This window comes from Solea senegalensis, linkage group LG15 (assembly GCF_019176455.1).
Source record: "Solea senegalensis isolate Sse05_10M linkage group LG15, IFAPA_SoseM_1, whole genome shotgun sequence".
NCBI classification, from domain to species: Eukaryota; Metazoa; Chordata; class Actinopteri; order Pleuronectiformes; family Soleidae; genus Solea; species Solea senegalensis.
In genome coordinates, this window is record NC_058035.1 from 19,388,996 (window position 1) to 19,533,174 (window position 144,179).

The window sequence follows — 144,179 nt, forward strand, 5'->3', positions numbered from 1 at the left end:
TACACCATTTTAACTCCATTATTCAACCTTAAACCTGATCCCTACTGTGGTTCTAACAGCATACAAACACGTCCTGAACACTTGACTTGCAATAAAGTGTGCCACTGATTTAGATCCCCACAACATGATACACACACACACACACAATCACATTATTGGATGCACACGGTTATTTCTAGTCTGAATAGTTTGGGTTTTATAGGAAGTTGAATATACTGAATGTTTTTATTCCAGACTACTGCCTAATGAGAAATAAATTGTTCATTTAGATTTTACAGCTGAAGACACAAAAAAAGTCTGAGTGTGAGTAAACAAATGCAGGCAGTCCTAAATAACATTAAATGCACTGATAATGCCCACCAGATGAGATCCTTTTAAAAAGTAACTGTATGTCGTGGGTGGGGGTAAATGCTGTTCTACTTTTAAAAAATACTTTACAAAGTATAGCAAATAGTAAATTTAGGGGTGACAGTAGCTCAGTGGTAGAGAGTGTTGTCTTTCAACTTGAAGGTTGTGTGTTAATCCCGTATGAAAGATGTGTGATAAAAGAATGAGCTGTAATGTGAGTGCAAAGCTTTGAATGGAGAAAAAAGTGCTATGTTGTGTAAATACAGACCATTTAAATCCATTTCAATTTTGTAATCTGACATGGTTCGTAGATCACTTTCTAATCAAACAATTTATAGCCAAATTTATTCCAAGGGAACTAAAAGAAAGGGCTTCTGCCTTGTCCTTGACTTGGGTATTTTGAAGGTTATGATCATACAATTAAAAACATACAGTATAAACTGTCATGCTTCGTTCCAGAAGCAGATTATTGTTGACGTGTTTGCAGACACCTACAGTACATGTCATGTTTTTCACACTTTACATGAATTGATTAAAGGAATACAAACAATATCAAATACATTGTGTTCATTCAGAAAGTGTGTGATGTGTCTCATTATTGATGTCCACACAGCTACAACCACAGCGTATGTGTTTATTCATGGGATGTTTAATTTCTAAAGCACTTTTTATCATTAAAAAAATCCTCTTCATGTCCTTATAAAATTGTATTGGGGAAACAATATGTGGTTTATCACAATAATTCTAAAGAAAAGCAGTCTTTGATGAGGGGGCCTTGTGTTTTGTGTCTTGTGTGACCTTTTCCAGACAGCTACACTAAATGTTATTCTTTTTCCTTTTCCCCCTCGAACAATGCTCCCAGGGTTTCAACAAATTACATAAAAGGGTGTTTTGGTATAAAGATATTTTACTTAACTCTTTCCTTGAATTTAAGGACATTTGAAAGAGTAATTTCCTCGTAGGAAGCAGCAAAGCAGACGTCTGCACTCTTGGTCCAACTGAAGTTTATTCTGAACATTGAAAGACAACAACGTACATCATCTTCTACAGTGATAATTAACAGCAGGCTCTCTCTCGCCCCCTGTAGCGTTCATATATTAACTCTCAGATAGCAGTAGTATTATACACAACCTGGAAGGTAAACAGAAGGAGAGGCGACGACAGTACAGGGCGGTACGGGGGTCGACGGGACGATGATGATAGCGATGACAACCATCACCGTCATCATCATCATCATCAGCTTCAGTCTGGGGAAACACACATTCATGCACACCTTCCTCCACAGTCAAGATTCTGCACCTGGCTGAGCCTCGCTGACTTCTGATTGGACAGTGGCTGGTCACTAAGGTAACTATCGGTTATCTCTGTGGTAATTCAGTACATGACTGTAAACGTGGAATTAAATTAAAAACAAAATGACTAGCTAATTTTACTAACAGGCCAAGTAGCTAACTAACTAACTAACATATATACAACTCTGCTGAGAGAACCAACTGGATTTTAATCTGGCGGCCATTTTGAACACTCTGGTCGGGGAAGATTAATGCTGCTTTCAACGTCGCTCCTGATTTTGTGTTTTTTAACAAAGAACGTCAAGTAAATGATATGAACACTGAAAACAGAAGGTGATACCTCGTTGTCCTTGGTAAAATGTTTCCTTTATGTCCATAAAGAGGAAAATAATGGTTGACATTCATTTGGCACCATCTTGTGAACGAGCTAACGCAACATGCGAAGGCACCAGAAGGATTCAATCTAACAAACCTTTTATCATTATTATTATTAATGGAATACTAATAACCACCTTTTTAAGCTAAAATTAATTTTTCTCTAAAAAATGTTACTTTTTTCACATTTTAACTGATATAAACATGGGGCTAGCAAGCTTAGCAGGCTATTGCTAATTTGAATATTCATATTAACTCACTAAAACAGTCTTTATCCCAATGGTTTTACTAAAGGGCATTTTTCAACGACATTAAAAGCTAACCCCCTGTGGAAAAGTCCTTCAAAATATACACATTTAAATTGATCTGTATCTAGAGGACACTAAGTGCTTGTGACTGCCATAACACAATCTGAATCCACTTTTCCTACAACCCAAGACCCAAACCAAATATTGATTTACCCAACCCAATAAAGTAGTGTGTGCGCATCCCAAGCCTGATAGCGATCATTTCTCCACGTGTGGACATTGAATGGCTCTTTGAAAACACACATGCACTGACTCAAACACCAAACGTGGCAGAATCTGTTCTCAAACACCTCGCCGTCACCTTCTGCTGAAACTACATTTGCACTCAACAGCACCAATCTTCTTTGAACTGGTTCTTCCGCGTTGAAACGTCCTACTTTTGACTATTCAAAATGGCCGCCGTGTGACATATGTTAGTTGAGTCGCGTCCTCCTCTGCTCTAGATTTTTGCAACTTTTCAAAGTGCTAGGAGTGCCGACGCACAGTACAATTATTCCAACACCAAGCTCTCCCAGGGTCAGAGTGTGGAAATGGTCTAGAATGCTGTTTCTATAAAAATGTATTTCTGTTGTACTTGCATGGCATGTTCCAGGGCCCCAAGTCAATCCAGTTCTAGGAACCATGATAGTTTTATGATTTCACTTTCCTGCATAGCGATGGCCACTGTGGCAGCTCCACACAGCAGCAGCGTAAAACAACAGAGGTAAACTGTGTGATGAACATCACCTACAAATACAACCCTCCGTGTGCAGTCAACATCAAAAAAAAAAAAGGAAATTAAGACATTCTCCTTTTACAGTACCTCACTTTAAATTAGCTGTTCCCTGTTTCGGCCATATTATCATCAGCAATATTATTATCAAAGGGACATTTAGGCATGTCTGTAATTTATGTACACCGGACACTTGTCATATACTGTGGTAAAGTCTTTCTATAGCTGCAGCTTATTCCCATTAAACCTGTACATAAGTTCCAAATGAATTCCAAATTCCCTTTACATGCAGTACCTCAACACTGAAAGCCTGAAGAGTTTGACCTTAAGACTTGGCGTAAAAAAAGCAAAAGTACACCAAAACGTACCATTAATTAGCCTGTCCATCTTGACACTCAGTATAGTCATTGGAACAAGCAGTCTCTCAGGCTCGCACACACACACACACACACACACACACACAGGGGTTTTGGGTGGTTCTGTTGAGACGAGGAGGGCTGGGATTGTCACTGGAGTCTCTGTGAGACTGTCTGATGAAGCAAAAAGGAGAGGAAAAAGACCCGCCTGACCTCCCTCCAATGGAGGACTGGATTTAATAATGTACCGGACCAGACTGAAGCAGGACAGAGGTGGACTGGACTGGGACAGAAACAAGACTCTTGGATCCTCACCACCATCACTGTAACTGGTGTAATTTAACCTATAAGAACAGTTAGACATCGTCTTTCTTTTCGTTTTATGAAAAGAACGATGAGTTAAAGCTGCAACAGGCAGGATCATTGAATGATGAGTTTCATATTAAAGTTGTCACATGTTGGGAGTGCGTCCTTTTGTTAGCACTAACAGATGCACTTATTTCATGACCTGACACAATGTCTTTGTCTCCGAAACTCTCCGTCTCCCTCGCTGCTATAGAGCTCTGGACGTCATGTGACTCGGTCGCTATGAACAGCCGTGTTGGCAGCCTCAGATGCGGATGTGACGCCGTCAGAGTTTACTGCGCACTTTAAATCCACAGAGATCGGCCGATATATCGCAAAACCAAAAACACGACTGAATAGATCTGACCCTGGAGTGTATGAGGTTGGAAATAGCTGGAGAGGACATTATTCCAGACCTGCAGTATCTTCAACAACGTATGTGTCATGTTAGCGTGAAGTCAGCATTAGCAATGTAAATAGTTGCTGTGCGGACTTGTATCTCAGATAGACATTATTTACTAAGCGTTCCCCACAAATTATTTTATTTTATTATTATCGATCCGTCTTCTGCTCGCTGTGAGAACGTTTCATTATCAGTGATTCGGTAAAATGCTCTCCTGTTAGCCTGACTGTTTTGGCACAACATATATCCACCATCTCCACTTTCATGATGAAAACAGCCCTGATTCACGCGTTGTCTCGTATATACAGTACATCTACAGAGGTGTGGTATCCTACCTTAGTTGTGTGCATGGCTACGGGAGATCTGTTGTGTTTTATTGCATTTGATTTCCGACTCTTTCCGATTTTTTTCCCGATTTATCTTTGTTTCTTTTTCGCCACGGAATCACTGACACCTGACCAGGCTAAAATAATCCAGACCAGTCCAGTCTCACCAAGTCTTACTTCCTCTTCAGTCCAGTCCAGTTCAGTTTGGTCCTGATCTGAGTTTATGGTTCTTCAAAGAGCTGGAGGTCCAGCCTGACAACAATCTCTCCCGTGGGAACCTCGTGAAGCAGCAACCGCTTCGTGATCGGTCCTTTCGAGCCCTGATCCTTCTTTATTTCAGCCAGCCGAATCTCTGTCCTGCCCAGGAAGTCTGAGGGAGGGAGACACAAAGCGTGCCGTGAAAACCCTTTCACGGAGAGCAGATAATCTGAGCATGGGTTGTTATCACTGACCGTCGGGCGAGAACTGGTCTCGTTCGAACACAGTGACGCAGAGGACATCCTGTTCCAAGTCCTTTATAAAAAACTGGCAGTTGGAGTTCCACTTGGGATTCAACGTGTCCTGCAGAGAGAAGAGCGAGAGACAACAACCAACTGAAAGATAATAACGTCAATTACGATTCTGTGCCAGATTAAGAGACAGATGCAGAGATTCTTCATAAAATATAGTTTTCATATCATTTAGCTTATTAAGGAAAAAGGTGTAATAATGTGTGAAGTCATACCTGTAATGTTTTTGTGATATGGCACTGGGAACCCATGGTGACCTCACAGTAAGGGTTACTTTTTCCTGGAAACAAAAGACAAACATGAACTGAACATTAGTCATGCAACAATAACAGCAGCTACTATCTAAATTACCGTTACTAGTTTGCTTGAACCAAATAAAACAATAAAAACTTGGACTTTGTCTTGTACTAGTATGTAGCTGTGCTTAACAGAGAGAGTTTTGGCAGCAGCAAATGGAAAAAGACGTAGGGATCCATTCATGACAAACACAAACAATAAATTGTATTGCTAGAATAGCAGTGCTCCCCTCCCCTTTTCTGCCTTTCTCGGCCAAGAAGGCACTTGCTTTAAATATTATTTCACATTTCTACTACATAGATGACCCAGTTTTGATAGATATTCATCTTTCCAACGGTTAAATATTCCTTTAAGACAACACCCTGGGCGTCATTAAAAGGAGGCTTAGTCTTACAGGCACGGTCGATGTAATACATGTCATTTATTTACGACTGTACTCACCATGAGAGCGACAGGGTTTGAGCTCAATTCCCTCCACAATGTTGACCATCAGTCTGCCAATACCTGTAGCTCTCTGAGAACGAACTGACACACACACACACACATCAGATGCTGTTATTGGATATAATTACAATTATTCCTTTGAACTGTTTTTCCACTTGCAACGATGCCCTTAAAGCAGGGGTGTCAAACATACGGCCCGGGGGCCAGAACCGGCCCGCCAGAGGGTCCAATCGGCCCGCAGGATGAATTTGTTAAAATTTCACACTAATCTAAACATAATGTCAAAGGCTCCAGATACCCGTGACTAAATGTTTGTGCCTTTATAGATATAGTGTGCTGTGTAAATAGTAAATTTAGGCATGATATTGTTAAAATTGCACTTATATTTCTCAAGAAAGGTCATGTTTTGTAAAATTATCCTTCAGTAAATGTAAAACAAAGGAGAAAAAAACAAAGGGGTTCTTGTTGTTCATAGGTTATTATGCTATTATTTTACTATTTTTACTGGTCCGGCCCCCTTGAGATCAAATTGTGCTGTATGTGGCCCCTGAACAAAAATGAGTTTGACACCCCTGCCTTAAAGGCACAGTGTGTAACATTTAGCAACATGTTGCATGTTGCAGCTGAATATCCATCACCTCACACTTCACTGTTGTTGAATCTACAGTATGTAGCCTTCAGTTAGCATCACAGCTAAAAAGACGTCGGGTTTGTAGACTAAAACATGGCCTCCATTGAGCTGACCTGGCTCATGATATAAATATATTCTGGAGTAATGAAAAACAACAATTCATACAATCAGGTGATTGTTCACACAAAAAAGTCATGCTTCTTTGATTTTGTTTGTTATCATCATCAACAACAACAACAACAACAAACTACTTCAAATCTTCCACAGTAGACACAATAGACAACAACAGGGAGAATATTTTCCCCAATAATCCAGTAAATCTTCATATTAAATTTTTAGACATCATTTCACACTGATTTGTTTAAATCCTTCTTTTGGAGAAACTTATGTAACGTATGTCTTTTTTTTTTTTGAAAGATCATCAAAACCATTAAGCAAAGTACCTAGATAAGCCTTCTCCCTCTTCTTCTTCTCTGTCTCGATGAAGAGTTCTGAAGCAGCCTTGATTTTCTGAACCCACGCAGTCCTGCATCAAATATAAAGACAAACGCAATCAACATCTGTGTCAACGTCAGCAATGAAATTGTCCTGGTGTCAAACGTATGTGTGTGCGCGTCCGACCGTTCGTTGATGCTCTCGGCTCTGAGCGTGTAAACTCTGTCTATGTGAGAGATGTGGAACAGAGGTTCGTCTCCTGACGGATCCGTCGGCAGCTTCACCAACACTTCGTTTAGGAAAATGGGCTGAAAGAGACAAAAGAGACAAGACGCGTCATTTATTCAGAGACACACAGAGGACACACAGAGGACACTGCAGAAACCGTGCTCTGTGTCCTGTTGAACGCGGTTATTTACCAGGACATCGAGGAAACATCAGCAGCGTTCAGAAAGTGAACGTTTAAACTGAAGTACTAATATTTAAACATGTGTTTCACAGCTCTTTATTGCGTCAATGATCAGTGTTGTAATATAACAAAAACTTAAGAAAATAAAATTCACAAAGCTACAGGGAGCCTCTGCAGAGGGGTTGAAGAGCCACATACGGCTCTACAGCCGCAGGTTGCAAACCCCTGGGCGAGGGAACGCTTTATGTCTATGAGTGTCCTCACTGTGAATGCTTTGCAAACATGTGTGTGTGTGTTTGTGTGTGTGTGTTTGTTGTCTTACCATCTTGTACATGCGGTACTGCAGGTGAGTTTTCGAGGAGAAGACTTTGTCCGACCCGGACGAGCCCAGAGGTTTGGTCACCTGTGAGAGGGACAGAGATGTAAATGATATGTACGCTGTCAGTGACACACACACACGCACACACACACATGCTCACACACGCACACACACCTGTGTCAGCAGCAGGAAGTCATTGAAGAGGAAACCATACAGCTCTTTGCTGCTCTTGGCTTTAAACAGTTTCCCACTGTGGAGGAACTTCCTGGGACCCAGACAGTTGGTGACAGAGTTAAACACCAGTTGCTGAAGAACAGAGAGAGAGAATTAGTCATGTTTTCATGTTTTATTCAAATACAGTTGATTTGTCATGGCACCACAATGTGACTCAGATTCCAGTCGAAAATAAAAATGTGGACAAAAGTGGAGAGTATTTCTACTGGTCGCGCTCGTGTGTGAAAAGAGTACTGAAATATTCCACTCATGTCAAAGAACCACTGTTCTGGTAACATTTAACGCAAGTACAAGTAAAAGTACTGGTCTACAAATGAACGGTAAGTTAAAGTAAAAAAAAAGTAAAGTAAAAGTTACTTTCTTGTGTCGTGTAAAAAGGACACACATCTCACGTTCATTGTTTTACAAATTAGAGTGAAATATGTCAACACATAATGTATCAGTCACAATGGGTCAAAGGTCACAAATGCTTGAACTTTCTCACTCACACAGGGACCTTAATTAGCACCAATTTATTTACTTATTCATTTGTTCACTCAGTAACTGATGCGATTTAAAATGTAGTGTGAAGTACAGTACTTCCTTAAGTAAAAGTAAAATGACTTTAAAAGGTACAAGTACACAAAAAAACCTTAATTACTTCTATGTGTGTGTGTGTGTGTGTTGTAGTCACCTCAGACAGGCCTTCACACTGAACATGAGCCTGAATCCACTCCAGACGATCCGAGTTTTCCTTCTCTCTGACGCCCTCGTTCACCTAAACGCAAACAAACACACACTTCTAAACTCCTGTAAATGTTTGGTCAGGTCGGCAGGACTTAATATTAATAATAATAATATTCATTAACATGACGGACAGTATGATGACCGAACGAGGGTCTTTCTGCATGGAGTTTGCATGTTCTCCCCGTGTGTGCGTGGGGGTTTTCCAGGTTCTCCGGTTTCCTCCCACAGTCCAGAAACATGCAGATATGGGGATTAGGTCAATGGGACACTCTAAATTGACCATGACTATGAGAGTGAATGGTTGTTTGTCTCAATACAAGTCCCTGTGATGGACTGTCCATCTGTCCAGGGTGAACCCGCCTTTGGATGTTATGTCATACTAGGTTTTCATGTCTTAACATGCTAACTACATGAATGGTTTACAAGCAATGAGCTTAAAGTCAAGCTTTTTGCCCAACAAGTCAGAAGAAACTAACGTGAAGCATCTGCTTTCAGTTCTGCAAAATAAATAAATTAGGAAAAACTAAATTTTTTGCCTTTGATTACAGGCTGCCAGGTTAATCCAGTCAATGATTCGCTGCTAATCAGCTAAATTCTATAGATTTAATTGATTTATTAAAGTAAAGAAACACAGTTAGTTGTTTTCATAGATCCGAGGATGCCACACATGCAGTCGCGCTTAAGAACGACTGTGGCCTTCGACTGATGGAACTGATGTCGTCAGACGGCGCCCAGCCTGCTCTGGGGCTCTGGGTGTTTGGACCATTAACCGCGACACCCTCCAGTCAGTGAGTCAGCAGTGGTCGTCCAGTCACAGCCCATCACTTCCAGGCCTCCAGCCCTCTTCGTCGCCAACAAGAGGCTCTTTCTGCTGCCTCTCCAATCCTGTGTAGAGCCGCCTCACGCTTGCTGCATGATGTCATCGATAAGTGTAGTGTGTGTGTGTGTGTGTGTGTGTGTGTGTGTGTGTGCGTGCATCACCTGTGAACACAGCTCCTCTGCTTTCTCCAGAGCAGCTTTCAGGTGGCTGTGATCTGGATGTGACTCCGGAGTGTTTTCTAAGGTCTGTGACAACAGAAAGAAAGAACCTTACAGTACAGCTGGCACGTCTACAGTTAGCTCAGTGGTAGAGCGAGTCGTCTTTCAACTCGAAGGCTGTGTGTTTGATTCCCGGCTCCGCTCGTCTACATGCCGACGTGTCCTTGGGCAAGACGCTCATCAAGACTACATATAAATACAGAGCATTTACATATAGGACAGCTCTTATCATAAACAGACAGGTGTCTGATTAAAGGGACAGTCTGTACAAATGAGTAGAGACACGCCAGATGTCTGACGTGTCCTTTTATGGGAACGTGAAGAGAAGAACGACACAAGGAACATACGTTCTTGATGATGAGTGGATAACGTGTGACTCTCTGCATGGGTTTGAGCAGGAAACTGGACAGAGGCATCCCCTTACACCTGGGGTCCATGGCCAACCTCTGACGGAGAAAGAGAGAGAGATTTAAAAATAGTATCCAAGCTCGGAGAATTAAAGGTAGAGTATGCAACATGTAGCAACAATGATTGCTGTTAGCATCAAAACTCAAATGATGTTTAGTTTGTCCTTTGTGGGCTACTGTAAAACCGAGCTCAACCAGCTCCTGGTGTAAACATTAAAGACTCATTCTGGGGAAAGGTAAAACAAAAAGAATTAAGTATAATATATTTTATCTTCACTTTCTACACCCTGGACTTTTTAAAGCCTGTTTTATACGTTTTATCTGGATTACTGATGAATTTGAGTTGCCAGAGAGATAATGATTATAAATGTTAGAGACTGTTACAGGTGAATTAGTGAGAAACCTGTGTGTGTGCGTGTCCGTGTTCTGTACCTTAAGGAAATCTTTGATCTCAGGGTTGTCGTCGGTTTTCTGCTGAATGAGCGTGGCTCCGTTCAGCTGACAGGAACAGAATCTGACCGCACACACACACACACACACACACACACACACACAGAAGATTAGTAAAATGTACATCAAACTTGAATTATTCAAAGTGGACACGAAGCCCGACACGAGGTGAGAGGCAGAACCTGATGTAAGGCTGCATGTGCGGGAGCTGGTTGGTCAGAATGTCACCGATCATCTTCACCGGCATCCGATCTCCTGACATCTTCTTCCTCACCCTCAGAGCTCTGCCACAGACAACATGAAGATGATGACTGAGTCAAAGCTTCATCGACTGACCGTGGGTGAAGAAAACTTCGTCTTAAGTGTGAATATAATTGTCATGTCTTTGCTCTTTTATGAGTGAGCTGAATATTTCAAACAAGACATTTGTAAACGTCACTGTTTTCAAATCATTGAATGCAAAACTAATAAGTAGTTGTATCCAGTGTTTGCAGCAGAGCTCGGCAAAGATCTACATGTAATATAAAACTATGATTTGCTGAAAATGTCCATCTGTTTTTGCTAATTTTTCCAGAATAACTTTCAATATCTAGCAGTTATTTACAATTTAGTGCGTGTTAAAATACTGTTTTAACATTTGAAATGAGGACAAGCAAAAACTTTTATATAGAAAAAACACTGCAGTTGAACATGAACACATGATTTTGCGCATTCAATTTGAAATTTGAACTGTATAAAACTTATTTAAAATAACATTCGTTTGAGTTTTTGTCTCAATGTCCAAAAACTGAACATAAAATGGAAAGTATTTCCTCTCTGGTGACAAAGATGCTGATTCTCCAGCTTCCTGCAACAGCGTGAGCTAAATTACCGTAATAACCTCATGTTGACTTTGACTTGCAACTTCTCAGCTTTCAGAAACTGTTGCACAGAACGTCGTCTGCGGAGCGCTCGGTGTTAAAGATTGTGTGTCTGTGTGTGTTTTGTGTTTTTACTTGAGCAGTTTGATGTTGCACATGATGAGCTCCTTCCAGTTGACAAAGATCATGGCCACTTCCTTCTCCGTCAGCAGTTCACACTCCAACAGAGGTTTGTGGAATATCTACACACACACACACACACACACACAGGCACAAAATCAGTCTTTTCCTCAATTTGACTTTTACTGTCTATGCAGCTACAAAGTTTAACTTTAAGTTTAAATTCTATACAAACTAATGTCAATCAAAAAATGTCCAAAATATATAAAACAGTGTAAAAATCGAAATAGAATGACACTGAACCATATCTGTTATTTATGGCATAGCAGGCATCTGCATATCTGTATATTATTTAACAGAGAGCCAACATAGTACAACATGTTTCTTTGTTGTCATCTTCTTAAAATGTATTTTTTTTACCCTTCAAATTTGTTGAAGAAAAACAACTAAAACTGTAAGAATAAAACTGATTTATAACACTTGTTGTTTTAAGCTTAAATAGTTTCCACATTAATGCAATTAACAGATTCAATCACTGTAAAAAAAAAAATCTATTAATGAATAGTTATGTTTATACCATGTATGTTGTTATAGAGAGTACAAAGAGTATAAAAACATGTAATAACTGGTTTATAGCACATTATAATGTAGCTGCACAAAAGTACAGTATGAATGAATGAATGAATGAAGGCAAAACCTCCAACAAAAGTATATATATATATATATATATATATGTATTTTTAGTGTATGTGTAAATGACCGTTCTTATACCTGCTTTAAATCATATTATAAACTATTTGGTGCAAATAAACAGATTGATCCACTCTCTTATTAAGTTATAAATATTAGATAAATCTCCGCTCTGACAGATTCTTAATAATCCACTGATACAGTGGATTAAGTCTTTGCAGACTAGATCTAAATATTTGGTGTTAAATAGGGAACGAGTGTGAGTGTGTTTTCCTCTGGTTCTTCTCACCTCTGTGACGAGCTGCAGGTCGTTGACGTAGTTCTCCTCGGTGACGATGAGCTCGTGGATGTAGCCCTGCCTCTTCCTCTCCATGGGACTCAGCATGTCCAGTAGATGGAGGTCAGCGCACCCTGGAAACACACACACACACACGCTGTCAAACCAAACGTCCTCGAGCATGGAACGAGTTAAAAACCTATTGTCCGATCATACCTGCTTTCATACTTCAGATGAACATACTTACCTGAGGTAAAACGAGACACAGGCATTGGATGTACAGTGGTACGAGCTGTCGAAAAGGGTTTGGTGCTCTTGATTTTCAGTTTGTGTTCATATCAACACACACATATCAAATTATGTGTGGAAAAGACATAAGAAGACGCAAAAAGAACGATTCCAATTTTATCAGAGGTTTTCTTCTACGCTGGCTAAGCTTTTATAGACTTTTCTCTCATTATTCTTATTCGAATGCATAACATTACACACTTTTACGACCCCAGGGTCTTGACTGCTTCTTCCGTGTGTACATGTGTCTACAAGTGAGAGGTAAACAGTTAAGTTTTCACTTTATATCAATATATATTTCATTAAATGTCAGGATTTTCATTACGTTAAAAACTAGGGACCTGCAATCTCAGTATCTACTAATGCTCCAATCACACTTATCTTCAAACTGTCAGACTACCAATAAAAGATTGATTGACTCATTTATTGACAGATTTTAAAAGCTGTAAAATCTATCAAGATGTTTGGATATTATTCACTTCCTGAACCTTTTAAAGAGCCACTGACATCCTGAATCTGCAGAGGAGAAAGCAATTAAAGCAGAGAGTCACTGCTGCAGTTGGAAAGTTTCCAATTTGGTATATTTCCAAAAATCCAGAGTTTAAGTTTCCAATCCCATGGAAACCTCCTGGAAACCCTAGTTGCATTAGACTGTGGTCTTTTTTCTCCACAGTTTTATTAAGTGGACGATGAAGCTGTATAATTTAGTTTTTGGCCACTAGGGGCAGCATAAATACACTTTCATATAAAATGAACCAACAAGCTGAATTATTGTTAGGTTGAGATGTGTGTATATATATACACATACATATGTATCAATATAAAATATCTTATTAGAAAACAGTTTAAACAAAACATAAAATCCAGTGTTTATGTATAAATGACAGAAACTTTGTGTGTGTGAGTGAATGAGTAATGAAGCCAGTCGACTGCAGTCTGTCTCAGAGCGTTTAATCATCAGGACCAATCAGATTCACCACTTCATTCAAATCTCCACCAATAAAACCTTCGGGACATCTTTTTACTCTCGACGCTACACTAACATTCTGTACAGTTCATTCATTTATGTGTCCTTTTTTATTCCTATATGCGTTTCCATCTGACCATTTATGTCCATTAATTTGCTCAATCATGCTTTATTTCACTCACTCACTCACTCACTCACTCACTGGTTCATTCATGCACGCACTGACACCAAGTGCAGTCAGGTTACATTTGGCTTGGCATGTTAATCCGTTCACACGTATTCATCACAGTTGCTGTTTATAATCCACATGAAGCATCAGACATCACCAGTCGTCAGATGAAGTTCATCAAAGTTTATACAGAGCTTTTCATTTTTAAACAGACTAAACCAGAGCCGCACACGTGTGTGTGCGTGTGTGCGTTCATCTGCTTAGTCCACAAATATGGCCACAGAGGGGGGCGTGGCTCTGGTTTAGACGGTCTCTTTGTTCTAATCTAAAGAATACTGACTGTGACAAGCGTCGACCATCGGTGACCAAACTGGGACACGAACGTCCTCTTTGACCCTGAGAGACAAGGATCTGGGGCCTCGAGTATTGGCTTTGCAAACAACGGACAATCTTTGACTTGTCAACCAATCAGAGAGCTTCACCTCCAATACTGACACACCGCGGAGCCAATGGGATCCAAGCAAGTTAATAACAATATCATAATCATAATAACTCTATTGCTCGTTTTATAAAAAGTTGCAATAACGGTTTAATTCATTTCATTTTTTTTTTTTTCTTTTTTGAAGGGTAAACGTTAAAAATTACAATACTGTCATCTGGATTAAACAAAACAAAACAATAGAAATCTGTTATGGCAACTACTTGTAATACTATGGTCTGTTGCTATGGGAACAAAGAGTGAGCTGGTTTTGTCGCTGTGGGAAAAAAAGGGGCAACAATAACACATGGGGTGTGCGTCACCATGGTAACTGTACCCGTCAGTCTACCTGTCCCTGTCCCGCGACACTGACCCAGTAAGCTGATTATATGACACAAGAAAATATGACGTATGATGATGCAGCGCTTAATGTTTCATACGAGGCGGCGAAAAGCTGCCATTTATGAATGAATGGAAGCAGATTCCAGGAATCAGTGCCTCAGTGTCGATGCTTAACAGTTCACGGGGGGGGGCGAAATAATTACGATCATTGTTTTTACAGTACAGTAGGTCTGCAGTGCAGAGGGAACTAAAAGTGTGGAGACCTTTGGAGGCTTAGAACACTTTCTGTTGTGCGTCACATCGTGAAAAAGATTCACCAAGGTAAAGCTTGAGAATCACAAGATAGTGAACTAAAAATATCTACACTGTTTAAAAGAATATTTGGATATTCAGGGAAACGTGTTTGCGTCATTTACGACGACATGATCTCTGCTGCTCTCATGTCTGTGCTGGAGTTAAAGGTACAGTGTGTAAAGTTCAGCATGTTGCGGATGAATATCCCCACACCACCATATGTGTGTGATGGACGAGGTTTGTCCATTGTGGGCTACTGTAGAGCTCACGCTGCTCCTGATAAAAATAGAAAAGCTCTCTTCATACAATTGATTGTACAAAAAAATTAATCATAATTACTTTACCTCATATATTTCTTTATAATTTCACCTAAATTTTACACACTGGACCCAATACTGTCAGACATGACTGAGGGAGCGTTTGTGTATACAGCAGCAGCGCAGGGGTGGGCGGGGACATGGAGCGTCTGTCACGTCAAACTTCTCTCCGCATTTTCATTCATACGCCAGCCTGTTTACAGCTATCTCGGTCGTTCATTTGTTCATATTTAAAAGTGACATTCGTCAGCATGAAATAAAAAGAGTGATGTTCCCAAAGCGACTCCTCTAAAAGAAGGTAGTGTTGTATAACGGTCATAAACTCCACGGGGAAGCATTGCGTCAGTGCCTGACGCTATGAGTAGTACTTGTCCGTGGCAGATTATCTTCCCCTGCATATCTCTTAATGCTAAGTGGTAACACAGAAGCTGGAGGTACCATTTTCCACGTCTTTGGCTGGGGTTTCAACCACCGACCTCCCGCCTACGAGGCAGACTCTCTAACCGTCAGAGTGAAAACATAATCCTAATGTAAATGTGATTTTACAGGTCAAATCTTTGACATACTGACACGAGCGTGGCATCAATCCTCTCAAATGCTAGTCTACCTGGAATGACATATACGAGCATGTTTTTTTTGTTTTTTTTCTGATTACAATTTGCTCCACTGCAACATATTTAGTACCAAATCTGTGTCATGTCAGTGTCTCACCCTAAAAAAAACGACAACAAAAAAAACTAAACGTGACAGCGTCTCATCATCATAGCAACAGATAAACATGTAAACAAACATAAAAACCCAACAGAAGATAAAAATTGATCATTTAAAGTTAATACATATTCAGAATGTTAAACAACTATGGCTAAAAAACATTATCACCGTACATGAGTGTGAGAAATGTGTGTGTGTGTGTGCACCAGTACCGTACTGTGTTTGTTGCGTGTGATTTGGTTAGCTTGCACGCTTAACAGTTGCCTAGCTTTCCACTTTAGTTCTGAACTATGGGTTGAGTCCCATTCCAGTTGCTGAGCCCCCCATTCTATGCCTCCTTGCCTCCTTTTTTTTTTTTTAAGTACAGACAAACAAGAGGAGACTGACTGGAAAACCACAGAGTGAGGGGGAGCAGCAGCAGCAGCAGCAGCGAGGGTAGAAAGTTTAACTGCTTTGGGACGCATCTCAAAACTATCTCTCCTCATCTCCTGTTTGTATGCGTGTGTGCGTGTGTGTGTGTGTGTGTGGAGGGGACAGACAGGAAAAGGAAGCAAGGAAGCAGGAAAGGGCAAGGGAAGAGTCTTTGGCTTTGAGGGGAGAAGAGGTGAAGTGAGGAGAGTAAGGCTACATCCATACCGTTGAAATTTCATTGAAAATCAGTTTCAAGTTCTTCAACAAGTTCTGTTTCCGAGGTAATCTGCATCCGTACTAAGAGCCTTATATCACATGACCTTTCAGGTTCACGGAGCTCACACATACCAGTGTAAACAGGAAGTTGACTCTCTCCTCTGCAGTGGTTCGCTGTCATTTCACTGAACCATCGTGAAATTAAAATGGTGGAAAGAAGAGCAAGGATTTATATTATTAGAACGATGATGTAGTGTTTTTACGGAGCTTTGGGTTCACAGCTGACACTTGAGTCGCAGCTCATAAGAACCTAACGGGAGGTAAATTCAGGTCACTGCATCATCGTTTCCAGACTAAAGAGTTTTTAAAGCTCAGTTTTTGACAATGGTTGTGCAAGCAAACAAACAAAAAGGTATGGATGTAGCCTAAAAGACTATCATTGAGACTTGTCCTCCAGCAGATAGTGGGTCGTTCTGTGGAGCTGTTGGAGGGGGAGGGGTTAGTGAGGGGCGTGGCCAACACTTTAGACTGACAGGTGAGTGAGGCTGCTGAACCAATGGAAGCAAGGTTAAAAAAATAGAAGTTGAAAAATAAAGAGGAGAAGCGAAAGAATCCTGTGACAGATTCTCTCATGAAGCCACAAAATGACCCACTATCCACTGAACCATGTTAAGACAGGCCTGTGTATGTGTGTGTTCACTGTATGTTAATGTGTGTGTGTGTGTGTGTGTGTGTGTGTGTGTGTATACAGTCATCATCAGTCCAATCTGGGAGGAAATAGTTCAATAGTCATGTCTCCTCTTTTGCTCTCCTGTAATCTCCCCTCCTCCTTCCCTCCCTCCCTCTTAACACCTTCCAGCCGAAAGAGACAGAAGCGAGAAAAGAGTGAGGAAAGGAGAAGAGGAGGAGAGGAAAGTTAGTGAGGAGTCCTGACTATTGATCTCCCTCCTGTTGACCAGTGCTGTTTGGAGCCAGAGCCTTTAGATAAACAGAGTTTGGCCAAGTCCAGTCAGAGCCATGCATAGACAGAGTTCTCGCCACCACTGGGCGTTTTAACGTTACAGTCTGTCTGTCTGTCTGTCTCTCTCTCTCTCTCTCTCTTTCTCTCTGGCTTCTATTGGTGGAGAGTCGCCATTTCCGGGTCATGTGACCTCTTGGTGCTGTCCCATTGGTTGAGTGGCCTAGTGGGTCTCTTTGAGGGCTTTGAGGAGAGGGGGGTTCTGGGTAATGATATGATCCTAGAGAGAGGACGACAACAACAACATCAACAAAAACAACTAAACAAAACAACAACAACAACAACAACAACAACCAATCGGGTGCTAGGTGGGTGGAGCGTGCAGCAAAACAGAGAGTGTGGAGGTGTGGTCTAATCTAGCGGAGGAGTGCAGGATCTAGAGCAGGCGACATATATTAGGACAGAGTCAGTCTGTGGTTATTTACTGTGGACTGTTTTATGCAGTGATTGGTGGCCAACTTTCCACTTTGGTAATTTTCAAAACTTCCACAACACAATTCTTAGTATTTTAGGATTCATTGGAAATGTGCAAAATCGTTTTTGTACTTTTTGTTTTTGAATATTTGCGTTTTTCGCATCTGGGACAATAAAAGCTAAATTATAGGTTAGAATAATATGAGAAAAAAAAACAGGACTTGTGAAAATATTGTATTGCAGATAAAAAAAAAAATCAATATGCATCTTAATGAGCGTTTCAGCTCAGTTTCAGACTTAACCTGCACGCATGCTAACATCCAAAAATGCATATCACTGAGTAGTCGAGTGATGAGTTGACGTGCCAGTGTAAACTTGAGTTGTAGTGTCAGACTTTACTACTTTACTAACAGAGCTTTTTGTTCCCAGTTAATAGTTGGGATGTGACTGAAAAGCTCCATTTGTGCTGACCAGATTATTAAAAAGCAACAGAGGAGTTAATGCATTTTTAAATGATAATAGTAGTTTCATTCCAGAGTAATTGAAGAGAACAAAAATTATTCTGGGGGTTTGTTGCACACGCAGTTAGCCTAACTTGTGTGACAAAGAAGGAACCTTAAACTGAAGTTAAACAAGACTTTAAGTATGTTCAGTAAATGTATAAAGATAAGACAGAGAAGCTATGTGAGTTTGGAACGAAGCAGAACAAAAGGGTGTGACCACACGTGTTGATCTGATTGACCTTCACACTGCCTGTCCCTGCAATGTGACTAAAGCACAAGAGCACAGCGCAAAGATGCTGCTCAAATGACCAAATGTAGCAATTTTCTTACAGTGATATTTAATAAATATCAACATGAGCAGAGTATGGACTCATATCATGCCTGAAAACATACTACTGTAAACTCTGGACATGACCCCATGTTTAAAGAGTTGTATCTGTAAATCATCCAGATCTATGAGGTTTAATCTTCTGAATTCTGTTTAGCTGCAGAAGCAACATGTCTGAGTGGCGATATTACTTTTAATTTTTTCATAGAAGTACTCAATTTATTTATGTTTTGCCAAAAATAATGATTTATTCTAATAGTCATAGAGTTCCTCTGTCACAAGTTTGTTGCTCATGGATTCATCTAAATATGAAGCTAACATTAATTGGATGCTTTTCTTGTCACTGGGATGTTTTTTACAGGCTTAATTATTGAATAAAAACATGAAATCAAATTACAGATTGATCAAAAGTGGAAGAGATGAAAAGAACAATTACGGTCAGCGTGTCACTGCTCTGCTCTAGAAACTATCTGCCTTTAGAAGACCATGCTGAGGGAGCATGCAAGGCCAAGAGGAAACACTTTTACACTGCTGTGCACATACACACACATGCACACATGCACATAAACACAAACATACACAAACACCACCCAGAGGTGGTGCATGGTTGGCAGGTTATCAAAGAGGCTCAAAGAGTGTCAGAGGTGAAAGGTCAAAGCTCAGTCCACCTCAGGGTCAAAGACTGAGAGAGAGGGACAGCATCTCCACACCTGGCTCTGGGGTGTGTGTGTGTGTGTGTGTTTCAGTGTGTACACACAGTATGTTTATTGTGGTGTTTCTGAATGTGTTCTGTGATTGAAGTGTGTGTGTGCGTGTGCATATGTGTGTGTGTGTGTTAGTGTACACTCACACTGTGTGCTCGGGTCCGTGTCTGTGGTGAGTTTGACGTAGTTGCTGGGAAACAGCCCCTCCCTTCCGTTGAGCTCTCCTTTCCACCAATCACAGTCGTCCTTGTTGATCACGGTGATCACCTGACCCTTCAGAAAGGCCAACTCGTCATCGTTCTGCGCCACGTAGTCGTACATGCCGATCACCTGACACAGAGCTTCTCCACAGACAGACAGGACGGAAAAGATTTCTTACTATTTCCAGCTTTAGAGTCACATCAAATCCAACGGTTTTAACAATAATGTTTGACATTAAGCTGTTCGTCGTGTGTTATTTGCTCAGCGATACAACAAATTTTCTATTACAGCCTATTGTACTTATACACTGTAAATAAAAACACTATTATAGCATTTCAGTTTTACATAATTAGCGTGTTTCCTTGCTCTAGTTGTTTGTTTGCAGAATTTATGTATAAATAACTGGGCCTGAAATGAGCTTCTCCTGTTTCAAAGACCAACAACAACCACTGAAATACTGACATAAATGTATGTTTTCCTTAATTTATTAAGGTTTATCCGAGAGTAAATGTATAAAGGAAATGGGGATTTGCAGATGAATATATTAATTTGATTACATCCAAGTAAATTAAACATGCAACTGATTTTAAACATACTTAAAAAACAATGAAATAAAAATTTTATCATCTCAGGTCTTCACAAACATTTTGCAGGGTAACTATAACCCATTGTGAGTGTGTACCTGTGCTGGTAGGAGCCAGTTTAGGAGGCGTGGGCTCTGTTGGCGTTGTCTTGCTGGTGCTGGGACTGAGTAGCTTCACGTAGTTGGCCGGAAACCAGCCAATCTGTCTCTTTTTCCCCCGAGCCTGAACCAGCCAGAATACAGAACGTTAGTGGTCATGAATCACAGGAACCGTCCACACGGACTTGTTTTACGCAATAAGTCTCTGTATAAAATGACAGTTACATTTAACAGTTTCCAGATAAACGTTTCAAACTGAACATAACAAGGGAAAAGGTGTTTTGCCAGATAAAAGTAGTGGGCAGTTTTGCTAGAAAAATAGTTGACTGTCCACTGAGGGTTAATTACTAACATTTTGGGATGTTGCTCAGAGACACGGAGCTCTCACTGTTTTATTTTAAAAACCTGATTTTAATGCCCTTACAAATCAGCCTGAGTCGTCGGTGTGCAGGCGTTTACCGTAAAATCCTTTGTAAGGAGGGCGTTAAAATTCAGTGTCAGATAGCTTGACCGCAGTCATAAAGCTACGGTAGCTGTGGACATAAATTCTGCAACATATACTGTATAATGCAGAGAATATTTCAGACAACTCATCTCTTCACCAGCTGTATTCATTAAAAGTAAAAATGCTAATGTTGACCAAATTAACCAGAACGCCAAAATAGTCAGGGAGAAGCAAAGGGAGAGTTTTACCAGATACCCAAAGGTCCAGAGAGACAGCAGAGATGCATTACTGAAGCGAGCCGAGGAAAAGGAGCAATTGGAACCCACAGGAATCAGATTTTTGTTAGATGAGAACTCTATATCAGAGATAGAATCTGACCTTCACTAACTTGTTCGTTTAACATGCTTTTATTGCACAGCAGGGGCATTATAGGGGTCAGATTTGGGGTCGGTCAAGTTATGTGATATATTGCTCCATCTCTGTGGATTTAAAGTGTGCAATGAACTCATAAAGCTTGAAACCAGCACTGGTGTTGTTCATTTTTGCAGAAGCAAACTGAGTTAATTGACATCTGAAGCTCTATGCTTGTGTTAGCATGTGTGTATATGATCTGTTTCTATTTTAAAATCTTTCCTTTTTTATTACGATGCTCTGCAGCATAAGTAATGGTTCCCAAAGACGGAATAGCAACATTTCCACTGAAGGAATGTAAACATACACCTGCTTTGTAAGAACAGACAATACGTTTGTCTCTCTGAGCTTGCCTGTGATTGGTCAAAGTCTACCTTCACGGGCCCAACTTCCTCAGGGCTGGAAACAGGGTCTAGACAAGGTGCAGAAGTCTAGTTCTCTCTCTGATCTCTTGATTTACATTACAGTGAAAGGCTGATAATATTATAGCAAAAATATGCTGCCTTTACCATATTTTAATACTTTCAATGTGAAGCTGCAGCAGTTTTACCGTCATGCATTCACATGCAGTACAGTATCTGGTAATCCTCAGATACCTTGCTTATTATACTGCAAACACAGCAACCCATAATCCACTAACAGTATAGAACTAGAATTGAAAATAATAAACATGCAATATAAAAGTACATACATCATGCTAATGTTTAAAATTAATATTTACTGATGATTAGTATTGAGAATGGTGATATGGAGTTGTCATGTAGTTGCATACCTGGAGCTCACCCTCCCACCAGCCACCCGGGTTCTTTTTCCTGATGAGGATGAGCTGTCCAGGAGCCAACGTCAGCTGCTCTGCTCCTGTAGCACTATAGGGGGCGATCACCTGAGCAATCTCTGAGGGGGAGAAAAAGACAGGCAGAGGAAGATGATGAGGTGAGTTCTGCTCTCATAGCACCTGAAGCCTGGAGAGTGTGTGAGGGTTAATGTGTAGATGCAGTTTGAAGTGAAAGTAAATCAATCTCTGACAGCATTTACCTTGAAACATGACAAAAGAAATGTTTGAATGTAGATTTAAGCTTTTATGAAATGTAATAAATCACAGATTTAAGTGACATGGTAAAAGTACAGGTACTAAAACATAATCATAAAGTAAGAAAAAGGTCACCTGGTTTCTTTCCCAAGCTGCCAGTCTTCCCTGCTGGTCCCAAAGCCTAAAACAAAAGCAAAGTTCAGATGAACAATGAGGTGAATGTTTCTCTCCCTCTGTGAACTCAACAACACAACTGTAGTCAAAGCTCAAACCTCTTCTCAATGAGCTCTTACCTCTGATGCTGAGTCTCGAGGTTTAACGTAATTGGACGGGAAGACTCCAGTCTTGCCCCCGACCATGCCTGTCCACCAGTCCCCTTCTTTCCTGGTAACCATGACGACATCTCCTTGCTGGAAACTCAGGTCCCCTTGTTCACTGCTCTCGTACGTGTACATGGCCACGTACTCTGCACACGTGTGCAAAGACAAGGGAACAGAGTCAGCTATGTCAGTTGTAAACACAAACACACACATTTTGTGCATGCATGAGTATATTTTACCTTCTCCAGACTCAGAAGGTTTAGGTGGAGAAGGAGTGGGTCGTTTTCCGTTGGGAGGACTCTCCGATACTCCAGACTCACTACGAGACAGAGAAGGCAAATGCATTTAAAATGCAAATAAGCTTTGGATTATCAAGAATCAAGTTTGCAATGAAAACCTCAAATTTACACAAATTATCCTGGAATTCCAGTTGGTTTCATTTTAGAAATCTAACAGTAACTTTTAAATTCATGAAGGAACTAAAGTTGATGTACGATCCTGAGGAGTTGTAAAAAGTATGTAAAAAAATATAAACTCAGACTTCCTGGTCGCTCTGTAATTGGCAAAAGGAATCCAGGAATGAATCTGACCCTGACATGAGAAGATTACTGTAATTTATTTGACATGATGATTAATTAATTGTTGACTGAGCGTTCCAGCCTACCTGGTGTTTTTGCTGCGTACTGTGGCAGCAACAGGGGGCGTCATGGTGGCAGAGATGAGCTTGACGTAACTTTTGGGGAACCAGCCTCTCTGTCCGGTCTGGAGTTCACCTAACCACCACATGTCCTGCTGCTCCAACACTGTTATTATCTACGATAAGATGAAGAAGATTTAATATGTAATAAAAACAAAAACACACCACTGTCCACTGAAATCTGAAGATGGAAGAATGCTCGTCTACCTCATTTTTGTTGAAGTTGAGGTGGTTGTCCTTCTTCGCTCTCCAGGGATACAAAGCCTGAGCCTGAAGACCTTCCACCTTCTCCCCCTGACAAACACAATAACAGCCAGTTGAGATGTTTATGTAGAAACAGGTCGCAGCTCATCTTTGACACCAGAAACAAGCCAAAATATTGTCCTTACCTGTCCCAGCACAGGTGAGGGAGAGGAGCCTGTTGTCATGGTCGCGGGTGTGAAGGCAGAACGCTGCCGTAGCTGCGCTGAGGGAACACTGAGCGATGGATTCTGGCTGGCTGAAGAGGTCGGCCATGCGTCCCATCCCTCACTGTCTGACTGACTGGCTGTATTTGAGGGCCAACTGCAGACATACACCAACATGTATATTCATATTAATACAGAATATATCCATTATACTGACAGTTGGGTATGATTCTAGGTAAAGCGAAGCACATTTTTGATCATTGTTGAATCATCATTGTTTTCAACCAGACTTAAGCCAGGTGTTTGATTACTTTTAGCTCTAAAAAGCATCAGCTGGACTCACGTGGTGTTGAAGTCGGCCCAGTTGCTGTTAGCAGAGGATGCGGAAGAAGAGGCGTGCCCAGGTGCGGGAGGAGGTGTGGTCATTGGCTGCTGGGCAGTGGTGGGTGTGGTCGAGGCTGTGGCTCGCAGGCTGATCGGCGCTTCACTGTCTGGTATCCGTTCTGCGTAATTGGCTGGAAACCAGCCTGTCCTCCCTCTGAGCTCTCCTCCCAACCAGCCCGGTTCACCCGTCTGTGACTCATCCACCTGTCGCACAGAGCGGTGGGATTATGAATAATACACATGAAGTCTGCAGGTTCAATAGGTCATGGAAAAAAAAGAGATGAATGCGAGTTCAGATTAAGCTCACTCGTGTAAACAACGACATCCGCGGTAAAGCCGTTTTCAGACATGAACTTTGCATAATGTCCAGAGAACTGAGTGCAGACATTGTCTAGATTTTGCCGTTGAGGTGAGTTTTAATGAAAACAGCAGAAGAATCTCGAGAGCATCCAGGCGAGTGGGTGGCACCTGGCTTGATCATGCAGGAAGCAGAGAGCTCACCCACTCTTTTGCTTTTGGATTAGTCAAAGGTTCTCCTGTTGTGTTCTGATACGACCTTGGCCATTATCAGCATATTTCACTTGGGAGGTGACAGGAAGATTTACAGAGAATGTCTGGAGCAAACATTTACGATCACACATACAGACCCTCCAAACAAATGATAACGCATGTCTGAAAGCAGCTTTGACAACAACAAATTGAGAGTTAAATTCCATGAAGTAGTAGAACCGAAAAAAAAAAGACATGTACATGACAGCCTTGTAGCAAACACTGCCATTAGTGATGGATTCATTCGAAACAAATCTGGATGAACCTCAGCTCAGTTCTCTCAATGTTGAAACTGAGGTTGCAACACAGTAGCATGTCCGCTTCCAGCCAAGTTTGGCAGGTTTTTAATGTAAAGCAGCCCAGTGTAGGGAGTGACTGATCTGTGGGTAGGAGTAATGTAATGTGTTTTTAAAAATGAAAAAAATCGGCCAGCAGGGCAAGGTCTGTGTGGAAGCGTATCTATGGAAACAATGATATCTTTATTAGATCAGAGGTGAGACTGTGAAGGTTTTCTTTAGCTCACAGTTCAGCAACACTAACCATGAAAACAAAACAAGTACATTTACAGAATTGACCAGAATGACTTGATTGTATAATAGAAAAGCCACACACATTCATCGACTGCAAGATGAATGAACATGAAGATGACATGAGTTTGGCAGCAAAAGTTCAAATGAGTGTTTTCTTATGACTGGTGGAGGCACAACACTGGGCGGAGGGGGGGCAAGAACTTACCCATTCCCCCTTCACCTTCAGTAGCACAGCAGAGGAGAGAGGAAACAGTTAATACAGACAGAGTCTCACACATACATTCACACAGACCTTCCACACCAAACAAACAAGAGTCTAAGAGTGAAACACACAAGTATAAACATGTCACTGTTTGTATTCAGTGATCAAAGGTGAACTTATTCAGGGGAGAAAATGACTTGTCATAGTGCCAACTGCACAGTAAACCATCATCATATTGTTTCCATGTACACAGTTATGAACACTTGTAAATACACTATACTTACCATGATTATATCTCCAGGAGTGATACTGATCTCATCATGGCTGCGAGCTTCAAATGGATACAGAGCTCTGTAGTACACCACTTTCACTGGCGGCTGCTGCTGCTGCTGCTGTTGTTGCTGCTGCTGCTGCTGCTGCTGCTGCTGCTGTTGCTGGTGGTCAAAGCTGCAGGCTCCTGTCTTCTGTTCAAAGAGACTGGGTCCTGGAGTCTTCTCCACTGTAGATTCATGGGCAGACACAGACATAAGAGCTGAGCTTCTACAGAGTTCCATGCATCACCTACATTTTTGAAACATTTTCATAGCGCAAAAGCCAATCAGTGTTGAGATTCTTCCAATGTGTTGGAAGAGGGTCGGGAAGAAAGTGAGCGAGGAAGGGTAACTTCTGAAAACATGGTTATCACTTGTTTTGAGCTGTTGATTGCACTGTTGTTTCCCCCAGAGAAAAAGTTATGGGTTATGTTTACTCATGGTACTCTTGCAAGTAAATCCAACTGTCCAGTGACTGTACAACACAGTTGCACTCAATTCACGTTCAGTTTGAACACACTGTGAGGCGGGGTTTTACTTTTAGAGCAAACTGTATTCAGACTTTTCAAAATCCACTATCACAATTGGCTACTGCAATTTTCTACTGCATAAACATTAGTGATGGCATCAAATGCAGTTTATCACAACTCTTGTTCCTGCACACACACATACACACACCTGTTGAAGCCCAGGGGTCAGTTGGCTGGCTGAAAAGCTTGTTTAATTTATCTTGCATGTCCTTCTTGCCTCTTCCCTCATCCTCCGTCTCCTCTGTTGACCCCGAGCGCTTCCGTCCCTCTTCCTCTTCCTCTGTCCCTCTCCTCTTCCTCTCCTCCTCTTCCTGAGTCACTCTGTTCAGCCAGGCGTCAGGTGCAGAGATGGAGGTTGGACTGGGAGCTTTAGGGGCAGAGTTCACCGCTTCGTCCCTCCAGGAAACACCTTCGTCGGATGATAACCTGTGGGATGACAGAGAAACATTCCGGTTAATACTGAAAAGCAATACCTTACATTCTAACGTGTTAATTCAGAAGACCAATGAAATCCTCGGGTGTGGTTCAATCTCACCTGCTCTCCTGCAGCTCAGCTGACTTCCTCTCAATCGGAGTGTGTATCTGAGATAGTGTGTGTGTCAGTGTGTGTGTGTCTCCCTCCATCTCCTTTTGTTTCTGTCTCTGCTGCCGGCTGTGGATCTCCCGTAGCTCCTGCAAAGTATCATGGGATACAGGAAGGGACAGCGGTGAGGAGGAGGAAGTGGGGGATCAATGGGGCTGGTTGCTATGGGTTTCCGTCGACACCACACAAGAACAACAGCAACAGCGGTAGCAAGTGTGTATTAGTCAGCTGATCAAGGCAAGCTCCGCCCCTTCACTGAGGTGACAGCCCTGTTGGTAAGCAGCTCAAAGCTTTTGAAGTCAAAACAGATGAACAGCAGAGGACGCTGTATAAATCTACCTGGACTGAACAGTGGAAGAGATCGAGGGCAACCCACTGTGATGTCACCCATCGCATTGTCAACTGCCATTTTCAATCATCAAAATTTGCAGTTAGGGCCAGCACCGCCTTGAATTATTTTTATACCAGACCGTTGGATGAGGTTGGGGATGGGGGAGGAGCAAAAGGTGTACCTTCTTAAGAGTAGGGGGACTTTCAGGTCACTTTCCTCCCAACTTCTCTCCTCCAGTGAACCAGAAACATTTCCACTCTGCCAGTAAAGCAGGTAAAAAGAGATGAGGATCAGGGAGGAGCTATGAGGAAACAGATACACCAGTGTATCCTGCATAGAAGTAAAGTTTATCAAGTATAAATACCTCACCTATTAAAGGATTTTAAAGGAGGAGTTAAAATCACTAACAATACTACACCATCTATGAAAGTTATGTTAAAATGTTGTTTCTGTGCCAGACTTTTAGACCAGCTAATGCAGAACGTGATAAAATACTGACGTTTCTGCAGGATGATGCTGTGCAACAGACTCTTTCTTGCATCGCTGTCAAATCCTCCCTGGAATTGTTGAGGATGCAAAGATGGAGATGACAAAGCTGAGCGATGGGATATCCTCAGTTGCAGAACATCACCCCTGTGCAACATCATTTTTGTATGTGTGTAAGTGTGGCACAGCTGTATCAGCTGTTAAATCAACTGGTCTGACATTTCCACAGAATTTAAAAGGAAAAAAAACACATTTCCTTTCACTTCTCTCTCTCAAATCCTCATTGGGAGGTGCTAGAATGTGCGAAAGAGATGATGAAGATGAAGGATATGAGGAGACATGTTAGCCAGAATACAGCGGCTGAAGCCAATAGAGCTCTGGATATCACGTGACTGACACTCACCCCTGGTAGGTAACCCTTAGACGTATACAGTAGACAGCAAATACATCAATTTGTCTTTTTGACAGCTGTTTTCATCATAAAAGTGAAGATGGATCGATCTAGTACGGCAGAGTATTTTTTACCGGATCCCCAGCCTGGTTTTGACTGTTTTGGCATCCTGGGGGTCCGGTAAAAAAGCCTGTGTGCTGTCTGTAAACGTCTATGGGATGAACCACATGGTTTCCTGCCAGGGGTTATATCGGAGGTGGTATCTTGGTCGTGTGACCTCAATGTCCAGAGCTCTATTCACAACATCCAGGTCCTCAGTTCTTTCTCTTCCTGACGCTTCATCTCACAATGGGAATTCTCACTAAGTTTACCAAGATGGGGTTCTGTGCACAACAAATTAGGCCTGAGGAGGCAAATTTGTATTGACTTAACAGCAAGCTAGTCAATTCATGTCATTGTTTTGTTCACACAATGCTGTTTTGCTGTTTGAGCACCTCCACAAACAGTATTGTGCAAGTTTAAGGCACTTACGATATTTATATTCAGACCAGGAAATCCTGTGACAGATCACAGAGTGATGCTGCTGTTGTTTTGGTGCACATTATGATTAATCGGAAAGCAGTGAGAAACAAGGAATTCTAGTAAAATGGTCTTTATTCCAACCTCTTTTCTCTCTCTCTCTTAATTTCAGTGATGATCTGGTTTCTCTGTCTGAGCAGGGATATGATTTATGACTGTAGATTACTCTCAGTGTGACTCTGCTACTACACTTGCTGGGTACACGACAAAGACGTCAAGCCACAAGCAGAGCACTGGCTTTTGTTTTTAGAGGACCACTCCGGTCAACAACACCTTCAAAACTAGTGCATCCAGTTTTAATTAGTCTATTATCTGCAACACAAGATTTCCTTAAATGTACATTATGCACCAAGATATGACTTATGATTTATACCAGCATGTTTAGCAGAAAAAAAAGGGTGAATGTTAATAAGTAAATGATATATAAATCGTTCAGTAGGAGGGGACGTCACTGGAAGTGGCTTTGAGACTAAACTTGGCAAAGACCTGAAACCAAACAGAAAGCTCTGCTCACAGAGGTGGGGCGAAGCTTGCACGAGGTACTGTGTGTTTGGGTGTTAGAGGTAAACAAGAGGGGTTAGAGGTAAACAAAAACAAAAGTGTGGGGGTAGGGAGGAGGGAGAGGGGAAGCAGCTCTGTGTGTGTAGTCATGACAACCAGCTGTGCCGTTAGGACACCACTCTGTTACTATAACAACACAAGGCAGCTGTCGTGTTTCAGCCAAACAACCAACATCAAGACGCCTATAGAAACAAGCAAAATCAATCAATAGAAGAGGTTGACGGACGATTAAAGTCGAACAGGGAATTCCAAAGCTGTGTCTCATTGCAGGGGCCGTTTCCTCAAGGTGCATTTGGAGCCACGACTCGGGCTGTCCCGCTTTGCAGACGCCACAAAATACGGAAGAAAAGACTGTCACCGCCAAGCAACAATGAATCTAACACATATCCTTTAGACCTCTATGTAACCTAGGATTCACTGTGTGCCAGAGACAAGAGATGCAGTGACTCAGGTCGGGATCAGATTTCATGACATTGTTGTCTTTCAGGATGGTCACCATGTCAGATTATTAATCACTGTGGCACGGATTCTTGCTGTGTCTCGATTCAGGGGACTGGCAACACTAAAAGTATGACCCTGACCAATCATCGTTCACGGCACTGTGCAAGTTCATAGGTCATCATCGAGCAGGAGCAAGGAGTTATCAGTCATGGCTACCAAAGCGTTGTGGGTAGTGCTTCTGCTATTTCTCACAACATTTTTGTTTTTTAATAGGTAGTCCCTTGAGGAGACCTCAAAGAGTCAGTGGTGCTGTCAGCCAAAACTCACCGGAATGTTCTTCGGCCTCACTATTCCAACTAACAGCAGCATCCCTCTCTCTAATGTTTATGTTTATGTTATGCCGTGTCAGATCACTCTCTCATCCTATTGGTCAATGTCCAGGAGCACATCAAAGGAGATGTCAGACTAAATTCTAACATGCTAGAGTTCTCGTCAGGGTGACGCTGTTACTCTCCATGTCTGCACAGCAGGAATTAAGATAAGAGACTTCTATTTCCATTGTATAAGAATACAACAACATTTGTTTGGTGGCTCCCAGACACTAGCAACAAGAAATACACATAAATATACAATGTAAAAACACACATAGCACACAATAAAATAAACAAAAGCGCTGCTGTGCTCCGAGCCTCACAACTGCACGTGCCACCATCTTACTTCTAATGTACCACTGTGTAGGTGCATAACATCAGCGCATCATCATGTGACATAAAAACATTATGATACTGGTGCAAAAGCAAGACAAGCTCCATCAAGACAATGGCGGTTTATTTTACATTTCTACTCAAGGAATTTTAGCTCTTTTATTTGCTGTTTATTTCTACCCAAAGAGGATAAAATGTCAACCTATTGCTCTTCAGATATGAATTTACACATAGCTGCTTTTCACGATAGCTTTCATTTTCAACAAGAAAAGACATTGACAAAGACAAATTGTTTCAATGTGGAGTTTGTGATTTAAGTAAACCAAACATTTATGGTGTAGAGATGTAGGTGTAGGCCAAAAACAACAAAATGTCCACTACCAACTCAACTAAACAGAATGCATGTTAATCTTAATGGGCTTTAAAACCGTTGTCTTCAGCGATTTGTTCCGCTTCTAGCTGTACCTCTGTTGCTAAGCAGCGGAAGTAATGCAAAGGAAATTTCCACTAGGCTAGACTGTTTTATTTCACTTTATTCACTGCAACATACATGGCCAACGCAGGCCAACAGTCCACAGAGGACACACAGAATGCGTCTTCCAAAAGGAGAAGGCCCTTGAATTGAGACACAGCCAAAGTCACCTGAAACAGGAAGTGATGACAAGACAATACGCCAAAAAAAAAACATGCACACGTGGACAAACTCACTCAAATTTAGTGCATCAGCAAATTAGCCTCATAAAGTTTTACTAGTTTCAACTTGTCTGGCTGAAACATTCTCTAATAGAATATAGACACCCCATCTACATCATCACTGCTAGCTCAGCATCATATCTGCATACAGCACTAAACACGAAAGCAGTATTAGCCAGCTGGCTAATTAGTGAGCTAACACCAGCCTGACAGAGAAACAGATGGAAGTAGGAAGAGAAAAGACAGAGGAGGTGAAATATGTGGTCAAAAGTGAGTAAAGAAAAGCAAAGAAGATATGATTTGAGAAAAGAAAGAAAAGATGAAGAGTCACTGATCAAAGACCAGAAAAGTGAGATACAACATGTGAAGAGGACAGGAAAGTAACAGATTAGAGAGAGTAACAGGGCAGGGTTGGCTGGTTTGTTGTGTGGACCTTTATAACGTAGTCTAGCCGAGCCAGACACACCCTGATGGCTGACACACACTCCTGTAGCTGTCCCTGCTCCTTGCACTGGAACACACACACATATATGTACATACATACAGTACAGACACACAATCATTCTACACACACACACACACACACTCTCACAGACACGGTTACGGTCAGTTACATTTTGCTGGGTGAGTTCACTTGCCTCTGTGCATTCTAATTTGTATTTAACACCTATAAATTTAATATTTGCGTTCTTACTTTATTTTCACAGGGAAGCTGACAGACAGTTTAATCCCTGATGCAAGTGATAATATTGAACAAAAGAGGGAACAAAAGAAGGAGAGGCCCTTGTGACTCACGTTGATGAATAATGTACTGTTGCAAGTGTTGCTGATGATGGTAACTTTAAAGTTGCCATCAGCAATTTCATCTTTTGGCTAACTTCCTGTCTGTTGCTACCATTAGTATTCCTCTTTCTCCTGGCTACATCACCTCACCTTTTTTGTGAAGTGGGGGCAGTGGAGCACCCACAAACACCCGAGCCTCATGAGCAGAGACGACCACCTCTTTGAGGAGTTATGGCACCTGATTCCAGAGACCTATGTCACTGAGCAAACGCGTGCTTAATCAATGATTTAACATGGATTTTAACTGAAGGATGTCACTCAGTGTGTTTACATGCATGATAAAAGTCCAATTTCAGTCGGACTGAGACAATAATTGGGTTTTCTTAATGTCAGCTAAACAAGTTAGTCTGATTAAAATCGAGCCAGTCTTCATTTCCCCCAAATTACGCTGGTTGCAGAACAGTTGCACTATGTCTCCGATCCTGTGTCGGAGCTGATACAAATCCATTCTAGTCAATGTGTCAAAGTATGCCGGTTGCAAACGTACCACAAGAAAACCCAGTCTCACGACTCCAGCTGTGAGACGCAGGAAGTGTAAATTGGCGGAGCGGTGCGGATCCAATCTACAGCACAGCCGTTCTGCGATCAGTGTACTTTAAGGGTTAATCAGACTAACATACCGGGATAATGGGATTCATAGTCTGATTACTCCTGCAATGCTTAGTCAGACTGGAGTCTGACATGGCGAGCTGCGCATGCACTAACATTTCCTCCCCCGTCTTTAAACCCCGGAGGTAGAAGAAGACGATGTATAAACTGCAGTACGGAAAGCATACGGTGGTGGTGACAGCTTTCTTTAAACAACACAGCAACCACAAGAGCCATGCTTGATCTAATTTGTATCACAATTAACATGTAGAGCAGATACGAAACATACAGAACCACAACACGATCCATCTCACCGTCCATCTCGCTGTTTGCTGTTTGTTTTTCTGTGACGTAAAGGTAAACGGGAAACTAGTTTATACAGAGATACAGCGCCACCTAAAGAGTCACCAATAAATGAATTTTCTCCTCCGCATGTATACTTGGGCTCAGCAACTTGTCCAATCGCCTGTCTTAGTCAGACTATGGCCTTAGCTTGATTAAACTGTGCATGTAAACATACTGACTGAGACCGTTTTAAATGAACTATTTACACTGGATAGCAGATACGAGTGAGATAAATGTGTTTATCTTTTTGTGTACAACATAAATGCGGTCTATAAATATCTCTAGAGGTACAACTTATCATTTCCATTCCTTTTAATTGCAACTTTGAATGTTGATAAAGAATGCCCAGTTTGCCTAAAATGCAATTATTCTGTCAGTATTCAGTCTGGTTGAGTGTGTATTCAGTACTATGTGCCTCTTAAACAGGTGTTAATCACTGGCCTGAGAGACCAGAAAAGAACAGTGGACCAGAATCAGTAGTGTCACAGTAGTCAGCAGTCACACCACTCACAACTCAATGGTTGCAGTCAGGCTTCAAATGGTGTCAAACAAAAATGCCTGCACAAACCAGGGATTTTAAAAGTCTCAATTGTCTGTGTTTAAGGTGGCAAAGCCTAAAGTGTTTGAGGCACTTGTCGCTTGCAGGTTAGTAGTTTGACATGACAGTGTAAAACAACCTGTGTTTTACCATCTCTGATAATCTAATATCAGGTTAAGCAGGTCCTGCCCAGATATAAAAGTTGCTTTTTGCTCCAATATATCAATGAATGGCACAATGGTAATCATCATTTCATTTGATATTATGCTCTGTACCACTCCAGTCCAGCAGTGGCAATGTGCTCTACCTGTCTCCCTCTCTGTTCCTCCTGAAGCTGGTGTCGCAGGGCTTCTATCCTGGCACAGTGGTTGGCATAGAACTCACACAGAGACTGGCATGGGCAAGGAAGCAAAAGGCCAATGTAGGAGATCAAGGTTCAGAAAAAAATAGAAGGAAGGGTTTATTATGTGGAACAAACAAAGAATTTGATAGGGAGAAAATAAATGAATCATTAAGAAATACAGATCGAAAAATCAGAAATTAAACATGGAGACGTACAGAGAGTGGAAGCAAAATCATAGCAGGAGGAGTGTGGAGAGTACCAGTGTACCAGTATACAGGACAAAGGAGGGAGCAGCAGTGAGAGAAAATAAGAGTTTGGGGAGAGTGGAGGAGAAAGGTAGTCGGAGGGCATTATAGTCAAAGATAGCTCTCATCTCAGTGGCCTGTGCCTATGTTCTGCAAGACACACCCCCACTGAGACTACTTTACTAAGGGCTAAGTCTACTATCTTTGATTTAACCCCTTTTTCTGGGTAAAATCACATGAACTAACCTGCACAACATAACAAGGCTAATGAGCAACAATTACAACCCCTCTTCCTCTCCACTATTAAGTTTATGTGAAAGTTAAATGAAGCAGCTGACTGAACCACTGAAACCACTCTGCATTCAAGTCCAGCATTAATGTGCATAAAAACCCATGAACATTAAGTCAAACAAAGACAATGTAGTTACATGGAAGTAAATATTAAAGGTTTGTGACTATATGATTCATACAGTCATAACATCATTCCTGTGTTTAGAGCGTTAATTTAGCAAAGCAGTTACTAGGTTAGCGAGAGAGAAAGAGCTGTTTAATTATCCAGATGTATTAGTTATTAAAGCTCTATTGCAATGCATCACAGAACTGCGATATTTTAAGGATTTGTTTTTGAAAGTCTTGTTAATTTACTTGCATTACTCGCACTACTAGATTAAAACTTGTATGCAAATTTAAGGCTAATCCAACAAATATCAGTTCCCTTAGACACTTTATTGTCTTAGGGACGCAGATAATTATTTAAAGAAATTTACAATGAACACTTAACTAGCTTTCAACTTTTGTGAACTCAGTATGAATGTCTTTGTTAACAAAAACAACAAATATAAACTGATATGAATGCTGTATTACGTAGTACAAATAAAGTGATCTTGCCTGTATCTCTTACATCTACAATAACTGAAGAATCAAAGTAATCTAATGTCTTTTATGAGAGTTATTTTTTTTAACCTTTAACTTGCCAGGAAGTCCCTTCTGTTAGAGCTAAGGAGACCTACACAGGAAAGCACATGATTTGCCACACATTTATAATTTAGAATGAAAGATAAACTAAAACCAATTAAAACAAGAAAAAGGCTATTTTTACCCTAGATTCTAAATTTTCCAAGAGGATTATATGTTCTAGCTTTAAAGCTCTCTTCCAGATTCCATTAACAGGGGGCAAATTAAGAAATGGCTTTTCCCACATTCCACTATACACCCTTGGAACCTGCTAAGCTCTTGTAGCTATGGTCTCCTATATTTTTCCTGTATTTAAGTTCAGGTTTAGGAGCCCTTTACCTTTAGCTGGGTGTTGAACGCATCTATTTCCAGCAGTTTGGCCCTTGTCTCTCTCTCCACGGCGTCCAGCTGCTCTCTGAGCAGCTGTCTGCTGCTCTCCTTCTGCTCCACAGCCTTCTGCAGGGATGATAGACTGTCACCTAAACACACAACACACAGAGTATATCATCAGCTCAGGGTAATTATTCAAACTCATACATAAGCATAGCATGTAATGTAAAGTAAATGTGAGTGTATGCGGTACTCACGGTGCAGACTGTTCTGTTGAACCTGTTTCAATTGGTCATTGAGACTCTGTTTGTCAGGAATGAGCCTCCCCAGCCACTGCTGAGAGTCCTGAACAGCAATATCAAGACAAACGATGAAAAAAACTTGCTCATGTTCAGATCTCATTTTAATATTTTTAAATGTTCTGCATAAAATCAGTACAATGTGACACCTGTCTGTTTGGGTTTGTGTACCTGCAGCTGCTGTTGTAATAGTGTGATTTCAGCAATGCGTGTTTCTCTGGTCTGATTGGTCTGCTCCACCTCTCTCCTCTGAGCTGACAGACGAAAGCGAACATCCTTCAGTTTGCCCTCCAGCTGGGTCTTCTTATCGTTCTAGAGAACAAGAAGGAAATAATGAGTATAAGTATGAAAATAGGTACAGTATGTATTAAGTAACCGGTGCCAGAAATAATTAGTTTTTCTTTTTTGCTTCTACTTTCATGCCACACACACACATGCATGTCCCCTCACTAACTCTCTGAAGGAAAGTGACTTGTTTAAGTTGGTAACTGAGCGTGTGCCTCTGTTTACACAATTTCCTTAAGCCAAGTTCATGACCTTCCAAGTCTTAGGACTGCTGTACAGTTCACACTTGCCCTGGCTAGTTTGTTTCTGAGCCGTGTTTAGTCACAAATGCCAGAGGCGACAAGTGACAGATCATTTTGTGTCGTTTCTTGTCTTTTGATGAACTGCAGGGCTTTTCTTTTGAATAACTGTTTATAATCTCTCCCTCATTATGTCATGTCGCATTGCTCCCTACCCTTCTCAGTGGTGGACCAGTGTTTTATTCCTGTATGGAGTTCTGCCCAAAATATTAACCTCGTCCTGGTCTATGACTGGCTTGAGTTTTCGACATCTAGGACTAGAGGTGGGTAGAGTAGCCAAAAAAATTAAACAATAAATACCTCTTTATAATAAAATAAATAATCTTTGAACTAAAACAATAATGTATTAATGATTTGGGAAATGAAATACATCGCCGTTTAACTAAAAGCACAGTATCCAATTCAGATACATCGGCATGGTAAAAGTATTGGTTGGCCGCTCAGCTGACAGCTGAAACAACTGAGACAACTGACCAAACCCCGGAGACAGGAGACCAGCCTCGGTGTCGGACACAGTAAACAACGAGTCGCTGGTGTGTTTTAAGTCCACTTGGAGCCGAAATCTGCGGATAACAGCTGGTGCCGCGGCACGGAGTCAAATGACAACACGTGTCATGTGACTCAACTGGCTGCATTTGATTGGCAAGATTGCGCATGAAATAAAAAAAGTAGAAGTAATGCCCGTCACTTGCCAAAATGGAACGGTGTAAAAGTACCGTTCTTTCTTCAAATATATACTCAAGTAAAAGTATGTTGCAGTAAAACTACTCCTAAAATTAGAATTCATCCAAAAAGTTACTCAAGTATATGTAACGGAGTAAATGTAGCGCGTTACTACCCAACTCTGTCTAGGACTATAATTCCAACAGGCCAGAAATTGATCAGAGACCCTAAAGCAACTGCTAATGGATCACCAACTGGAGCTTTGATAAGTGAATTGCAAAAATTGCAGGTGAAATTCAGGCTCAAAATCATATGGTGTTAGCCTGTGTTTGCTTACCAGAGCCTCCAGTTCAAACTCCAGGGTCTTCTTCCTGGCTTTCAGCAGCACTATACTCTCCTGCTCTCGGTTCCTTTGAGTCAGAAGCTCCTGCCGACGTTGGCGCTCCCATTCCAGCTGACGCTGGCGCTCTAATTCACGCTTAGCAGCCTAGACAGATAAAACACACAACGAAAATTCTGTTTATTTTCACCACACATTGACTTAAAACTGCATCATACTTATATTACATGTGTCATTTTCCATAAAATGCGATCTGCTGCAGGAGTGTCATTGAAGCTTTAAATACAAGAGCTGACATGTGCAGTGGGTGTTGTTGAGCAGTGAAAGGCTTTTAAGTTGTCTGCATCAGATGTAATTACACATCATCACCGCAATTAGAACTCTTCGGTTGAAATCTAGATACGAGGTAATCGTCTTTTCTTCTTCTCACCTCTCTTCTCTCTATCTCTTTGCGTCGCTCCTCCTCTCTGTGCCTCTCCAGCTCTCTCTGTTTCTCCAGCTGCTTTTCTAGTTCCTGCTGTCGTCTCCTCTCCTGCTCCAGACGTTCGCGCTCCTGAAACACAAACACACAAAAATGAGCTGACAGAACAAACAAATCCATCAAGTAGTCACCTTTTTTTTATTTCAAGTTTCAACTAGTTTCAGCTTCTTATAAAGTTAAATATCATATGGACATTTTAATGACATAAAAGGACAATGTTGGTAAATGGTCTGTTTTTATTTTCTAGTCTTGATGACCACTCAAAGCTGCTTTACAACCTTCACGCAAACATTTATACAGCAAAAGCGTAATCGGCATTTAGACTAGCACAGCTGGGAATTAAACCCATAACCTTCCAGTTGAAAGATGACCACTGAGTTACTGAGTTCGTCAAGTATTGGGTTTGGTGTTTTTCCAATTCCAGTGTTAAACTTGTACTTGGTGTTGGTGCTTTAACGGTGACAGTCTGAACTGAGTAAATAAATTCTACAGCAATGAAAGTGGACCTTTAGCCTACATAAACCACTTAAATATATAACTATAAATATGTATAATAACTATTTTAAGTAAGTAAGTAATACACATAACTTCCTGGTTTGTGTTGGATCTACTTACACCAGGAGGAAGCAGACATTCAAATCAAAAGCACACAGCAGGCATGTGGCACTTTGTTTCCCTGCCAAGACCCAGTGATCAGGATTTTGGTTCAAATAAAACTGCTGCTGTTCCGCACAGCTCGCCTTTAACACCACGTGGGCGTGGGCAGAGAGCTTGTGGACAGAACGGCAACAACTGTGCTGCAGCTGGTAGAGCCGCTCATGTACGCTGGCTCTTGCCTCCAGCAGCAAATTGAGTGAGCTGATGCGAAGGAAACAGTGACTTGTAACAATAGCTCAGGCACCGAAATTTGCATTGTGACTCAGATTGGTAGATATTGACCATATCGGAAACTGTACCATACGGGAAGTGGGTTTTAGTGACTAACACTATATGAGATAGTGGCTAGAACAAAGGCAGCACTGTGGCTACTATCCCAGCTGGGGATTAATGTCTATTACACAAGCCATAACCACGAAGAATTCAAATTTAAGTGCGGGCAGTGAAGAAATGAGGAAACAGACAGTCGACCTTCCTTTCCTGCTCCTCTCTCTCCAGTGCAGCCAGTCGCTCCTGCTCTTTCCTCTGTTGCTCTTGCAGAGCCTGACGTCTCTTCTCCAACTCCAGGTTTCCCCGCTCAAAGTTTTCCCTCTTCTTGTCCTCAAATGTTACTGTGGAGAGACAACATTAGAATATATAAAGAATTTACAGAGGCCAAGAAGTAGCACTTCAATACAAAAGGTATAGGTATATATATATATATATATATATATATATAATACAAAGAAAAAACATATACAAACGTTTTTGCTAAAGCAATAAAAGATTTGATAAAACACCTCACACCTATACATAAACGGACTAATTGTTGTAGCTAATGCGTCTCTGTTCAACATTAATTAGAGTAACATCGACATGCTCATCAAAGACTGAATTAGATATTGTTCCAATTTCAAGAGTAACATGATGTTTAGTCCAGTTTCAATGCTTATAAGGAACAAACCTGGTAGTTTCTTTTCTTGGCTGCTCTCAATCTCCTCCTCCAGCTCCTCCTGGACGCTCTTCTGATCCGACTGAACACTGTCGCTTCGCACACGCCTTTCATTGACAAACATAGTGCAAACATGTTAAAAATAAAATGGTATACATTTACTTAGTCAGTTATTTATTGTAGTTGTTTACATTCCTTACCTGAATGTGGGTGGGAGATAGTCTGGTGGTAACACAGGGGGTAGAGGTAACCCTGACATAGCCATATCTATGAGGTGCATGGCCAAGATAAACTCCTCAGCTGTTAGCTTCCCATCCTGGTCAATATCTGATAAATTCCTAAAAGAGAAAATGTAATACTGTCTATTAAATGCAAATCTTCTCATTTTAATGAACACACGTTATTTGATGCACTGACCATATCGTGGCGAGCTGGGTTTGAGGAAGACTGGACTGCATCAGGATGGTGCGAGCTTGGGGACCTGAAACATTTTTAAACACAAAATGAAATGCTGCGGCAAAAGTGATAACGGATATTGTCCCAAATGATGATGTATATGTGTATGTGCACCAGTGAGATGTCCACTCATCATCTTGTCATGAGAGTTAAAAAGCTGTCTGTACTTCAGCCTTGAGGACTGAGGAACGGCCCAGTCAGGGGGGGGCTGACTGCTGGGACAAACAACAAAGAATAAAAAAAAGAAATGAGTGAGAATATGAACACAACAGGAATAATCACAGAGCAAAGCAAGGGGTATAAAGGCATATGTATATATATATTGTCTATGTTTACAACCTACGTTTATTTACAAAAAGAATAAGAGACACAAAGTAATTTAACCACACAAAAATACAAAAATACTAAAAAGATACAACAATTTATTACCATACAATATCTCATTTTATAGAACATTTTGGATGACTTAACCTACCCAGCAGCATCAAAGGATGACCCCTTCTGTAACTTGGTACTGGAACGATTAAACGAAGAAGACTTGTTGACAGGTTGAGCTGAGAGAGATGTAAGAGAGTATATTTAAGCTGCTGGATCAAACATCATCTGAATACAAGCTCTGTCAAGCAATACTATCAGACCTGACTGAAGGAGCATTTGTGCAACACAGTAATTCCCGACTGTAGTATTTGTGGCTAGACTTCACTTGCAAAAAACACATTTGGAATGACAGAAAAAGCTCTGGTATTGTGTATATTTCTACAACACAGTTCGTTAAAAATCTGTCACGTTCGGTACGCTTGTCACGGTTCGGGACACGTGTGTACCGTTCGGTTTATGTCGTGTTACTTATGCTAGCGGCAACACTTGAAATATGCTACCGCATCTGCGGAGACCTCACCCCAGTGTGACGCTTGACAGCACACGGAAGAGAGAGTCGGGTAAGAAAGAGCAACTTCTGCTCCACGCAGCATTAAAACAGACACTCAGTGAGAAGTCAGACAGGGCAAAAGCCATAAGTAAAGCAATGGGGGTGTTAATAGCGTAAGATATTCACCCTTATGCCGTGGTGGAGGATGCAGGATTTCAGCATATGATTAAAGTACTTGAGCCGCAGTATAATATTCCATCCCGCTGTCACTTCAGCAACACAGTAATTCCCGACTGTGTCCAATTGTCAAAGAATTGTCCGACACAGCTTACGTGGCTCTTACTACAGATGGATGGACCTCCAGGGCCACTGAAAGTTTTCTAACTGTGACTGCTCGTTACATTAATTCGGAGTGGGGGATGACAAGCTCCGTTCTGCAGACCCGCCCACTTTATGAAAGCCACACAAGTGAGCATCTTTCTGAAGCACTGACACAAGCAGTGACAGAATGGAAACTAGAATAAATATATAAACGTGTAAATGTAGTCTCTCCTCTGACTATTTCAAAATATCTGGATTGTTACAATGATGTGCTTAATCCCTAATCAAACAGTAAATCAATCAATTGAAGCTGAGCTTCCATTGGTTTTCTAAACAATGTTATGTTACCTGGGTGGGAGAAGCCTGAGATGGGCTGCATCATGCCTGTGGGAGGGGCTCCATTGGCAATGGGCTGGGGGAGGGGTGGTGGGGCAGACGAGACCAGAGGGGGAGACACCCCGACTGGGAGGGGGGGCAAGGGCAGAGGGGGTATGCCTGTCAGAGGAGGAGGGAGGGGGGGCATGGCAGGCAGGCCTGAAAATAAACAGAAGCAGCACATGATGAAGAACAGACATTATCTCTCCGTGAGAGGAACCTACAATGTTTCTCTGAGGCTGAATTAGACAAGCCAATGGAGTGTGAAGGAGAACCTTAAAGAGAGGATCATTATCATTTATTATCAATTATTCTGATATTGACCGGTACGGAGGACATAACAAAGATACAGATAGCAAACTTTTCCTATCCAACCTTTGAAAAACAAAGAGTGACTCATCCTGCAGTATAATACCACTGCCTGTTTTCAAGGTTAGAAAAAACTCTGATCTACAACAGGTGCCACATTAGTGGTAAAATATATCATCTAGGTGTTATCATCAGTGTTTTTTTCTGTGTTGACTGTAAGCAGCAAATCCATCATCACAGCATAAACAATTACAAGACTGTAGTGTGATTGTGTGCATCTCTTACCAAAGCCGCTCTGTGTTGGTAAAGGCAGGGGGGGCTGTTTCATACTTTGAGGAAGTGTTGGGGGCAGAGGGTGACCCTGGAGTTTCAGTTTGATGAGTTTCATGGCAATGGAGAACTCGTGCATATCCATGCGGCCATCACTGTTCATGTCAGCCAGAGCCCTGCAGGTACACACGTGGTCAGGAAGATGAACTTAAAATCTACTGCTGCAAACAAACTTGCCACTTCTCTAACTTCTGTTCACAATAATAAGATGAATATTTGTCAGTTTGTTGGCTAGTTGCAACATCACAGCTGTGTGACTAACCAGATCTGGGCCAGGATGGGAGGGGGCAGTCCTGATTGGAGGAAGAAGTTCCTGGCCTGATCACCTGACAAACAAACAGGAACAGGATGTAAAATCACAGGACAAAGCACATTGGGAAAGGAATCAGTGGCCTATATTACTGGCATTAGCCATGTTTTTTTGTTTGTTTTTTTACCCTATGTATACTAGCTTATTTCGATGTAAATTAGGATTTAGTGTTGCTTTAAATACACAAATAATGAAGGCCTCCCCTTGAATGATTAATGGTTAATAATTGCAAACTAAATGAACTACTTTGACAGTTTGGTAGATCATTAGAAATCAAGAAAATAATTAACAGATTTATCAAGTCAGGAAATAACCGCGAGTTGCAGATCTAATTGGCACATTTCATGAAGTCCAAAAGTGTCCTCAGAGCAATGCGGGCAGCAAACAAGAAAGAACAGACAGCGTTATAGTTCTGCTCTTTGGATTGGATTGTAAGACATTACAGTTTTAACACGAGAGTAATGTGAGAACACCTGTGGAGGTCAGCAATACACTAAACTATAACTAAACTTCTAGAAAGACAATTCCCTGATGCCAAGGTTTTGTCATCGTCTGTGACGTGTGTGTTTGTGGAAATAAAGCTGACATAATGCTGATGTTTACAGGCATTTCACAATCAAAGGTGTGACATGTAGCACAACAACGCTGACATCAGCACTGGTTTGGGACTGTGAGTCTCTCTTCAGCCTAAAGTACCACTATGCCTAATATACAAGAGTAAATCATGGTATGACATAAGCACCTTAAAGAGGTTGTAAAATAGGGAAAAAAAGAAATAGCTGCACACTATAAAAAGGAGTAGGGGAGTAATTTCCTTTATTGTGATCACTTTGAATGCTACAAACTATACTGTGATATACATTTTACAACGCAGCACAGCGTGGGCCTCAAGGAGACTTTCTGTGACTTTGTCTGCTTAATGTGTCACTTCCTGCGGTTTGTGTAAATCAGATGAGTTTTGAGGGATGGAGGGATGCAGTTACCTGTAATGTAACCCCCGGCAGTCGGAGAGAGGCTGTGAAACTGCTGATCATGTTTGGCTCTTTCATCCACTGAGATTAGAAACACATCTGGACCTGCCACACCCACACAAAAAAGAAAAGAAACAGACCCACTGTTTAAAAGGTCAGATATTAAACTCAAAGGCTGAGACTAAGTCAGACACAGACAGAGTACAAAAAAAAAAGGCACAAGAAGAATGTGTCTGTCATGAGTTTCAGTTCCACTTGTTTTCTATTAAGTAATACTTAAGGGCGTTGACTCCAAGGCTGATGGGGAAAGAAAAATATGAATGAATGAGGGACTGAGTCAGAGACTGGTGCGTTTCCTCACAACTGACTCACTTACATGTGACTAGGGCTGGGCGATATGGCCAAAAAATTTAGATCCATCTTTTTACCAGATCCGATTTTCGATTTTAATCGATTTTTTTTATAACTACTAAATACAAAATAATTATTATATTTGTTATTATAATTATGCAAATGAATGACATTCTTCACACACACATACACACAAACGAGTGTCTTGTGACTTGTAAAGCAGTTGTTTTCAGTGTCAGTTAATTAAAAATATTTGTTTAGTACATCCTCCATGACCGGAGCAGAGACTCTGGACTGAAATACAGCGGCAGTGCTTAAATATTGAGATTTTAGACATTTCCCTGGTAACTGTCGGAGATTAACCCACGTTTTTTGGATTGTTAAGTCTTTTTTAACTGATTTACAGATCGGCAGTGTTCAGCTTGCTCCTTGTGCCGGAGGTCTGATACAGTCACATACAGCGGCAGTTTATGCAGCAGTGGCGATCAGCGGTGCTGTCCCTAAGTCTTTTTAACTGATTTACAGTTCGGCACTGTTCGGCTTGATCCTTGTTTCGGACGTCTCTTCCTGTGACGGCACTCTCGCTGTTTTCCGCGCACGCTGCCATGTTGATATTGTCAGATAAGTGGGGGGGAAGGGGGAAAGGAATGGAGCGGAGGGAACAGGAGCTGAGTGAGCGCAGTAAAAAGGACAAATCAGAAAAATCGATTTTCATTTTTTTAACATCATCCAAACAAATAAATCAGATTTCGATTTAAAATCGATTAATCGCCCAGCCCTACATGTGACATTGAGGATTTTGTTGATTAATTTTCATGTAGCTGATCAGAACACAGTCTCATGCATGGGTATTATCCAGTATACAACTATGGTTTTAAAGGTCCAGTGTGTAAGAATAAGTCAAATCTAATGGTGAGACTACATATGTTATCCAAAGGGGAACTCTTGTCTTAAGGGAAGGATGTTGTTGGTCATCGTTTGCCTCCCAAACTTCCTCTTAAAACATTTGTCTGTTAGGGCTGATTAAGGATCATAGTGTCGCAAGATGGGAGCCTCCATAAAGCAGGGTCTTTATGGAGTACAAATAAAAGGGCTTACATTTTAAAGCTATTTTACACTCGTTCAAACATTTTTATGGATATTATGTTTAATTTATGTCAATAAACCATCAAAAATGTCACACACTGTATGTTTAACTGTGACAAAACAAAAAACTGGCGCTTTTCCACTACAAAGTCTCTGCTCTCTGCTGAATCATTAGAATCAGTTAATAGAGACATCCTTGCTAAATGTTGGAGATTAAGGCAAGTTTTCAGGATTTGTAATATTTTTTAATTGTTCTGCAGTTCGGCATTATTAGGTTTGATTCTTGTGTCGGACGTGTTGCTCATGCCTCTTCCTGTGATGCACTCTGACCAGTCAGTGGCCTGGGAGTCAGCTCGCTTGGAACCTCACCAGAGCAGGTACTAAAAAAAGTACCAGGTACCAGGTACTATTGTTAATGAAAAAAGCAAAGGAAACGTGCCATGTCACATCGCGCCGGGACCATGTAGTGGAAAATTGGCATTAGTTTAATTAGTTCAACATTTCCTGGTCTTATTAAAGACTTTAGAGACACTGACATGAAAGCCTGTATCGCTCGAAAGACCTTTGCACACCGGACAGGACGAAAGTGCTAATAATGACACACTCACCCATGCACATCATGCGTGATGCAAAGTAATACATTTGAGGGGGAGGGGGGTGAAAATCACATCACGGCCTGTAACCAGAGCGGGTTTATATAAGTTCCTGGTACCAACTGTTTCTGGAAATGTTGGTGGAAAAGGGGCTATTGACAGCTTGCTCCCCTGAAAGTCCAGTTTACGCGACACAGACGGTTATGAGTTCGGTCTGACTAACAACTTGGTCCTGTCATATTTCTCTGCATTTACAATTCCAGGGACGTAATTTCTTTAGAACCAAGACAGACATTTTTCCACTTCTGCCAATATTCACATCACATAAAAACCCAGGAAAAAAGATATTAGTAATTACTTATTCATTTCATTTCAATTTTCTGGAAACTGCTACTGTCCAACTGTTTATTTTCTCAACTCATGTCCATTACTTTACATGGATGATCAATATTTCAGACAAGACGAAAACAGATAAACAATTTTTGAGTGGCTGAGACAAGCACATCATATGTCCACTCCTTAGTGTTATGATATTTGGACTAATTTTGTCCCCAATGGTTTGTCACATTAGTGACTTTTTCTGATTCTGGGTCAATTACACTTCTGTCTTACTGTCAGGTCAACATTAGTTTGTATCTTGCCTGAATAGATTACATACAGATTTTACAGTATATGAAGAATGGAACGTTTGACTGGGGGGACTCTTTTCACTGCTGCACACATGCTAAACGCTTAGCTGAAGAAGTAACTGTAGTAGTAACTGCAGCAATCAGTTTTTTGACATGCACCCTCTCTCTCACTCACTCAGTATGAGCAGACACACGCGGCTGACCATCAACTCTTCTTCTGCTTCTACCTCTCCATCATGTCAGTCATGCACACACACATACTGACCTGCGAATGTGGTGGGGAACTGTGCCATGGTTCACTCAGTCGTCTGCAGCTGCACAACACCTGGAAAACATTTTAAAAAAATAAACAGAAGAGAAGTTTAACTGACCAGTATCATCTGGGAATTAAAAACAAATGTAATCATGTAACTATGCTTTTCTTTCACTAGCAATTTACCAGTGAACCTTAACAATGCCTGCAATGGTTTCTGTCAGTCGGGTTAGAAATACTAAATGTTTAAGAGCAGGTTAAAGGGACCAAATAAAGGTGCTGATACAGTAAACATACTCAGAGTGAGAGAAAATTATGTTTCAGCAGAAGTTAATTTTCCACTCTACTGTCCTTAAGAGCTGAAAGTGAGAATTTCCAGCCCAGTAAGCCTTATTGGATGATGTTTGCTGTAGCTTGGAAGTTTATTTTGACGCAGCAATACATGCACACACAAACAATCACACAGAAAAAAAAACTTATTCTTTCAGTGAAGTATATACAGTTGAATTTCTTTTATCTCATATTTTTTTTAAGTCCACATGAAGAAAGTTAGGAGAGTGAGAAAATGTATCAGTGTAGTGTTGATATTTAAATGCCAGTCCACCCACAGGAAACTGGGCCGTTTGTCAGCTAAGCATATGCATGTCAACAGGGCAGCAACAGTTTATCTATGCAGGGCATGCTTCTTTTCAAAGTCGCTCTGCTTCACACTAACTCAATTACGCACATCCTCACTTGGGAGTTGACCACAGGGAACATTAGTTTTCTATTGTTGGCAGATAATAAGCTCTCCATGAGCTTTAAGTCAGAATTTCCATCTGTCCTGACTGGACTCCCCATTAACAAATAGTTAAAAGTCAATGGACAAAATAATAATAAAAAACAAGTCTATACGCCTCACGGGACAGTACATTTGTTCATTTTGATTACATTTACTTATGTGATAAATTCATTTGGAAAAATTAACAAAAACATTATTTCACAGACAAAAATGTGACAATAAATGTGTGTGAGAGTAAAACACACCTCTGCTCGAGTAGAGGTATGTTAATCAGATCCAGACCTGTCTCCCTGTGACCAGCAGACAAAACATAATTATAATCTTTGAACACATTACCACAGACAAAAATAAATCAGGGTGTTCGAGAGTACATATAAGCTGCTGACTCTTCATTGCGGGATGTGAACCATAAACCTTTGGATTTCTTGTAGAGAAACGTAGGAGAAATCTCAACTTAGAGTCTAGTTCACCTAAATCACAATAAGCCTTTAGCTAGTTCACCACACAGGTATCTTTCTCTGTACTTTTGTTGAGTTTCAGTTGATGATGTATGTTTGTGACTCAGACTGTTGCCACATCCATAGGGTTGGATGGAATTTAACCTGAAATGCTCACACCACCGTAAAACTCCACTGCAACATCTATGTGATCAGAGCGGAGCTGAGGAATTTGGACGGGAGTGCGTAGAAAATGAAACAAAACAATGAAACAAAAATAAGTACAGTCACCTCCACTCTCGCTCCATCTTCAATCAATCAATTAATTTGGCCATACCAGTGTCTGAAGTATACGTGAGGAAGAGGAGGAGGATGATAATGATGATGATGAGAGAGCAATTTATCTTATTAGGAATAAATTTGCCTCCTGTGATAAGTCTGTAGCTGACTTTGCTCGACCTATTTACACCACTGTATTTTAACGATGGCGAATAATATGGTATATTTATTATATAATATTTTCTCAAAGTTTGGAAACCACTGTGTGTAGACTTTCCATCAAGACCATTCTTGCAGTTAAAATATTTCTTAGCCTATTTAGCCTATTGAGGAGTGTGTGTGTGTGTGTGTATGTGTGGGGTTGTGTGTCCAATTAACATTAGAGAGGGAGGACAAAGTAGCCAGCCTAACTAGGTCAGACGAACAAAGCCCACCCTACGCAAACACACACACACACACACACACACGTTCAAGGCTGCCAATGAGAGAATTTTAAAGCAGTTATGCAGCTACAGTAGATTGAGTGAAGCTCAACAAGCAAAGCTGGAGCAAACAAACCAGCTTGTTAATTATGTAAAAGCACCTTATAATATATATAACAATTGCAAGGACATACCCCAAATGATACAAATTAGTGAAAAAAAAAACAAAAAAAAAACAGTCACGACTGAATAGTTTTTATCATTTGTTGTTTCCTACTTTGTTATCTTTACCAGAGGCAACAGGAAGAGGTACACTGCAGCAGAGAAGACAATGTCATCCTTAGGTGATGTGTCAGGAACTGGGACTTTTAGTTCTGATGTTGCCAAAATGTATTGAGGGCTTACATTGCCAAAGGTTTCCAAAACGTTGATTCACAACCCCACATACTTTTGTTTTTAAGTGTCAGTTTACTACAACAGCTCAAGAAAACAAACAGAAAGATGACAAACAAAGCCCTGCAAAAATGTATCAAGAGCAGGCAACCGTTTAACATTAAAAGATGTCTCACAAAGGCAACCAAAACCATCTGTTGTTTACTTTCTCAATTATACTGTGTTTATCAGTGTTTCCCAAAGCTCAAAATGATGTTCTCTAATGTCCACAAAGCAAAATGTATTTATTTTTGTTATAAGGAGCAAGGAAACCACAACATATTCACATGAAGCTGAAATCAGAGAAATTTTGGTCGATTCTCAAAATATTTGACGATTAATTTAATAATCGATTAATTAATCGAGTAATTGTTGCTGCCCTAATATCCAATAGAAATGAAATGAGTTATGGTATATAGCTCCAGAAGCAAACAACATGCTTTTATTTCCCGTCTCATCATAAGCACTTGAGGATTTGATGCTCTGTTTTTACTGTATACATGTATTGTATTTGCAGGATTAGTCTGTATAATTAGAGCATGTTGATCTGTTATCAAGGCTGGTGGCAGATGTCTGTTTAAGCCTTTGCATGTGCATGCACACACACACACACACACACACACACACACACACTGAAGAACATGATACAGATTAGTGTTCAAATTCTACTCTTTCATTGTCCCATCCCCCTCGTTTTCCTTTAACATTCCTCTTTCCCATTTTCCCCTGAATGAATTTAGAAAAACTTTAATTAACAATGCTTCAAAAATGAAGCCTTTTAAGGTATGTTTTTCTTAATAGTACAGTACATTCCAAAAAAAGTGTTATTGTCCTTAAGGCTGTCTTACTTTTCCCTCCATTGTAACAATGAACATGCTGCTCTCAATCAGAAAGAGAAAAAGAAAACACAAGTTCAAGAAATATATAGAAACAGAGAAGCTAACGTCACAAACATGTGATGCGCTGGTGAATCTTATCTTCGATTGGACGGATGTTCGGCAGAAGTACTGAGGGCTACCGTACTGACATGGGCGCGAAGCTCTATTTCACTGCTTTCCTGTATCCATCCATCTTCTACTGCTTTATCCTCCATGTGAGGGCCGCGGGGGGTGCTGTGCCAATTTCAGCTGACATAGGGCATAGTTGAATTTTCTAGATATCACAAACGGTCTGGGAGTTATGGTAATGAGAGGTACGCATGGCAAATCCTGTCGTCGCTGGCAGAATTGATAACAGAAGGGTTAAAACCCACTCCTTGCATGCATAAGAACATGCGTCATAAGAACATTAATATTTCCAACTTAGGAAATATACAATAATGGATCCCTTTGAGTTCCTAATAAGGAAGTGGTGACAATAACTAACTAAGTCACAGTCAAAAGATTCAACATTAAGCAACAAAAATACTTTTACGGTGCAATTAACAAATTAAATCACAAGCTGCTTATTTGCATCACTGAGCTGGAAGAAATCTAACTTGCTGTTGATGCCAAATAGACGACCCTGAAGCAAGAAACTGCATATTGTTGTGGAGACACTTGGAACAAACAAAAAAACCTACAACCTCCAATAACAGACAGCAACGTTGAGAAGAAAAGCAGGAGAATCAAAAGCTAAAATGCATCAAATGCATTTAGACGATGTGCTGTGAATTTAAATCAATCAAAGAGGTGCAAGAAACAAATAAGAAAAGAAATAAATGATTATGATTAACATGAAAGACTGGAAGAATTACTCTTATAAAATGTCATTGCTGGCCTCTGCAATAAATATAACAAAGGTGAATTGAGTTTGTCAAGTTAGCTACAATACAAGCATCTAAAAGGCTACGTTCAGATGCTCAGCTACGTTGTTGAAATTTGATTCAAATCTGATTGATTAGAGATCGGATTTGACTGTTGACATTTCAGATAGGAGTCACGCCAGCCTGGTAATATGAACACAGTATAAATACCTGTTAATTTAGCAGGTTTGGAGGCTATAATGATCATGTATAATCATTATATAGACAAAAGCATTCAGTTATGATTTACCAATCAATTAGCAGATTAATCCATAGAGGAAAATAATTAATTGCAACCACTCAGACTTTATCTTTTGATGAGTGACAAGGCGGTGGGGGTATTAATATATGCAACACTCGCACACATACACACACTTGCTAATATTTGCACACACACCAAGTAGAGACAGTGAATTTGACCTCTGCGTTTATCCTTCCATCCCATCCTTATTACACACAAGTAGTGAGCACACACAGTCCAGAAGCAGGAGCAGCACTTCTCTGTGCTCTGGGAGCAATGGGGGTTGGGTACCTTGCTCAGGGGCACCCCACCCCCTGTCCTAGGATTCGAACATGGCAGTTACAAGCCCAATTTCCTTGAACTTTGCCAGAAAAGGTCCCAAAGAGGTAACAAATTCAATTGCACACACACACACTACACAGCCAGCTAATGCTAGCACTACACAATATATACTACACAAATGCCATGGATGATAATTAAAATAATTGAAGCACTTAGGGACCAATAATTAATTTACTTGCTCTTTCTACAATGAACATACAAATAGAGTTTAGTGTATATTTACTACGTATGTGACTGATCTGTTTAACCCCAACTAGGTAACTGAAGTTAAACAGTTAAACGATGCAAAATGTAAACAATAAATATCAAAAATAAACCAGAATACAGATGAGCACTTCATGTAAAAATGCTAGCTGACAGCCAGTGTTTATTATCCGATGATATCTGGCTCGACAACACAACACAACACAACAGATTTAAAAGTAAATAAAAATGTAAACCTAATTGGCTCCATACACCCTGCAGCCCCAAGACTTCCAAGCAAAGCTTCAGCAGTCTCTTAATGTATCTTTTTATATATACTCAAAGTCATATTAAATGGTAGACATTTCATAACCAAACCAATAATCGAACATGGACGCCCATCCCTAAACCAGAAGCAGTCAGTCTACTCCATTATCATAAAAGCCTGTTTGTGATGGTTAGTGTTATACAACTTGTTTTCCTTCTGTGCAGTAGATTTCCTGGAGGGTGGAGCCAGGATGTTTAAGCTGGTTGGAAACACCTGGGTTCGCCAACCTATAAGAAATGTCCTTCTCTTGTCTGTCTCTCTCTCTCTCTCTCAGCCTGACAGCACAGATCATTTTTGGTTTGGATCAACACCTCACCCATGTCATTCATCCACACAGCTACATTCACCACTGATATTGCAGATATCCCACATATTTTCAGCACATTTAACATTTCTGCCTCATTCCCTCTTTGCTTATAAAAATAAATTTGATTTCTAAATTGAACCAAAGCTGTTTTTCCCTCACAGCCTTGAGCTGAGCCAAGGCCACTATTGTTAGTCCTAACCCTTAAACAGCTACATGGAGAGGTAACTTACATTACATTACATTACATGTCATTCAGCAGACGCTTTTATCCAGTACAACCTGCCAGGGGTGGAGTTGAACTTGTGACCATGAAGTCTTTCGCACACTGGTCTTAACCACTGAGCCACTCCACCCCACTTACTTTCATGATCAACACACCCAGAGATTAAATAATTAATCTGAAAATAGGAAGAGTAATACACTACATGTATAACTGAGTATGAGGTCATAAAATCATACGCAGCAGCTATATGCATTTTTAAACTCAAATACTGTGAATGTATTTATATAAGAGGGTTGGTTCAAACTTCAAGGTCATGATGTCAAACGTGTGATGTGGATTAAAAAAAAAACAAAAAAAACAAAACTGAATCAATCATATTCGATCTATCCAGACAGTTTAAGCCTGTTTAACAACACACACCCGCACACTTTCTGGTATTTCAAATTAACACTTCACTGTGTTGAATGCAGTCATGGGACATGTTACAATAATCTTCTCTATATATTGTTGTTCTATTTATAGGTCATCTGCAGCGGGAGCACAAAATCACCTTCCCGATTAGATTAACTCACTGAACCTCCTCGTTTACAGCCCACAGTTTTAACTGTCCTGTCACAAAAATGCAACATACTTCTCTGTTAGTATAGAATATATCAATGCCGTCCATATGTACAGTATATGGACAAAATGGAATGTTTTTGATGTAAAACAAAACAAACCTATGTCCTACACCATCTTAAAATTGTAATGCCACATGTCCTATACAATAAATGCTGTCTCTTTCTGCAAGTATCATTGCATCAATGCTAAATTTCATCATTTAATTGACAATAGAACATTACTGACTTTACAAAAGAGCCAAGTAATAAATATTTTCATAATAAACGGCTCTATTATTTAATCATAATTATAATACACTAGAAGAAATAATAAATAGTTACCATGGTGCTATTTTTTACATTCATGCATATGTAATAATGATCCAGGTACATCATATAAAGTATAATAACCAAACTACTTTTTGGCAAAGAATATAGTTACTTTTAAAACAACTTCTGCAGAGTGGAGTCAATACTTTAACTTGACTAAAGGAACTAGCTTTTTCCTCCTGCACGACTGGTGAGCATGCAAATGTGACTAGTTGCATTTCAGAGTCAATCCTTTGGGGGATTTCTTAAAATCATGAACACAATATAATTTGTTAAGTTCCAAATTAGAGTATGGTATTTTATCAACATATTTATATAAGAAGGTGCACAACGTGTTGAGTGCACTTCAACTCACTGGACATGGTGTTATCATCTGCACTGTCTTCACCTTTAAAGAGGGCCTATCAACATCCACGTTACTATGGAAACCTTGATGGAATCTTCTCCGATTTGACACACTTAAGCGCTACATATATACCTGACCCCGCGTAGGATCAGAGTGTTAACTTCTCTTTATAGCAAAGTATTTTTTAACAAATCACCTTCACCTCCAACATCATTTCTACAGACTCACCTGGCGTGACTAAGGGATACGTTCAACAAAGTCGGCATTGCTCAGGTGTTTTGACCTGACAGGTAGCTGGACACAAGGCTGTGATTGTTATCGAGTGTCACGCAAAGCAAACAAACGATGACTTAACTGAGAAAACGTACAGTCTGTAAGTTGCTACCTGTCAGCAACCTTGCCAATGGGTTTACTACCGTGGTTACGCACAGATGACACCAATCGGTATGATAGCTTTAGGACACAGTCAGGCAGTGCAGATGCAGTGATTTAATATAATCACATTTGCTAGTAGTAGCTGGCCTGGGTCATCTTACAGTTTCTTGCCGCTCTAATATTGTCACACAGAGAGACATGAGACAGCTCTCTAACGGATGAATACGACGCTTAGACGCTGACATTAGGAGGTTACTGGGTTAAACGATCAAGTAGCCGCGCTCATATGGATGTACTAACGCAAGCTAGCGAGCAAGCTAACCAGTGAGAAGCTAGCGTCTTTCACATCACACATACTACACTGAGCGCTTACCTCATAGTTCAGCCTCCATGGTGAAATACTGGATAAAGTGGCTCGTTGCGTATTTATCAGACCAAGTACTGTGTGTTTAATAAAGGTTCTTCTACAGTGAGTTGTTAAATCACCTAAACCCCTTTCCGGTGATTCTACAGTGGTTCCGAAATTCCGACCGACTGAGGGACAGTTGGAAAATGGGGTAACGCCACTCACGTATCGCGAGAAGTCAGCGTACCCATAATACGTACGTACTATCTCGCGACAGCTCACGAGCCATTTGCTCAACATGGGAATGCTGGGTGAAGGACTAGCGCACCTGATGGTCGTAATTTGTATTACAATGACAAAAACACCAGTGCGTTTACTAGTTTATACAGAATCAAACCGCTGACACAGTGATGCATCGATAATTATTATTAAATAGAAAATATTCTGAATAGAAATATTGTGGGTCATCATAAATTGCACAATTATTTTATGAAGTATAGGTAAATGTCTTCAGGAACGCTCACATAGCAGTAAAGATTTGGTTGTAGTAATCCAAGTGTCCGATAAGGGGCGGTATAATCACCATATCAATACAATTCCCCAAAGATCGAACGCAAAGAAGAAGAAGAGTTCAGCTGATTTTGTGTTGTGTAGCATATCCGGAACAACAGCGTCGCCTTCTACAGAGGAATACATAAAATATAATCATCGGATTGATTCTGTTTCTACCTGTGTAACAGAATGAAAGGTTTATATTGTCGTGCTGCTGTGAATAACGCTGAGACCAAGTTTGTCATCCAGGAAACGGTGAGTTTTTAAGGTGTTTAATTATTTCATGTTGACATCCACAGTCACAATGACTTTATATTAAAAACAGCAGATGGGGGGGAAAGAAACAGAATGGACGTGAATATGTGAAAAAGTAGTGGCAGTTTTTATTTTCCTCTGGCTTTTTATTCCAGTCCGTCACATGCAGAAGCCAAACACATAGCTATTCATTTGACCCTTGTGTGACAGAGGATTTATTACAGTGTTGAGAGGAAAGTACTGAATGATGTGCACGTGAAGCTGATGTGAACCTGATTCACTGAAACCCTGTGTCTCTGTGTGACCATTTGTTTCCCTCCAGAGTCTTCCAGATGTGTTAGGCAGCCATCAGGTCAGAGTTCAGGTGAAGGCATGTGGACTCAGCCCACTGGACCTCAAGGTAATAAAATGACTGTGGTAAAATATCTGTTACCAGATTAGAATAATAACCAGAAAAATTAAAAAAGCGTTTCATTGAAAATGTCTGTTTAAAGAACCCTGAGGAATTTGTGTATGTGGGGGTGAACCAGGTGGCAAAGAAGGCAAAAACAGACGTCACATAAAAGCTTCAGGGGCAAACTGGGATTTAAACTGAGAGCATTCTTGGAATCGCCACACTTGATCAATACATATTTTAGCAATAGCAATTGTATTCAATTATTTATGAATAGCTTAGTTAGGTCAAAAAATGATCTGCAACTGCTCAAAGGATAAACATGGTTATTACAAGTTTAGTTGTGGTTATTTATGTTTTAAAATGTTCAACAAAGAACCATAAATGATATGCTGTAAAGTACATTACTATATTTTCATATTGTTGAAATCCCCTTATATCCCCTTATATTTGATCCAAAGTAGTCCATACATTACACTGTGTGTCTTCGCATCCAATGTCAGTGATCTGTTGTCAGACCCTTATACACAGTTTATAAATGAAAGTATTTATATTGTTTTTGTCTTGAATTTAAATAACTTAGTTCATTACTACTTTTTGTTTATCTCCAGTTGCTCGCTGACATCGGGGTCCAGAGAGATTTGATCCCCGTTGGCAGAGAGGTGGCCGGGGTTGTCCTGCAAGGTCATAAAAACATGTGATCAGTGGTGAGCGTCCACACATTGTGTAGTCAGCGATGTTTTTTTAATAACGTGTGTGCCTGTTGTCTTTCTGCAGTGGGTGACAAGGTCTCATTTTTCCAGCCGGACGACGAGGTTGTAGGTAAGACGGTTATTAATGTGCATGTGGAGCCTGATCACAAACGGGAGGTTCAGGGTCTCGTGATTTGATCATTTTTAGTATGTCGATATGTGATGACTGAATAATCTACAGCCTCAAATCTAGATTAAGTGATTCACATCTCTCACATCTAAAATACTAATCTGTCAATCTAAAATATGATCAACAAAAGTATAGGAAAAACAGATGTTAACCACTTAACAAAAGGCTCATCTCATAAAATCAACACCTGCTTAAGTCTAAATGCAAAGTCATTACAAAAACACACAGGATGGACTGTTGCTTCCATCAGTAAGTTAAAATGTGTAATTTTGTGACTCTGGTGTCTGAAATCCTTTGTTGGAATGTGTCTGTGTGACACACATTGACCAAATGAGGCTCTTGAAGTTCCTGAGATAAAAACACAGATTTTCCCTTCAGACTTTGGTTTGGGAGAGTGAGTTTATAAACTTCACTTTCCAGTTGGAAAACGTTGTCCAACAGTGAGAGAAATGCCGGAAAAAAATAGTTGATATATCATCGACTAAAACAAGCATACATTATATTAGGTGTGCCCTTTTGTAAAGTTGCTAAAATCTGTTTTAGTTCTGGCTGATTCTAGGCATCTGACTTTGCTAATACCCCATAGAAGCACACTTCAAAATACCTGAACTATCCCTTTAACATATTGTATGCGTAGGTGTAGTTAATGATCATGCTTTACCTCCACCTTGTCTCTGTAGGTATCCTTCCTCTGGACTCATCCTGCTCTGGGCTCTGTGATGTCATTGACATTGAGGAAAACTTCCTGGGTAACACACTGTACACACACACACACACACACACACGCTGGTTGGATGACACTTCTTTCTATTTTCATGTTGCAGCTTTCCTGGGTTTTCTGTGTGATAAGTGTGCTCAAAAAGTGCAATGTTTTCCCTGTAGTTTTTCTGAAATGGCTTCTCCTTGCCCGCCCCCTTTCTGCACGTCACATTCTTCAAAAGCACAAACAAAGCTGTGGTGGGAGTTGAAAAGCAGCACAACGATGCACATCGTCAACTCTTAAAGCCGAGGACATTGATGATGAGGTGTCTCCGTTTGTGTCTTCCAGTGCAGAAGCCGGAGAAGCTCAGCTCGGTGTGTGTTGCTGCGGCGCTGCGCGACGGTCTGTGCGCATACACCGCTCTGCACACACAAGCTCATATGGCAGCCGGACACACACTCCTCGTCATGGACGGAGCCAGCGTATGTGGGGGGGGGGAAAAGAGTCAGATGTCATCAGGGCTGCGACAGTTTATCGAGTAATCAATTATTGACTGAGTACTAAATTGTTGAGCCAAGCCTTTGCTGTAAACAATTAGACCAGATGTGCAAATGTGCACACAATGTAACCAAATAACTGGAAATAAACACTATTTAGATATCATATTATCTAAATCTATCAATAAATAAGTAGTTTAATATGGTAAAATGTTTTTTAGTCCACACTATTAACATTTTTCACCATTTTATGGAACAAACACCTAATAATTAACTGATTTATCGATACTGACTATAAGTTATACTTAGTCGCAGCCCTAGGCGTCTTGGTTACTTTTGTGTGTAAAGTGCAGTGTCATCCAGCAGCGCAGTAACAGCTTTTTGAGGAATGAATTCTGGTCCCCGTGCAGTCGTAATGAGCCCATCTCTCCTCTCCATCCTCCTCAGTCTTTTGGCCTGATGTGCATCCAGCTGGCCTGTTACCATGGCGTCAAGGTCCTGACAACATCCCATTCTGCACAGAAACACACATTCCTGGAGCAGCTGCGGCCCAGCGTAGGTCTGTAGCGATGTCTGCACGACACTTTCCCAGTTTCCACAGAATGTCTGTGAAATGTTTTCCTGCTTGGATTTCACACTTTGTTTCATCTCTGCGTCCTTGTCCCTCTCCGTCTCTTCACCTTCACGCTCTCCTCAGGTGTTCAGGATCCTTTAGTTGGTGAGATCTTTTCTTTCCATCTTTCACAGACTTTACTTGCTGGATTTTTAACACCTCCAGTGATTGTTTAACACTGGTATATGAAATTAAATGACCCATCATGTATGTGTGTGAGACCAGGCTGCTTTTATGATTTTGTGTTTATTTTAAGTAGCTTGAGAAAGATAATTAAAAAGAAAAGCATTTTGGATGAGGTGATGTGATACTTGGTATCAGAAACGGTCCAATACTGGTGAACAAACAGTGGATCATCCCAAAAATCCAAAAAAAACATTATATATATTGTATGCTTCATGTTATGCAATGGTCTCAAAGTTGTGGCCCTACAATCGATTTCATGGGGCCCTCCAAACAATACCAAGTTGTAACGAGTCATTTCTATATGTTTTTATTTTTAAATGAATAGATACATTTTGCATCATAAATATGTTGTTTTTTTTTATTGTTCCATATTAAAACAACCACTTCTATTTTGAAATGATCCAATCCAATCCAACTTTCTTTGTAAAGCACTTTAAAACAAACACAGTGGACCAAAGTGCTGTACAGAATAATGGATAAAAGACAGAAGAAGTAAAAGACGGAAAAGCTCACACGAGGCAATAGAGTACATATATATAAAAAAAGGAATTAATACGGCATATTGATATGTAATTTTGAGCTCATAACGTCCACTGCAACTGTTGCTTTTCCCAAAAAAGTTGGGCTTTTTTTTTTTACTTAACTGGCCCCCGACTGACCAGACGAGACCGTCATTGGCCCACAGGTCATTTGAGTTTGAGACCCCTGCTGTAAAGGCATGGAAATGGAATTGTTAAACAGCTGCCACCCTGTGGTGAGCAGCAACATTTGAAAACGCTGCGTGACAATTTTCAGTTTGACATGTGTGAATTCGAGTCACTCATGACTGATCGCGTGGCTCTGTTATTGTTTTTGCAGTCAGAGTTATTCCAGTCTACGACACCGGCTCTTCAGACCTGCTGCCACAGGTGCTGGAGGAGACAGGAGGACTGGGAGTGGACATAGTCGTAGACTCTGGAGGTAAAAAAACATCCCACTGGCTTCCTGACTTATACCCTTCAGCGTTTCATTGTGTGTTTGTTTGTTTGTGTAGTTCGTCTGCTTGAAGAAGAAAAACCGCAGGAGATGAAACTCCGCCCACACAAACATGACATCATCAGTGTCCTGGGAGTGGGCGGACACTGGGTGACATCCCATCAAGACCTGCAGGTGAGTGAGAGTCAGACCTCAAATGATATCATTGTGGACAGTATTTTGTGCATCATTTTCATTATCTCCAAACTCAGGTTTACTGAGCTGTCCCTCACTCAAATGCTCATTTCTGATCCTGTCCATCCTGGTCACTCCCAGTGAAAAGTGCCATGGTCTCTAAGCCTTGTTGTCATTTATGAGTACATTTGTTTATTTGCTCTATTTATGCAATTTAGAAAAAAAAGCTCTCATACATGTTTTTGAACATGTGGGAGGAAACTGGAGAACAAGGAGAAAACCCACGCACACACACACACACAGGGAGAACACGCAAACTCCATGCAGAAAGGTCTGGACCAGGATGTGAACCCTAACCCAAACAGTGCTGTCCTCAACACACAACAAGTACATATCAGTAATGGAAGTGTGTGTTGTCTCTGTGTCTCTTTATGTTTCACAGCTGGATCCTCCAGACTGCAGATTACTGCACTTAAAATCAGCCTCCGTGTCCTTCCTCAATCCCGAAGTCTGGACAGCATCATCAGCTCAGCAGGGAAGATACCTCCGTATCCTCTCTGTGCTTACAGTGTGATACTGATACTTCTTCTTTAAAGCATAACTTTACTTCATTTCTCTACAGAGCTCCCCCTACAGTTTTAGGAGTACATATTTTTACGTCACCACCGTAAACATCCATCCATTGTCTTCTGTCTTTTTCATTTCTTACCATTCAATCGTTTGTGTGTAGTGCCACGAAGCAATTTGAGTTTCCTCCTGATTCTGAGGACTCAGGTCCTGATCTTGCAAGGCTAGGAGAAGTGGAGACAGCCCCCGAACTCTCAAACAACAAGCCATTCAACCATCACAATGACTCCGAAGCTGTTAAATCCTGCATATTTCTGCTTTAAGGTCTTTAACAACCTTTTCACAGACATTCTGAAGGACGTTGTGGAGAAGATGTCAACTGGAGTACTCAGGTAACTCAAGCCCAGTCATCTTCAACAAGGATTTCTGGTCCTTTTTGTTTGCATGGGTCCTCACTTTATGCCACTCATTTCTGAAGTTGAAGAGGATGTTAACTTGGAGTAAAATCGACATTTTATGTTTTCTATTTTTGACTATTCAACACCTCATTTACCAAAACTGTGAGCACCAGAACTGTGGGTTTACATCCGCTGTCTCCTTCTCTCTGTAGATGCACACACTCTTAATCAAACCTAATCAAATCCAATCTGTTTGTCTGGTTTCAATCTGTGTCTCCAGACCTCAGCCCGAGGAGGCAGTTCCTCTTTACGAGGCCACAGTTGCCATGGAGACCGTCCAGCGTCAACAGAGGAAAAAGGCTGTTGTGCAGCTCTGACCGAAATTGTCGCACGCGCCTGTGATGGGAGACGAGGCATGAAGCCCACGCTTCAGTGGCTGAAAGTATTTCACGCAGTCCAGTTGTTAAGTTATGTTTGGGACTGAAACATCCGTCTCAGCGAGCGCCGTGTGGAGGACGGAGCGCTCTAACTGTCGTTGTTCTATTACACTCATATTATTAGCCACAATCGTGCTCTGAAACAGCTCCATCCGCTCACACGTTGGCCACATTCAGACTCTAAATTTGACACATAGCCTCTGAATATGTGTGATTTCATATCACGTCGAGGCTTCTGCATCCTCTGTCTCTCTCTCTCTGAATTCATGAGCCTAGAACTGAGTCGATAAACAAATGACTTGAGAGAGACAAAGAATTGCTTTTAATAATTACAAAAGAAGGAGGACTGCATTTTAAGCTGCTGTCAGAAAAGTGTTATGACGTAATAGTTTAGTTACATAATTACATCAACAAAATACAACTCTTGAAGGGAAATAAGAGAAGCTTTTTTTTTATTAATGTACTGTGACATTTAATTATAAAAGAGAATAAAAAAAAACTAGAAATTAGAAATACATCAGTCGTTATCTTCACAATCCTCTGTTTCTTCATAATTCTGTCTCAAGTACAAAGTCAGTTCTATAGGTTTAGGTGTTAGTCACCATATGTATATGTGTATGTACATATATATGTACATACCGTATGTATATATAAATGTATACATCCTATAGGTTTAGGTGTTAGTTACCCTGTGCTTGGTGGTGCCTGTGTTCACCCTCTAAGTCAGTGGTCGGCAAATTAATATAATAATAATTTGTCCCAGCTGGTGAATTCAAAAATAAGATAAATATATATATATATATTTATATATAAATATGTGTAAATTGTTTGCTTTTCTTCAAAGTCATGCAGCATTCAGTGTCTTTTCTCAAATCACGACACATGATTTAGCATAATTTAAGGTTTGTTTGTGCTGTTTTTATATCACCTAGTATAGTTTTATTTTTGAATGGGTAAAACAGACAAACCTGATAAATAAATCACACGTTCATTTTATCCATGCTATTGAAAACAAAATACACTTCACAAATAAGACCAAAGAAGGCAGAATTGACAGGATATTTGTTTTTAAAGGAATTATACATATCAATTGCTTGTGTGATCGGTGGATCTGCCTCACACTCATGCATCACCTCATGGGCAGCAGTTTGGACAACTTTAGCTGAAGCCTGTTCTTCAGAAGAGCCTTTTGTTTTTTTTTACCGAGCATCCAGTTCATGTGGCAGAAAGTGTGACTCAAGCACCCCCATGTGGCTCAGAGGTGAACTGCAGCTATAAAGACCCAGTAGGTCTGCTACTTTACCACTTTATTTTTTAACTAAAATGTCTTAGATTTTCAAAGAATCTCACAAAACACTGGCCCCAGTAAAACCATTACTGCTGACGAGTTGGAGACCCGGTCGGAACAAGGTCCTTTCTGCATGGAGTTTGCGTGTTCTCCCCCCCGTGTGTGCGTGGGTTTTCTCTGGGTTCTCCGGCTTCCTCCCATAGTCCACGAATTGGGTATGAGGTCAATTGGACACTCTAAATTGACCGTAGGTGTGAGTGTATGTGAGAGTGAATGGTTGTTTGTCTCTATATGTGGTCTTGTCTCTACTGGCAATCTGTCCAGGGTGAGACCTCCACCTATTGCCCTCATGTCAGCTGAGATGGGCACAGCGCCCCCCGTGACCCGCTTGTGGGGGATAAAGCGGTCGACGAGCATGAGCGGTCAAGTCATCCAGCTCCTCGACATAAGCCGGACGGACACGTGACTCGGTCTGTCCGGCGTCACCACTTACAGCAAATCCCCTTGCTTGTTGTTGATGCAACTGGCAAACGCTCTGCTCAGATGTCAGCTCACAGCGTCAACATCAGGTTGGCACGGCAACAGTTCTTCCTCTTCTGGTCGTCTCATCATGCCTCGCAGCACTTCAAGACAGCGTCCCAGGAGGCACGTCTCCTCCTGTCGTAGTGAGTGGACCACGTCTAGCTGCTCCCTGACTGACTGGTCACACTGCTGCAGGAGCTCAGAGATCTACACACACACACACACACACAGTCACAGTCACAGTCACATCACTGGTTAGCGTGACACTTAATGATGAGTGTGTGCGCACACCTTATCCAGAGCTGCATGCGTGTCTCGTAGTAGTCGCTGACAGAGTCTCTCGGCCATCAGGACGCTCCACTCCTCCCCGTCTTCACACACCGCCTGGCCGAGCAACACTGCCCTCCACTGGTGACTATAAGAAACACACACATTTAATACAGTATATACACTGACCTCATCTTTTACAGGTTGACTAGTATGTCTTTCCAAGCAATTGAATATTGGGCCAAAACATCATATCTTATATAACAATAGTCGCCTGGTGACAACTTTCATCACCAACTTGTTACAAAGACTCTTTTAAGACACAAATGTGTGAGATACAGAGAATAAAATGTCCAAAAATGCTCTTAATGCTCTTTGTACTGTTAATTAGGGCTGAAACAATTAGTTGAATAATCGATTATTAATCAAATACAAAATGAATTGATAATCGATTGATCGCTTTCGTTATTAAAACATGATTTTGGATCGTTTTAGCTTCTTAAATGTGAATATTTTCTAGTTCCTTTGCTCCACAGAACAAAGAAATCATCAAAACTGAATCATTTTAGTTTGTGGACAAAACAAGACATTTGAGAATATCATCATTTCCAGGTTTGATTAACACTGGCATTTTATGGACCAAACAATTACTCGATTAATTGAGAAAATACTCGACAGATTAATCTATTATGAATATAATCGTTAGCTGCAGCTCTACTGTAAATAACGATTCTTATTCTTATAAATCTTATTCTTTAAGCCAAACAGTTATTTGCTCTCTGAACGGCAGGCTTTCATTTTTATTTTTTATTTTTCAAACCAAACATACGTCAGTTAATTGTAAATCCTAGCAACAGAATCTCTTTGAATCAGTTTTTATTTCTTCAGAATAAAGGTTCTGAATTCGGATGAAATTATCATTTTTTGTGAAGATAAGCAAATTAAAAAAATAATAATAAAAAAATCTTACTACAGCGTTTGTGGCATGGACAAGAGTCTGAGAGCCGTCATCAACCTCCAACTGGGGCCATCACTGGATACTGTCAGGTTTCTGAGAGGAGGAGGGAGGAGACGAGGGGGTGTGACGGACTTCATGCATCAAAGGGAACCAAGCTTGTGACTTCATTTACAGTTTGTCAGCAAAGACGTTTAACACGTTTCCAGAAATGCAGAAGCAGTGTTTTTAAATCGCGGGGACTCACTGAACGAAGTCGTTCTCTTTGAGGAACTTCATCTTCTGGTTCAAACTCCTGTCGCCTTTTAAAACCTCACAGAGGAGATCTGAGGGAACAAACAGGTACAACATCTTATATATTATAAATTAAATAGGAACATTTCTGCAAAACACACTCTTCAAGGCTACACTGACACTTGAATCAATAACATCTTAGTGTTTCATAGCTTGTACAAATGTGTTTTCCTTTTTAAACCATTAATATTCTTTTTTTTATTATTGTTTCCAGACATAAGCATTAAAACACATGTATTTAAAAAAGAAATGAATGTGAACATTTAGTCTAAGCATGTGTGTGCACCATGAAATACAACTGATGCTGATGTACAATCTTAACTAATCGAAACTAAACAAACAAAAATGTAAGGTCTAAATTGGAAATTTATGCTAAACGTGGCCACTAATTATATAAATACAGGGATATTAATCTCTATATTAATATATATAATACTCTGGATATTTTTCACTACATCACAATAAAGTTTTTTGCAGTTTATTACAGCGTTTCACCGTAGTTTACCTGCATCTACATAAACCACACTGTGTGGGTTACCGGGGGCAACAAAGCCATACTCTAACAGCAGGCGCTGGTTATCATGGGAGCCGTAGTTTATGAAGGCCTGCTGGAAGCGCGGGGTCCCGGAAACACTTCTGATTTCATAACATCCTGTCACGTCACTGAAACCTGCTTTTACCTGAGGAAAAATAAAACATATCGTGTACATAAAGGAAACAACATCTATAGAATCTACTATTGCTTATGTAGGGTTGAACTTTCATGTATTTACCTGCACATCAGGCTGGTGGTTGAGCAGGTCCAGGAAAGGGGCTAAAGCATAAACATCCTGTCCAGACAGGAAGTGGTTGCAGGGATGGGACATGAAGACAGAGCGCGTGTTGACGCTGCACCACGCCCACCTGGTGGGAAAGAAAGAATCAGACACATATTGTGTATGCATGCATGTGTGTGTGTGTGTGTGTGTGTGTGTGTGTGAGCACCTGAAAGCGTCATACGTGAACACCTCCTCTGCTGGCTGACTCAGGACTGGCTGCAGGGATCTGGACCAAAAATAAATCACATCACAGAGTGATTTTTACATTCATCTGAAGAACGACATGTTGCAACATGTTCACACAAACACAAAGTACTGCTTTGTGGTATGCACTTGTGTAGGCACGTGAACATGTGGATGAATACTGTGCCTGCTCCCTTAAGGATTTAAGATTTTTATCCTTGCATGTAATGATGCATTATTGTAAAATTCTGGGCAACTACCAATGTTTAAGATAACAATTTGACTGATAACCAACATACGGATATTGTGTAATGTAAGTAATTAATAACCCCCCCATATATGTGTATGTATATATATATATATATACATACATATATATATGTATGTATATATATATATATGTGTATGTATATACATGTATATATATATATATATATATATATATATATATATATATATATATATATATATATATATATATATATATATATGTATATATATACACACATATATATACACATACATATATATATATACACATAGCATAGACAAACATTAGTGTACTATTTAATGAAAGGCCAATAAACGTGAATATTGGCTGATTGCAGACATTTGGAAGGGCAGGGGTGAACATTAAAAGGGCATCTACTGGGCACCACTGGGATATAATTTCCCACATTCTAACACACGTGTGCACACCTACACAAGGACATCCTTTACATCACAGCATCACTTTCTATCACCAGGATGGGCATTTTCTATACAGCACTGTATATAATTTCCTCTCAGGACACCCTATAACGGCCCCATTTTTGACTGGAAGGACAAAGGAATAGGAAAACAAAGTTTGCTTTTCTCCACTACAAAGGCATTCCTTTAGAAATACAGCACAGTTGTGGGTGATGTCACAATAATAAAGATCATGTTTCTCTCTGCTCTAGGTCCCAGGCTTCTTTGCACACCATAAAAACACAACCAAACACACCTGAAAAAGTCCTGACTGGAGGAGTGAAGTTCTTGTAGCGCCTCCCTCTGCTCTAAAGCTCGCCTCTGCACGTCAGCGGGCAGAACAGCCAGGACAGTCTGTGTGAAGTAGGCGGGGCAGGTGTAGGAGGTTGGCAGCACGTCAACGTAGGGGAACCAATCAGAGGTCTCTCCCCGGTGTCGTTCGCTTACCAGGTACACGCAGAGCACCAGCAGGGGAGAGAGACGGTGTTTCCAGCTACGGAGACAAAAACAGTGACTCCTACATATCACATTGTTATATAAAGCACATGTCATGGAAAAGTGTGTTTCTGTGTTTACCTCTTAATATAGTGTCCCAGGTAGCTGCTCAGGACAGTTGAGGTTGTGAGGAGGCAGGAAGCAGGGAGGGAGACGATGAGCTGACCAGGCTGACAGAAGAACACATTTAAACACAGCCACCGAGGATCACGACTCCCTTGCATGTTTGCGCTCCACTGAAGCACAACACTCGGTCAAGGACACATCATTACATGAAGCATCACACGGCGAGAGCCTTTCGACTGGGCGACAAACTCATTTATCAACGTCATTTAGATCTCGATCAGTTAAGCTCGAATACAATTCCTTTTTAATTAACTTGATAAAATCAACTCATGAAACATAATCACAGAATCCATGACTGTGAATGAGAGGGAAAAAAAGGGGGGGGGGCGATACATTTACTTATTACTTTTTCATTTTGTCATCTAAAGGACAATAACTAAAACGTAAATCTGAGTGTATTTATTATCATAATTTTTAGTTGGTTGGTTGCTTAGTTAGTAGGTAACCAGCATTACCTACTGTACACTGTGTATATCACTTCATAGCATGTTATTGTGGTTTATTTAAAGCTGCGGTAGGCAGGAGCTCAAGAAAAATATTCGATTGTTGATTTTTATTTGCAGTTTGTAAAAAGAATCATATTTTGGCATCTGAGCTCTTGAGATGAGCATGGACTGATGCAATCACGTGACAGGACGGGTGTTTTATTGTCTTTTTTATTCTTTATTTAATTTCTTTGGAGTGTAGGGAATCGTTGCAGAGGCTGTAGTTGTAGTGGAACAGCCGATAGGAGCAACTGGCTTTATTGATCAATAATATCAAAGAAGTACAGCCTACGATTATTCTCATAATCAATTAATCTGTTAGATTAAACGACTAGTTGTAAGAAAGTGGAAAATCTGGAGTTAATGATGTTCTTCAACGTCTTGTTTTGTTCACAAACCAAAATTATTCTGTTTTAACGCTTCTTTTTTATATAGAGTAAAGAAACCAGATAATATTCTAGGGCTGCAACAATTATTTGATGAATCGATTACTGAATAATTACTAAATGAATCGTCAACTATTTTGATAAACGATGAATCGGTTTGAGTGTTTCTATAAGTGTCTCCAATTTTTCAGCGTCTTAAATGTGAATTGTTTCCAGGTTTGGTAAATACTGATCAACATTTTTCAACATTTCCTGACATTTAACGGAGCAAACAAGTACTCGATTATTGGAGAAAATATGAAAATCGTTAGTTGTTTGTATTGTTCCCTACAATATTCACATTTAATAAGCTCAAAGTTTGTTTGATCATTTAAAAAAAAAACAAAAAAAAGAGACTCAAACAGATTAATCAATTATCACAATAGTAGATAATTAATTTGGTACTTTAATCAAATACAATGGTAACATCAGTAATGGATTAGACAGCTTACCTTTATAGTTTTGAGAGTCTGCAGTCCTCTGCCTGTGTCTGCATGACAAAGGAGAAAAAACACACACACATATAAATACTTAGATTGAAAGTCCTTTCAACAGCTTCAAAATCATTTTTGATGGGTCCCTGACTTAACAAGATAAGCACAAGACTCCGTCAACTAACCAACAGTTAACTAGTTGCTCAGTTAGTTCCAGGTTGCTAATGAAAACCGGTAGTTTTTCTGTGCACCTGCGTTATGTAACAGAAAACGAGGTGAAAAGTCCTGACTCTTTTGTTTTAGAACTTTGACAGGTAATTGTATTCACTTTCAAATTCCATGTCTACGTTACCTATGCTGCACAAATACAAGCTCATGGTTAAATTGTTTGGCTCTGACCCGAAAAACCGGATTTCTGAACAGCTCGCGACAAGTCTGGATGTCATTAGTCACCACAGTTCTGATCTGATGGCGCGATTGCCTACGTTGTTTTTAGAATATTTTATTACAAGTAAATTTGCGCTTTAAAGATTAAAATGTGAATCTGTTGTATTCTGAGCCGAATATATATTATGCTTTTTTCATGTCCACTTTTGTCTTTTCTATATTGTCACCATGACTCAGCAAATCTTATCTCGGCAACCGAGATAAGTGTGACTGAGTGAGAGAGACTATTTTATGTTATCTGCATACTTTTATCTACACACACTGCCAGAGACGTGTAGGTATCTCACCTGTATCACACCTCAGCACACTGACTGCTGTGTCATCATCATTATTACACTGTTTTCATTCAACTTTAAAAACTCGATCTCAAGATCATCGCCCTAATCTGGGCTTCTCTCCTTCCTTCTCTCCACATTTTAGAACTTAATTCAAGCACTGATCACAGACTTAGATGGGTCTGGGCCTTGAGCTACACAACAGAAATGTTGGGCCTTTACGATGATGCATTTCTCCAAACCCAGGAGAATGGAGCCTCTTTCAAATCAGCCTGGAGTTGCACTAAGTCCACACCAATATGTGATGTATTTTTCCTCAGGCCCAGGTCTCATCTTTCCACCAAAGTGCTGGGAACCTGTTTAACAGTTTCTTTTATTTTTTGCATAATCATGCTAACGATCTAAAAACCACCAAACGGACAAGGATGAAAGCAGAGTTGTACCAGTGAAGAGGGCTGGCTGCAGCAGTGCTGAAGTGAATCCTCGCCGGTGAAGAAACTTCATCAGCCTCACATATTGTGGCTGGTGACACAGAGAGACTGAAGAGACAGAGAAAGGGTCAGGTGTGATGGGAGAGACCAGCAGTGGGAAACAGAACAGAGAGTGTGCTGAAACACAGAATTGAAACCATCGTAGAAACATATTATGCAATACCTGACTGGATGGGGCATTCACATTTCTGCCTCCTTTTCCTTGCAGCTCTTCCAGCTCGACGGCTACAGCCCCTCATGACCCCACCTGGACCTGGGACTCCCTGTGGTAACAATCAAACGTATAGTGAATGCAACTCGACAGACGTTCACCAATATTGATGCATAGAGCAGTTTACTTTAGAACATGTGCAGATTTTCTGAAGGTCTTTCATCATCTGCTTGCACCCAATAGAATAGTGTGCCCACTGGATAATCCTGTATTTTAATATTAGACTGTCCATTTGTTTCCTTTTTATGGTCCATGCTATCTGTCTTTGTTTTTTTTTTACCTGTCCTGCTTTTTGTTTGGCTGTTTTGTTGCTTTTGATTTTCTTTGTAAATTGTCTTTAAAGATTCTTTCAGGTTATTTATAAGGTTACTTTGTTCCATAATAGCCCATAGTGAGTTAGAGGTTAGGGTTACCACATGAAAGTAAACAATTAAGAAGAGGTCAGCTGATTAGTTACTGTAAAGTAGCATCATCTGCCACAGGACAAAAAAAAAAAATATGATCAATGGCTTTGTGATTGTAATCTAAGCTCTTGTTGTAATGGTTAGTACGAATAACAATGTTATTATAGTTAAAACTTGTAAATGGAAAAAGAAAACCAGTTTCTAACCTGAGACCCCTAGGTCAAATGACATATACATTTAAAGGAGAAAAGCAATTTTAATAATCATGCATATCTATAATAAATGTATAATAGTTATCTTGCATGACTATAAAACATGTTTCATTCATCATTATCATCACTCATGTATTCATATTCCCCGATTAAGAAATGTTATCGTTTAATGTATATACTGTATATTCTTACATTATAAAATCAGCAGAGGGTGACAGACAAATAGCAAATGGTCCCTAAAATAGAGGATTACATCAGACACCGGTTGGTTTTTACACATTTCAAACTAAACTACAATCTAAAAAGAGTCGTCATTTACACTGCACTTATAGTAATATACAATAATATAAATAAAAGCACCCAGTCTACTTATCGGCACGGTTATATGACTGTAATAGAGTAAAAATACGACCTGTAAAGCATAATAGTCTGTCTGTAGTACTCACGTACCCATACCATGTGGTGTTTTTGTTCCGGGTATGCGCAGTGATGCTGCGCAGAAGTCCTCTCCAGCAGCAGCATAAAACCAGCTGGCTCCTCCTCCTCCTCCTCACACACACACACACACACACACTCACTGTTCGTCTCTCCGTGCCTTCACCAGGTCCACACCAGCTCACAGTAAGCACAAGACTCCGTCAACTAACCAACAGTTAACTAGTTGCTCAGTTAGTTCCAGGTGGCTAATGTAAACCGGTAGTTTTTCTGTGCACCTGCGTTATGTAAGAGAAAACCTGGTGAAAAGTCCTGACTCTTTTGTTTTAGAACCTTGACATGTAATTGTATTCACTTTAAAAATGCCATGTTTGCGTTACCTATGCTGCACAAATACAAGCTCATGGTTAAATTGTTCGTCTCTGACCCGAAAAACCGGATTTCTGAACGGCTCGTGACAAGTGTGGATGACATTAGTCACCACAGTTCTGATCTGATGGCACGATTGCCTACGTTTTATCCTTGTTTTTAGAATATTTTATTACAAGTAAATTTTAAAGATTAAAATGTAAATCTGTTGTATTCTGAGCCGAATATATATTATGCTTTTTTCATGTCCACTTTTGTCTCTTCTATATTGTCACCATGACTCAGCAAATCTTATCTCTGCAACCCGCACACACACACACACACACACATTGTATAAAGCTGGTATAGGTGTGACTGAGAGAGAGACCATGACATACTTTTATGTCACTTACACAGATGTCCCTCTGTATGCAGGTATGTCCACCAAGGTTGCCGTGGTAACGGGCAGCAATAAGGGCATTGGTCTGGCCATTGTCCGAGCGCTCTGCAAGGAGTTCCAAGGAGATGTTTACATCACTGCCAGAGACGTGTAGGTATCTCACCTGTACCACACCTCAGCACACTGACTGCTGTGTCATCATTTTCATTCAACTTTAAAAACTTTAACCCTGATCTCAAGATCATCGCCCTAATCTGGGCTTCTCTCCTTCCTTCTCTCTGCATTTTAGAACTTAATTCAAGTACTGTTCACAGACTTAGATGGGTGATGATGCATTTCTCCAAACCTATTTTTACTTGTCTTAATGTGTTATTGTCTTTCTTATACTTTTTTTTATTTCATGGGTGTTTCTTCAACCTCATTTTAGTGTTGTTTTTTTTTATTTCTAGTTTTTGCTTTTCTGAGATGCCGTCTCCAGTTTTTTTACTCACATTTACTTGACTTTATTTGCCGTCATCTTCTTGTTTTAAGCCGCTTATTGTTTTAATGTTAATTGATGTTTATTGTATTTTTCCTATTTGTGTGTCACTTTTTTCCCATCATTTTTTAGGAGAAAAAAAAACTGTTACAGAGTGATTATTGTCTGCGTGCCTTATTAACTACAAGTTCCGCCACTCGGATTATCACAAAAACGTTAAAAATTGAGCTCTGATCTTATGATTAAAAAAGCCAGTGGGTAAATTAAGAGCGTAGCACAGACCAAAGAGTCTTTAATTTCATTAACTGATGCTGGAAAGATTGTTGTGTGACAGATTCACTTTTTCATTTTCATAAATATTTTTAATTTCATGCTACAGCACTGCCAAAGGGGGTCTAACGAGTCAGGTGGCCCCTGGATGAACTGATAAAAAGTCATAATAATAAGTGCAGTCTTCCAAGACTGTGCCCCGGGGCGGGCTCCATCATCTCATCCCTCTGCTTAACCACGCTATGACCAATCAACGTTCAGAAATAAACTTTGCACTGAATTACTGGCTCTTTTATTGATGCTAAGGGAATTAATGTTGTATTTATTAATTATCGTTCAATGTTGCTGTCATCGCAGGGGCCGCGGTCAGGAAGCAGTGAAGTCTCTGAACTCAGAGGAACTGAAGCCCATGTTTCATCAGCTGGACATCAACGACCTGAACAGCATCACCGCCGCTGCAGCTTTCTTTAAAGACAAGTACGGAGGTGTGGATGTCCTCGTCAATAATGCTGGGATAGCATTCAAAGGTAGGATTACACTGACACACTCCAATAATACACTGTTTATTAGATATACACCACACTTGGGTGTATATTTACACAGTGCTTATCTCGTCCTGAGGACCACTTAAAGCAGTTTTAATAGTGGTTAGTGCAATGGTCTTGGTTAGTATGGTCTTGAATACAACACTAGTGGTCACCATAAACCATGTTTCCATTGAATGGTTCAAGTTATAGTAATAGAAAAGCTGCCTAAACGTTCACATTGTTCCCTTTATAATTATTAACTAAATATACGTTTCCTGAAATCACAAATACACTTCTTTCCCCATAAAACATTTGACTTTGAATAGAGGAAATAATGCCGTATGAAGTACCCGAACTATTCAAGTAAATGAAAAAGGATTTAGCTCTATAATAACTTTGGTGCGCCTGAAAAGTGAAAAGTGTCTCAGACGAGACAGATGATTGGTACGTTCTCCGAGTGCAGTTGATTATTTATTTGCATTATTTGGGTTTGAGAAAAGACTTAAACCAAGCTGCTTTTATGTTTTTTTTCTCGCTCTTTGAGACAAGAGCTGTAAACCAGATGTCCCTCTCTCTGCATCTGTCCTCAGTGGCAGACACCACTCCGTTTGACGTCCAGGCGGAGGTGACCCTCAAGACTAACATCTTCGCCACCAGAGACATGTTGACTCACTTCATGCCCATCATCAAAGCAGGAGGTATGGTGTACAGCAAGTGGAAACATGGAAATCAGAATACCTGATATTACACTGTGTTCATGCACAGTCATACACACAGCTTTTGAATGTTCCACAATTGCCTATTGAGAGAGATAGAATAGAATAGAATAGAATAGAATGCGCTTCATTGTCATTATACAGTGTACAACGAGATTTGGAGAGCTTCTCCTTTTCAGTGCAGACATTTCACGCAGTTAACAGTTAAAAGAAAGTGCAAATATGCTCTATATACACACAGGATGCATATTTAAGTCTTTAAATATTTAGTATCTCTACACACAAGGCATTTGAATTTGATATTTTTTTGGTTTCATATGCAGAAATGGTAATATGGCTCAATCCCGCCCCCCATTATATAATAATAATAATGGGGGGGGGGGTGATACCTCAGTGTTAGCTTACCTTATTGTTTTGCTTCCTGCTTCCAGGAGACAATTATCCTCACTAACTAACTTATCTGTCTTCAGCTTCCTCTCCACTTTCAGCCATCTGTATTCCGGTCTTCACTGCAGACCCTCTGTGGTCAGGGCATTTGTTGTGAGGCTTTTTAGGTTTTGTAACATTTGGATTTTTGCAATCGAAATGTTTCAACCCCCACTGGAAGTTAGGTTCATTGGCAAAAAATGTACTAGCAGCTGTTTGCAATAAACAAATCACACAATAACAGTTTAAACGGCTCAACGAGACTAATATTACAAGTGGTTTCACGTTTAATGGGAAGAATTGTTCAGCCCCTTCATGTTAAGCATCTTTAGTACTTAGTAGAGCACCCGCTGCAAACATGATGCATAGACAGACACCCGCTTCTGGCAGTTACTGAGGAATCTTAGGCCATTCCTCAAGGGCAAAGGCCTCCAGTTCACTAATATTATTGGGTTTACATGCTGCAACCACCTTTTTCAACAGGGTTCAAGTCAGGTGACTGTGATGGCCACTCCAATATCTTCCCGGACTTCTGAAAGCAAGCCTTGGTGGACTTTGAGGTATATTTGGGATCATTGTCCTGTTGGAAATTCCAGTGACACCCAAGCTTCAGCTTCCTCACAGACTCCATGGCATTTTCCAGTGTCAGAGGAAGCAAAGCAGAGCTCAGAGCTGTAGAGCTGCGTATGCTTCATTCGTCCTCCTCCAGACATACCGCTGATCTATAGTCCTTTTGTTTCATTGTTGCACGGAAGAGAATCCCAAAACCTCTTTGGCTTATTCATAGAGTTTTGAGCAATTTGGAGCTGACTTCTCTTGTGCTCTTGTGTGAGGCAACAATCTCTTTTCTGATGTCAAGGTCAACCATCCAGGTATATGAGGTGTTACATCTTAAGCACACCTGATGCAACCAATGAAGCCCTTGATTGGTTGTATCAGGTTTGATTGAGACAGGGTTGAATAATTTTGAGATCATTGAAAGTACGATTTAGTGTTGAATTTCGATAAAATCCTTGTCGTATTAGTTTTATTTGACTATTTAAACTGTTCTTGTGTAATTTGTTTATTGCAAACACCTTAATATAATACATTTCTCATATAAACCCTTAAAATATGGCCTCACAAATAAGTTCAAAAGAGAGAGAGAGGCTACAACAACACCTCAAACACCCGCTGTGTCTATTTCAGGCCGCGTGGTGAACGTCTCCAGCGTCGTCGGCTCCCGCACCTTAAACAAGTGCAGCGCAGCACTGCAGCAGCGTTTCCGCAGCGAGGACATCACAGAGGAGGAGCTGATGGGTCTCATGCAGCAGTTTGTGGACCTGACCAAGAAGAACCAGCACAAACAGGGTGGCTGGCCGGAGGCGGCTTACGGCGTGTCCAAGACAGGCCTGACGGTATGATCCACACAGTTTGCACGCTTTTGAGTCTTTCGACGAATAAAGATGTATTATTCAGGTGTGTCCCTGTTTGTCTCTGTGTTTAGACCCTGTCCATGATCCTGGCTCGTCGTCTGTCCAGGGAGAGACCAAATGACGGGGTAATCACTGAGATATATAATTTATATATCAATAAAATGAATTAATAAAATCAATTAAATTGGGGGTTTTTAATATAGGTAGGTGTATTGATTGCATTAATCAGGCTGTCCATTTTGTTAATCTTCAGCATTGACTGATTATTTTGTAAATAAGATGATTAATATAGTAGTAAAAGTGTGGACATTTAAGTAAGGCAATTCCGTGTATCATTTATTATTAAACTTAGATTTTATCAGATTGTGCAAAAAAGAAAACTGGCTGCATTGATGTCTGAAGAGAAAAGCTTTTTTAGTCGACCTCTAGTTTTTAACTATGATATGCCAGGTACAATTCTTTGATGGTGACACAGGCCCTCTCATCACGACTTACATATGGATTGTCAACATTTCTACAGATCTTGCTGAACGCCTGCTGTCCAGGATGGGTGCGCACTGACATGGCCGGTGACAAAGCCCCCAAGTCTCCAGACGAGGGCGCCATTACTCCAGTTTACCTGGCGCTGCTGCCGCCTGGAGCCACAGAACCTCATGGGAAGTTTGTGTCAGAAAAAGAGGTTCAGCCCTGGTAGAACAGATAAAAAGTACAACTTTCCATACAATAAATATGTAAAGCATTAAACGTCAGACAACTTGAGTGGTACTTGGTCCATGTACTGTATGTCTTTCTGTCAGGTTTAATAATTCTATTATATTCTGAATATCTCCTTGTCTTTAGAAAAACAAACTGTTTTGTATAAGATATCTCATATGTAAAGATTTGCCTTAAAACGATGAACCATGGGATGAAAATAAATGTGTTTTCTTGGTCTACAAAATGCCTTTTCATTTAGTCATTACATCACATAAATTCAAACGTTCAAATTAAAATTAAAATGATGATATTTGTTAAAATGATGATATTTGTATTTTTATTTATTTTTATTTATTTTTATTTTTATTTTTATTTTTGATTTATTTTTTTATTTTCATTTTTATTTTTATTTTTATTTTTATTTTTATTTACTGTCTCGCTTCCAGTATTTTCCTGTAGCCAACATAATTTCCAGGTGTTTCAAACATAATCCATCTCTAAAATGTGTTCGATAAATACACACACACACACACCTGAAATGAACGACCACTCCTACGATCAATTTTAGAGCATGCAATTAATCTCTGCATGTGTTTGGACCGTGGGATGAAACTGGAGAACCTGAAAAAATAAAAAAAACCTCCAAAAGAGAACATGCAAATTCCAAAGGACCAGCAGGTCGCGCACCCTGGTCTATTTCCTGCAAGGCAACAATGCTAGCCACCACTCCACCGCGTGACCCCACTTCGCTCTTCAGGCATGAACCCAGCAGACAGTGTGAGGCTGTTTTATATTCCGTGTGTGCGAGTGTGGGAGTTGTAGTCCTGTCAGACACGACTTAATCCCTGATTACGTTGTAGATAAAACAAATCCACACATGCTGCCAGGGAGAGAGAGAGAGATGACCAGAGATGACAATCCTCTAATCCCTGCTGTCTGACAGAGGAAACCCCATCACATGCCGGCTTTGACGATCATACTGACCGTGGTCATCATCGGCAGTAATTGCTGCATGAACACTGTAATTACTTTATTGATCCTGTGGTGAGGAATTCCCCCAGAAGCTGAAACAACAAGCGATACGGCAGTAATCGACACAACACTGCGCCACGTGTGGCACGAGATAAGACATTTGCTTTAATCGTAATTTACCTGAACAAGAACTTCAGCTGTAAACATTATTTTTGCATTATGATCATTTGTCTTTCAGAGGTTATTTGCATGATTTCACTGCACAGTTCTGTGCAGTCTTAGAGACTTAGAGACACTTTTATCCAAGCTACACAGAAGTAGTCTCAGAATGTGTGTGGAGGCTTTTTTAACGTTTTTAAATGGACAAACTAAATCCCTTTTAAGTTGTAATGATAGTTACAACTAGATTTGTGTTTCCGTCACATGACTTCGACGGGATCCTGTTTTCCGTGACCGTGTGCATCACGTTCAGACAGAAGGAGATAAGAGAGAGAGAGAGAGATACTAAAAAAAAACTCCATCACAGACATTTTCTTTCAATCTCATTCTCTTTGGTTTTATACAAAAGGAAAAGAGACGTGAGAAGCAGAGGAAGGTTGAGGGAAGGCAGCAAACGGGAGCTGGAGCTGACTGTGCTCTTGATCAGGGTGTTGGAGCTCCCCCTACAGTTTCCGAGTAGATATTTTACACCATCCATTGTTTACCGCTTTATCTCACAGCTGACACTCCCCCCCAACGGCATGCTTCTGTGTTTTTCAGTTCTTTGCGTTTGGGAAAAGACAGTATTTACTGGTGTTTACTCGTGTGTGGCCCCCTCACTTGGTCAGACAGTTGTTTCCTCTTCCTCGCTTCCTCCGGCAACATTTTTCGTTATTTTTTTTGCTGGCTCTGGCATGATGAACATCTAAAATAATATAATTATCTCTGCCCTGATCTTATAGTCGGTACCTGGCTAGGGTCCAGAGACGCAAGACTTTGCAAGACCTCCTGTTTCTGAGTGCTCGGGGTCCTGATCTTAAAGGCTGGTTTCCCGCCTTTAACAGACAGTAAGTGGAGTGGAGTGGAGACAGCCTCCAGTCTCCCTGCAACAAGACCATCACAATGACTCTGATGCTGTTGAATTAGGGTAAAAATCCTGCATAGTTTTGCTCTAACGAGGGACAAGGTTGGATGAGGCAGGTGAGACACAAGTGGTTCAGGATGAAGGCTTTAAAACCCAACAAGACAGATTTGACTGAGATGTTTGTCTGAACTAGCAAAGACGGGGGAGGAAGGCTCGGCTCGAGTGAGTGAGGAGGTGGTAATCAGTGTGTGAGGAGTTTGTCAAGAGAGCTGAATTTAGGTCAGCTATGCCCAGCCTGAGGCTATGTTCAGATTACCAGGCTGAAGTGACCCAAATCTGATTTCTTTTTCAGTTTGGATTTTTGCCGGTCTGTGTGCGGACACAGAAATCCAATCCCCATTCCAAATCAGATCTGTGTCACTTCGGTGCGGTCCGAGATCAGTATCAGTATCAGAGTGCATGGGCTGAGCATTTCATTCATCACCCTCAACAGAGGCGTGTCATCCTCTGAACTCGACAGTCTGGAGCTAAATCTCACACCCAAATGTGCTGGGATTCTGTACCTTCCACTTTCGGGGAGCAATAAAAGACATCCTTCGATCCACATCTCACATATCTCCCACTTTAATAATAACAATGGTCATAACAGAGGTCTTTTCTTTGTTTTATTTCAAGGCTTTTGGGGTATCTGTGCGTTCAGATGCAAGACACTTGTAATTATGAATGTGAACCACCCAATATCATCTCTAGTTAATCACATTTGAATTGAATTGAACAATGTGACTGACTGGTAATCTGAACATAACCAGAGAGACAGATAGATGAACAACCCTGGGGTGGTAACACACTTAAATTGATAGTTGACAGTTTGTGGATGGTGTCAAACACGCTGAGTGACATCAGTGCGCTCTGTCAGTACAAGCACTCTTCAAAAGCCCTGAACTATTCAAGCTGTGGGAGCAGAATCACTATCAAAACAACTGATTGTTGGGTTTCATGTCCAGGAAGTTGAATACTAATGTTTAGGGATGGAGGCTCTCTGTCCTGATCCACTCTCCCCAGAAAACTGTCAGCAGTGGTGTGCCTCAGGGCTCTGTCCTGGGACTCCTTCGTTTTGTCATCTACCTCCTCCCTCTTGGCAATATTGTGTCCTCTGCTACACAGATGACACCCAGTTGAACCTCTACCACCTCTACCCTCCTCCTCCCTCCTCAACTGTTTATAAGAAACTAATATCTGGTTTTCCCACAACTTTCCCAAACTCAATGCCAATAAAAGGTTCCAAAATCAGTTCCAAATCCACACTTTCCAATTTATCTCTATCAATCGACAACTCCAATGTTCTCCTGTCCCCTCAGGTCTAGAGTCTGGGTGTCATCCTTGATAGAAACCTCCTCCTTCACATACCACAGCCATCCTGGTCAATGCTCTTGTCACGGTCTGGTCTGGTCTGTCTGGTTCAGAACTCGTAGAACAGCTGGTATCGTCACTAGAACCCCATCCTGACAACACATCAAGCCCGTTCCTCCTCAGCCTCCCTCCCCTCCAGTCCATGCCTTGGTCACCTCTTGGCTGGATTACTGAAATGCGCCCTATGTGGGGGTTAGTGTGTCCTCCGGTGCCCGTGTTCAGATGGTGCCAAACACTGCCGCCCTCTTTTCACACACACACAAAAATACAAGCACACTTCCCTCACTCCACTGGCCGCCCATACATTTTGAAACGGTTTTGTTTGTTTTTAAATCATTTAAAGGCCGTGTCGCTGCCCTACCTCTCAGAGCTGCATCCACACACCTCAGGTCAGCTGCTCTGTTTTCTTCAAACTCATCTCTTCTCCTTGACCTTGGCCTCTATTCAAGTCATTTTTTTTGTGGCTGTTATTTTTTTTTTAGTTTTTAATATGTGTTTTATTGCCTTGTGTGGGATTTTATTCTCTATTTATTTTTTACAGCCCTTTGGTCCTCTGTGGGTGCTTCATATAGTTGTTAGCAGCACGAGCAGTTTGATTCATTTCCTAAAGGCTAGATAGCGAGAAATAGAAGTCTAACTCTATCAAAAATTGATTGATCTATCTATGCTGAATGTTTTATATGAAATAATTGATCCGACAAAAATACGTTGGCCACTCCCTCTTTAAATATTCCAGTAAACCATTCGTCTGTGCCTGCCTGGTGTGAAAAATGTTTATCGTCCTCCTCTTTACTGTCATGTGACTGCTGTCAGGTTTATCAGTAACACTGCTTCACTTATTTATCTTCAGGGATTTATCTCCTCCATGGTTTCCAAGTGAAACTTCCATATTAGTGTGTGTTAATGAAGCAGCGTCCGCCTCAGGCATGTCGTCTCTGCTTCAGTGCCGTTCCCTCTCGGGTGCAGTTCACGCTCTTCACCACTAGATGGGAGTAAAGCACTACTGTACATAACTCCTCAGCTCTTTTGCAGATGCTCATCATCGTCACATCATTTCTTACGGTCCTCACTCTCAGTCCTGTCTCAATGTTTTCATCATGAGATCTTTGACAACACTACCTTCTGTTGGACACCCAGAGAGGAAGAACAATGACAAAAGATGAACTTATATGAACAATATCTGATGATTCTGACAGATTATTTTAATTATGGGAAGTGAGGTGTCGGTCTTGGAAGAGCACAATAACACAGCTACTTCTTACTAGAGTATGGGAGTATTTGTTATCATGCATTGGAAATGTACGTTCAAAAGTTAGAAGGAGCATGAGAGCTTCAGCCTGGGATGTGAAGACCGGGAGCTTCCGGAACTGGAGCGAGCAATCACCCATCGTGATCGGAGGGTTGGCTTCATATTTTACGGTTAATTCCATGAATGAAACTGATGCAGTCGTTCTAAGATTCGGCTTGACGTTTGTCATAAAGTGGAATTTTGGAGTTCTTTTTGTGGCACAAACCTCGATGTACCTCGATGTGGGAGACATTACTTAAGGGGGTTGAAATCCGACACTGTGTCGCTTTAACAGATATGCAGTTTAAAGGTCCAGTGAGTAGGAATTAGTGACATCTAATGGTGAGACTGCACAAAAAATGCACAAATTCAGGTTGGTTTTCAAATGATTTGGTCGTGACAGACATGGGGAAGAGGAAGAGAGAGCTGCTGTTACCTCATGTTCTCTCTGAAGGACAGACAGTCCATGCTGTCCAGGAACAGTAGCCATGATTGACAACTCCTTGCCCCGCCTTCCCGAAGGCCTGGTTTGGGATCATACTTGTAGTGTAGACACGGCCACTGTGATTGATAATCTGACACGGTGATTACTGCGAAAACCAAAAATATCCTGTAGTCCCGATGGACTCTAAATGTGACGTAAATGCGGCATCAACTCTGAAGGTTGTTTAAAAAAAAACCTCAAAGTCCAGACTGACAGACAGACGTACAGAAAGATTTCTGGTTTTATTCATAGGATATGGATTGTTGGGTCCATGTTTGAATTTAATTCATGTCAGGTTGAGGCTAAGGGTTAGTGATTAAATGTCAGATTAAATGTCAGGCTTATACGTCAGAAATAGAAATCCAAGGCCATGAAATGTAAGACAGAGGGGGTGGGGGTGGGGGGGGGGAACCCTGCTTTTTGTGCCATTTCCTGCCTTTCTCCTCTCTGACAAATGTGCACTCTCTGTCTCTCTCACAGGGCCATAAACACGACATCAAAGTCAGTGGCTGCTACAGGGAGGGAATGCTGAACCAAAATCATCTGTCAGCTCTCCAGGCGGGCTGTATGTGTGTCCACTCCACGGACATATCTTTATAGGAGCAGCGCCTTATTTTCCTGCTTTGTCATGGAGAGGACACTGTGCTGACATCAGACAGAGCGGAGTGTCTTCTGAAACGCACAAGAGGGAGCGAGAGAGAGAGAGCCACAGCATTACAACATCAGCAGGGGACGTGCTCTTCAATGTAAAACAGGGCCAAGTTGTTTGAACGTGGTTGCAGAGAAATACCCCCACCTAGTGGACAAAGGAAGGCACTTACATGAAGTTTATTGCGCTCCCAAGCTGTCGACTGCATACAACTTTATCAATGTACAATACATAATGATGTTGCTAGGACAGCAGTTATACACAAATAACAATGTGTTTTACACTATATCTTATTTTTTAGCTTTATCAGCATGGATGCATGTATTTAATGCAACATAATGTAATTATCTTAGTATTATATGTACTTTCAAGTATTCCCAAATAAAAGAAATGTGGGGGAAATGTTGGCTAGTGGTTTAGAACATTTATTATTTCTTTGAGTTCAATTTTCAATGGGAAACTACAGATATCATTAGTGAAGGCTGAGCTGAATAAATTTGACTTTTCTCAACATTTCTACACTTAAGTTACTCGAAACTTGACATATGAACAATGTGGGGGAGGACACGGAGGTTGAATAAAGAAATATAGCTGACTTTTCCTTTACATTTTGCACTTTAACCACTATAATCATGAAGTTATAAATCACAAAATATGATTCATCCATACATTTTTGTTTTATCATTTCTGTCCCCCACAAGCACTGATACCATAACACCTGGAATAAATGAGAACAATAGTTAGTGCAGTGTAAGGATGTATGAGCACAGAGACAATCCCAACACACACAGACCAACAAACGTGACTCATTCAGCATCATTTAAACCAATTTTCTTCCCCATTCTGATGCTTGTTTTGAAATGCATCATCTAAATGCATTGAGTTGCTGCAATGTGATGAGCCAATTAGGTATTTGTGTTAAACATCTGATGAACAGATGTACCTAATAAAGCGGCAGTTGATTGAATCGAGTCTTTGTAGAGATGCACCCAAGAAAACAAGCTCAGGACATAAAATAGACAATAGAATTTAATGTAGTGGTCTATATACTGTATATGTAGCCCCCCATGGCCCTCATGTGGAGGATAAAGTGGTAGAAATGATATATGGAATTACTAAATGAATTGAATTAATTAGTAATCTGCTGAAGTATAATCAATATATCTATAATGAGAACCGATATGGGTGTGAAATAGTCTTTAGAACGAATCCACGGAGAAACACATCTTCTTCTTTTTTTTAGTCGTTCCAGGCTGCAGCTGTAAAATATTGGTTCCCCATCACTGTCCTCGGTGTGGTTTCCACATACAGTGAAAGCCTCACTATTTATTTGGTCAACAAGGATGACGATATTTGTCTCAGGAGGAAGTGGAGACCACAGCAGAGCTAAAAGGTGACGTGTCGTACATATATATATATATATATACTGTATTAAACATGTTGTAGGAGCCATTTCTTTGTGTAGCTGCTGCACTACCAATTTATGCCGACAGGTGGTGGGTGTGCTCTTTTTGTTGCTATAAAGATGGGAACTCTGTGTCACTGGGCAGGTGTTGCCGGACGGAAGAGCGCACAGTTTTTCAACCGCTAAAACGATATGCTTTTGGCACGGTGGTCTCCGTCACTTATTGTCACTTGTTGCTGTTTATTGGACTTGATCATGCGCCTAAAATGTGAGAAATAAAAGGTCGCATATTAAGCAAAACAAGCGTTTGGACTGGATTTCATTGGAACGTACAAGAAAGCGTATCAAGCGCGTTAATACGTTTAGCCTGTCCTGCAGCCCCTCAGTGGCTTTAAGCTGGGGCTTAGCCACTACACATGTATAATATCAATGTTAATTCTTCTTAGGTTCATGATACAGATGTTATAATTACAACAGGTGAGCAAAACCTTCAATAGAAGGAAAAAACATTTGACACACTCTCTATCTCAAATAGGACAAATACACTACCTGCTAAACAATCAAAAAACGTCCGTAACTCATAGCTTTATTATGACATTTTGAAGTTTGACTTGTGCCGATAAGTTCACTAGCTTTTGATTCTTTTCAGTAAAGTGAACGAGGTGAAAAAGACTCGCGTCGACTCGTTCAAATCATCAGACCTCACTTACTTATTTAATTTTTTTGGTCGGCGTTCGGCTTCTGAAAGAAGCTCGTGTTTTGACAGAAGCGAGTTTACGCCAGGAGGAGAGGCGTCAAGGACGGGTGTAACAAAGGAATTGTCACGTGTCAAAAATACATGAAAAGTAATTGTCAGTGAAAGAATAACGACTGTGCTCCTCTCTGCCACATGGAATAATCATGTTTTAAAAAGAGAAAGAACAGGGATGGAGGGTGTATGTGTGTGTGTGTGTGTGTGTGTGGAGATGATGGTGTTGAATAATAATAATAATAATAAAAGATTCATTTGGGTAAAAAGCTCCCTCTGACGTGCATTATATTCAAAAAAAGGAGAGTGCACTGGAGTATGTGTGTAAGTATCTGTCAGGTTATGGTGTACATGGGTTTCTTTTCCTTTCCCCGGAGGAAATGGAGGAAATAATGGTGATATTTCAAGGACAACTTGTTTACTGACACTGACAAACAGGTCATTTCACAACTTGCACTTACCTCCCTGTTTATGCTGCTATCCATCAACACACAGATGCAGTAGAAGAATCATCTATTTTATACGACCTATTTATCTTTTACTTATCGTATTTCTTCCAGTCCTTGTTTGGTGTTTTTGTTGGTATTTTGTGCCCGAAATTAGTGACATCTGGAGCATTTTTATCTTGTTTTATTGTCAACTTTTTACATGTTATGTCTGTGAGATGTTTGTCAATGCCTTTAGATCAGGGGTGTCAAACATACGGCCCGGGGGCCAGAACCGGCCCGCCAGAGGGTCCAATCTGGCCCACAGGATGAATTTGCTAAAACCTCACACTCCGATTACAATCTAAATGTAATGTCAAATGCAATATTTTTCACTTCCAGATACCTGTGACTAAATGTTTGTGCCTTTATAGATCCAGTGTGATGTGCAAATAGCAAATTTAGGCATGATATTGTTGAAATTGCACTTATATTTCTCAAGAAATGTCATGTTTTCTTAAAATATCCTTCATTTAAATGTAAAACAAAGGAGAAAAAAACAAAGGAGTTCTTGTTGGTGACTATTGTTACTGGTCCGGCCCACTTGAGATGAAATTGTGCTGTATGTGGCCCCTGCAGCATTCTTGACTGACACTTATTTTATGGAACCAGTGAGCATGTGGGAATGAGTAGAGACTCTCTACTCAGCATGACTTAGGCCTGAGGCCAGATTCATATCTTCAATGTCTGCAGGTCCACAGAAGTCCACTCACATACTTGACAATGTCATCATCCAGCACCCCAGTCAGACAATATGTGCTGACTGAGCTGGTGCTGGAGTCATGGAAAGAAAGGAACCTCACCTTAACCCTCCTACTGCTCTGCAATTGTGAGCATCATCTTCTCCATCTTCTGGTTCCAAGTGATTCTTTAATATTGCTTTCAAGAGCTGAGACTGAGAGACCAACATCACTGAGTGAACAGTTCGAGTTGGAACACACAGCTATTTAACACAGCTAAACTAAACTAATGGTTAATGAAAACACTAACCAAACCCAAATGAAACCCACACAGACAGAGGTTTACGCCACAAAAGCAACGGTACTTCTTGACTCCAAAAAGGGTCGTACTGTTTTCTTGGTAATACACTTGAGCAGGTTTTGCTCAGTCAGACAGAAAAACAAGGTTTTGTTCTCAACAGGCTGTCAGACAGCCGGAAGGGGCGTCGCCATCCCCCGCTGTTCGACAAAGCAAGACACATGACATGTCACATGATCCCTCCTCAGAATCTAAAAATCCAGTTGGTTTTCTTTGGGCAGTTTAAGTTAACATTATCAATTCAGAGTCAGGCATCTCTCTAACTATACACTCTTCCTCCTCCACTGCCTGAGGCAAACTTCCCAGCATCCTTGAGAATCTAATGAGTAGAATATTCATGGTAACTTGAGATTAAGGAGGGTAATTACACACTCAACAGTCTTGATTAGACGTTACTGTGAGTGTGTCCTATGATGTCAGGTCCTTGACGTTTACTGCAGTTAAATACATTTGCTTTTGCGCGTGTGTAATGACTCCTTTGAAGGAAAGTCTGCTCACACGGACACTGAGGTGCCGCTGCTTCACGTTAATAACGGCACAGCAAATTCTCCCATGATCAGTTCTGACTCTGGAGCGACTTATTTGGTGTTGACAAGCGCTGATTAGACAGTTGTTTGTTCCCTGAAATAGCTGCGGGGCAGCTTGTGGGGCGGCTAAATGAACTCTGATAGGGTGAAGTTATTATCGCTGGCACTTTGTGTGTGTTTTTTGAACACTTCACTGAACACTGATGTTTTTTGCTGCACAGAGATAAAACCATGTTGATATCATTGTTGTGGAGCTCTGACATTCATGCCTGGTAAAATCCTGTCATTTGCAGAGGATTACGCCGAGTTTCCAGCTGTGGAGCACGGCTCAATGTCGCTGTTGTCTAATACGGTCAAAACAATGGATAATGTCTGCCTGTTTTTGTCCTCTCCACAGGATCACTGCAGTATTGTCCCTGTGTGTGTGTGTGCTCATGAAACATGAAGTAAAAAACAGTATGTAGAAAAAAAAGGTCACAGTGGAGACCACATCACTGCAAGCTCAGGTCTGTAGTTTGAGTTAGTTTGAGTTCACACGAGTCTCAAGTCTTAACCTTCACGTTTCAAGCAAGTCCAAAGTCATTCTTGCAAGAATCAAACAAGTTACAAGTCATGTCATGTGAAGATGAAAAGGAGTTGTAACGAGTTAATTGTGCATCATAAATATGTTTTTTTTTATTGTGAATATTGTTGCATATGAAAACAAGCACTTTTATTTTGAAATGATCCAATCCAACTTTATTTGTTAAGCACTCACTTAAAACAAACACAGTGGACCAAAGTGATGTACAGAATAATGAATAAGTATAAAGACAGAAAAGCTCACACGAGGCAATGGAGTACATATAAAAAAGGAACCAATAATGCATATTGATATATCATTTTGAGCTCATATCGTCCACCACGACTGTTGCTTTTCCCAAAAAAAGCAACGTTTTAACACGTTTAAAACATCAAGATGCCTTGTTTTGTGCCACATTTGTACTTCACAGGAGAGAAACTGTGTTTAAAGTTTAAAGAAAGCCATCAAAACAGTCTTTGAATTGAAATATACTTTTTGTGTCGATTCTACATTCATTCCATGATTTTATATGAATAAATATCGTTTATTAGAAAATTGTACAATTAATTTGTTGATATTTTTTTATCGATTGACAGCCCTATTTTCCACATAATTCCACATTCTTATGGTAAAAAAAAAAATGTTTATTAACATATATAAAATAAAAATGGATCAAACTAAAATAACATTCAACTATGGAAATCCATTTCAAATATTAGGCTAAAAAAAGGGCCCGTTTTGTGACTTGTGAGCGGCCAAGACGTTAACGTGGTATTTAAAGTGTCAAATGAAATTACACGTACTTGTGTTGGTGCCACTCGGTTGCCAGGTTTGCACACAAGCCCGCAAAAGCAGGCACCCAGTGTTTTCCGTGTTTCAAAAACAAAGTGTAACTTTAACTCCTCAATATCTGAGTAAATGTAAATATTCTGTAAAACAAAAACCAATTTTACTCAAATCTAGGTTGAGTTTGAAATCCCGTGTGTTCAGTCTATGTCAAGTCCTCAAATTTGCCACTTAAGTCAGACTCGAGTCAAGTCATGTGACTCGAGTCCCACAAACCTGGTTCTTATATGTGGAAATGATCATTATGTCATGATAGCCATCAATAAATAAAGTTGTATACAAAAAAAAACATTGTCTGTAGCCCTCACATTAAGGTCAAATCAATAGATGGGCATTTACCTTTTAAAACTGGTTTTAATGAACACTGGTTGCCATGAAATCAACCACACACAACCAACTATCACATACTGCACGTCAGTGTGTCTCATGTACACCGCAGTGGCTGCAACTTAAGTTGATTAATAATAATAATAATAATAATAATAATAATAATAATAATAATAATAATAAAAATGAATAATGCCAACACTTTGGGGGAGCATGCTGCAGCAACAAGCAAGCTGTTGATGGGCCTGCTCTCACATCAATTTTTTATCACAGTAAGTACACTGGCCGGGGTAATGTTTGCAGGCACCAAGTTTGTTCAGATGGAACTGTTGGCCCCATGTACTCAACCAGTTCTCTCCGAGTCCAAGGTAAACAATCCCCGAATCTGTTGTGCTCACCAGCAGCTTTCCTCTATCCGGCGTCCACAACAATCTCTATCTTTGTACAAAACTGCAACTAAAAGGGTGATTTCTCAGTCCATACACTTTCATGGGTTTTGTGTTATTTTTCACCTGCTTGGCTCAGAGACACAGTCACACACAGAATAAGTCAACACGCCTGTTTAGTCCCACAGTCACATAATCGCCAAGGCCTGCTGGCAAGCACAGGCAGACGGTGCCTCGTTTAGTGCAGGATCATGGCTGGTGCTTCTTCTAGCGGCGGCTCCATCGTCAGTAGCAGGCGTTTCTGTCGGCGCAGTCGTCTTCCTTCCTGAAGTCGATTGACAGAACCTTCATGCGTCTGTATTTTTGCATGAAAAAGTAGATTAAGTGACTAAAAAAGTGGAAAGTGGCCATGTCTATATATATACAGTACATTAGCTGTGGCTCCTGCAACTGTTGGAAACATTCTCACTAAGTGACCTGCCTATGCTCTCACAGTACATGATCGGAGTCCAGGCAGAGATGCAAGGACCACTGAAACAGAGACAATAGCCAAGCATTTAAAAAGCAAGTCAAATTGGCGTCGTTCCACGTGGTTTCTTGGGCCTACACGAGGTTGTGGAATGCATTGGTTGCGAGTTGTCATGGCGTTTTGCGGCGGCAAACCTTTGCGTTCGTTTCCAATTATTAGCGAGTGAAACGGAATAAGACTGTCTGCTTCCTGTGGTGAAGTGAATCCGCAGTGTTTGTGAGTGATCATCATTTTTACAAGGAGGTTAGACAGAGGAGGTCTTGAAATAAGTGTTGATATGGTCAGTAAAACTGCTGGTAACACTTTCACCATTAACTAGGTGCTTACTAACATGCATATAAGTAGCATACCAGACCTTTATTAGTAATTATAAAGCACATATTAACACCTTAATCAGGAAAAATCTTAATTCATGTCGTAATAGAGGTAGAATAAGGTTATGTAGAATAAGGTGTTAATACAAGCTTAATAATTACTAATAAAGGGCTAGCACCTAGTTAATAGTGAACACTCTATGTGTTCCCTAATCTAAAGTGTTACCAAACTGCTTATCAAACAACCACATCCAGAAATCATTTCTTTGTACCCTTATATTGAGCATTTCTGCTGGAGCCTGGAGTTTTCCTGGTGCTGGAGACACACACGGAAAATAGAGGTATTCAAAAACTCAATGGTACCATTTGAAGAGACTGAAACAGATCAGAAGAGAAGCACAAGGCAGCAAACCAATATGCAATATTCGGTAAAACAACGTGTAGTTCAAAAAGCTTGTTCTCCTGAAGATCCACTCTCAAATTAGACATGTACAGTCAATGATCTGCTATATTATACAACTATAAATAACACATTAAGTCACCTGTTTAATCTAAACTCAGACAAAAAAAGTCAGTCATTTAGAGGTGCATAAAAATACCAGTGCAGGTTCTGAAGACTATTATCATTTTTATCATCCATTCACACTTGAATCAAAATACATCTGGCAGTTGTCACTGTTAATTTAACACCAATCCTGAATAAAGATTGTGCCAAAGTGCATCAACTTAATTGCATTTCCTTGGTAAATTAAAATGTAACAACTGGAATGTAAGAAAGCGTAAGAAATAATATTAATGCACCTTACCAACTATATTCAACAAGTAAAATGTGCCTGTTTTAGGTCATCCGAGGTCATTTGATTTCGATCACGTTTGATATGTGATCATTTATCTGCCCACAGTTCCAGCCCATAGTGGACATGGACGGTGCATTTGTAATAATGGCTCCTGCAAACAGGTGCATTTCATTGTAATCTGGAAATGAATGTCAGCCTGAGGCATGCTGTGACTTTTCCAGGTAAGCAAACAGAGCTTAGGAATTCACTAAACCCTCCTCCTCCTCCTCCTCTTCGTCCTCCTCCTCCTCCTCACCCACAAACCAATAACTCAAAATGAATTCTGCTGTTTCTGTATCTGGTTGGAAGAAAATACATACTGTTGAAGTGGGTTCATGAAAAGCATCCTACTGTAATTTAGAGATAGGAAGAGGTTTTTAGGGTTGTTGCTGTGGGGAGGCTCACTGCCAGGTTAAGAGGTAATAACAATAATAATATTTTAGAGATATGGAGCCCTATGGACTATCTGCCCAGAGACCCTAAGGAGTGTGTGTCATCCAAAGAAAGAAAAGGCACATTGAATTAACATGTGTCATGATGGACTAGAGCGGGAAAAGTGGATGTCAGACTCAAAGACAAACAAACACTCAGTCAGGGCTGATAGTTTTGCTTGACCAAGTTTGTTTTCAGATGAAGAACACAGCTTTACGAATGACGTTTTACCATGTCTGCAACATCAACAACCACACTGAAAAGTTACTGAAGCTTTAAACCATCAGAACGACACAAATGCTTAGTCAAGTCCAAGGAAACGTCAGAAAATCCAATTAATTTGATGCTTTATCCGATGACATTCAGTTTTTACACAAGAATCCAAGGCTCAGTTATTGAAAGTAAAGCTCACCTTATTCAGTAAGTGCACACCCACACAGTCAACCCTGTGAATAAGTGAAGAGAGGAAACATTCCACCTTCTGCACTAATAGTCTTCCTACAGTCTTTATTCTTCTACAGAAGCGATTGAATGAATAAGAAACAGACATAAGTAACGACTAATGCTCTGTAGGATGTAACAAGCCTATTCAGTGCATATCAAACAGACCTTATCTGCCTTTTATTCCCTATAATCCTTGTGATGCCATGTGGACATTGGGCACATCAGGGTTAAATAACATGGTGGAAATGCAGTGCAGGTAAGTTCATCATGAATCTTTTAATAGTACAGTATAGTACAGGATTCATCGTGTGCTGGAGAGCCGCAGGGGTAAAGTTCACTTCCTTCAGCCAGCAGAGTCCGTGGTGGCTTAACTTAACTATGGACAGCTACATGGGCCTTGAGTCCAATTAAAGAGTCCAATGAACTAATTACTGCCTTCATTAAATGTATTTATTATGACTGAGGAAAGGTATAACGGTACAACTGCAGAACTGGATTTCCTTCTTTTTTAACGGCGCGTTCACACCAGCCTAATTTAGCGTGGTTAAATCAAAGTCTGGTGCTTTTACCCCCTTAGTGTGGTTTGGTTCCAGGCTGACTCTGACTCTGGCAACTTTCAGTGGTTCTCCTCTCGTTTCTCTGGATGAGAACACAGAGCCAGGCTAGCTACCGTACCATTTTCCTCTGGTACAACCAAGCGAATGCTGCCTGAAGAGTAGCATTCTGGTTATTTTCTTACTATTCCTAAAGGAAACACAAAAACAAAAAATCCGTACAGTACTGCACCGAACTGAACCGTACCATGATGAAAACACTTCGCAATAGTCCGCTTTGTTGGTTCGCACCTGATGGAAACGTGACACGTTGTTTGATTTGACTATGAATGGAAACACGGCTTATAAGGCTTGAACAAACCCACAGACAGATGGGGGAGACCAAAACAAAGCTCAACTGTAGCATCACGAGAGCTCATTTCACTGGTCATGAAACCCACCAACACCCGCTAATAGTTACAATCTGCTTTCCCTCCCAGGTCAAATGACTCTGTAAATTACAGGAGTTACCAGATCCAGTTGGCAGTGATGGAGACATGGTCATTTATTTGTCCCTCTGCTTTTTTAGAAGTCTATTTCAAGAACGCACACTTTTTCTTGTGTAAAACGATAACAAGCATGGTTCAAACTCTTTCTGTTACCACCGATTTCGAAAGAGGGAGTAAAGTGAAAAGCTGGTCTCCATGGAGCTTTCTTCCAATGTGATTCATAATTCTGACATGCTGGTTGCATTTGTGATATCAAACATGACTCACTGTCAAAAAAATATATCAAACTCAAATTAAAACGTAACCAGAAATGGTTACGTTTTAATTGCCTTTTAGCGGGTCACTCTTAACAAATCCCAGTAAATTTAAAACAGATATTAGATTTATCAGACAACGAAATGACTGCAAATGAATGTCCATGAAATGTTTGATAATACAGAGCCATACAAACATTAGGATGCTTGTTCTGCTGTCCCAAGTGGTTATTAATTAAACGAATGAGTTAAGCTTTGCAGCTTCTGTACAAAAATTGAAAAAAGTGGCAAACACAAAAGAGAGAGGTACAATACTTTGTCTACTATCATCCTCCACAATGATGGATAAGTGGGAGGGAATACTGAAATACACACACATACACAGACTGTGTTATCCACCTATCCAGCATATACAGTTCAGAATGTGTATATGATAAATTGCAATAATAAGAACAACAAAACCTCCATTTGCAGTAATCTCTAGTATGCTAATTACAGCTATTTAGCCTGTAATGCAGTGCTTCGTTATACGCCGCTTCTCCGCGACATGGTCCCGGCTCGCCTCGCCTTGGCAAGGCATGGTTTTCTTGCTTTTCCATCAAAATAGATGATTAGAAATATCACATATAGTATCTTTAAGGTTTGATGTCAACATCCAGCTCAGCACAGAAAAGGTCCCATGCACATGGCACAGGAACCATATTGTTGCTGGTGTGCAGCAGGTGTGACGGAGGTCAGGATCATGACTTGATTATCATTTCTACTAACAAGGCGACGTGTTTTCATCAAAAGTCACGCATTAAGTCAGAATGTTAACAGGTTAAAAATGTGTCCGCAGCAGCGTCAGCTGACTCGCAGGACTTTCTTTATGTCCACAGATGCCTCTGCAGCTACAGTGTGACCTCCGCTCAGCTGTAGCTCCAGGGATTCCACTGGCTTGTCACATCACATTGCATCACAACCTGGTCGGCCCATATGTTACTGTGGTGGGTGTGCTCGACTTGGTCACCTTTGTTCCCTCTAACCCCGCTTTTCAAACCTGAAGCCATAAGGGACGTATGCACCCAGCTGAGGAAGTGGCTATTTTAAGTACTGGTCATATATGTATAATAAAAAAAGGTTATATGTTTTGTGGTTGCTTTTTTGCCTTTTTCTCTACAGTTTCGAGGGAACATAGTTTTAGGATACCACCGTAAACATCCATCCATTGTCTCCCTTTCCCCTCTCCTGGTCATGTCCATGTCGGTCAGCATTTGTTTTGCACGCTTCTGTGTTTTTCAGTTCTCGCCGTTTTTCTTCGTGGCCCCTCGCTCAGTCACTGAGTCGTTTCCTCTTCCCGCTAAAAAGTTTTCTCTGCTTCTTTTTCACCAGGTCTACCATGATGAACGTCTAAAATAATATAACCGATACCTGGTTACCCGGGTCAACAGCCCTGATCTTGCACAGCTGGTTAGGGTTAGGTAACCCATAGCCCCCAGTCTCCCCACAACAAGCCATTTAACCATCACAATGATTCTGAAGCTCTTAAACTAGGGTAAAAATCCTGCATTGTTCAGCTTTATGTGCATTTAGGGAGAGAGAGAGAGAGAAAGCCAGATTGTCCCTATCAATACCCTTGCTTTTTCTCACATATAGCGCCAATAAATCTGTTTCAACATACTTACATGTGTGGAAAATGTTGTATTACAAAGAAACAGCTGAACACTTAAATGCTAATCTGTGTATTCATTTCTCGTCTTTTGCTTTCAGATATGTCAGTTGCAAGTTGTATTTTTATGCCTCACTGGCATCTTTCTCTCTGCCACCATGTGTTTTTTCCTTCCTTTTTCGCCCATGGCTGATAGATTGAAAGGTTGTTGAGGCGTGAGCCGAATGGATTTCTGTTCTCAACCAAGATGGTTTATTGAGTGCAATTCTCTACCTGCTGGGAAGCTGTCAATATGCCAAACTTTTGAAAGACAGTCTTTGATTTGTTACTCTATTCTGTTCGAGCTGTTAGCGCAGGAAAGGTCACGTGTGTGGTTGTTTGTCAGTGTAGTGTGGGAACAAAGACAATTCTATCTCGAACAATCTCATGTTCACTTTTCAGTTCACTGATTTGATAAAACTCACGAAATGTCACATAAACAAACATCTGTGAATAAGCGCATAAAAACATAAACATAATAAAAATAAAGTTATAATTATTTACATGTTATCAAAATGGCTGCACCTCAGCACCTTCATTACAAATTTAAATTACGGTTGCTTTCCCATATTGTAGTCTTTATTCTATGTTTTTACGTTTATTAATATTTATTAAATATTGATTTTTATTTTTACATCTGTACTTTCTATTTCATCTCTTCACTCCATCAGAAATCTGTCTATCTGGGGACGACTGTGACACGAAGAGCTGAGGGGAATAAAGTTGTCGAGTAACAGTGAATTTCTGAATTGACTGACAGTAAAAGACAGAAGACGAGTGAAATCCCATTGGATTTCAGAAAACACTGACTGATCAATAAAAGCAAGAAGATGAGGAAATGAGTTATGAAGATAGTCTTTTCATTGTTACCCTGAGCTTCATATGATAATTAATTTTCCTTTCCAACATTATTTTCCTTTTCTATTTAATTATAGTTTAATAATCTGATGTAGTGGAATGACTAAGGGGACAATAAAACTGAAAGACTATCCACTTAGCATTTCGAGAGGTCAAAGGTACGACAGATCTTCAAGACAAATCTGAGTCAGATATGAATTAACCATGTGTGACATTTAGGCTGGAAATAATGGCGACAAAAGACTAAAATAAATAGATAAATCTTTTCTGAACTGTCATACTGATTGTCACGACAGAGAACTACAGGTGAAGTGAATGTAGAAATACGCAGAAAATAATGAATGAACAATATTCAATGACATAAATGCTCCATTAAGGAATCTTTGATTTTGTGTGAAAAGCAAGGACAGCAGTGATGTTTTACATTTGGAAACACTGCCTACAGTGAAATTACACAAGGTATTTCACACTGTTGGTGAGACTGTATTAGTCACATAGGAGTGAGCAGCCCACCACAGACGACAACTTCCCGATTAGATTAAATGTACTACACTAAATTCTGCAGTGTAGTTCCTTCAGTGGTTATGGTTTGCCGAGTGCACGTCTCAGGCTACATCCACCTTACGCCTTCCCTCCACATTTCACTGGCCTTTTACAGCCACAACATGGAGGAGTTTGAAAATGCTGTTGCATCCATTTCCGTTTGAAAACTCCAGGACAGTTGATTGGTTTTTATCGTCCACAACTGGACTATCAGCTGGGAATGAACAGCTCCATTAACACTTACTTCCAGTCTCACTCATTTATCGTTTTAGTAGTACTTCCTGAAACTAAGTGAACAAATGCAGTATAGCAGCATTTTTCAATATAGTATCCATCATACACCGTTGTAGAGGCCAGCTGCCCACTGGTGTGATTACTTCTGTTTACATTGATTTTAAACATTTGTAGTACTTTTTGCTCAAGTGTGTTTATGTAGTTGGAGAAAACAAATTTTTTTTTTCATCAGATTGCCTAGATTGTGCTGAAAAAAAGTTTATAAGACACGCTGTACTGCACATTCTTATACCCTCTGTATATACTGTATGTTTATAGAAAATGGAAAGAAAAAACAGCCAAAATGCTTTGTGTTCTAAGGGTTAATAACATGTATGCACTCTTTTTAGATATTATTTACTATTTTCAGTTGTACACGTCATTGTTTCTCCTTATTCTGTCATGGGGGGGGGCATGACAGAAAATAATAGAGAACCACTGAGCTATACAGTTGAATGAGTTTGATGTAGTTTCTTATTTTTACCAGCAGGGTGCGCATTAGTTACACACAGGCGCTAGTCACGGTCGCACTTCCTTTGTTTTTTCCCCGGGCAGTTTTTTTTCCTCCACCGACATTGACGAGGACAGTTATGCTATAGCAAGTGAATGCTGATAATTAGATAAAGAGTGGATAAAACATTATTTTGTTTCGAGTTATTAATTCTGATAAGTATCCGCACCTAGGAGAAGGTGTTTTGGATTGCCGGACATCGTTTTTTGTCGAGGGAAAACTCCGGTGAGTAGTAATCATTAGCGCTTAGCATAGCATGCTAACGACTTCCGACCTCGGCTAATTACTCACTTATTTCATCAATATATCGATCTTATGTGCTGTTACACGTCTGAGAAAATGTTTAAAACCAACCGGAGGTATATATGAGTGTGTTAAATTTGAGAATGTAGAATAATTTTGTATTTCTGTGTGGATAATTATCTCTGCTAATCGAACTAGTGCTGTGTTAGCAATTAACCAATGAATCAAAAAGAGATAAAAAAAAAAGAGTTAAAAAAGAGATAAATGATAGATCTAAAGGAATACACCTGCTCTTTGCTCTTTTTTTCTGTGTGAATCGATTCTGATGGCGAGCTGGAGCCCAGACATGAGGAACGTGGAGCAGAGCACCGGCTTACATGCGTGGAGAGTGTGAGGTCAGAAGAGCATCTGGAGAAAGCACATCTATTACATCATACAGATAAGAAACAAAATCACACTACCCAGGTAGATGAACAATTACATTAATACACACACTGATTTCGGACAAACTGTGGACACTGACTTATCTGGACGGTTGACTTTATTTTTGGACTCTATTGGACTTTCTTTGTTTACTACTTTCGGCCGTTTTTTTTTTATTTCATTTGCACTTTGAACAGCATTCACTGTGTACATTTGTTTATTTTGCTATTGTTTATAACTGAGGTTGTTATTGATAAATTCTAAGTTGCTATAGGAAAAAAATATAAATTCAGTCATAGCTGAGCTATTTTTGTTAAATTGAAGAGTGGTTTCCTGCCAATAAATATTTTTGTTACATTTTTTCCTAACTGTTGTCCATGTCAATTATATTCTCCATGAGCGAAACTATATCTTCTGATCTAGCCTAAATTGAAAGTACATGACATTCACCACAGCTCATGTGCAATAGACATCCGTTAGATTTTATTTCTGCCAAATGAAAATAACTTCCGTAAAATTTTACACACTGGACCTTTAACATGACTTTATCCCTCCAGTAAGTTTGCTGTCTCTGCAGATGTATTGATGGTGTGAACTTGCTGTTAGAGCCAAAAAAGTGAAGGATTATTTTTAAACTCCATGTAATATATTTTGGGGAGCAGAGAAATCAAAGCCATTTTTAACGTCGACAGTTGTGCCTGCAGTCAGAGAATGGAGTCTCCCGACACACTGGACTGACTTATGAGCTTCTGGGCCCGTTGGGAAAGACAAAAACCCTCATTCTTCTTCCTCATTCACTGAATCTCTGGCTCTTTTTAACCTTTTTAAAACATCCACTGAGTCAACACAGCAGAGCAAATGAAATGTCACGGTGGTGTCTGGGAACTTGCTCCACTTTCCCTTAAACTAAAAAAACACCCGCTCAAAATTTCTTAATTCTGAAAAGATTTGCGTTTACATGGACCCAAAAAATTATTGTGGTGTGTGTACATGTACATCATTGCGTTCAGTCAGAATGGACTTTTGACATGTGCATTGTTGTCTAATTCTCCAGTAGTAGAAGCAGAAGAAGAAGCTTCACTTCTGTGGTAAACAAGCATGTGTCTGCTCGTCCCCTTGTTGTCCGCTATCTGCTATGGAATGGAAATACAGGAGTAGCATCATAGATCAGGCACGTGATAGCACCAAACCAGGAAGTGATCGGATTGACTGTTTAAATGACCACTGATCTGAATGACGATCAGGATATACCAGCCCTCTAGTTTGGAATGAAATTTGTCTCACCTTTTTTCGGGCGAAATCCTCAGCCACTACACCTGCTGCTGTGTTTAGGCGTTGTTATTGTTGCTGTTGAGAGGAAGTGTGTCTCATGAAAGAACCACGGGAGACGGAAAAGTTGACCTTTGATGGTGATGAGACCGTTTATTCACTCCAGCACGAACCTCAGTAGCTACAGTCTGTACTGCAGAATAGACGCACACTCACATCAGTTAACATACGGGAACTAACACAATTAGCAACCATAAATCATAATAAAGAGCACAGAGCTTGCTCAAGAATGGAAAATATATCATCCCGACTCACACTCCAACAACACGGAGAACACAACATGACTGCATTTTCCACAAAAATGCAATATCATAGAATAGACAGCGCATACTGAACGCAACACGGCGTCAATTCTATGGGCAGTGGGAATTGAACACATTCAAAAACCTTCAAAACTGATTCCTCCAAATATATCAGTCACCTAGTAACGCAGCACATAAACCATGTTACATTAGCTAGTGTTTCCAGTGGCAGCTGTGTTTAGACAATACGTTGTTTTGCAATTTGTTGTCGATTTTTATTTAGTAAAAAAACTTTGCAGCGCTTCACGTGTGCGAGAGAAAACAGAAATGCAGTTGATATGATGATGATAGTCAAAAGGTGGAATAAATGAGCGAGTGCAATGCAGCGAGGGCACTGGTGAGCAGAATGAACAACGAGCAAACCTTTTGTTTCGTGGCAGAAAATGTTGACATGCACAGCCTATAGTGCCTTTAATTGCCGGGGAACTGTTGTTATTGTAATTAATTGCACCTGTAGTTTTTATTGCTGTGACAAGTCCAAATGCCAGCTGTGAAAAAGATTTATGAATCGGATACAGTTGGGAGCATGGGAGGAAAAACTTTACTGTTCAGTGCATTAAATGAGGAAAATGGTAAATGTGTGGCTGTAATGTGGTGAAAAGTTTGGGAGGAATCTACTGCGGCTTCCAGGAACCTATGGACAGATGGTCACCATGTGTTTTTGATGGCTCTGTGTGTGTGTCTGTCTGTTCTTACCCACTTGCACTTGCCAACATGCCCAACAGAGTTTCTGCCATCTCCTATTGCCTTATTTAATATATTTAGTGTCCGATGACTTATCATTGTTCTTGTGTTTGCTTTGTTTCCTTGTTGTTGTTATTTATTTGGTAAACACATCGCAACAGCAATTCATTCAATTAATTTTATTCAATGAAATCACATATCGAGAATTGTGAAGAAAAACAGCAATAACAGCATGTGTTTTGACAGTGCATTTGTAGCTACTGGATTCATCGTCATCATCACTGTCCTTTATTTAAAGCACAACTATGCAAGATTTTTACCATAATTTAACAGCTTTGGAATCATTGTGAGCTTGGTTAAATGTCTGTTTTGCAGGGAGATTGGAGGCTGTCTCCACTCAGAATCAGGAGAAACATGAATTGTTTCACAGCACGATACACACACACATCTTAGCCAGGTACTGGCTATTAAGATCAAGGCAGTGATAGCATTACTTCACTTCACTTGCTTGAAGTATTGTTTTTAGTGGCTCTGTGTGTTTGTGTTTCTGCACTTGCCAATATGACCAACAGAGGCTGACAGAGGCTTGTTACGTGAATCTCTGATTGCCTTGTTTTAGATGTTCCTCATGGCAGAGCCGGTGAGCAAGAAGCTTCATCTTCTGCTGCTTCATCCTTCACATGAGGGTCGTGGGGGGCACTGGTGCCAATCCCAGGCGACCCTGGACAGGTCGCCAGTCCATCACAGGGCCACATAGAGACCATTCAACCATTAACTATCACGTGACCTTCATGTGGAGGATAAAGCGGCAGAAGATGGATGGATGGATTGGGGAGGTGGCATATCTAGAGAATGGGAGTCACGCAGTTGTCAGTAAGAATCCATAGGTCCATAGGGACAGTTGTGGACTGAATGTGCATGTGTATTTGTGATAAGTTGGATCACAAAATGGCATCTAATGGTTTTTGTGTGTCTGTCTCTCTCTCTCAGTATGTGTCTCAGTTTAAAGCTCTATGTCAAGGATTAGCTGTAACCATGTGAAAGGCTCTTGTGCTGTTTAGCCAGCAGACATGTGCGCTGTTACTATATTTTTTGATATGCAGTTTGACGTTTTTTTTGGCTGTTACTGACACACACACACACACACACACACACACACACACACACACACACACACACACACACACAGAGGTGATTTCCTCAAGGCAACTTGAGTCAAAGATGAACCGCTGCCGAACTTCTTTGGTGTTTATTGCTTTAAAATACTGACTGCTTGATCGTCAATCATACCTGCGGCTTTTGTGTGCAGCGTTATGAACCGTAATATTAAATGTGCCGTCTTCTGCAGCTAACTGCTACACCATGGCAGAAAGAAAAGCAATCTTTTCTGCCCTCAGATCTTTTTTGTCATGCTGGTGCAGCGGAGCTGTTTCATTTAAGATTGGGGTTTGCACTGAGCAGGCAGCAATTTTGGACACAGAGACATTTAGAGGGAAAGAAGAGGATTGGACTGGATTTAAAACTACATCTCGCTCGTTGCTGCCCATAGTAGATAACATGGTGCCTTAGATGTATAATACAGAAACTGTCTCTTTCACCAGCCACTTGACAGCCATGGTTCTGTGGAAAATTGCACCTTAATATAATGTTTCTCAAAATGTGTGCAAATGTGGCTTTAATCCACCTTTTAGTAGTGAGGAGGAAAAAATAAACAGAATTACAGATGGCATCAAGTTGCTTATACAGTACATAAGTCAGACTATTTTTTTGATATTAAGACTGGAATATTAAAGCAGCTCATAACAGTCATACAGTCATGCAAAACTCCCTCAGCAAGTTATAAGCCAGCAATAATCAAGAAACCATATGTAAATAAGAATAAAAAGAATAAAAAATTATATCAATTAAAAATGTTGCATGCATCTAGAGCTGAAACAATTGATTATTAATCGATTACTATATTAATCGTCAACTATTTTGATAATTGCTTTTTTCCATTATTAAAGCAAGATTTCTGATTTCTGAGTTTCAGCTTCTTAAATGTCAATATTTTCTGGTTTCTTTGCTCCATATAACCAATAAATCATTAAAAGTGAATTATTTTGAATCAGCTTTGATGTTTAGAGCAAACAAGAAAAGGTTAGTTGTTTTGTGTCATTTATGGATTCAGTCTTGGTTTCAATCTAATTTCAGTTAAAAAACAAACGAAGAATCATTAGCTCCTTGTGCATTAATGTTATGCGGCAGGTCTATCACTGTTTTTGACGGATCCGTCTATTTATTTAGCAACAATTACAATCCAAGCTTTAAGTTTCTCTACTGTTTGGAGGTTGTGGACGAAAAAAACCAATCCAAATTACTGCAGCAAGATATCGTTATGATGCATTTTATGGTTCTGTAGAATATTAAGAAGGGGTAAAAAAATCCATATATGTGATATGCAGACTGTAACATTCTGCACTTTATATGTTAAATACTGCTTTGCTGAGACCCGTCTGATTATTTCCTTTCAGGTATTCTAAAAATGTTTGTATCTGGATGTGCACATGAATCATCTGTTCCATTAACCCTGCTGTGATTTGAGTGATCAAATGACGCACATTTTAAACGTGTCATGATGTTACACTGCTGACACAGAGGATCAGTGACAGTCATTCATTCATCCTCTACCACTTTATCCTTCACTTAAGGGTTGTGGGGAGGGCGATGCGCCAATCTCAGCTGTCATAGGGTGAAAGGCAGAGTACCCCCTGGACTGTCCATCACAGGGCCACATATAGAGACCAACAACCATCCACTCTCACAGTCAATATAGTGTCCAATTTACCTAATCCCCATATTGCATGTTTTTGACTTTGGGAGGAAACCGGAGAAAACCAACAAGCAAACTCCATGCAAGAAGGCCCTTGTTCTGCCCGGGTCGCGAGCCCGGGTCTTTTTGACCATAACACCGTGTGTGGCCCTGCAGTGACAGTCATCTTCTTTAAAGTAGATGCCTCTTGCTGCTGGTGTGGCTTGTTGACAGTGGGTCTCTCTGGCATGTGTATGCCACAGGAGCTGCTGCCATCACAGAGCTGTCACCAACACTCCTGCCTCCTCCGTTGTCTCCTGCCTGTCTTTGGATTTCTTAATGACATGATAAAAATGCAAGGGCAACACACATTTCCTCACAGCACAGCAGCATCTCACATTTGTCTTGACATTTGTAAATGGTGACTTGAGAAAAGAAACCACCGCATGCCAGTCTGCAAATGTGAACAGCATAAATAAAATGTTTTCCTCTGCCCACATCAACTTTATCACTGTGATCAGTAGCCAAAATGACCTGTCATAATGGAAACCTCACTATAATATGATGAATATGTGTGAGAGATATTAATACATTTATAAATACATAGAGAAATGGTGCAATAACTTATTTTGTAAACAGACATTACAGTTTCACTGTATTTATACCAGTCAAATTTTGACTAATGTCAGGATTCTGGAAATTCTGAGCTCAGTTATTTATGCAATATTATCCAATTTTCATTCAGTCAACATCAATAAGTCCATAAAATCTATATGTATCTGTATATTCGGTCTCTTATAGCTGCAGTGAGATTTGAACTCCTCTCCACAGACCATGTTGTATATCGCCCTCCTGCGGATGTCTGTCTTGACCCTAGGTTACAAGTTTTGGGTTCGTTTAGCACTTTTATTTCCCCTTTCTCTCCTTCTTTGAGAGTGTCTGTGTGAGCCTGGTGTGGGTGTGTCTGTGTGACCGCCAGTCTCTCAGGTGGATCTCAGCAACTAGGTGGCACATTGAGTGGCTAATTGGAAGGAGATTGACTCACCATGAGTGGTTGAAGAGAAGGGGGCCTGGACTACAAAAACCCTTCCTCAGCTGCACTCTAGGCTTCCTCCTCACCTTTCCAAACAAATTCTGTGGCATTGCAAAATCATTAAAAGTAATTTAGTCTTAGTGTGTGAAGATTGGATAAGTTGCTGTATTGGTATGGTATTTAATTTAATTTTGAAAGATGCAGTAAGTAGATTATTTGCTTTTGAGAGCAAATAATTTATTTTAAATAATAATAATGATAATAATTTTTTTGTTAATTTAAGATCATTGTAATGTTTGGGCAAAATTGTTAATTTTTAAGTTAAACTAAAAGGTAGCAGAAGGAGAGAGAGAAGCCATTTTGTTTCACCTTTCTTTTCTCCTGTCCTCAGTTAGGAACTTGGTTAAGTGCTTTTGTCATTTATTATATGTTTTCTTTTTGCCGGTAAGATTAGATTTAAAAAGAAGTTTTGGTTTGTTATTTTGGCTTTGATCCTTTACGAAAATAAAAATAAAACTGCCACACAAGTAAAAAAACAAGTAGGAAGACACACACGTTTCCCTAGGCCAGGGAAGTAACAATGTCTGAGTAATTACCAAAACACTGCAGTCTGTACGACATAGTTTTCGCTTCCCTGCCCCTGCAAGGTGCACACATGGGCAGATTTGGCTCATCCAGGCATGGAGTTAAGCAGATGTTTGGGGGAGAGCTGTTAGTAGAGCACATAATATTTTCAATATTGTACAAGCACTGTCATGAGGTTAAATTGAGATCATGATTGAATAAGATTGTATGGCCCATGTTTATATCGGCAGAATTTACTTTTTGTGGGTGTATCCTGGTGTTTTCAGCTTCAGTGCTTCTATCTGTCTAGACGCAGGGAATAGGTATTAGTATTTATACCGAAGGAGAGGAGAACGATGCTTCAGCTCCCTCGGACATGTCTGGTTTCGAGCGGCTTACAGCTGGAAGGTCCATGGGGCAGGGGAGTTAGGGTGTCGGCTGGTTCAAGGATCGCCAGGTCGCGGCTCGGATGACTATCTTTGGCTACTACTTCTTCTGTTGTCGAAATGTTTTCTCTGCTTGGTGAGCGAGGCTTAATACTCCACCTACCAGTGGGCGGAAGTTCAGTCTGCACTCGCAGCCTGCGCGTTGATGACACAAATCACGTGTTGGGTCCACGCGCGCTGTTCACAGAAGTATACCAAGGCCTTTGGATTAAAAGGTTCATTAAATAGGCAAAATGTAAAATAATACAAGTTTTTCCTGTATTATCATATGACAATTATGATGTGTTGTTTGTTTCTCGGCCCATTTTTTCAACTCACTGCAAATGTCTTTCACAGCTTTAACACTTCAGCATCAAAACAATTACAGTCACTACTTGCAGTGCAATAAACACTATGTCATACATATTAATACAACCAAAAAAAAAACATCCCTATACCTATCAACATGCTGCACTCAGTTTTCAGGGGAATCTGAGAAAACTTCCAAACAGCAACTTAAGCAACCTCAGCCAGATGGCACAAGTTACTAAGAGTTGTTGACTGTGAAAGCAAACGAGGGAGACGTAAAAAATTCGAAACTTTCTAGTGATATGTCATACTGACTTTTGTAAATTTCAGAACTTGCCCTGGAGGAGAGTTTCTTATTGTGCGTTGTATGGCTCAGTGTATGCCTCCACTAATCATTAATTTTTTCCCCCTTTTTAAAAAACAAAATCACACTGTAAATTTGCCTCTTGGTGCATCTTTTCAACCAGCCCTGTAATAAATATTGATTTCTAGCCTTATGCTCCATCAACCCGCAAGTTCCTTGCAATGCTTGAGGATTTCCTTGCTTTCTTCAGAACGTCCTGGCCCATAACAAAATGTCTGAATGTTATTAGTCTGTTCACGCGCTGTCAAATCCTCCCTCTGGTTGTGGCATCAACACAAATTGTGTTATCTTTTTTTTTTATGAGAAATTGTGTTTTGTGTGGGTTTATAAACTGTAGAGGAACTCCATCGGACCGTGTGCAAACTTGACAACTTCAAGTGAGGTGAGGAGAGGACACAAGGGAGCAGGAAGAGTGCAAGAGGTAAAAAAAAAATGTCTGAATGGGAGGAAAGGGAGGGGAGATCACATGGAAAAGGGATCAATGTGCTGTGAGGAGAAATAAAAGCAGGAATCGAAGACACACAAGAGGTTTAGATGCTAATCCACTACAATCCCTGGGGATTCCTGCTGTTGCCACAGTTGGAGCTCTTGGAAAGAGCAGAGGCTTCGTGTGAAGCAGGAAAATGGGAGACATGATGAAAGGGTTGTCAAAGTCTACAAACAGAAAGACTGACTTAAAATGAGGAGATATGGGCTGTGCACAAGAGGAAAAGTTTGTTATTAAACCCCGCCCCCCCAGCATTAGGCCAAAAAGAAAACATCTCATAAGTTCTCAAAAAAGAGATAAACTAGATTGTAGTTTCTTCTGAGCCAAAGACATCGTAGCACTAACATCTGTTTTGATTTATTGGTTTATTATAAAGTTGTCCCACAAGAAGATGAAACTTGTGTGGAATAACTTCTCTGATAAATTAGGTGATTGCAATGATCCATTAATCCTGACAAAGTCCTTCCGATAGAGACAAACAGATCCCACTCCTTTACTTCAAGCTGCAGTTCATATAACTTTTGATGCAGTGCAGAGGCAGACGGGGCAACAGGTGTTTGTGGGCGGTTCTTTGTGTTTACAGTCACTTTTTGTTTACAGCACAACGTTGCTGTTGCTTTATAAAACAGTGGAGTGCAGAAATGTTGCCGGGCAACGAGGGATATGAACATTTCTATACTGAGAAAGTCCGGAATCACAATGCTTCTGCCTCTTGAAGGCTGCTGATTTGAGCCTAAAATGAGATATATTTAAACATACTGTAAAGGATATAAAATAAATAAATAAAATATATTTAATTTTTCAACATAGGTAGAACTAATAGTAGTATTTTGTCAGTCAGTTGTAGTTTTGTGTTGCACCAGTTTTATTAGTTTTGAGATTATTTATTCATGACCCTCCAGTTATTTGTAAAATATTTTATTCCACCAAGGCAGTCAACTAGTTATTAATTATTCACAGCAGATAATTTTGGACACAAAATAGCAAAAGAAACGCCAGTTTTCCAGCAGGTTTTTCTCTTTAATCCAATAATTTACATTATTAAATGACAAATTAGTTAAAATTGCTTAGTAAGTCCCTGGTGACATTAGATAATGCAAAAGCTTCAAAATTATATCAGAATTATATCTTATTTTTCTGTTGTTATGATTTTAGAGTGTATTATTTATTTGTTCTTTTTTGCATTTGTGTTTGAGTTACAATTATCCAGGCTCCATTAAGCCCATTCTCGTTCCTCATCCGTGAAAGATACACAAATGTATCCTTTAAAAGTTGTCGGTCGCATGAGAAGCAGCCGATGATTTGTGTGTCAAATGGTGTGTTGACCCATTCGTCCCCATGGTTTAAACTTCCAATGCTTTGCTGATGATACCCAACTAACCTGCTCCAACTATTGTGGTGACTCCAAAGTCGCTCCTCCACAAGGCTGGAGATCTGGTCCTCTTTGTGGATGACTGTTCACGGAGGTTCGCAGCCTGGGTGACATTATGGACTCAACTCTATAATTTGACACACACGTCAAATCTGTCACCAAATCCGCCTTTTTCCATCTCAAAATTATCTCCAGACTCTAGCCGTCGCTCCCTGATTTTGTCGCTGAGACCCTCATCCATGCTTTCATTACATCACGCCTGGACTACTGCAACACAAAAATCTGAAGTCCTTTGAATCAGTGTTGAAGCGACAGGTTTTTGCCACCTGATTGATTGTGTTTTTTTCTGTCTTGTGCAGCGACCTTGGCTTTCGTGAAAGGAAGAAATCAAAGTTATTATTGTGATTATTATTCAGTGGGATGGTGAGTGTAAATCAAGTTTCAAAATAGTTTTTGCTGATGTTCACTCTGAGCTGCTGTCTCCACAGCAGAACCTGGGTGCGTGTGTGTAAAGCCTGGTCTGGTCGCAGACAGACCGTGATGCAATTTTTTTCCCCCGCATGGGAGGATGCGTCGTAATTTGCATCGTAATTCGCATCCAAATTATTTGCACTTTCGTCCTGTATATTCGCAACGTGTCCCAGGTGCCTTTAGACCTTTAGTCATATACCATTTTACTCACTGTGACTTTTTACCCAGCCCTTCTGTCATAAAATTCTGCTTGATGGAGAGCTGCTAAGATGGCTCTTCCATCATTGTAGAGGACTTCTTTTCTTTCATCACCATTAGGTTTTGGGTCACCGACATGACCAAAGTCTTATTATTTTACTTGGATGGACAGCTAAGAAAAAAAAAAGTAGAAAAAGTCCTGGTGGTTCCAAACTTTTTCCATTTCCAAACTATTGAGGCCACTGTGCTCCTGGGAACACCAAGAGATTTTTAGAAAAGGAAAGCACTTTAGAAACCTTTCCCCTAATCTATGTCTTGCCACAAATATGTCATGGAGGTCTACAGAGAGTTTCTCGGAGTTCACTAAATTCGGATACTTCAGTCAGTAAACGTATACTTTGTAAAATGTGGACACAACTCACTGGGTCATGAAGTCTGACAGGGTATGCTGTCCCAAATTAAACCTGGCCATTGCGATGGTAATGGTAACAGGGAGAAGAGTTAATGTTTTATGTCAGAGTTTGGGTTTCATTCATATTTTACATTATATACTACATGGCCCTTTGTATATGTAATGCTTTGCTTTTATATATTATGTATGTTTATTTTTTTTTAAAAAACACCTGTGAGTAAAAGTACCTACTTTTCTGCAGCATCCTGTGAGGAGCAGAGCGTGGGAGAGAGGGCCAAGCCAGGAAGTGCAGCCACAACAGAGACACCCCCCACCCACTTCAATCCCCCATGGCAGGTAAATAACATCAACTAAAGACTGTGAATTTAATGAAAAAGCTGAGAGAACAATTTAATTATGAATTTTAATATCCGTATGATGAGCTAACGTGTTCATAAAAGCATGATTGACTCAAGTCCCTTGAGAAGTCATTAAACATAAGGCGACACACGGTACATCAGTGGTAGAGTGAGTTGTCTTTAACTTGAAAGTTGTGGGTAAAATTCCCAGCCCTGCTAGTATACATGCCGATATGTCCTTTGGCAACATGATCCGGCTGTGAGGAGATTTCCAAGCTTGTGTTCAGAGATGCGGTCTCATTAACCATGTCACGAGGAGGAAGTAACATCCTCAAGGACTGCAAACCAGAAGGAGTCATTGATATGGACCTAATCCTTTTCCCAAGAATGGTATCAAAATAATGAGCGGTTGCTGGGACTCACACAAACAAAACCTCATGTGTGTGTTTATGGGCATTTGCTCCCGCAGGCATGTGTGTGTTTGTGTGAGCAAATCCTCAGGAAACCTGATAAAGTGATTTTCTTGGCAGTGGCACACAAGAGTGCTGGCTGCCTGAAGGCGCCTGATAGGTGATGGGATTCTCCAACCATTAGACCCACTTGCCCAGGAATATTATTATTGATTTCGATCTTGAGCTACAGCCCATTGAATGCAGCGACTTGTTTTTTCAACAGAAACAGCAGTAGTGGGAGCTATCGTTCAGCACTAATGACATCATTTTGCAAGGATGCCTCCTCTCTCCTGAATGGGCGCCGTAAATATATTTATTTATCACTTTCACAGGCAAGTTCGAGAGGGGAGAGGAGATTACCTGTCGAGATTATGCCTGATGATTTATGTGTGTTTGGGTGCCGCGAGATAATGCACATTTGATTTAATGACTAAAATGAATCGCTTCTTTGCAAGAGTTGCAACTTCAAATGGCTTTTTTGGAGGCAAGGGGGAGGAGGCTGCGGGAGACGAATAAAACGTCTGAATATCTAAACGAAGTGAAGATTAAAAGACAGGAAAAGCCTAAATAGACTCATACTTCATGTATTAGTGACAGTAATGTCTTGTTCATGCCCATATCTATGAAAAAATATATGCATATGAAAATGAATCATACGCATGGTAAATAAGAAGATGCATATGAGTCATATGTGTGGTAAAATGTGCAGTTTGGGAACTAAAATCTCTCTCATTCTCTAAATATTGCCATAAAATAAAAATTGAAAAGCCATTTTAGTGCACTTTAACTTCAACAAATGTCAGCTGTCTAAACATGTATACATTTGTTAACTTATCTATAATTTCTGCCCTGAGAAGCTCATATTCTGCTGTGGTTTTCCTGCATACATACAATTTGATGTTGTATGCATTAATATTAATAACATTTTTTTTTTACTTTTCTAAACATTAAACAAATATGCTGAAGAGGAACTAGTCAGGAGATGATTAAATACAGTTCATGCATTCACACCAAAGGAACGGTCCAAAGCTGTGGTTTATGCCTCCAAAGTGTCACTGGAACACACACTAGATCAGTCATAGGTGTCACAGTACTAAGCTATTTAACATGCAAATTGACACAGAGTATCTCATAGACATCAAACAGCAACAATTTTCAACTGAGTTTACACAATGTTATCAGTATATCAGGGTTTATATCAATGTCACCAACCTCAGCTCCAAACAAAGAAAAGATCCACCTGTTGAAGCACTGAGAGAGAAAAAAACAATTAAATTCTTCCAACTCAATGCCTTTTATTTAGGCTTAAACGGAGGTTTCACCCATTTTTCCCTCACTTGGTCAAATGAAGAATTAACTTAAAATCTTTATGATGCTTGTTTAATACACATTCTATTACAGGGTCGGATTAAATATGAACAGATATTTTACTCATAAAACTTGGCCGAAACACAGTAATTGGGTGTAAGGCAGTCTTGGGCTTTTATTTTCTTTGAAGGAAGTGACTTTGACGTTGATGTTTTGCAAAATTTATTTTTTTCAATCCCAACGACCTATGTTGTTGAAAAAAATCCACACATTTACATTTTCATGCCATTGACAAGAGTGAAGCTTATTTTAAGACTGCTGCGGCACCTTTAAGAGCCGTGTGTGTGAGTGTCTGGTGTCATAACATACATATATGCTCGTCTTTCACCAGCGTAAAGATATATTCTTCCTCTCATTCTGAATGAAAATAGTATATTTTCGCCTTCTTTTGCAGAGCCCAAGGAAGGCTACTCTGTCTCACAGTGTTTTATTCAAACATACACTCATAACATCAAGCCAGGGTGTCTCAGCATTATGACATCACACTCATGCGACTTCACCTTACGTCGTACAGCCCTATGGTACAAACAGGTCAAAATAATAGTACCTTTATTTATAATCATCATATAAGTTATTGGTCACTCTCGCGCTACTATGACAGCAATACAGCTGATTCAATAGAGAGGAAGGTGCTCACAAAACGTCCACAAGCATTAATCAGAAATAAGGTGATTGTGAATTTATTTTTCATATAATTTTTGGGATCTGCAGTGAAAGTCCCAAAGTGCATCAGCTATAAACAGGTTGGGTGTATGACAGAAAACACAGTCTTATCATCATACAAGGATACAAATAATTTAAATCGTTTCTATTCTAAGACTGAACAGAGGTAGAATAATAACACAAACAAACACTGATGCACTGCAGCTTTGAGGCGAGTTAAAAGTTGTGATTATATAGAACGTCAGAAATTGTGAAAGAAATGTTTTCACATTGGACTTCAACTTGACAAGAAGTTACATCCTCAACTGTTTCCAGTGACTTTTGTGTGGTGGATCCACTGAACTGTCATCGGCTGTAGTTGTTATAGTGAGCCAAGTGTCAAACCAGTCCATACTTTATGTATCAGACATTAAATGAATGAAGTAGCCCCACAAAAGAGAAGCTGAAAGGAGACGGACACTAAACAGAAGGGACGCGTGTCTCAATCCTGTTACAATCTGCCACAACCTTAAACTTAGACTTAAGAAAACACAAGTGTGTGTGCGTGTGTGTGTGTGTGTCAGTCACATCCTGCACTGCTTGAATTCAGCAAGTAAAGATACATTATTCCCTGGATGAAATACACAAGTAAAAGAAAAAAAAAACATCTTGACAAGCAAGTTTTGCACCAGAAAAATAAGCAAATTTAAGAAACAAATATGTGACTTTGTCTCAGTTTAAACTGAAATGACCAGTAACAAGTTAAAACCATGGTTTGCATGAAATCCTGACCAAGGAAGAATTCTGAATTGATTTTTGTTTTCTTATTTTAAGAGTAAGAACAAATAGAGACTCTACTCTCGGCTATCACAGATTGGTAGTGTGCAATTATAAGGCATTTTAAGGTATGAATTCTAAATATCAGCTTAATAAAAAGAAGAAGACTTGTTTTAAGTTAACATTTCTTATGTGACAGATTTTCTAACAACTTTCTTAATCTAGTTTTTGGCTTGTTTTCCTCATTTAAGGAACATTAAAACAACCCCTGTAAGCTAGTTTTGCTTACCAATTGCCGATTCTTTTACTTTAAAGAAAGGAAATTCAAATCACTTTAGGATTATTTGGCCTATGTCTACTGTGCACGAGAAAAAAACTACACTGTGAGTGACACAAATAATTTGGACATTATTTGAATGAAAGTGTTTAATACTGAGAGCCACACAGTTGGTGTAGTGGTTAACCTTTGCAGCAAGAAGACCCAGGTTCTCGACCCAGTCGGAACAAGGGCTTTTCTCCATGGAGTTTTTATGTTCCCTGTGTCGGCTGGGATTGGCGCAGTGCCCCCTGAACTTCATGTGGAGGATGAGGCAGTAAAAGATGGATGGATGTTTTTTATTGATTAAAGCAAAATTATTCATCAGTTGGCCCTTATAGCATTGTTTATTGGACAATGCTCAAATTTATTTTTATTGGCCTGTTCACCCACTGTGTAAGAAATATTATGCACATAAATAAATTAGTCCTTTATCAGTCCCACATGGTAAATTCCTTCTCTGTATTTAACCAATCCTCTACTAGAAACCTTGCTATAGAATTAGTAGCAGCGGGCAGCCACCGAGGGAGCAATGGTAGTTTGGTACCTTGCTCAGGAGTACCCCAGCCCTTTTTTTTATCTAGTTGGGATTCAAACTGGCAACTGGAACAATATAGCTCTGAAAATGTCTGGCATTATATGGCTGAAGGTTGGTTGTGACATTCCTGACCTGTCAGTCAATTCTCTCTGGAAGGAGCCTGTTGCCAGAAACCCTCAGTGTTGTCAGGACCAACAAAGCCTGATTTCTGTGCACACTTTTCTCTCTAATGTGGAGCCCAGTGTGACAGAGATCCAGCAGGACAGTGTGTGGAAGTCAGACCTGGCTCACAAGCCATTCATCATCACTGGCCAGCAGATCATGCAGATCATGCTGGTCCATTTGCTACATCCTCCTACAGTGTGTTAGGCATTGTGATTATACTCCTTACCAAACCCTGCCTGTTTGACAGGACATCTTCAGGTAAGGCAATTAAAGTGGTTGTAAATGACTGTTCTGCACAATGATAATAATCATGATAATACACTTCATTGTATAGTAGACAGTAAAACTTGCAGGAAATAAATCAAATGGCCTGAAGCACAGGAATCTGAATACAAACATAGTTTATTTATCAATGTTTTTTTGGGTGTGTATGGATGCGCACATCAGTCAAGTATTCATTTATTCGTTTAAAAACATCCGTCTTATCCGAGTGTGCAAACAGAATCTTGTTGTGCTGACACCCCTGTGAGAGCACAGCGGTCAACCGACCAGTTCCTCTTAGATGTTTCTAGATCCAGGTTGAAACTCAGAGGGGATGGAGCTTTTTCAGTGGCTGATACAAATCTGTGGAACAGTTTACCATTCCATATACGCACTGCCAACACTGTAGAGATATTTAAGTCACTGTTCAGGTCTCGACTCTCCTCAAGCCAAATTCTAAAAAAAATTTTGTTTTATCTTCTCTTACTTGGTTTTATATTTGTATTATTTTATTTTCTTGTTTATTACTGTGAAGAACTTTTGTTGTTTTGAAATGTGCTATATAAATAAACTTAACATTGACCTTTTTTATTTCACTAGTTATCAATCTTTCTGAGTCTCTTTTCGCTCTCTTTTATGTGAGTAAACATGAGTCAGAGGAGATTCAGTGAAGGACATTTTTTTTTTTTTTTATAAATACCAAAATGTAGAAGGTGATGTAAATGAACTTTATAAATGTGGCCTCAGGTCTTTATTCACATTCTTAAAGCCCTCATCGCCTCCAGAACAAATCAATGCATTGTGGGGTTTGAGGCGATTTGGTATCTCAAGTTGTCAGGTAAAAACTTTATGAAATTGAACTTCTGGTGAGATTATCCTGGGCAACAGAATATAATCATAATAATCTGTTGTTGTTGTTGTTGTTGTCCACAGATGCATACATTCATCTTTTTGTTCACAGGATTATTTAAAAACCACATCACAACAAATAACAGAATAGAATAGAACACACATTATAAAGATAATTGAGACTGTTTCAGTGTGTCAAGTATTCAACTAATAAACAAGAACACGCATTATTTTGTCAGGTTTCTTTTTTTCCACCGATGTGTGGCTGAAAGTTTAGATATTCTGTTACTTCTGCAGAAGTTCTGTAATTTATGGGATCACACTTTTTCGATGTCTCTGGCCTCCAAGATTACAAACTAGAACAACAAGTTTCCTGGCACAGTGGCAACATAAGAGAAAACAGCTAGAGAGCACAATATGTGTGGACTTGCACATGTTAAGTGAGTCAGTGCTGGTACACCAGCTACAACGACACTTAAGGAAAAGTCATTTACCCCCCTGTGCCTCTGTTGTTCACACATTTTCATTTTCACCACCTTCCGCTTCTCCATATATGTGAATAATTGGATGCTGGCATCACTACCGAAGCTATAGAAGCCACTGTTTAACGTCGCACAATGCACAACGCAACATGTGCGAAAGACACACGGAACCTCTTTCTCTTCTTTACTGCACATTTGCAAACCGATAGAAGCCTAATTACAAAGTTAATGCTTTATAGTAAATCTTACCCAAGTGAATAAGTTAACTCTGAGTCAGTTTGCTGCTCTGGAAGAGCCACGGGTGTATTTTATTGTCATGCACATGCAGAATTCTGTGAAGTTGTGTGGAGCCGAGTGCACCCCAGAGCATGTAGCCTTGTTTGTGTCAGCTGTATTTTTGTTCGCCCTTTAAAATATCCTTAAAAATGTTCTGTGAATAGGAGACAATTCAGTTATTCCACAGCTACTGTCAGATTATGTTAGGTCTCTGAAAGTGACAAGTGACAACACTTAATCCATAGAAATCTATATTTGTATCGGAGGTAATTGTTGTTGTTTTATATCAGGTTTGCCTTTGAAATAATAAACTTAACTTAACACTCAATATTTCACAATCAAAGCCATGTTGATAAAAATGCTAGAGTAGTAACGGTGTTGGTGCTGGTTACCAGCAGTAACGGTGTCTAATTATACTCTTCAGAAACAAGTGCAGGGAGTGTGGGGGGGGGAACTGGAGGTGCGTTTAAAAAAAAAAAGCCCCGGCGAGGATCAGTGACTTAACCAGGAAGTGAGCTGAAACTCCATGACATCAACAGACTGTTGAATGTCTTTTATTATTGTTTTAACTGAGAGAGAAAATGAGACCATTCACAGCACACACACTTAAACTTTTTAAACTGGATACCAATATAGCAACACAAGTTATTCCCACTAAGATGATTTATTGTGGACTGTTTTCAACTGTTTCCAGCTACAGTTAAACTGGTGCAGGTCCTCTTCTCTCTGAAGTTAACTTTTCAATAACAGAGAACCCCATATAGACCTGGTATTAACATTCATGTGGACAAATGCATCCTTAGACCATCTCTGAATGTGGTTTGTGTGATTGGATCTACGAGCATTCAGGACACCTGTGGGACTGTTCAGACTCAGGGTGATCTGGCCATGATCGGATCACTGAACAAGGTCAAAGATATGATATCTCACACATTTAAAAAACAAACAATCAAACAAACAAACAAACAAAAACCACAGTTCAAATCAAATAAATGCTGCATGTGTCTCCTGTCAGCACAAGTGATCTGACTTCTCTGGTGCTGTTTTGAAATACACACTGATGTGTCTGCTGTCAGTGTGTGTGTGTTTGCGTCCGTGTTTATGTGTGCACGAGAGACGGAGAAAGAGGATAGGAGGAGCACTACTCATGTATCTGTGCAATGAAATATGCTTTTAACTGTTTCATTAAAAATATGGTGATCAGGGCTAATTCTGTCATGGAGACTGACAAATAAATGAACATGTGCAGAAAAGTGAAAAATACTGTCAAACTGCAGCTTGTCAGAGGACGTCAGTTGTGGAAGTGGTCTCCAGTGCGTCCTGAGGATGACACGTCCACTCAGAGCTGTAAAGCGTGCTCCCTCATCATCCTCTTCCTCACACATGCTTTAGATGCTGGTGTTAGCAAAAATTAGGTTTATTACTTGGCAACTATTTTCTAATGTTCTTAGAAAGTAGAGACGTATGTTTTTAAACGAATAAATGAATACTTGACTGATGTGCGCATCCATACACGCCTAAAAAAACATTGATAAATAAACTATGTATTCAGATTCTTGTGCTTCAGGCCATTTAATTTATTTCCTGCAAGTTTTACTGTCTACTATACAATGAAGTGTATTATCATGATTATTATCATTGTGCAAGTATCACTAGAGGGAGCATGTGTACCACTGGTGGTATGTGTACCACAGTTTGAGAACCATGGATTTGTAATGCAAGCGAAGTGAGTGCATGTGAATGATTTCGATAAATCAGCGTTGAATGCCACCAAATGTTGCTAGACTATAAGTGGACCCTCATTAGGAAATTGACTGAACAATTAAGGCAGTAAGGAGGCCATTAGTAGCACGACCACTTAACGAGTTTAATACAGCAAGGGTGGATCCACGGCACAGACGGGACATTTTTAATGTCATCAATGGCTTGGAAGATGGATGCATTAATCTACATCTCTTACGGAAATCCAATTCAATTTTCTGCCAAGTTAATTTCATTCTCAACCATCATACTGCACACACACAATAGAAGTTATGTGAGTTAGAAACAGTGTTGTATGATCCTGCACAGTGTCCAAGTACCATTATAACCCTTTGTCACCCTGGGTTTCCTAAATTGACATTTTGAAGAAGGGACATTGATCTTTTGGCCTGTGTCACGTTAGTTTTTGAAGCAGGTAGCAACCATGTTTGCCCTATCATCTATCTATCTAATCAAAATGGACACCATGCCATTAAAGAAGACCCCCAAACTAGTGTTAAAGTGCATAGAATATTTAGCAAAATATTTATTGATGTCAACAAACAAGTGAGATACAAACTGAATTTTGGGTTTGCCCTCTGATGAGAAGGTTCATGGATGTTGTGAAGGAGGACATGAGGACAGAAGAGGACACAAAGGATAGGGCAAGATTAAGGCAGATGATCCACTGTGGCGATCACTAAAGGGAGACGCTGAAAGAATTGCCCCCCCTGATGGTCATTTAAGATATTACAGGTTTCAGATAATGCTGCATTGGCCTCAATTTCTGGATCCACAGATTATATCCACTTCGAAAAACCCAAAGTTCACAGCTGAAATCAGAGCAGCATAAGATAAGAGAGTCTTTTACGGTCAATGCCAACAGTTTCCTTTTTGTGTTTTTTTTCCCTACTCTTTTTATGAAAAGGTGCCTGTTAGTTGCACTTAGCAATCCAGATAACCAATCAGAACAAACCAGAACACTGGAGGAATTCAAAGAAGCGATAGTCATCATCTGTAGCTGTATTCACCATCAAAAGATGAGATGAATGGACTGAGACACGCTCAGAGCTGAAAGCAAAACCAAGACTGCCAAAAACCAACCACAGTGTGAAAATAAAAAAAAAGTCAGTGCGTCGTCGAGAGCTGAAGAGAAGTTGACAAAGTTCAGTCTTTTCACACTTAATTAATGATGAATCCAGCTTTTAACTGCAGTGTTACTCAAAGTTATCATCACATTAATGACACTACAGATATAGAGGTTTGTGCAAGGTGTTTTATAACAGCCTTTACTTTTGATTTACCATCGTTGTTATTAATTGACGTTTAATCAAGTCGTCATGACGAGCACGAGGAAATTAATTAATGAAGAGCAAGAAGTGTTTGTCAAGTGGACATTTAATTTACTCTTAAAGGTGTAACCTATTTTTTTGTGTTCTCAATGAAAACAGTGAAAAGAGAATTTGTTTTTTTTTGTCACTTCTGAAGGTTTTGAGTGATGCCGCACTCGTCAGTTTCTGCTGCAGTAAATGACTTCAACAACTTTTAGTGTTTTGGGGGAAGATTGGGCAAATATAATAAAAATGACTGCAGCATCTCAGCTCTGCTTACAGGGGAAATCTTAAATTTGTCATACGCCATTTATTTATTTATTGTCTTTGTCCATAAAACTGAGTTATTAAATTTAAAAAAAAGGATGGGGAGTCTCATCATACTTCCTCTGCCAAGTGGGAATATTTCTTTTATGATCTGCTTTTTTGATTTAAAGCACCGTGTTAGGACCGAAAATGCATATCTCATGAAGATCTGACTCTGGATTATATTCCAGCTAAATACCAAAAAACTTTGGAACAAATAGTAAAACAGTTTTGTACAAGTTCTCAAAAAACAAGAAGAAACTTGGCCACAAGCAATCTTAACATCTCACGTGTCTCCTGGTGGAAAATTTTATTAATAACGAGCACAAACTTTGGACATTGAGTCAGGATTTTGTTGCACTGCCCTCAGTGAAGCCAACATATTTCTCTCCTCCTGACTGCCTCTCAAATGGTTTTTAGTCTCTGGGGGCCATTTTACACTGTAGACCATGGAATTCGACTTAATGTGCTGAGCAGTGATTTGTGACCACAGACACTGGTCTCTAATGGTTCACATCACACCGTGCTGTTTGGTCACTTTCTGTCATTTCACAAACTCCCATCATTCTCTGCCATGAGTTTCCCACTGAACCGCCCGATCCTCACTCACAAAACAACAAAACTCCCCCCGTTTCTTCGATGTGTAGGCTACTACACCTTGGGAGAAGAAATTGCAGTGGGCATTGAAGTTTATGTAATTAAACGACATTAATTAAAACCATAATAGTGCCACAGTAAAACCCAGTAGTACATCTCAGGAGGGATACGTGAAATATCTAGGACACAAATCTCAGAGCCGGGAAACAAGGTTCCAACTGAGGCAAAGTCCAGACAACATGGTGAAGAACAGAAACAGAACAAGGGTAAAAGGACAGATACAGGTGCCTGAGAGCTGATGAGAGAACAAGGTAGAGGTGAGTGCGGAGGAGGAGGAGGAGCAGGTCGAGTCGTGACATTTCGACGAGGTGTGACATTAACGGTCTCAAGCACTTCTCCTCGCCAGACAATTATTCAGTGTGTTATTGGGGAAGATGAACATGTGATTCACTCATTGTTTTGATATCAACACTATCATGATATGCATCATATTTTCAATCATTTAAAAACTCAAATATAACCAATTTTACTGTATGTCTAAACTCTAAAAGAACTTGAAATGACTGTGTGGCAGTGGGGCTTGGTTAGAGCGACGGCTGCTGGAGGAAAGGAAGGAGTGGCTCAGCCGGTGATCAGACAGCTGGACAGAATCAGGTAATTAGTCAGCTATATAAGCATGTTTGTAACCTGGTTCTGGTCTCTTGCAGTAGGCTGGGTCCTCACACGGACACACAGAGAGAGAGAGAGAGAGACGGAAAGACACCGAGACACACAGAGACACAGAGAGTCAGAACAGCGCAGCGCAGGAGAGCGCTGACACACCAGCCACAGCTGACTTCTTATGTTTTGTTTGGTTGATTATTTTCAGTTACAATAAACCGGTATATTTGCTCCCTCAACGCCGCCTCCTCGTCCTTCCCGAACCCCAGTGAGTGGGAAAAGCTCACAGACTGTCTACTGAAGTGACTGAACCCTCAGCTCCTCCTCCTCCATCCACCTCACTGTGCCCTCCGCCCTCCTCAGCACCATCTCTGGAACTCACTCCCACCAGACATCCACAACTCTGACTCTCTTCAAATCCAGACTCAAAACCCACCTGTTTAAAATAGCATACTTTCTGTAATTCCTCTCCATTTTCCATTTACTGTCATCCTGTTATTTGTTTGTTTTGTAGTGTCCTTGGGCGTTTGAAAGGCCCTTGAAATAAAATGTATTATTATTATTATTGTTATCATTATTATTATTATTATCATTATTATTATACATCCAAATGTTTGGTTATTTTAATATAGGCTAAATATTTAGATAAATAAATATCACTAATGTCTTTGGGTGTCTTTTATTTACTACTTTACTAGTTTCATAATTTAGTGTTTTATGATTTAGTAATATACAGACATACACGCCGCATATGGATATAATGGAAAAACTGGCACTTATTTTTGTCTCACTTCTGTCACGTTCCGTTGTCATTTTATTGTGAAATTCCCTCTTATTTTGAAGTCTTTTTCGTCCCTTGTCTGGTGATACAGTGTCACATGGCATGAAAATGTTTGGATCTTTAAATCTGTGCTGAAATGTCTTGTTACTGTCAAAGAAAAATAAAGAAACATTTCCTGTGTTCACACCCTCAACATTGGCCCAGAATAATTATATAATAAGTATAATATTGTCTAAAGTTAAACAGACAGACAGTGACTGGGTGTTAGCAGTGATGTGGGGAGGAAGAGGCAGGGGTTCAGGGGGTCTCCAGGCTACTACGCTGACAATGAGGAGGATGATTAGTCATTTGCTCTGATTTGGTCAAGAGACAATGACTTTAAGGACTCATTAATTGATGTTGTGAACCAGAAGGGAGTTGCCTCCTAGATTTTAAATTTCAAAGTTAATAGAGTGAAGAATAAATGAAGCAGAGGAGTGTTGCATCGAGGGCGTAATGAATGAGGAAATACAGGGGAAACAATAAAGAGATTCCCCTGATTACACTTGAGCTAAGCTCTATTTATTTTTCCTACACACAGGACCATAAAAAATAAAATAATTTACAGAAACCTTAGGATAGCTGAAGCTTCTTATTCAGCTCACATATTAGCCTAGTTCAGCACAACCATAGTCAAGTGCATAGAACAGTCTGTGGTAAATATGATGATCTGGATCCCACTTTATATGTAAATGAGCTTGATTGATTCAATAAGTGACAACAACAACCATGTTTTAGATTTTGCAGACCCTATAGGTCTAGTGTTTAGTCAGGGGTTATTCTCCTTTAAGTAAAACCACCATTTTCTACATCGATTGCTGTAGCCAACAGGAGATTGAAATGACTTGAGCACTTGTACATCCTCTGCAGATTTCATGTGTCAACCAAAATCATTGTTTGTAAATACCCACTTAAGAGCGGGAGGCTTGTAAAGCCTGGATGTTTGTTCCAAACTCAAAATGACAGCTTCTCCTTGAGAGGAGGATTCAGTTGACGTGGTTTGGATTGGATAATCAGATGCTCCAGTGTTTTCTTCCTCTTGGGCTTGTTTTCCAGGCACAGACGCTCAGGAGAGAGGAATTCTTCATTCCCTGGGGCTAAGAAAATACTTCAGGAGCTCCAGGAAATGATGGAGGACATGGCTGACAGATCTTGCAGCATCAGCATCTGGATTCCTTTAGAACATTATGCTGTGTAACATTATTAATGTGCGGAGATAGACATCAGGTGGTCTTCAAGCACCTGCCCCTTTGCCCTCTGACCAAAGTAGGTCCCCATTTGAAAAGCCTTTCTATTGATTTCTGTTTCTAATTTAATATTTTTATGGAGCAGCGACTAACATTTGAAGTGTACAGTGATGTTCAAAAATTTCACTTCATTTTTTTTTATACTGAAAAATAGTATAAATAAAACAAATAATCAGACTTTCAGACTGCGACATGCCTTAAAAATATACAACACTGGCACACATTGAAGAAAGTTGTGCTTATCACAAGTGAAATAAGAAACATTTACTTAAAACAAGTCTTCCTTTAATTGAGTTTAAGAATTTATACCATAGGATTTCTGTGATTTTACTTCTGTATTTAATAACGTCAGTTTTTTTTTAGTATTTTTGCCAATTTTTTCAGAATAACTCAGTATCTGGCAGTTATTTGTATTTACTTAATTTAAACTGAAGAAAACTTAAAAGTTTTATTTTGAGAAAAAAACTGTACACACATTGTGCGTGTTGAATTTTAAATATGAACAGTATAAAACCTGTTTAAAATAAGTCTCTCTCTCAACGCTCTCCTCTCCGGTGACAAAGGCATTGATTTGCCAGCTTCCTGCAACAATGCGAGTACCGTAATAAACGTAATAAACGCACATTGGCACATTTGACACACAACTTCTCAGCTTTGGAAACTGCTGGAATCTTTCCTATAACACACACCGTTGCATAATTACGGTAATGCAAAGTGTGCAAACATGTGGACTATGATACTCTTGGTGTGACCTGTAATATCGTATTACGACAAAGTTATATATGTTTTCTATTATATTAGATTATTTTTCGAGTACAAATAGATTAAAAATTTTTTTTTTTTTCAAAAAAAGCGCCTTATTTTACTTTCTTGAATTAAAATCTTTGCAGTCCATATATCAATATGTAGAAAATTGGTGACAAATATGTAAGTACAAGACATGCCAATTATTTTAAATTAAAACATATATGTTATTCGGGACTGCCCTTCATTTGAGCTGTTGCTCCTTGAAAATGCAATGAACGCCACTGCTCAATGGCACCTGTGACCAGATAAGAAAAGCTGGATTCTCAAAAGGGAAGACATGAATAAATTGGATGTGGTGTTTGCTTTAAGCCCGGATGATTTAAATGAGGGTCTTAATGTTGATGTTTGCAGACACACGTCAGTGAAGGCAGCACAGAGAGGATCAACGTTGTGCTGCTTTAAATAGGATTGATTTGTGTCTTTCTTCAGAAAAGGTCTGGTCCTGTCCTTTGATGTGAGCTTCTTCACACTAGAGCTCCTTGTATTTTCTGACCATGAAAAAAAATCTTCACCAGGGAGACTGAAGATATCTTTTTATTGCAAATTTTAAAAGTTCAATCCAATTCTGACCTTGACACGACTTATCCTCCCAGAATCAATGGACCTTTTTTTTTATTTCTCTGTAAACACTTTAGATGCTTCCAGTCAATCAGCAGTTCCTGAAATGCAGCCATCAATCATGCCAATTAAATCACCTTTCCTCGTCTGTTGTGATGCTCAGTTTGAACCTCAGCAGGTCGTCTTCATGCCTAAATGCACCGATGTGACTGGCTTATTAGATATTTGCATTAAGGAACAGTTGAACAGTAAAGTGTACCTAATAAAGTGACCGGTGAGTGTATACTGAGGTTGGAATGCATGATAAACTGCTGCGTTCTGTGAAGATTTGTGGCTCTGCTGGTGCAAATGGACCTGATCTGATCCTGTCGCCGTCAAAATGTGTCTCACAAATCAAAAGGAAAACAGAGAATCTCTTGGTCTTAGTGATTTGTGCGAGTGTTCGAAACAGTTTACTTTCTACTCTCCAGAAAGAAAGGTTTTATTTCATTCACAGCAAAAAAACACTTTTACTGCACCCGACTCGAAATTGAAAGCTTTTCAGTTTATTACCCAAAAGTTGTAAAGGATGTGAGGTGGAATGTTTTATCAAAGAAGATGAAGTCTGCCATTAGAGGAGATTGAGTGCACATACACACATAAAACACACAGTTTTGGGCACGACTCACATGACCCAAGGTCCAGCATCTCCACATGAGACCATAGGAACGTGTCCTTCCCACAGTCACTCGATTTTTCTCTTTTATACACAACAGGAGATCATTTGTATCGGGCACATTTCTCTCGGAACTATTTATTATGGTTCAGTCAGCTAAAACACATTGATATTTCACTTTTCTGCCAACAATGGGAAGCATTACATCTCTACATTATGTGCACGCAAAACATGTTTGAATGGGACTTGTCTATTATCATTCTGGGAATTTGGTGGCTCATTTTCAAGGTCACTAACATGCTGTCAAGTGAGTTCACACTGGGTTTAATAAGCCTATCCGCTCCTCGTAATTCTCTCCGTGTTTCTCAATATAGCAAACCCTCGTGTCGCCTTCTGCACTGCCGAGAGAGGAAGTGATATGTTTTATGTCGACACAGAGACGAGGCAACGGCAACATTGCGATAGTAAAGTGAGACGACTGCATACAGGTTGTAATGTGACTGAAAATAAAAGTTTCAGAAATACATTTGATTGCTTTTTGGGGTTAAACGCTTGTTGTCCCTGTGCTGGACCCAACAGAGGCAGAATAATAACACCAACAACACAAATCACTCAAAGTTACCTAGTGCCAGTAGGTAGATGGGGTTGGTCGTGACCTGTTAACATAGATGTGAGATTTCCATGAAGCAGCAGAGCAGAATCTGTGACCAGGTCAGGACCAGACGCAGTCGCGGCTTCTCTGTGTGTTTGCACCTCGTGACCTCTTGTGCAGGTTCCTCGCTGTGCTGAAAGCGAACCACGTTCATAACCAGGAAACTGTCTACAGCACATCATTCTCATCACATCATATCTCTAGAATATTCAGTATAGCTCAACTGAGCTTTTCCTCCTCTGTATATTTCTTGTATTTTTTAATTATATATTGTATATAGTTACTCAGCTTGGAAAATAATTAACAAGATGACACTCATTTTCTACTCATTTTGGACACAGACCTATGATTTTTTGTATATCACTGATTATTTTTTGCCTTTCGTTTTAATGTCTTCAAATGCCTTTTCTTTTGATATGTCCAAAATTAAAAAAAAACAAAACAACAAAAGCATAATAAAAAACAACCTTTGACTTCATTCTAAAGCATTCTCCTCGTGACGCGACAGAAAATCAACACCACCCACTCGCTCGCTGTGAATTCTCTGGACAATGACCTTGTCTCTCCACTAATCGGATCACGGGGACATTACACAGATTTTGTTCTGGGGAGCTGGCAGGGTAAAGTCTGTTTAGTGTCCATTTTCAACTGAGTCAGGCATGTGCACTCTCACATTGGGATGCCAGTGCGAGTGTGAAAGCACTTTTGGATTTGCTTTCCTTTCACGCCGCGCCGTCTCCTCCCTCCTCCCTCACCGTCTCTGTCTCTGTCTACCTGTTCAGTTCAAAGCACCTTTGAAATCAAAGTTGTTGCATCATTTGTGTGTGTGTGTGTGTGTGTGTGGTTGTTTTTTTGGATGTATAGCTGTAAAATAAAGAAATGTTAACATTAATGTTAAAAAAAAGTCATTCATTATTCTGCCTCAGTTCTGCTCTTTGTAAACAAGAATGATGCAACACAGAGGTGTCAAACGGGCGGCCCGCAGGCCACATGGGGCCCCCCCAAATTGATTACATGCAGCCCACCACATAATATCATGATGTGATCGTGTGTGGCTGAGGCACAATTACAGTTGACATCATTTACCTCGTTTTAGAATCATTTCTTTGTTTTTGATATGAATTATTCTGAAGTTTACAACATTCCCTATCAAAACAAACCCTTTTACTTTGAAATTCCATGAATTCCTTGAATATCTTTATTGTGATATCATGATGGAATATTGTGTTATAATTATAGTCCACGCTCTACTGAGCAACACTTTTTCCCTCTAGACCGGCCCCCTCTTGTCCAGACTAGATGTTCATTGACCCCCAGGTCATTTGAGTTTAACACCTCTGATTTAACATAATTTGTATGCTGTGTTTTTCACCTGAAAACGGACATTTGTGTGTACGCAGTGGCAGCACGGGGGCACACAGGAACAAGAACCGTTAAATCTCCTTCAAAGCAGCAGCGTTTATCCAGTGAAAAGTTGAAATCATCCTCCTCTTCCTCTGTGGGCCTCACCACCACCACCAGTGCTGAGGAAAGGTACTTTACCCTGCAGGAGCTTCTTTAAGTTTGAAGTAGACTTCCACACAGTTGACAAGTTTAAATTATTGCAAATATTACCATGAAGTTGATGTTTTCTGTTCTGTCATCTCACTTGCTTACCTACCACACACACACACACACTTGCAGTGAAAGAACTGCAGCACACAGCCAGGCGTCTTCCTGTCTGTCTACTAAAATATAACAGAAATGGAAATTTGTGAGAGATTTTTTTTTTCTTTCGCAAAAAGGTTCAGGGATAAACAGAAAAAAAAAGAAAAAAGATTCATATATGAATATATTTAGATTTGTATGCTTCATCTGAAAATGGGCTCTGTCAGGCAATACTATCAGACCTGACGGAGGGAGCATTTGTGTGTATACAGCAGGGACCGGGGCCAAAAGTGTGTATCCAGTTAAACTGCTGAGTGACAGGTTTGTTGAACACTTCAGAATTCACTTCTGAGACTTGTGTTTTCAGTCAAACTCCAACACTCCGACAGGTGATTCTTGTGCAGCTTCGCTGTCTGAGTCTGAGAGCGAAACAAGGCACCACAGTACTTTTTTTTTTTTTACCTAACTATAATGAAATAATTCATATTAAGATGTTTGATGATGAGGTTTGCAGAAATCACATTTTCATACTAAAAGTACAACAATTCATAAAATGTGACTATTATAGCAGCTCAGCCTAAAACTTCCGCTACTGAGGTTTCTGACTTCGGATAACCTGGTTTGACGCGCTTTGCCTTGGCGATCGCTCTTTTGAACTCTCTGACTGAATGTCCACGCTGTTCGTTGAGTTGCAATGTATTGGCTTTATTGCTGTGTGTTTTCTTTGCATAAGGAAATTCCATCAAACAATCCAAAACAGTCATGAGAAGCGTCTCCGCGGTACAGCGGTCGAAAACCGTTTGCCCTTCCGGGTCAAAAACCTAACAAGGACAGTGATAATTCCACCTATATACACCTGAGCTCCCCTTCTGAGAGCACAGCGACCCCACACACACATTGAGTGAATTACACCAACCCTCATACCACAATCACGCACATTCGGCTCCTATAGTGACCATATATAATATGCATATATAAAATTCAGAAATTACACTCTACAGTTTTAAAGCTGTAGTAGGCAGGATTGCAAAATAAAAGGTTTATTGTTTAGATATTAAAATACCAATATTTAAAAAAAAAAAAAAAGTTTGTTTAGTTTACTTTGCAGGAGGTTTTTGTCCATGCTGCAGTTGCGATCTTTCTCACCTGTATGCAGAATAATAGTGGAACAGCCAATGGGAGCACTCGCTCTCTCAGAACTGCTCTGTGATTGGTCAAAAGCCTCCAGAGAAGGGACATATTTAATACAGGCTATACATAGAGCAGGTGCAGAAGTGTCATTCTCTCCCACACATCACATAATTTACCTCAAGCTGAAAGATTATGATGAAATGATTGATCAATAACACCTGTCTATACCTTAAAGTGACACACAGTTTGGATGAGACGTGGTCAAGGTCATCCAGCCTGGAGCGTCATCCTCTGTCTCACCAAATGCTCTCACCTCTATTTTCATAAATCACCACATATGCACACACACGCACACACGCAGAGTTGCATCTCCTTGACTTTAGAGGATGCCCCCCCACCCCCACCCCCTCACCCCAGGGCACTGCACACACCCATCTCCTGTTTGACCTTTGCCCTCAGGAAGGTGATATAAGTCAATAAAAATCATGTACCACCAGACTCATTAACAGTTTCCCAAGGCCACTTGCTCAGCCAATAACATACAATTACCCAAGGACATTTTCAATACTTTATGTATGGTAATTTTATTCTACAGCATGTTTTTTTTTTTTTTTATTCATTCTACGTCTGCCTTGTTTTTATGACTGGACCATGTCAACAAATATACTATGACAATAAAGGCTTCTGTTGTATTCGGCTTATTATTTATATATTCTTCATCCTAAAATGTGATTTATATTACGGAGAAGACAACGTCTCCAAGATGTGACTATGGACGCTTTTAGGTCCCTTCACCGAGAACACACACATGCACTGGAGCACACACACACACACAGTTGCTCGCACACGGACACTGATCTGATTTTAACCACCTGACTGAATCCAACTGAAGCAGCTAAAGTGTCGTGCGGGACCGATTTGTGTGTTTGAGGGAAGAGAGGTGTTGAGGGGAGAGCTCAGGCAGCCTGACCACACCAAAAACACTCACTGGAGACACGAGCATGAATGCATTTGAGTTCATCCTAAGCTGCTTTTTAGGGTTATTTTTTTTATTTTTTTAGTGTCAACTGAAATGACATTTTCAAAGACAGAGTGCCTCATTTTGTCCACTCACACACACATTCCTGCTGTTGCAGTGTCATCTTCCTGCTGCAAGATGGCAGTGATATACAGTTCTATAGAGTTTAAACACAGGGAAATTAGCACAACTGAAACCACAAATAGTTTACATTACATTTTTGGTATTTAACTCTTCAAATTCTGATATTTTTATCATGAAATGTGCAAAGTTTCACTACCATGCAAATCCTGCCTGTATATGTATATGTGTTATTAAATTCATGTCTAATGGGGGAAACCTGGGTGTAACATGAGGGAAGATACTCCCCTTTTTTTAACTAAAAGGTCTATTTAAAAACACGCACAATAGTCTGTGAGAGCTTTTATCGCTGAGATGATGCTGCCGCTCATAGTAGAACCTCCTGTGCTGAACCAATCCGGATCCACTAACCCACTAACCCTCATCAATCACCTGCAACCCATCACACACTCACGAGTAAACAGTGTGTATAATGTGTATAAGTTAGATCATTGCGTCATTCTTTAGACAAAGATGACTGTTGACAGACTGTTGTGACAAGAATGGCAATAGACTGATAACAGAAAAACAAGTCAGTAAAAAGAACAAATTGATTAGAATAAACTATAGTAATATACTTGATTATAAGTTGGCCTCTTCCAGAGGTTTCTTCCATTTTTCTCCCTCTTATAAAGTTTTCGGGGGATTTCTCCCTCACCTGAACCAAGGGTCTAAAACTCCATCTATACAACTCGGTTTTCATTTAAAAATCTGATATGCCACACACTACCGTAGCATTTTAGAAGCCCAGAAGTTGGACAGGTGCCTTTGTTTTTGTTTGAAAACTCCTGGGCTGTGTTTGAGTGTCGACGGGCAAAATCGGAGCTCTATGAAAAGGATGATGCAGTTATCCACATCCGCTGAGATACTTTTTCAGTTCACCGAATCTGTCGTAAAAAAAAAAAAAGCACACTATGTTTCTCATTTGCAAATAACCGCAGAGGAGAGAACCTCCTGTTCACACTGGGATGCTCCTTTGTAGAGCATTAGAATGGACACAGGTGAATTTGGATGTGGCGCTAAAAACACTCGTCTGAATGAATATCCTTTTGTCCTTATCTGAAAAGATACTTTTAAAATAAAATCATAGAAGCGTTGAAGAAGCCTCAGGTCAAAGGATGTCTTATTATGTACAGACGGTAAAGCCCACAGAGCTGTGGATATCACGCCACTCTGGCTATGTTGGCAGGAAAAGCTTTTGAAAAATTAATAGAACCACTGCTTGTTTCAAGCTGTAAGAGTTCCCTGTGCACTTCACCTCCATGGAGATTTGGCAGTATATCACAGAACCTGACAGATTGAATATATCTGATCCACAACAATTCCCCTTTTCACAAGTACAGAAGCAGCCGGGAACAGAGCTGCAGCAGCTACAGCTTCAACTCTCCAATAAACTTTTGTCTCGTTCTATTCCGGAGAACGCTTTAGAGATGCAAGGAATGTATCTTTTGACCATCACCATGGGGCCAAAGTGAATTAAATCAAAAGAAGGAAGACATTTGTAGGATTTTGCACACATTCCTAGTGTGTAAAAGAATGTACAAGAATGGATTATCCCTCACAATTTGCTCTATTTTTGAGTGAGTATGTAAAGTGGAAACAAGGGGAAACTTACTTATGATGGTGCCCCTAACTTTGTAAATATAATAAGGCTTTATTAATGTCATAGTGTGTCTCAAAATACAGGCACTTTAGTCTCAGTCAGACAATTTTTGTAAGTTATATTCACCGCCTCCTGATATGAAAGCGATCACTCTGCGGGCTGCCATCACGCCATCCTCTTTGAGGGTGTTTTATAGCAGTGATCCACCTCTGCCTTCCTCGGGATCTTTGATGATCCGGTAAAATGAGCCTGTTCCAGACTGTTTTGGCATCTCGGTGCACACCACCATTTTTTTACTTTTTATGAAAACATCTGGTGAAAAGACAAGCTGCACGCCATGTGGCCTTGTATCAATGTTGCTGGTTATATAGTATAGAATATACAAACAGATGTATACATACAGATGTATGTATATACATGTATATATATGTATATGTATATATACATATATATATGTATATATACATACATGTATATATATATACATGTGTATATATACATGTGTATATATATATATATTGACCAAATTTGTATATATTTTTCAGAATTGTGTATTTATATTTATTATACAATTTTATTATTTATTATACAATTAATATACAAATTTTATATTTGTATATATGTATATATATATATATATATATATATATGTGTGTGTGTATATATGTATATATATATATACATATATATACAAATATAACATACATATATATATAGATATATATATATCTATCTATATATATCTATATACATACATATATACATATACTATACTGTATATTGCTGTGGTGGTGTGATGTCAGTTACCTGAGCTCTATTGAGGGGAATTCAAAAGAATTTCCGACAGATTATTCTATATAGTTTATGGTAAAGAAAACCTTTCTTTGTTTTTAAACGTCTTACACACATGACATTAACGGTTGACAAACGGTTAAACCAAAGTGCGCTGGCACTTTTGAACTCCTTTACGTCCATCTTAGTTGTCCGTGAAATAAAACAAATGTATTTACACAAATCCCTCCCTCACACAAGCGCACACCTTATTGCACTTTGGATGGAGTTTGACTGTAATGAAGAGAGGGAGGCACAGAGTGCTCGTCCTCGTTCCTCTTCCTGTGCTGCTTCTGATAACGTTAAATCAGCAGGATGTGAAGCCTGGCTGTGAGCAGTGTTCAATTACCGGCACATGTAAAAACCATTTAGAGACGAAAGAGAAGACGTCTGCATAAAATTTGTTTTTTTTCCCCTCCTCTCTTGTGCTATTGTTGATGCTCAGATGTACATTTTCCTGAAGTACCTGCAGGTTTCCCCCCCCCAAGTGCAGTTATAGCTGTTAATTAAAAAGCACCAAGCCTCGGTTTATGTACACGTTCTTTTGTACAACGTTATTGCTCAGGACGTTGTTATAAATGTGGTGATTAAATGGACCTGATTGTTGTTGCAGGGCTCGTCTCACCGTGGGAAAGAAAAACAAATCCACACAATGCTTACAGACTTTTATCTCTTCAAAGCTCATACACTGATTACAGTTAGTCAAACAAATAAATTCACATTTTGTGTTTGCGTCATCGGGTGTGCGTGCGCAGACACACACTGACCTCCATAAGTCACCAGTGTTCATCAGGGTGAGGCCATTATGGATTTCATAGACCTCAGTATCAAATAACCAAAACTGTTGAGGTTTGACAATCTGATAGCGAAAAACGAGCCTTTTCAGGGATTGATGGCAGTGTAGTAAAGAAAGCCTTCAATAGAAAAATGGGACAAAGAAAGAGACAAAAGCTCAGGTTGAAATAAATTTGGCCTTGCCATTCAAGTGTTTAGAATAAAAATGGGGGAAGGTTTGATGAGTGAATTCTCAGCTAATTCATCCGGACTGTTGCATTTGTGAATCACAATGAAGAGCGTTGATCACACACAAGAAAGTGCCATAGAAAGAAGAGAATATACACTATATCACACTAGAAAATGCCTGTAAGATGGAGACATTGAGTATCAATGCAACAAAAAAAATTATGAAAATTATTTCATAGCGAAAATATAAAACATCCAGGAGTCAGTAACTGTGGTTCCATCCAACGATGTTGAGTTTTGATTATGAGCAAATGTATGTTTTTGTCAGACTGATGATTGACATTAAACACAGAGGAGGTCAGAAGCTTGATGCAAGATCACTTTTCCAAACGGTTTCTGCACAAATGAAAGGGCTGAACTTAGAAATGTGCAAGCAAGCTTCAACACTTTCACTCAGTCAAATCGGGTCAATCCTCGTTAAAGACTGACTTCCATTTATCTGAATTCATAACCGGTGGTTAAAGATTTGACAAAAACTTGCCAGGTGTGAAAAAAATATCATTTTCGCTCAATTTCAACTTGGTTGCTGAAAATGAAAGAGATTACGGTGAACAAAAAAAAAATGGCCCAGATGTTCTCTTCCTACACCAGAAGCCCTAAAATATTCTGTCCTTCCCAAAGAGGGTAATTCATCACCAGATAACAGCCACAATAACACCAGGAGGACAGCAAGGATCTCATTTAAAGGCACTCCATCTTGTATTTTTCTGTTGACCTTTGATAAAAGTATAATAATGCTCATAATGTTGCAGAAATATGATTTTATATTGACTTCAATAAAATCATCAGAAATACACGTGTGATAAATGTGAAGCGGCTGGATGGAAGCCCACTTAATCAAACTTTGTATCGAAATAAGCTGACTTTAGTCCCATGGAGTTGATGCCCAAACATCCACAATCACATGCTGCGTTTGCTCCGCGTGAAAACTGATCATTTTATTCTTTATTTGTAATATTCATGACATTAGTAAGAGATGGCCGCTCTTCAGAAATGATGTTAAAAAAAAAGAAAGAAAAAGGATTTATGGATTTAAACATTTCTGACGTGTAGATATACTGAAGCAATACTTTGGAAACATGGATGTGCAGTACGGATGACGGGAATAATACTACACTTTAAAAAATAGACTTTTTGCATCCTGATACCATGAACGAGAAAAGGCCAAACATGTTAATCCAGACCGATGTTACCCAGCATGCATGTCGAACAGGTGCTGTTGGGGAGTCTAACTGTAATCCAAGCAATCAAGTAACACAATCGCTGTTTTAAAATAACAAGAATTATAACCTTTTTTTTTTTAAAAAAACCCCCAAAAACAATAACAAAAAAAAAACAAAACTCTTTTTCACCAGAGACATTTGGCTGCAATTTCATACAGAGATTCAAAAATTTCCCATTCATTGGATACAACACAGAGACATTTATTTCTTATTTCAGTCCCCAAACCATGTGGTGTCAGTCCCGCCCCCTCCCACCAGCCCCCAGAAAGCAGCATTGTTCATTAATAACCAAGAATGGAAAACAACGTAAACTAAAATGAAAACTAAAAAGTCTGATTATCTTCTGTGGTCCCTCTGACCACTGGATCTTTTCTTGGTCCTATGCATTCACCTGACCATCCACTCAACACTCAACAGAACAATAATGCACAGGTGAGTGTGTGCGCAAGTGTGAAAATATCATTTGTAACAAAAAAAAAATTATAGATTTGTTTGAAACAGTGGTCAAAAGGGAGTCAGCGGGTCAGCCGTCTTTAACAATCCGCAAAAAAAAAAAGTCTCTTCCTCTCTTTCTTCTTCCCCTTCCTCTTCCTCCCTCTCTCGGTTTGGAGTCCCGAAACCATCAAAGTGTGGTCACTGTCATTCTCGGCGGAATAGAAAGGTTTTTCAAAAAGGCAAAAGAGGAGGCAGATAAAATTGGTGCGGAGGCTCCTCCCTCAGTCGCTAGCCAGGTTCACAGAATCAAACCCCTGGCTCGTGGATGTGCGGCGTGTCGTGAGCTCCGAGCCAGAACCAAAATGATGACAGTTCATACAAAACAGGGAGAAGAAAACAAAAAAAAAAAAAGAAAGAGGAAAAACATCGTTACATCATTCCTGTGTTCTTCAACTTTGTACTTGGTCACTTTTTGAATTCCATATATTTATATCCATATATGTTTATATATATATATTTATATATTCTTTTTACAATTAAAAACACCATGGATTTGACAGACTATTTGGTTTTCTTTTTGTCTAAGTAGAAGTGTTTCTTGTTTTGTAAATAAATGCATGTACTGTAAATATTCTTTTTTCCCCATACGGTCAGTAGTCTGTGTAAATGTGGTCACTGGAGAAGTGTCTGTAGGTTTGTGTCCATACGTTATGCATATCATCAGCACATTTCCATGATTTATTAGATTTTTTTTTCTTTTCTTTTTTTTTTGGCGTTTCCATTGCTCGTTGCACGGATGCAGAACACCACAAACTCAAACCCAAAATGTCTCCATGGGTGTGTCTCTCTCTCATTGGCCGGTGTGGCCCAGGTCTCTGTGTGATAGGCTGGGGCTGAGTAACTGGGTCTGCGTCGGGCCGCTGCAGCCCAACGCCGCGGCGCTTCCTCCGTTAAGGTTCAGGAAGCAAACAGTTTCTCTGGCTGCCGCCGCGCCGCTGCAGCCGATCCCAACGTCTTCCTGCTTCCTGTGAGCCAGTGCCAACGCCATGAGCTGCTCCTGTGCCTCCTCCAGCAGGACGGCCACCTCGTCCTGATGCTGGCCGCTAGTGGACGAGCAGGAAGTGGACGACAAGTTGACGTGTGTCGCCTTCCCTCTCCTCTCGTCCTTGCAGGGGCCGGACTTTGCTGCCGCCGCCGCCGCCGCCGGCGTGGCACTGGTTTGCATACATGACGCCTCATTGTCATGGTGACACTGCACAGAGGGAATGATTGGGATGGAGCACGAGCGGAACGGAGGAGGCGGGGACTGGGTGTGGCGGCGTAGGGGCCTTCGCAAGCTGCGGGTGGCGTGAGTCGAATCGTTGTGCTCGGCGGGAGCGCGGGGGCCTAAAGACGTCTCCCTGCGGCTGCTATAGGGAGATGGTGACGTCGTCTCTATAGCAACAGGGGGTTGCATATGGAGGAGGGCGCCTTGTCTGGGGCCGTCGCACAGGTTCTCTCCTCGCATTTGGCTGCTCGGGAGGGCGAGGAACGGGAAGACACAGAGAAACAGACAAAACAAACAAGAGAACAAAGGTTATTGAAGGGAGGGTAAACTTTTGCACTTGAGAGGAGAAGTCGGTGTGTCTTTGAGAGAGATTTCAACTCCGTCGTTTCAACCTCCCACGCTCTGAACCCTTTCCACAAGGACAGCTCTCCGCCCTTTGCCATCGCACAGGCTAACCGTGGATGCTGAAAGAGGGGAAGATGAGTCTGACATCTTTCTTTCATCTCTTTATATGCGATTCAGTGCACACCGAAAACCTGCGCGCTCTGACATAAGAGGTAGCAGCGAGTTCACATTTAATGTTATTGATTTAACCACCCTAATCAAGCTGATAACGCGGAGGGTTTAAAGTGTTCAACTGTGGTAGTCAGACATTGTGTGTGCTTATTTCTAATAATCAGTTTTACGCCACGACCCCTAACTCTGTTTGAAATTTGCTCTGAGATTGATTTTGTGTAAATCTTCAAGCTTTTATTCTGTGCATCAAGTCACACCTTCACCTCAGGTCTTTGTTTGCCCCGCTCATCCCTTAAACATGTTCCCCTCTTCTGGTTTTTGCAGCTCTGCACTCACACTTGTTTTTGTTTCTTCCATCGGTTGCTTGGTAACATTTGCATACAGCTGGCCATAGATGACGGTTTCTCTCTCAACAACAAATGAATATAATTGGCTTTCACCCCCGTGCTGCGGAAAGTTACATATTTAGAAGTTGTCCTTCTGAGATTTACGATCAGTTTGTGTTTAGAAGACGACCAGACGAGCTTTTGTCTAATTGGAATGGAATAGGACTGACTCTGGAGTTAATTGTTTGTGAGAAAAAGACGCACTGCTGTGAGTGATCACGTTGCTGCTTCGCCCCCTGCAGGGATCCTTTTCCACTCTGAGATTTTCATTATATTGTGCACATGCAGTCGGCGATGTTGTGGCTCCATGAACTCGGGTAAACAGCCACGTTTTAATGGTACAGCAAAGTAAAACGCGGTCGGGCTCATTGAAACCTTGTTACTGGGTTCACATGTGGTTTCTCAGGCAACTCATTGTCCCTATTGCAAACACACTGAAGTCCTTGGTGTTGCATTCTCTCTTATTTGTAATGATAATACACACAACTCACACCTATCATGGCTGCATTAGTCTGAAAACATGTAAAACATATATATTATATTGTTCTAAAACTATTTAAGCTGCTGTTTGTGGAGAAAGTAGAGGCTACAACTACAGGTAAACCCTGCGTAGGTTATAATTCAGGTAAAGGCCATATTCTCTCTCTGTTCCTCTCTAATTGAATTAAATCAGAAACAAAAGTCATGAACATGATATGTTATGAGGGAGTTGTGTGGAGCTGGTATACTTAACGGCCACATAGACCGGAAGCTCCAATTAGCGCTGCGTTTGTGTGTGTGTATCTGCGTCATTATCTCGTTCATGAAACCCTAAAGTTTCCGAACAAACAGTGAGGATTTCTGATGCTCGTCATCAGAAATCCTCACCACGCCTCCTGGTGCGGGCACTAGTCCGGGCACATCCTGTTGCGTACATTCAACCGCAGAAGAAGAAGAAGAACTACTCTCGTTGTAGCTGCTGAGATGCAGAGCATCCACCGTGCCAGAGGGGGAGCTGTGTATCTGAGAGCTGGCCTATCTATTACGTCACTTCCAGGTACCTGGCCAATCACAGGACAGTGGGAAAGCTCTCGTTGGCTGGCCAATCACAACACAGTCCACGTTCTGGGGGTGTGGTTTTGGTCTGAAACAGCGCGGCTGACGAGAGCGTCAGTGAGGAGATATTTTGATCGGCTCGTTTGCAGCGATTAGGAGGTTTTTAACCATGAAAACAAGTTCATATATGTAAGTAGACCTCCATAACTAACATATAAGTGTGATACAAGCATTCGATGTCGCCTTTAATAATCATTGTTTGAACATGTTTGACACAACATGTAACAGACAGGCCGATTATTGTGTAATGTAGCACACCTTCGTTTGGATTTACTCACAAACTTACTTGAAATCCTGTTTTTGTCAGTGGACTGGAGTGATTTACAAAGCTGGACTTATACTTTCCTGTAGGAAAAACCTGTCTACCCATAAGACAAAGCAAAGAATACATCCTCGATTTTACTGGGTGAGCCTTTTGTGAAATAACTTGGACCTTGATCATTTGGATTCAAAACCAAATCAAAAAGATGTTTTAAGAGATGCCAACCTCAAGCTTTTGAAGCATTTGAAGTGTGTTTTCTGAAGTGGCTCAGCCAGTCTCAGCTCTATATCCAGGTCTTGATCGAACTTCCTTGAGCCCAGACATAATCTCTCCCTCTGAGACTGACCAGGCTTCCATTGTTTTCAGAGACTTAATCCTAAATCTCATTATCTCTATGTAATAATTTATAATCCTCGGTGAAAGCCACTCTTTTTTTTCCTGCAATGTCCAAATTTGACTCTCTCTCTTTTTTAATACCCTCCCCACACACACACACACACACACGCTTAGATTTTCCATCAAGGTGTGCAAAAACAGTGGTGGGTGGAGAAGGTGCATTTTCAGACTCAAAGGAAATCACATCCTGGTTTTATCGCTGCAGTATTTTTTCCGAGACATGAAAACCTCTCTCTGAAAAGCACAGCGGAGATTTAGCGAGCCCACAGAGAGGATCGTGCCAGCGATAACAGAGGATGATGTGAGGGTGCTAATTCCCAAGATAACATTCACAGACAAATCTCTCTTTTGATGTGTTGAAACACAATCAGATTGCAAAAATCTATGAAGCAGAGTTCAAATATAGACCCTGGAGCAGTGTGGGAGCAACTATAGCGGTATTACCGAGAGAGCGGATGTGAGCCAGTGAGGTGAGATAAGTGACCGAGGCTCTTATCTTTTACTCGGGCTCATTACATACGTGTTAACAGTTATTTTTCATTCATTTGTTCTCCTGCAGATCATTTCTTTGTGGATCTGTGAAATAATGTGCTGCACTGGCCTTGCGACGCTGACAACACGTTCCAGAGAAGTCAAATATGAACATTCATGCATTCATGCGTAGGAGCGCCACCTACACACATGCACGTATAAGTCAGGGACGTATAAGTAATAACTGAAGAAAAAAAGAAAAAAAAAACAGGTTGAGGGAGAAAGGAACTGGCACGATTCTAAAATAGAATCTGCAAAGTGTGTACGGAAATACGAAAATTGCACGCAGTCTCTCCGTCAGCTGATTTGGAGACAGCTTTATCTTAAAATAGTAGTAACAACACAGGACACTCTTTCTCCCTGTCAGCCATTTTGTTGAGATAACACAAGACTTCTGTAAGAGGCATGGAAAAGAGCGGGCAGCCTCTCTTTACACTGTCACATGCTATCTGCACACTCCTCTATCACATCCTTTTACTTCCCTGCTGTTGGAGTTTTTTTCCTCCTTCACTTTATCTCTGTGTGCTGTCCCCGTGTGCCAGAAGGGATTCAAACTTCTCGTCTCTCTATTTCAGTGTGTGTGTGTGTGTGTGTGTGTGCAGTCACGGTCAAACGTCTCCATGGCAACCCAGAATGGGCGAGGGAATGCCGCTCTCTGTGTGTCCATCTGCTGTGCTGTTGAATCAGATAGTGAGTGAGTGAGTGTCTGAGTGTAGGTCAGTGACTCAGGGTGACTCATGAATGGAATGACTCAGCAAAAAATGACCCGAGGCCTTCTTCTTTTTTTTTTTTTGCAGAAACGTGAATGAAACTTGAATGTGTCGAAATGTCGGATTTTAAATGCAGCGTCAGTGAATTTCTCTGAATACGAGGGAATTTCGACGTGAACAGATGTTGTACGGGCGCGGGAATATGTGCCGACTACAATGACACTAAAGTGACCGCACGACACCTGAGTGACATTCTGGCTGAGGCTCAGAGAGCAAACTCGACACAAGCGCCCGACCAGAGGGTCGTTAGGGGTCTTCACCAGGTTCCTGGGGTATGTGGGGTAACCAAAGTGCACTTGAGTCAACCAGAGGGTCAAACCACACAGTGCTCATGTGCCGTGTAGTAAATGTTTCATTCTCTTTTTATTCCTGACTTTAAACTTGAAAGCTCGTCACAGCTAATCTGACCATTCCGTGCTGTCATGATGTGACCTACCAACATGCTTCGTCATTGAGTTTATGACCCTAAAATACAGGATTATCATTGGGTACAACTTACTGATATGGCCTGAGAACACATTTACTCAATGTATACACTTTAAAGTTCTATCCCATTTGCAAATGTTTTTAGTTCTACACTCTTCTATTCTGGGCCACACAGTGGCGAGAAGTCCCGGGTTCGAGCCCCGGTTGGAACAAGGGCCTTTCTGCATGGAGTTTGCATGTTCTCCCCGTGTGTGCGTGGGTTCTCTCCGGGTTCTCCGGCTTCCTCCCACAGTCCAAAAACATGCAATGTGGGGATTAGGTAAATTGGACACTCTAAATTGACCATAGGAGTGAGTGTGAGAGTGAATGGTTGTTTGTCTCTAGCTGTGTGTGGCCCTGCGATGGACTGGCGAACTGTCCAGGGTGTACCGCGCCTATCGCCCGATGTAGCTGAGATTGGCACAGCACCCCCCGCGACCCTCTGGTGGAGGATAAAGCGGTTAGATGATGACTGACTGACTGACTGACTCTTCTATTCCGACTGTTAAGTCAAACTGAGCTACGGCAATAGCCGTAAAAAAACTGTCCTTGTCCCAGTAAACAAGCGTGCTTCCACTTCCACAACACTAGGTGGCAAGATTTTCCATTTCAACTTGTTTGTTTGTGTACACACGCAAAACAATTTTTTCTCCCAACCAGTGAAACAGGGGGAAGCTGATTTGTTTAGGCTAACTTTAAAGCACGCCACTGCTTGTGGTGTGCTCGTGTGGGATGTTACTCACAGATCCTAACACTAACACATTTCAATATGCTCCCACCATATCTTCAGGCCCACATCCATCACAACACTACAGGGAGTTCATGTTTTCAATTCCAGGACTTACTCTGTAGTGTAATGATTGATTGATGATTGACTGGTTGTATCCGTGCTTGGCCAGGGCACTCAATTTTCATCGCAGTGAGTTTTATTCCTGTTTAAATAAAGGTTAAATAAAACATTAATAATAGTATTTCTGTCTGGTTTTAGTCATACTAAAGCGATCATTTTAACAACGTCTGTGGGTGACTACGGGGGCAAAAAATAACAATAATAACTTGACAAAGGGATTTTCAAAACAAGGTTATAAACTGCTCTATTAAATCACAATGGAAGTACAACATAAAACTGTTTAAAATATGAGTCTCAGCTCCGGTGTCCCTAGATCGTGACATTTAAATAGAAGTTATTCAATAATGATTAAAATAAAAGGGAATGTGGGCACACTGGACACACATGACAGCGGCAATCATTCTTTTTGTCCCGTCTGCGTTTGTGTGTGTGTGTGTGTGTGTGTGGGCATAGACACTTAAGGAGTGTGATACTGTCTCCTTTTCCTATTCCTATTAGTATGCATGTGGGTCATGTGGAGCTTTATCCTGAGCCAGAGCTGCTGGGACCTGAGTGCCTGAAGTGAAGCTTGTCTGCCCAGGTGGTGAAAGCACTGACTCATGACCCACCAAATAAAAATGGGTCAAAGCACAGCAGCTCTCACGGTGAATGCATTTTCTTGCTAATCGTTTCCACTGATCATTTGCATTTCCCCTGGCCACGACGCTTGACATTTTCTCGGAGGAGTGGAGCCCTGCTACAGAGAGTCCGAGGAGGACGTGGCTGTGCAGCCTGCATCTTTGAACACCACATTTCAGCACATTGGAAAACTACGGGAGGGGGGAATAAAGGCGATGAAATGAAGAAATGGATTTATGTCGTTGTTGTTTCTGAACAAAAGAAAGACGACATTGATAATGTCAACGTACACCACCGCTAACGAAGAAACATGGCAAGGTTTTGTTGTCTTTTACATTAACCTTAGTGGAAGACTGGCTGTTTCAAAACATCGAACAGCAAGAACCATTTGAAGTACCTTGGATGTCACATTTCCATGTGGTAGTTAACTAATTGCTGATAAGAATGTAACCAATCAAGAATACCCTTTAGTTTGTGTATAGTGTACCAGACCTTTCATGCTGTGTAATTAAGATTTACACCAGCACAGTAAGAAAAAAAAAAACACACAAACAAACAGCTCATTAGCACAGCAATAACGTAATTAGCAGCAGGCGAAGCCAAAGACCATGGAAACCATGGTGTGAGATGAGGTGGAACTTCGCTGGGGTATCAGAGTTTGGCTGCAACCATGATGCCACTGCTCGTGGCAACTTTGACTGCAGTGAACTCGCTCATCGGGGTGTGAAGCGCATTGATTGAGGCGTAAGCAGCGTTTCATCCTTTGTGATTCATGAATGTCACATGACTAATGTGCTAACATACAGTATATGTATAACACAAAAATATTTCATAATCCTTTACTGTTAACAACCTTATTCCGTAACAATACATTTGAAGTTGGAATACGCCATAATCCCACTTCTCTTCCTTACCGTCTTTGTGATTCGACATCTTTTTCGGTTGAGTCTACTTCCTGCAGGTGTTGGTAGGCGGGGCCTGAATACTTGGACACCCCAATGGGGTTGAGTCTTCCTCTGGGAATGGGCGAGGTCCTGCGTGGAGCTGACCAATGGGCTGCCCGACTTTTCTGATCTGGGCTGTGAGACAACGACCCACTCCTGAGAAAGCATGCGTTATTGTCAGTTATGACACATATTATGTTATATACAGTGTCGGGCAAATGCAGTTACAGTTGCTATTTATTATGTGTAACTAATCATTAAATATCCACTGCCCATCTGGCGGAGAGTTGGTCAATGTCCAAATAAAATCCTCGTAGTCTATTGTCGCTACATTGCTGAGGTTTGTGTGTCAGTATGAAAGTGGATCAGAGATGAGTCAGCCGTCCGCTCTAATTACAAGTCGTGTCATCAACATCTAAGGGAAGAAGACACCATTTGTTGAGGTGAGACTGAATGTATTCATTGAAGTTATTGCACCTTCTGGTTTTTTGGCTGCGTGTTTAATGAGGCCTTTCATCACGACCCTCCTCTGGCTGTGTATGGATTTAGATTGTTTCCTTTTGAACTTCATTTCATTTCTTCAACGGTTCAGTTTTGGAGTAGGTCCAGAATTGGACCAGTGAAAGATCTGTAATCAGTATTATGTCTGAAGTGACGTCTTTATCAATACATGGCCTCTAATAAAACCCAGGCACTAAACGTACTTACCAGTCGGGGAACATAAAAGCAAAAGAAAGATGTAGTATGCAGCTCATTTCCCAGGTGATAGTAGTTACACACTCTGGTTAGACCTGGTATTAACATCCACTGTTGATCTGATTTCGTTAGAATGCATCATGGATTCTAAAGATTCTGATCATGTGACCTCATACGAGACTGGATCAGGCTTCACCTGCCCTTTATTCAGATACACACTGATGTCACGTCTGATCATGACAAACGATCTGACTGTACAGACGTCAAAGTGCTGCTCATGCTGAGGTGTCAGGGGACATCAGGATGTGTCCTCAAACGGATCTGAGGACACATTCAGTGCTCAGACCTGTGTGTGATTTGCACGTGATCAGATCACTCTGTCCAAGTAGACAGGGAAAGGTTCACTGCATCCTTCTGCAGAGGAGCAATAATGTTCCACAGAATGTCTTAAGATGGCTCCTGGAGAAGATCTTGGAGTAGAAAGCAAGCAGAACAAGATCACAGTCGTAAGATGATATGCTAAAGGACAGTGTCATAACCAGGTCGTTACTGTTTAAGAAGCGGGGCCCTAAGGCATGACCAGAAGCACTCACTGAAGCAAATTGTTTAAAATGTTGGTAAATCAATCAAACTTGCTTATGTACATTATTTAAAGTATATAAATGTAAATCGTGTTCTGAATATCTGTTTCTGGACCCAGAATTAAAATCCTCCCATGATCCATTTGTGGGTTCCAACCCAGTGTTTGTGAATCATTGGGGCTCTGATTACTGGTGAGATTTGCCCAATACTGGAGACACAGTCTAGACCAGGGGTGTCAAACTCATTTTTGTTCAGGGGCCACATACAGCACAATGTGATCTCAAGTGGGCCGGACCGGTAAAATAATAGCATAAAAACCTATGATCAACAAGAACTTCATTTTTACACAACATGACATTTCTTGAGAAATATAAGTGCAATTTCAACAATATCATGCCTAAATTTACTACTGGATCTATAAAGGCACAAACATTTAGTCACAGGTATCTGGAAGTGAAAAATATTGCATTTGACATTACGTTTAGATTGTAATCGTAGTGTGAAATTTCAACAAATTCATCCTGTGGGCCGGATTGGACCCTCTGGCGGGCCGGTTCTGGCCCCCGGGCCGTATGTTTGACACCCCTGGTCTAGACGGATCGTAAAAGGCTAGTTCTCACTTAATTTGCATTATGATATAATATTATTATGAAACTATCGACACATGACGCTATTTATCAACAGTTCCTTTTATTATTATTGTAAGTTACTAGTTGGTATTAAAACCTACATCAGTTGTAGTAACAAAGTCTGTGTCACTGCACTGTATGTATGTAAATATCTCAATTATGTTATATTTTTCATAACTTTTTATATAATTTTATGCCTTTTTGTCATATTTTATTGCTCTTCTTATTTTGTATCCGTAAATCATACTTTTGTCATATTTTACTGTTTATTCTAAATCCCTTCTGACCATTTTAATGCTTTAACAAGTGAATTTCCCTAATGTGGGATCAATATATACAGTATATATCATACATAATACATAACATACATAATCAAAATTAAACTGAACTTCACTAAGCTAAATATTGAATCAGTCACACTGAAGTCATTAAAAAGCATTGTTTTGATGATCTTCGTGAAGGCCTCTGAAGAGACTGCGTGTATTAGTGCTGTGATTATATTTGAATGTGTGTTCTGGATCCGAGCCTCCGATCATATTTAACCCCTCTGTTTTGAAAGAGAGATTTGTGACTGTTGGCAGAGTTTCGTAGAAAGGCTTTGGAAAACAAACAATTAGCCTGTGCGTGGTTCTTTCTGGCTGTTTGGAACCACGGGATCGTGACACACTCTTTCGTTCTCGTCGATGCATGAGCTGATTCCGCCGCAAACAAATAAATGATGATGTTGTCTGTGGCAGGAGCAACAGAGTTCCCACTGAGTAACTCGACTCTTCACAGAATGAGTCAGAAGTCAGAATATAACAGAGAACGCTTGTAGTCAGTTCATCATATTTCTGGGTTGTTTAACTTGCCAGCATTCCCTTGAATATGGTCATTAACTCAAGACTGCTTTGGAGTATCTTGGCAGCAACTATGGATGGAGTGTGAGGCTCCAAGGTAGGAATGCTGCTAAAAGAAATAATGAAAGAGAACAAAGGCCAATAAAGCCTCAAGGCCACATTTTCTCATCTTTATCTGGATCAACAAAAGGGTTTTGTTTCACATATACAAATACTAAACCTGCCAGAGAGGTTTATATATTATTCATTGAAAATGTGACCATAAAACAAAAACATTTAAACTTAAGGTTAACTGGATTTTTTTGGCTATCGCTCCCTGGTCACATCACTACAGGTTTCCAGCATAGCTTTTGTGATGAACTATTAACAACTTGGGCCAGAGCAGAGCGCAGTATTTAGTTTAATCTGTTCCGATGCATCAACATGTGCAGCGTTGTTCTCTGTGACGTTCGCGTCAACTTCAAGTTATTTCAACGTCTCTCGTCGCCTCCTCTTTTCCTCCGTACTTTTTATTCCGATGAGGCTTTTATTCAGATTATCTGTGTCCCATGCAAACACGGTTTTTGTCAGCGAGCTCCACGGTGTTGTTGTTTTTCCCTTCTTAATGCTACTCACTGTGTTTCCGGCACGTTTGATGTCACATTTCACGCAGGGGTGAAAAAAACAAACGAGCACAGGACAGAACATCCACTGGCACTGGGAATGTTAGGAATCACTGTTTTCGTTAGCGGGTTCACACAGGTTCAAAGTTGCCCGTATACACTTCTGTTTGTTATTGTAGAATCCAGCCTTGGCAAAGATACAAATGGAACCTCTGAAGTACGCACTTGTGTGTGTGTGTGTGTGTGAATGAGTGTCTGTTGGACTGTGTTGCTGCTGAGGAACATGCCAAAGCCCCGCGAGCTCCAACACATCATGAGCAGTGTGAGAAAATAGCTTACTGGAATTGACGTACTTGTGCCGGCTCATAAATCCCCGCATCTCATCTCCGTCCAATGTCTTCTGTGTTCCTTCATGACTGTTATGGCTGTGGTTATTTACATGCTGATAGCTTTAATTATGATCATTATTATTCTTCTTTTAATTAGCATTTAGCTTTGGCTGCACTCTAATGTCGATGATTACATTTTCCTTCTCACTGCGTCCCTTCCGATTAAAGGGAGGGAGTATCGTTTGCGTTACTGCCTGTTGCCGTGCGCATATTGTACCCACTGGCGTCTCCTGTGTGTCGTACCTGCTGTGCTTTGCCGTGGCTCTGGAGCAGCCGGAGGGTGCGGCCGCGGTCGTGATGTCGCAGTGTGCGAGGCTGGACTCGCACACACTTCCCTGGCGAGCCTGGGCGGACCGTTTGCAGCACTGCACAGACAAATGAGAGGAATAAAAAAAGGGTTTTATTGCTCTTTTATAAATCATGTGAAATAAAGTCAGGATACAACTTTTTTCCTCTTCTTTTAGGCAGGGTATTGTGAGATTTTTAAGCTCTCCCTTGTTAACCCCCCCCCTCCGTGCTCTATCTCACACTCTGCAAGGCCTCAGGGTGGGGTTTGACTTCTGCCTTGATTCTGGGAGCTGATTGCCAGAGTCTAAATGTTACATTCATATCTGTCGTTCTTTTCACTTTCCTCAACATCATTCTGGCCTTTGGGGCAATTGAGGTGAATTGCACTGTGTGGAACAGAGGGAGAGGGAGAGGGAGGCTGCTCATAACTTGATAGAATCAAGTTACATTTGAAAGCTTCCTGCTCTGTGGATGAACAGTATTCTGTGGGTGAAAAATCATACGCAGCGGATTTCTACTGGAACTGTAGTGTTTACATTTGAAATAAATGTCTGTTACATTCAAACCATTGTCATATGAGGTCACTGTAAGATATGAAATCAGCGCCACACACAACTCAGTATAGCAGTGTTTGGATCTCAGACTGGGAGCTCATTACAAAGTTGAGTTGCTTTCTTGTTGCTGTTGCTGAACAATAATGAACTTTGAATCAACAAAAAATGATTCAAACACAAATTAGATTCAACATTTCATGGTCACATCCTGGTGAGATGCAAAA

At 40.4% G+C, this 144,179-nt stretch overlaps 5 protein-coding genes across 20 annotated transcripts in view; 2 read left to right on the forward strand and 3 right to left on the reverse strand.

Moving 5' to 3' along the window:
* Positions 1-1,335: 1,335 nt before the first annotated feature.
* Positions 1,336-53,890, reverse strand: itsn1 (intersectin 1 (SH3 domain protein)). Of its 10 annotated transcripts, XM_044045749.1 has the most exons (48): positions 53,714-53,890; positions 46,959-47,003; positions 45,945-46,004; positions 43,033-43,125; positions 42,002-42,065; positions 41,695-41,855; positions 41,074-41,259; positions 40,012-40,090; positions 39,651-39,751; positions 39,498-39,561; positions 39,281-39,418; positions 39,093-39,187; positions 38,621-38,760; positions 37,442-37,564; positions 37,009-37,158; positions 35,596-35,736; positions 35,383-35,470; positions 35,135-35,274; positions 33,561-33,644; positions 26,706-26,842; positions 26,319-26,596; positions 25,614-25,828; positions 25,333-25,347; positions 24,008-24,252; positions 23,647-23,821; positions 23,465-23,551; positions 23,225-23,373; positions 22,800-22,879; positions 22,534-22,706; positions 22,376-22,421; positions 21,983-22,104; positions 20,355-20,478; positions 19,618-19,815; positions 12,324-12,445; positions 11,360-11,466; positions 10,547-10,648; positions 10,347-10,428; positions 9,855-9,953; positions 9,451-9,534; positions 8,417-8,500; positions 7,684-7,815; positions 7,513-7,593; positions 6,968-7,089; positions 6,790-6,872; positions 5,713-5,796; positions 5,190-5,254; positions 4,918-5,026; positions 1,336-4,835 (listed from the first exon to the last, which is right to left on the reverse strand). In XM_044045749.1, the coding sequence occupies exons 3-48, from the start codon at positions 45,970-45,972 to the stop codon at positions 4,687-4,689; spliced, it is 5,424 nt and encodes a 1,807-aa protein (XP_043901684.1). In that variant the 5' UTR covers positions 45,973-46,004; positions 46,959-47,003; positions 53,714-53,890; the 3' UTR covers positions 1,336-4,686. The 10 variants fall into 10 exon arrangements, with proteins under 10 accessions (XP_043901684.1, XP_043901687.1, XP_043901686.1 ...); XM_044045752.1 differs by lacking the exon at positions 46,959-47,003 and having other exon boundaries at positions 19,618-19,812; positions 39,651-39,748; XM_044045751.1 differs by lacking the exon at positions 46,959-47,003 and having other exon boundaries at positions 39,651-39,748.
* Positions 53,891-54,316: 426 nt separating this feature from the next.
* On the forward strand, positions 54,317-61,103 carry cryzl1 (crystallin, zeta (quinone reductase)-like 1). 2 transcript variants are annotated; one of them, XM_044046665.1, is made up of 13 exons: positions 54,317-54,493; positions 54,816-54,893; positions 55,499-55,571; positions 55,665-55,709; positions 56,450-56,518; positions 56,818-56,951; positions 57,414-57,525; positions 57,664-57,684; positions 58,624-58,725; positions 58,799-58,914; positions 59,357-59,462; positions 59,828-59,873; positions 60,160-61,103. In XM_044046665.1, exons 1-13 carry the CDS (start codon positions 54,428-54,430, stop codon positions 60,254-60,256), a joined length of 1,065 nt encoding a protein of 354 aa, XP_043902600.1. In that variant the 5' UTR covers positions 54,317-54,427; the 3' UTR covers positions 60,257-61,103. The 2 variants fall into 2 exon arrangements, with proteins under 2 accessions (XP_043902600.1, XP_043902601.1); XM_044046666.1 differs by lacking the exon at positions 57,664-57,684.
* A 797-nt stretch (positions 61,104-61,900) lies between these two features.
* Positions 61,901-69,849, reverse strand: setd4 (SET domain containing 4). Of its 5 annotated transcripts, XM_044046398.1 has the most exons (13): positions 69,828-69,848; positions 68,714-68,813; positions 68,503-68,598; positions 67,356-67,393; positions 65,949-66,037; positions 65,629-65,865; positions 64,627-64,686; positions 64,416-64,545; positions 64,148-64,322; positions 63,596-63,674; positions 63,364-63,444; positions 62,418-62,541; positions 61,902-62,333 (listed from the first exon to the last, which is right to left on the reverse strand). In XM_044046398.1, exons 1-13 carry the CDS (start codon positions 69,834-69,836, stop codon positions 62,151-62,153), a joined length of 1,401 nt encoding a protein of 466 aa, XP_043902333.1. In that variant the 5' UTR covers positions 69,837-69,848; the 3' UTR covers positions 61,902-62,150. The 5 variants fall into 5 exon arrangements, with proteins under 5 accessions (XP_043902330.1, XP_043902329.1, XP_043902332.1 ...); XM_044046395.1 differs by having other exon boundaries at positions 61,901-62,333; positions 64,416-64,686; positions 69,834-69,849; XM_044046394.1 differs by having other exon boundaries at positions 61,901-62,333; positions 64,416-64,686.
* An 85-nt stretch (positions 69,850-69,934) lies between these two features.
* cbr1 (carbonyl reductase 1) lies at positions 69,935-75,332 on the forward strand. Its single transcript, XM_044046400.1, has 7 exons — positions 69,935-69,998; positions 70,596-70,710; positions 71,666-71,835; positions 72,426-72,533; positions 74,166-74,374; positions 74,464-74,517; positions 74,913-75,332. The coding sequence occupies exons 2-7, from the start codon at positions 70,598-70,600 to the stop codon at positions 75,084-75,086; spliced, it is 828 nt and encodes a 275-aa protein (XP_043902335.1). The 5' UTR covers positions 69,935-69,998; positions 70,596-70,597; the 3' UTR covers positions 75,087-75,332.
* A 56,525-nt stretch (positions 75,333-131,857) lies between these two features.
* LOC122782002 (pro-neuregulin-3, membrane-bound isoform) overlaps positions 131,858-144,179 on the reverse strand; it is a 389,177-nt gene continuing 376,855 nt past the window's right edge. For both annotated transcript variants that reach the window (XM_044046167.1, XM_044046166.1), the window contains 3 exons: positions 143,357-143,478; positions 139,347-139,532; positions 131,858-132,787 (listed from right to left, as the gene is read on the reverse strand). In XM_044046167.1, coding sequence (XP_043902102.1) covers positions 132,127-132,787; positions 139,347-139,532; positions 143,357-143,478 — 969 coding nt within the window. In that variant the 3' untranslated portion in view covers positions 131,858-132,126. The remainder of the gene's footprint in view (positions 132,788-139,346; positions 139,533-143,356; positions 143,479-144,179) is intronic.

Excerpts from the sequence above, each read along its gene's own strand:
- cryzl1 (XM_044046665.1), top strand. The coding sequence starts at position 54,428 with ATGAAAGGTTTATATTGTCGTGCTGCTGTGAATAACGCTGAGACCAAG. Across the intron at positions 58,726-58,798 it reads CATAGTCGTAGACTCTGGAG|TTCGTCTGCTTGAAGAAGAA; the intron begins GTAAAAAAACAT and ends TTGTTTGTGTAG. Across the intron at positions 59,463-59,827 it reads TCAGCAGGGAAGATACCTCC|ACATTCTGAAGGACGTTGTG; the intron begins GTATCCTCTCTG and ends ACCTTTTCACAG.
- cbr1 (XM_044046400.1), top strand. The coding sequence starts at position 70,598 with ATGTCCACCAAGGTTGCCGTGGTAACGGGCAGCAATAAGGGCATTGGT. Across the intron at positions 70,711-71,665 it reads TACATCACTGCCAGAGACGT|GGGCCGCGGTCAGGAAGCAG; the intron begins GTAGGTATCTCA and ends CTGTCATCGCAG. Across the intron at positions 72,534-74,165 it reads GCCCATCATCAAAGCAGGAG|GCCGCGTGGTGAACGTCTCC; the intron begins GTATGGTGTACA and ends TGTCTATTTCAG.
- itsn1 (XM_044045748.1), bottom strand. The coding sequence starts at position 45,972 with ATGGCACAGTTCCCCACCACATTCGCAG. Across the intron at positions 35,275-35,382 it reads TCAACAGAACAGTCTGCACC|GTGACAGTCTATCATCCCTG; the intron begins GTGAGTACCGCA and ends TTGTGTGTTTAG. Across the intron at positions 5,255-5,712 it reads CAAACCCTGTCGCTCTCATG|GAAAAAGTAACCCTTACTGT; the intron begins GTGAGTACAGTC and ends TTTTGTTTCCAG.
- setd4 (XM_044046394.1), bottom strand. Across the intron at positions 64,323-64,415 it reads ACCACCAGCCTGATGTGCAG|GTAAAAGCAGGTTTCAGTGA; the intron begins GTAAATACATGA and ends ATTTTTCCTCAG. Across the intron at positions 62,542-63,363 it reads TCCATGCCACAAACGCTGTA|TCACCAGTGGAGGGCAGTGT; the intron begins GTAAGATTTTTT and ends TGTTTCTTATAG.